Genomic DNA, 140,603 nt, shown 5'->3' with positions numbered 1-140,603 from the left:
GGCAGGCCCGGTGTGGCTGGTGTGGCCCACCCTCCATGAGCCAGGCCTTCATGTTCTGTGTGTTCTCTGTCTATGTCCCTTCCGTGTTTAGAGCTAGTGTTCTGTGGGTGCAGTTTCTGTTTGAACAGCAGAGACACGGCCAGGCTTGCACCATTTCCTATCCCACTAGCAGTTGGTTTTTTATTTTATAACTAGAGGCCTGGTGCATGAAAATACATGCACTGGAGGGGGGTCCCTCAGCCCAGCCTGTCCCCTCTCACTGTCTGGGAGCCCTTAGGGTAGGAGGTGACCCGATGATCCAGGAAAGGTGACACCCCATCACACCTCTGCTGCTGCCACTTCCAGCAGCGCAAGCCTTGGCCGGCCCTGGTTACCTGAGCCTTGGGTGGCCCTGGGCAGCTGGGCAGTTACCATCCAAGACTTGCCTGCACCTCAGGCCAGCCTGGGCGGCTGGGGGGAAGAGGGGACTGGGGGACTCCAGAGGCAGACGTATGGAGTGGCTGGGCCCTTTGGGGGAGGGCTCAGCCTCGCCGTGTGCCTGCCTCCCCAGCAGGGCTAAGGAGACTGGAGACTGCCATCTTGTGACTGTGGGCACCGCCATCTTTGAGGGAGTGACAGTCAATTAGCATATTCTCTCCTTATTGGCTGTGGGCACCACCATATTTGTGATGGCATGAGTGTCAATTATCATATTCCCTCTTTATTAGATAGGATTTGTGGAAGTAAAATACATGTAACATAAAGTTTATCATTGTAGCTATTTTTAAGCATACATGGACAATATTGTGTAACCATCACCACTATCTATTTCCAGACATGTCGGGGGAAGGGGGCACTTCTGAGGACAAGTGAGGGGGTATCAGTGCACCTCAAATGAAGGCCTTCTAAGGAAGAGGACTCTGGGAGGACAAGGACACACTGCTCACTGCTCACGCCACCAAGAGACCATATCTCCAGAGCTGGACCCTCGAGGCCCTAGGTTGTTTGAAAAAGACACAAAGGCCGCACATCACATGATCCCATTCCCACAAAATGTCCATACCAGGTGCCCCTGGGGAAGCAGAAAGTGGGTGAGTGGTTAGCTGGGGGAGGGGGGAGTGGGTGCTAACGGGGATGGGCTGTCTTTGGGGGATAATATAAAGTGGTTTACTCACATCCATTCAGCTGCATGGCATGTGAACGTTAGGCCCATCAAGCTACCGGATACAGGCGAGGAACAGAGGCTTCCCGCCCAGATGGGGGCTGGGCCAGGTCACGTCTTCCCAGCCCCAGGCTTGCAGGCCTCCCGCCGCCTGGGTCCCGGAGAGCAGCCCCCGCCCGCTCCCGCGTGGCTGAGCCGGAAGCCTCGGCCTGCATCACAGCGGCGGCCGTGCCCCGGGCTGGTTTGTTTTTCCAGGACATAGACGTATTTTATGGAGAAATAAAATGCACAATAAGAAAAGGGGGAGGGGAGTGTTTGCACGGGCATCCCTGGCTCGAACAGGAAATTATTACCCAAGAATTGACTCTCCGTGTCGCCGGCGCTCCCTGGGCTGGCTGCTCCTATAACTTATGGAGACAGCTGAGCGTTTGTATTCAAGTGATCACATAAATTAACATCGCTGCGTGGGAGCGCCGGAGCGGGTGAGGAACGCGTTCCTTGTCGTGAGCCTTGCACCTGGAGGAAAACGCCCAGCGCGCCCGGAGCGAGCGCGGGTCTGGAATGTTCTAGTCCCGGTTCACGAGGGTTTGAAGTCCACCGCGACCCGCAGAGCGTCCCCTTTAAAGCGGCCAGGAGCCGAGCGCTGTGCTCAGCTGTGATGTCATCAGAGGAAATGAAGGAACTGCTTTTCTGGGGAGAAAGGTTTTTAAATAAATAAATCAAAAAGCATGCGCCTTAAAATGTAATGTTTTGCTCCTCGGGGATGGGTTTAGCCCAAAGTTCTAATTATACGTGTGGCAGTAAAGGCCTCCCAGGCTTCATGCTTGCCAAGAGCTTTTATTTTGCTACGTGACAGGAGACAAAATTATTCCTTTCTCCGCGCGAGCGTGCCAACACCATGCCCAAGGCTCGGCGGGGGCGGCGGCAGCCCCAGCAGGAATTAATGTGCGGATCGCGGATCCCGCAGCCCGGGCCACGGCCACAGCGGCCGGCTGCCCCCGCCGGGACCCGGGGAGCCGCGGGGGCCGGGGCCTGCCGAAGGCGGGTGTGCAGGAACAGCTGCTGAATGGAAACAGGAAGAGGCGCACAGAACACCCCCTCCTGACTCACGGCTCCCGCATGCATTCATTCATTCATTCGGCACATGGCTCCCGGCTCCGGGCCGCCGCCGAGCCCGAGCATCTGCGGAGGGGCCAGGGGAGCCGCCAGCGGAGCTCTCACGTGGCGCACATTTAATTCCATTCCATTCATTCTGGGCCTGTTCAGCGGCGGGGAGATTTATCACCTTTGCAGGTGATGGATGACAAACGTGTGCGCAATGGAAGAGGAGAGATAGGGGCGCCCGGCGGATCCGCCGCTTCCTCCCCGCCTTCCCGCACAGCCTCCCGCGCCCACGGGAGCAGCGCGGGCCCGCCTCCCGGGCCTTGCTGAACTGAAGTCAAGTGTTCGAGGGCGTCTTTTCTACAGTAAGAGCTGCACCAGCGTAGAGTAATCCGATTCACGTGCACACACTCACACACATACATACACACACACTCATATACACACACACTCACACACATACACACACTCATGCACACACATACATACACACACTCATGTATACACACACTAACACACATACACACACATACACACTCATATACACACATACATACACACATGCACACACACTCATATACACACTCACACATACACACCACACACACTCATACACACACATACACACTCATATACACACACACACACACACTCATGCACACATACATACACATACATACATACACACACATACACACGCTATACACACACACACAAACACGGTTCCATATCCACCCCACCCCCATCTCTCAAACTCTCAGTTTGCCTTGACAAGGATGGCAGCAGGCTTCAGAGAAACCTCGAGAAAGCCTCTTCTATGGCTTCAATGCCCTCAGCAGTAGTGATGTGCTGGAAGTGACTGGGGCAGGGAGGGGGGGCATCCCTGTTTTCGGGTTTACCGACTCCTGTGGCATAAATCCCCCCACCATGGCCGATTCCAAGCTGCCAAGTTGGGATCACGGAGTGCAGAGGTGGGAGGAGGGGTGTGTCCCGGTTCTCACGGCTGCCAGCACCGGCCCCTTAACCTTGGGAAGCAGGCCTGGCAGGAAGGCATGGCCCAGGCAGAGGGCATGCAAGAGGGTCCCCTTCAGCTGCCGGAGCGGCCAGTCTCGTCCCCTGCCCCACACTGACTCTGGGTTGTGAGTTCTTTTAAAAGGTTATGCCTTCCATGCCCTGGACGGTGTTGCTCAGTGGATAGAGTGTCAGACTGCAGACTGAAGGGTTCCAGGTTCGATTCTGGTCAAGGGCATGTACCTTGGTTGCGGGCACATCCCCAGTAGGGGTGTGCAGGAGGCAGCTGATCGATGTTTCTCTTTTTATATTTATTTATTTATTTATTTTTAAAGTGGGGTTATGCCTTCCCACGGTCCAATCGTTCACAGGAAGAAACGGGAAGCCGAATTCTTTTGCCCTGAGGACCAGCGGCAGGGGAAGGGATGAACAAGTCACTGGTGTGTTTTCCAGGCTGTGTGACACATGTCCCAGCACCCTGAGGACTGGCGACAGCCCTACCCAGTCCTGCTTCCTTCTAGCTCAGTGGCTCCCAGCATGGGACACACCCCACAGGGGGGCAATTTGCTGTTTCAGGGGGGCAATTCAAGAATGAGTTATTCACAGCAAATTCTGTGCATTTCTTAGGGCTCTAGGGGCCTCATCACAAGTAGATAAATACATATTGTGACATGTTTATGCATTTCGGTTCTCTAGTATATGTTTTGAAACTTTATTTGCTATTTTTCTCTATCACTTCACATTATTTTTAACAATTTCTTAGTGACTTCTTCCTCAGTCCTTCCACTGTCCTGTCCTTTTATTTTTCTCTCTCATGGGTGCCATGTTCTTTGGCAGCTGGTTTAGACCAAGTTAATCAGTTAACCGCCACGCGTCCAAAACAGAAACCATCCCCATTTCTTCCAGATGTGCTGGAATATCTGCGAATTTAAGCTGCCATAATTTTCTTTACAAACCCAGAGGTATCACCAACAGGTCTGACTTTAACATTGGGCGGTCTGAGCTGAATGCGAGGTTTGCAGCTCTAGACGCATGGCCTGTGGGGAAGGTCTGCCGACAGACCTGAGTATGCAAATTAACCCAGCATCTTTGTTGGGTTAATTTGCATACTCACCCCTGATTGGTTGGTGTTTGTTGTGGATGTGGGGTTAATTTGCATATTTCTCTTTTATTAGTGTGTGTGTGTATTCATTCCCCCTCCTCACTCCAGGGCCTCCAGAGAAGAGCACCTCTGAGGTTGGCTTCAGCCATGTGACTCGCTTTGCTCTATGGAATATAAGCAAACATGATACGTTGTTGCTTGATTCAGCCAGCCTCCCACACTCCCACCACTGCTCTGAGAACATGCCTCCGGGCAGCTGCTTCTGCTTCAACCCAGACCCCCGGACTGAGAGATGTGTGGAGCTGACCTACATACAAAACCCCTACTCTGGAGCAGAGAAGCCACACCAGCCATGGGTGAGAAATCTACGTTTGTGGTAAGCCACTGGCATTTGGGGTCATTTGTTATGCAGCTGTGTTACAATGATAGCCATTATATCCACTCCAGGTTATTTCAACAGAGAGCCTTTATCAAGTTGCTTCTACAGAAGACTTGGCTTCCCACCAATATAGTGTCAGAGGCCTTTTTGCAAGTCAACTTCCAAATATTCCAGTCCCAAAAGGATGTAGGCATGCTTTTGACCACCTGTGATCCCAAGCACATGTGACTTCCTAACGGTTCAACTCATGGTCAGGGAATTGATTCCCCGTGTGCAGAAGGCAGCCGATCAATGATTCTCTCTCACCATCAATGTTTCTATGTCTTTCTCCCTCTCCCTTCCTCTCTGAAACTAATAAAAATATCTTTTTTTAAAAAGTTTAACATGTTCAAATCCCAGCGAATGACAGCGATAGAGTGCAAGGAAGTCAAGAGGGAAGAAACGGAAGAGCTGTTCTGACGTGCAGCCTGGGCCTGCAGCAGCTTACGCATGCTCACAGAAGGTGTGAGGGACAGGGTCCAGAACACAGCGTTTAGAGGGGCTGGTGAACTCATTCAGCTCAAGGTCAAGAGACAAGATCGTCACTTTACCTGATGTGAAGGCTTATTAGTGACAGTAATCATGACAGTGTGGTCCAGATGGAAGGACAGACACATACAGCAGTGTTGGAAAGAATGCAGAACCCAAAAATACACCCACTTTCATCTGCTGAAGTTGTCTGCATTCTCATGTCAGAACGGCACTGTCCTGGCCATTTTCTATGACGCTCACCCGACCCTCATGTAGAGGTTATAAACAGGCTTCTATTTACTTCCAGGCTTGTTGGTCTTTTTCTTTTGTTTCTGTATTTAACTCTAGCCCATCCAGAATGTCTTTCTTGGCAGGGTCTGGTGTGAGATCCAAATCCAAACTCCTCTCCAGAGCAGTAATGTGTCCTAATGGCATTTATTAAATAATCATCCCTTCAGCTGCTATTTGTTGCTTGTCATGAAATAAGTCCTCATGGTGTTTTAAGTCTCTTTCTAGACTCTTCTATTGAGTTGATTGTTTCTTTGTTTCACAGACAATGACACGGGATCTCAGTTATCAGAGCAGCACATTCGCCTCTTGACATTTGCAGGAAATTTTTTAAGACTCAGGATTCTATTTTGTGGGAAAGAACCATTCGAATTTTCAAGTATAACAAAGCAGCCCCCCTAGATCTGGGGTCAAGCTGGGGGGGATGTGTGAAATTTAGAAGGTGAGCCGACCTGTTAGTCAGGAGACTTGGTCTGAAGACGTGAGGCCTACACAGGGGTAGAGATGACAGAAAAGGATAGAAAGCTACACTTATGAAATCAGGACATTAGTTTTTAAAATCTTCACAAATATTCATTCTACGAATGAGGAAACAGAGGCCCTGAGAGGTGGTCACTTTCCCAGGACCACACAGAAATCCTTACGGGACAGAGGCTTGAACAGGGGTTTGCGTTTCTCTTGTAACCGGAAGTCCAGAGGAACACACAGAACCCGGGCCAAGTTATCAGGGAGGGACACAAATCCTTTCTATCTGCCTGTGGCTTCCATCTGCCAGGTACCAACATGGCTGCTGCACCCCCAGGCACAGTATCCATGTTCTAAACAGGAAGATCGGATTAAAGGTCTTCTCCACCCAAGGTTTTGTCTTCTTTGGGGGTCACATGGTCATTGCTAGTTCTCAAAGCGCCCGGCATTGGGGAATTTCACTACCTAGCCTCTGTGGTAGAGAATGAGAAAGCAGAAGGGAGCTGAAATGAGTACAAAACTAGCTAGAGCCAGCATGTCAAACTCATGGCCGGTGGGCCGCATGCCTCATTTAAATAACATGCGGCCCACAGGCCACAAGTTTGACATGCTTGAGCTAGAGCATTTGCCTGACAGCAGGTATCTTAGCTCCTGGTCCAGGGCTCTTGGTATGTTACACTGTGACAGGGCTGGCTGCATGGGGGAGAGAAGCCCACACACACTTATCTAGGCCCGAGCCGGGAAGATGGCCACCTCTTTCTCAAATATTGATAAGGCCTGTAAAACACTTGGGTCTCAGATCAGCTCAGAAGAAGGGAGACAAAGCATCAGTGTCTGGGAGACAAGGGGAAGGAAGCAATGTACTTCAACAAACAAACAATTACCAGGTACTTACCACTGTCTGCTAAGCACCATTCCCAGGCCCAGGTCTGGGCAGTGTCTTTGAAGTCGAATATAGAAAATCAGATTAAGGGAATGGATGGGAGTTAGGAAAGCGTCCTTGGAATGAGAGCAAGGAAATAAAGCAGGCTCCAGCAGGAGGGAAAGCGAGCATTCTCCGCTGGCACCAGCCAGGGTGAGGATGCCCAGCTCACTGGGGGCCCTTCTCCGTAAGTCCTTGGTCCCCTGCCTCCTGGATCCAACTCCTCTCAGCCTGTGTGGGGTAGTGACCGCTGTTGGTAAATCAAGACTCTCAACTGCAAGTGACAGCAAACCCAGGTCAAAGGGATTTAAGCAAAGAAAGGGCATTTATTGGTAGGCATCACTGACATAGCCTGGGGCAGGGACCGCTTCAGGTTCAGTGGGATCCAGGAGCTCAAACAATAGAGACTCTGTCACCGGGCTCTGCTGTCTTTGCTGGCTCCGTTCTCAGGCTGCCAGCCAGCCCAGGCCTGGAGCTTATCTTGTTGGTAACCTCAGCAGAGAGCATGATTCTCCCACCAGAAGCAGCAAGTTCTGAAATGGTCTCTCGGAGGACCGCTTTGGTCACATACCCATCTCTGAGCCAACCCCCGCGGCCAAAGGGGCTGAGGGGCAGGTCCGAACGTTCCTGTCATCCTGCTTCTGCAGCCGGGAGATAAAGTGAGTCCCCTCCCACAAAGCACCCAGACTGAGCTCAGAGAGGAGTGGTTCCCCCAAAGTGTGGGCTCCGAATCTAGAAGGGGGAGCAAAGGTTGGATAGGCAAAGCCAAAACCGCCGACCATGGTGTTCAGAGGAGCTGCCAAAAAGGCCATAAACACCAAGATCACCCCAATCAATCAAAAACTGCCTTTTCCCTATATCCAAGTCTCATTAAAGAAATTGTTGGAATGTGTGAGCTGAAAAGGCCCTTTGAGACTATTTTCCCTCTCCACCCCCCACCCCCGCCCCTGCAACCAGGGCACAGAGATGGGAGGAGGCCTGCCCAAGCATGTGGGCTAGATGGGCTCCAGAACAGAAGGAGCAGACACCCACACAAGTCCTGTCCGCCATTCTCTCGCTTCCTCCTGCAGCCTCTCTGGGGCTGGGGCACCCAGGACTAAAGAAACCCTGGGAAATGGCACTAGAAACTCACACAGGTCTGGCCAGCTGACCGCGACAGCTCAGTGGGTTTTTGTGCGGGAAAGACCATCTTGGCCGGAAGGAGGCCAGGCTGCATAAGGGGCTGGAGGCCTGGGGTTCTCAGGCCTGGATCGGGGCCAATGTGGCCTAGGGAGAGGCTGACTGGGGGGGAGCGGGGAGGCCTGGGCAGAAGGACTTCTTAGGGAAATCAGGCAACAGACCAATAAAAGAAAGTGTCTGGTCCCTGGCTGGTTTGGCTCAGTGGATAGAGTGTCGGCCTGCAGACTCAAGGGTTCCAGGTTTGATTCCGGTCAAGGGCACAGGCCCAGGTTGTGGTCTCAATCCCCAGCATGGATCATGCAGGAGGCAGCCGATCCACGATTCCCTCTCATCATTGGTGTTTCTCTCTCTCCCCTCCCTTCCTCTCTGAAATACAAAATTTTTTCCCCCAAGAAACCACTCACCTCCCTCTGCTCCAATAGCCAGGTGTCTTATCAGAGAACCTCAAAGGCCCTTCCACTCAGACCTGCTCCCGGTGAGATAGCTCACTGCCCCTGCCCCCCCTCGCTCCCCCCCTCGAGAAGGGCAGGTGTCCCGCTGCTGTTGTCACCGAAAAGGGAAGCCGGGCCCTCACCTGGCTTCCCTTTGATCTCTCTCTTCCCTGTCAACACGCGGGCCTGGCGGTGCCATTTCTCAGAAACCCGGGGACACACTCAGCCAGTTTATCTGGGCCGCAGAGGCGGGCTAGGGCGCACTGTCAGGGCCGTGTTGCAATGCCTCTCCCATAGGCCGCCTCTCTCCTTATCTCTTCCTACAGGACTCAAGTGGGAACACCAAATGGCCTCAGCCCCTCAGGAATTTGGAAGGATTATCATGATTTACTTGCGCAAGGCTTTTCTGAAACTCCCAGCCGAGCGGGAGAGGGAAAGAAACTTCTAAAGCGATACCCTTCCCCGGGCTGGTTAGATAAGTGTGGGGCCTGAGCAAACAGACCAACCAGGCCCGGCACTGCTCTCGTTAACTCTTTCCAGGCCTGCAGAGCACGCGAGGCCTCCTGCCTGCCCCCGGGGCCCTGGGACCCTGTCATTTATCAGGACAAGCCCTCATTCCTTAAAGAAAAGTTCATGAACCAGCCCTTTCTTCTGGGCTCTCACTCCTCCCACATCCCCCAGCGCTGCAGCCGCTGCCCCAGGCCTTCCCATTCTGCCAGGGAAGGGGGTTCGCGGGGAGCCCTGTACTGGGCCCCAGGAGCACCCAGCGTCGCCCGCTCCTCTCTCAGCTGCCAAGAGGCCAGGCAGAGACCGTCCAAGGGCCTCTCATCTGGCGGCCATGACAGGCCTCCCACCTGCAGTCACCCCGGCAGCAAACCCAGATGGAAGGCCGGGCCTGGGCTGTTCTGCGCAGCCTCCCGAGGCAGCATGACCTGGGTCCGAGGCGCTCCTCAGAGGGAGCCTCCGACCACATACATCGCCGGGGCTCCTGCTGGGGAAGGACACGCAGGAGACCAACCGCCCGGCTCTCAGGCATCAGCAGAGACCAGCAGTGCCGAGGTGACCGCTGGCCTGTCCCCCAGCATGCTGACTGGAGCAGGGAGACCCAATGTCAGAGCAGAAGGGCAGGAGTCTCTTCCAACCCCCCTAGAATTTGCCAACAGTAAAGGAGGAGATTCCCACCAAAATGAACCGCATCTGTGCAAACCCCAGGGGTCAGGCCGCAGAGCCCGGGACTGCGCAGCGCCAGGGGCGCTTGCTTCACGGGTGGATCTCGTGTCATGAGAACAGAGCCAACCCTCGAAGCTTGGGCAACGGAAGGGAAATGGGAAACATAAATTACTTTAAAAAAAGAAACGGGCGCCACTGAATTCTGGAAACCCCGACAGCCCAGAGGGAGGGCACCAGGACAGGGGGAGCAGCAAGTTTCCCAGAAATTGGCAAACGCTCTGCCCGCTGCCAATGCCCGCTGGGAGGGGGTGGGGGGCTAATCACTCTGGCTCCCTGTGAACGCAGTCTCCCAGGGCCACCCCTCAGCCGCCACAGGCTGCCGCAGGCCTTAGGTCCCACCACCCCAAGGCCCGGGCACCCCCCCCTGCCCCCCCCCCAGACACCTCCAGGCCTCGGGCAAGGGGGGGGTCAATGTCGTTCAAGTAATTTCTCCGTGAACACAAGATGGCAGCCTTAAATAAATGCAACCCTGCGCAGCTTTTAATCTTACACATCATTAAATTCCTAATTTACACATTATGTTTTCGTGGGCCAACCCATAACTCATTAGTGTTGAACTCACGAGGTATAAAGACCAACGCGAGATGGGCGCGGGGCGCCGGCACCTGCCAGGGCTCCCAGTCCGGGCCGCAGGGCCAGGGGTCGGCGCCAGAGGGGCTCCGGGACGCCGCGGGGAGCCAGGCCCCGGCCGCGCCCCGGCCTGCAGCCCTGCCGCCCCGCCGGGGGAGGCGCCGGCCCTGCCTCCTTCCTCTCCGGGGCGCGCACCACCCCGCACCCCGCACGCGGTGGCCGCCGGGGCTGCGAGGCACTCAGGCCTCCTTGGCAGACATCTTCCTGTGGGAGGATTGCAAACGAGCCGTGAAAGCCAGAAACTACACGGGTTACAAACTCCGGAATCCCCGGCCGGCCAGGCCCCGCTCCCCACCCTGGATCCGGCTCGGCGTGGGGCCAGGAACCCCCCAAAGGACACAGCACCCCACCCCCTCCAACGGAGTGGGGAGATGGGGGGGCCGCGGCAGGGGCCGCCCCGAGTTCCCTCCATATCCCTCCTGACCCGGGCAGCCTGGCCGAGCCGGGGTGGCCCGCCCTGTCTAGGGTGGAGTGCGGGGTCCCAGGCCACCGGCCACCGGAGGCTGGCGGCTCTCCCGGGGAGACGTCAGAGGCGCAGCTGACCGCCCGGTCCACGGCCAGGCACACCCCGAGGAAGAGGGGGGCTGGTGTCCGAAAGGGCCTGGGAGCAGGAGGAAGCGGTCTGCGCTCCGGGGAAGGTCCAGCGGCCCGGGCTCGGGCTGGCCTCGCCCGGCGCCCATCCGGCCAGGCCCTCGGGGCGCCCGCACCCTCCCGGCCTCAACCCGCTCTGCGCTGGCGGCGGGGGAGGAGGAGGCCGGGCGCCCCGCCCTCGCCGCCCTCGGTCACAAGGGCAATTACACTGCTCGCTGCAGACGGTTACCAGCTCGCCCGCGCATCGCTCTCCACGCTCCCCTCCCCTCCCTCCCGCCCTCCCCTCCTCCCAGACTGCTGGCTCCATCTTAGTGAGCGCGCCCGGGAATCGCAGCCGAGGCCAACTGCCTCTGGGGACCTCCCGGGGTTCCTCGCACGCTGCCCCCCCACCCACCCACCCCCGCGCCCAGGCGAGCCCTCGGCACCCGGCACAGCCCTGGAAGGAGCTGACATGGCCCCGGAGGTTAAAGACAGGGCCCTTCTCCATGCGCTGCAAGCCCGGCAGCTGTGCTTGCCCCCCCCCCCCGACAGTGCACCACCCTAGCACCCCACATTCCAAGAGCGCCCCCGTTTCCAAGGTCTCCTCCACGTCTCACCCGTGTGCTTTCCAACCCAAACTCGACGCCTCCATCACTTGCCTGAACCTCCAAAGCCTCTGCGACGCCAGGCGTTCTCGGGTGCACGCAAGCCGCTCCCCTCCGTTCCCCCCTCTCCCCCTCTTCCCCCTTCCCCGCGGCTTATGCCATCCGGGAGGACGGAAAGGCTTCATTTCCAGCCGACCACGTGATTTGAGCCAAGTTTCCTAACCTCAGTTTCCTAATCTGCAAAATGGGAGACAGGAGGCCCGTATAACAGCGTGGCTACGGGGTTTAGAGAAGACACTTCTGTGTGTACTGGTGACCAGTGAACTGCTGGCACCACGGCCTGGCGGTTGGCATCCCTGTTCCCATAGGCCAGCGCTGCGGTGGCACTGAAAGTGAGGGGGCCTTTTTCTGAGCGGAGTGCAGCCACAGCTCACAAATCGAGGGGAGCCCACGCCACCCGCTAGGCCTGGAGAGGGGACAGAGGAGCGGAGGGACAGCCCGGCGGGCCAATCTGCCCCCCAATCTTCCGCCTTTGCAAATGAATAGGGCTCTGTCTGGGGCTTCCGCCAGCCCCGCGCCAGGGCTGCAGCGCCTCAGGCTGAAACCTGGCGCGGCGGTAAATTTAGCCTGAAGGCAGCGCCTCCTGAGGGGCGGGGATGCCTCCGCGGAGGGAGGAGAGGGAGCTGGGTAGGAAAATGGAGCTGCCTCTGGGAAGAGGAGTCGGGAAGAGGAAACCTTCAGGGCCGCTGGCAGACCCCTGGCAAAGAGAAATCGGACGCAAAAACGAGGGGGAAAAAAGGCTCCCCAGAAACTGGGCCACCGTGGGAGCGGCGAGACAGACTCCCCATCTGGGAAGGGCTGCCTACGGGTAATTGGGTTTGCTCGAGTCGCCTCTCTAATTAATAAGTGATTTGACTTGGAGATTGGAAATAGTCGTTGAAAGGAAGCCGCAGGCGTAGGGGTGCGAAGCCCGCGAGCCTCCCTCAGAAAGCCAATGACCGCGGAGGAGGACGGTTTAAGGAACAGGAGGAATGTGATAATATTGGCATCTAACCTTCTAGTGTTTGAGTAATTCGTTGCTTAGCTACTTTGGATGGGCCATTATTTTGCAAACTGGAAACATTTGCAAGTGGTGATATTTTGCTCCTGCCTGACGCAGGGGCTGCAAACCTACCCTGGCTCTGCTGAACTCTCCGAAATATATATGCATAAATTGTTCCTAATGAGACCATCTGTTTTTTATGGCCCCTCTGGAAGCAGGAGGAACCCGAAGACTGCTCTGTCTTGCAGAAATCTGTGGCCAGGCAGGCCCGGGAAATAAATAGGGAAGATTAGAAGGGTGTGCGTGATTTAACAATATGCCGACGGGGGGGGGGGGGGGGGGGTGAGGGGGGAGGGGTCCGAGGTCCAGACGCGGGCTTGGGTTCTCAGGGATGCGGGTCATTTAGGCTGGCTCTGGGCTGCTCGGGGCAGGAAGGTTCCAGCCACTGGGCCTCTGCGGGGTTTCACAACACACACGAACCTCATTTTTCCTTGCCTGGCACAGAGCCAGAGCCACCCGGCCAAACCTCGAGGCTGCCGCTGCTCAGGGGTCCCAGGACATGTGCCCGGGGGTGGGTGGCCCCCAGGCATCGCCCACGAGCCAGGGTCTCCCCTCATGCGGAGATGAAAGGAGCCAGGCCTGGGGCTCAGAGCCTGAGAACGCGCCTCACTGCACCCCACCCCCACCCACCCCCAGCTGGGCGCGGCACTCACCCGCGGCCTGTTCCCCAGGCCGAGCTTGCAGCCCAACGCGCGCCTGGCAGACCCCGCGGCGCGGCCGAGCCCCACCGAGGCTGGCAGGGCGAGCGCTTCCACGCTGCCCGGCGGCTGTTAATTGGGGCGGCGCGAAGGACGCCGCGCCTACCCCTCTGTAGGGGGGGAGGGGTCAGGAGTGGGCAGTGGGGGCTGCTTAATAATAGAGGGGCTGCCCTGGGGAGCCTCAGATATCGGTGACCCCCATGATTAATTCATAACTCTCCGCTGCGCCTGGCACCGGCTCGGGGCTTTAATCGGTTCTGAATGTCAGCGAGGCTTCCCCGACAGGCTGCGCGCAGCCTTTTGAATGTGTTGAAAGTCGCGGCGCGCACACCGGGAGACAAAGTTGCCATCTGCTCCGGGGACCACGCAACTGGGCGCCGGGAGGGGCCTTCCTCCCGCCACTCCGGCGGCCCCGGCGGCCTCCACTGCCGGTTGCAGTCCTGCCCAAAGCCGACGGTGCCCCCCTAGCCCCCCAACCCCCCCCCCACACACACACACACACACACACACGCTTCCCGCCCCCAAGGCGTGAGCCTGCTGGAACCCGGGCTAGCGAGGCGCCGGGCGGGGAGCCTGGCGGTCACCCAGACCCGGGCCCATGCTAATGAGATTATAGCCCAGGTTGTTTGTGCGCGGATGGGAAGGGGGCGGATAAAGTGTGGGGACCGGAGGACTTAGAGGTGGGAGGGGTGAGCCCCGGGAGAACAAAGCTCTGGGCCGGCGACCTCCTGAGACGCAGAGCGACTGCCACCCGCCTGTGCACAGCCGGAAGCGGGGCGGGGGCGGGGGGGGGGGGGGGGGCTGGACTAGAATGCCCTCGCTGGTTCGCAGAATGCCGAAAGGGCACGGGTTGGGGGAGAGACCGAGGGGGAGGCTGGACCTGTAGCTCAATGTTTGGTCCCTAGGCTATTTTGTAAGGAACTGCTCTCAGGAAGTGGGGGTGGGGGCGCGGGAGGAGAGGGAGGAGGGCATCGCACCCCAGAGAGGAGGCAGAAGCTCTGTCCCCTTTCTCTCCTCCGTACCCCAACCCCCCGCCCCCCAAGAGAGGGTGTGCGGTGACGATCCTCCTGCTTCGGGAAGAGGGGGAGGACAGAACCGCGGGGGGCCGACAGGTCGCGGGAGCAGCCGGGCGTCTGGCCGCCGCGGGCCTCGCTCCCGCACGCCCGCCCCGCGTGGCGCCTCCGCCGCAGCCCGCGCCCCGCCTGTAACCCCCCTCCCGCGGGCGCGGGCTGCCGCGGCGGAGGCGGTTGGAACGGCATCAGATGAGCACGCTGGGAGGTGAGATCGGCTAGGAAATCGCCCGAGCTTTGAGCGGAGCGCCGCCGCCCCCCACACACATCATTTCCCCTCCCCCTTCCCCGCCGCCGCCTCCCCCACCCGCTCGATTCTTCTAGGTTTGCAGCCCAGCCCTGTCATATGGTTTTGTTTCTGTGCTGCTGCTGCTTTTTTTCAGACACGAAAATTGGACACGTGGAGAATTAGCCCGGCTGGAGAAGCGCTGGGTGCAGGCTCAAACAATGGTTTCCAGCAGCGAAGCCCAGGCAGCGCCTTCTCCCCCTCACCCCAAATGACAGCGGCGTACCCCATTACTGTCCACCTCCCCCCAGAGCCTGGCAAGCCCCCGGCTTGGGCTGCGCTTTCCACAGCCCCCCCCCCCCCCAGGTGGGCCTGGGCTGCTGGCTCCCAGACCTTTGTGGCCAGGCCTCTGGGAGGTCAGTGGGAAGGGCCTGCTGTGTCCTCCTGGAGGACGCTGCCTCAGGATGCCCCCCCCCCCAGTATTGTTTAAACCCGACCGGGCTCCCAGCTCTCCCGCTCTCAGCAATTCCTCCCAGGCTGTACTTTCCTAACTGCTTGGGGGCCCCCACCCCCATCTGATGAGCGGTCTCCAGGTGGCTGGGCCTCTTAAAAGCAGCATCCTTTGTCTTCCCAGGAGACCCCATCCTCTGTGACAGCTCTAACCCTGGGCCCCAGCCTCTGTGAGGCCCCCCGGGACTGCACGGCACTGGCAGCAACCGCAACCCCACAGGCAGTTCCTCCTGCCGAGGCGCAGCACCTCCCTGGGCACGCTCGTTCTCACACACACACACACACACACACACACACACACAGCGCTCTCCTCCCTGAGCTGGCTTCCTCTCAGGCTCCCTCCCGCCAGGGCTGCCGGGCTGTGGCAATGCCTGCGGCTCCCCGCACAGCCCCAGGTCTCCCCGCAGCGCTGAGCTGTGAATCAGCCTTCTCTTCCCTCCTGCAAAGGTCAAGCCAGCCCCTCTCCAACGGCCACAGCTCCTGGCTGGCCGCTGAGCTCCTACACTGCAGCTCGGTGTGGGGGTGGGGTGGGCATCCGCGCAAGGCAGAAATCACCCCAGGCCAGGACCCAAAGAGTGGGGGTCCGGGACAAACAAACAAACCAGAAAGCGGTTCAGAATGTGCAGCGGAGGCTCCAGGGAAGGTGAGGAGACAGGCAGGGGCTGTGAGGCCTTGACTCCTGCAGAGAAGCCCTTCCCCCCGGGGCCGCCCTGTGTCCCCAGTTCCTAGGCCCGGAGCACCTCTGGCATGGCTGCGCTTCACTCCAAACAGGAGTCAGAGGTGAGCAAATGGGCTCAGCCTGCGAATTCAGTGGCCAGCAGAGATCAAGACAGCTGCCACCCTTGAGAGAGGGACCCTAGAGAGAGCCCCCCCCCCCCCCGAGAGCTCTGCAAGCAGCCCTGGGACCACTGCAATGCTTCAAAGTGGAGAAAATGAGAGGAAAGGCCATTAAACCCGCTTCCTCTAAAGGGCGCGCACTACCTTGCGTTCTCTCTGAACTGCACCTAAAAAGTCAGGAGAGAGAACTTGTTAACTGGTGTTTGGTTTAACATTGCCAGCTTCAAGTCAACCGTCGGCCCCCCGAAGGTTTTGTAAAATATTTAATCTAGCTCAGACAATTTCCTGCAGTCCCTACCCGGACCACCCCACTACTGAGCTGCTGCCAAAAGCAGGCGTGACTGCAGGCTGGCCACCGCAGGAGGCAGGACGAGGCCCTTCCCAGAATCCAGAGAAACCAGAACTTGGGGTGCCCCAGGAGCGCCAAACCCGTTAGGAAGAAGCCCAGAAAACGGAGTTCGGGTGTTTTGCTCACTCAGCTGGTGTCTGTCTGACCTGCAGCCCTTGCTCTCCCTGAAGTCTGTAAAATGGGTGCACGGAAGTCCCGCCTTTCCTCGATGCCATGCAGCTTGAAGGGCAACGCGCCACAGGAGTGGCTGGCTCCCCGGAACGCCCCCAGCACCCTCCGTGCCCACCCGCCATGTGTCTTCCACAGCATACACCGCGAGCGGGAGGGGATCCTTAGACTGCGCCGGGCCTCAGCCTCTTCCAAACGTGCGGCTCCTGGGGAGAGCTCTTCTGCCCAGTTTCCATTCCCGCCTCCAGAAAAGCGAGCCGAAAACATGTGTACTGTAAATAAAGCCTGTCTAAATAAAGCTCTGGTACGGCTGCCGAGAACACACGCCGCAGCGCTCCGAGCGTGAGTCAGCTTCCCAGCGCCGGAACAAAGGGGCCTTGCCAACGGTCCCCTCCGGGCGACCCCAGGGCCCATTTCCACAGGAGGCTGCCCACTGGGACCTTCGGCCTGCTCCGGGTTGGAAGGGTGGGAGCACCGATCTCAGCCTGCGATTGGGGTCCATCCCCAGGATGATGTGGCAAGGAATCCCTCTCCCCCAGCTGCCGCGGAGGGGCTGAGCTTAAACAAACACGGGGCAAAGGTGGGGCTGCAGCCTACCGGGCGTCTGGGTGGGAGGGAAGGGGGCGCTGGGGCCCTTGCCACGGAGCCGCCTCCCCGTTCCCAAGCCAGGCCCTTGCCTGCTCGGCTGGCTGCCTCTCCTCCTCGGCCTCCCTAGTCTCAGCGGAAACGAACATAGCTGCCATCACAGTCACCCTACCACTGACACACACACGTGCTAGCAACACAAGGTGGGCCCAGCCCCCACTGTGGGCGCCCAGGCCGAGTGGAAGGGCGCTCCTTGGATGGAGAGCAGGGCTGGGACTTGGGGTGGCCTCTGTGCTACTGTCTCTCTGGGCCTCCCCGAGGAGCCGTGCACCCCCAACAGGGTTGCCACTGGCGCGGTGGCCTCTGCCCCGGCTCCGGCGTGGGCGGGTGGTTTCCCCGCGCCCGGTGACCTTGAAGGTCAGCGATCCACGCCGCAGGCCCGTGGTTTCCGGAGTCTCGCGCCCGCCCTCCTCCCCGCTTCCCCAGCGAGGCCGTCCCCGTCCCCCCCCACCTCAGACCGGTCCTCGGGGTGGGGGAGCCTGGGAGGAAGGGTTTCACCCACACCCTGAGGACACGCGCCCGCCGGGCGGCCTGGAATTGCCACATCGTGGCGGGCAGGGTGGGGGGCGAGGCCTGGGGAGCCGCGGGCGGCGCGGGCAGGAAAACAAGTGGAACAGCAGGGGCGGGGTGGGGTGACGGCTCATAAATCACCAGCCCCACCCTGGGCCTCCCCGCCCGGCGCCCCGGCCCGCGGGCGATGAGGGTCACCCGGCCACTCCTGGCCGACCTCTGAGCTCTCCCAGCCGGCGCCCCGCCCGGCCCGGGCCTCCCGGGGACCGGGGCTCCGGCCGATCGTAAACCACCAGCCCGATTCGGCGGGAAGCCGCCCTTGGACGCCGCACGCATCCGCCCAAGGGGAAGTTTATTTATAGCTCGTAAACGTAAAGGAAACCAGACCGCGCTGGCTCGCCGCTCGCTCCTCCGCTCCCCACCTGCCCACCGGGGCGGGCGCGGCGGGAGGCGAGAAGCCGCGTGCCCCCCCCCCGCTCCCCCCGCCCCCCCCCCCGCTCCGGGCGTGAACCGAGCTGGGTCCCTGAGGCCGCAGCCCCAGTCCCTGTCATGTGGGGGGGGGCGGGGGCCGGCGGGGCGGGGGCGGGAGCTGTCCCACTTGGAACGCGGCGGCGCGGGGTGGCACCTCCCTCTGTGACCCGCCCGGGAGGCCGGAGAGCCCGGCTGGGGCGCCCCCGAGCCTCTCCTGGAGGCGGGGTGCTTCCCGCTCCTCCCAGCACGTGTCCGGAGAGCAGGGAGAGCGACGCACCTGGGGCTGCCCCCCGAGGGGACAGGGGCTGGGCGCGCCCCCCCCAGGCTCCGGGGTGCGCTCCGGGCGGTCACGAGGGGGGGGGCGGAGAGGAGGTCTGGGAGAGGAGACATGAAAAAGCTCAGCCTGAACGACAAACAGCTCAAAGGCCTGGGAGCCCCCACACTGCCCGCCCAGCAGCCTCTCCCAGTCCCGGCCAAGCGCACAACCCGGCCTGGGCCCGGGCGTGTGTGTGTGTGTGTGTGTGTGTGTGTGTCTGCCTGTGTGTCTCTGTGTCTGCCTATGTGTGTCTCTGTGTGTATGTGTATGTGTGTGTGTATGTATCTGTGTGTGTCTGTGTCTCTGTGTGGTCTCTGTCTCTGTGTCCATGTGTCTCTGTGTATGTGTATGTCTGTGTGTATCTCTGTGTGCCTGTGTGTGTGCCTGTGTGCCTCTGTATCTGTGTGTCTCTGTGCCTATGTGTGTGCCTGTGCCTGTGTGTGTGTCTCTGTCTGTGTATATGTCTGTGTGCCTATGTGTGCCTCTGTCTGTGTGTGTGCCTGTGTCTCTGTGTCTGTGTCTCTGTGTCTGCCTCTGTGTGCCTGTGTGCCTCTGTGTGCCTCTGTGTGTGTGTCTGTGTGTTTCTCTGTCTGTGTGTGTGTGTGTGTGTGTGTGTGTGTGTGTACACGCGCGGCGGGCGGCCGTTGCGAAACGGGCTGCTGGCTGCGCGCATAATGGAGGCGCTGGAACAATGCGCGCTTTGTGCGCGGGGAGTTGTTTTCCACCCGCCTCGCCCCCCTCGCTGGGCCGTATGGCACTTTAATCCCCGCCACGGATCGGCACAAATGCACTTGTGTCCCGCGGGTCACCGGGCTGGGAGGCTGGGGCCGACCCCCTGCACCCACGGACCCTCCGCCGGCCTCCCGCTCCCGCCCGCGCCCTCGCCGCCGCCCCCATCCCCCGGCGGGGTGGCAGCTTCCGGCCCGCGGGCCACTTTTATTTTCCGTGGAGACCACGGCCCCTCCCCCCCAGCTCACATAAACACTGGGCCCGCACCCCTCCCTCCCCCGCCCGCCCGCCCGGATCCCGCGAACAATAGTAAATGTCAACAGATTCCCGGGAGCGGCTGACTCGGCCGAGATAAGGGTGCGCGGTCGCCCCGAGCTTCGCGCCGCCGTGGGGGGGGGGGGGGGGGGAGCGGGGGGGGGGGGGGAGCGGGGGGGGGGGGGCAACCTGACCCCAGCAGGACAGATCCGGCTGTGACGGTGACGAAAGCCGCCGGAGTGGGGGGGCCGGGGGAGGCCACCAGGCCCCGCGGGGTGGGAGCCTTTCCGGGAGACCAGGCCCCGCCCCCACCCCATCCACCGCGTTGTCGGGGCCCTGGGCACGGGAAGGCGGGGAGACCGGGCGCTTGGGCCTGCTTTCCGCTCACGATCCAGTGCCCTGCAGCCGCCAGAGAAAAGCTGATGGGGCAGGACGCGACCCATTGAGAGCCGGCCCCCCAAAGACGGAAAGCCCCCCGTACTCGCCCCCAGAAACTCATTAAAATACGTGTATGAGGAGCACACACTCCCAAGGCCGCCGTCGTCCGCAACCCACCATCCAACCGAGTTAAAATTCGCAAATTGATTCTCACGCGTTGGTATTAATGGGTTGCTCCTCTTAAATTGTTGCCAACTTTGCTAATGGATTATTATTTAAATGATCCCTTTTTTATAAAGTACGTGTTGTTTTATAGATGCGTATTTACTTAAAGAAATCAACTGCATCTATTAACATATTAAAGAGAGAATAAAGCATCGAGGCCGGTGTAATGTACTGTTCAGCCTTACTTTGGGTGCTCTCGAAGATAGGCAAATCTTATTTGTTTAATAATAAGTCACTCATGAATATGCAAATGACCTCAGTGCAGTACCTCACTTCTGTCACTATTAATGAGTTGCAAATTAATGTGACAACAAAAGGAAAATCTATTTAGTGGAGGAACTGGGGTTCCTACCTGGGGAGATCTCCCTGGAACCGGGGTCTCCAGGGAGAACAGGACAGGGGCTGGCCACTCCCCCGCCCAGGCCTCTCCTGGAGTCACCCCATTGTTTGCTCTGGGCACTTGCTTTGTGGGGAACACCTTCAAATCCTTGCTCCAGGCTCAGGAAGAAAGGCTCCCGGGTGATTTGGGCCAAGGTGATCAATGAGAATCAGTCCAGCTTGAAGTAGGCCGCTGGTGAAGCAGATTGGGGGTGCGGGGGTCTGCCCCGCGCAATTTAAAGATTCCCCGAAGTCCCTTGTGGCCTCAGCTGCTCTGGGCAGTGGGATTGTCAGCACCAATCAGGCCTCAGAGGCCTGGCCACAGGTAGAAGACAGCAGCACCCTCACACTTACGTTTTATGAGGCGGCTCTGCTGATTGGGAGGGTTAAGAGCAGATGCCTCATTTCCCCGCCAACCTCCCTCCCGAGGTTCCAGACTGAAACCTGGGTGTCTTCCTCCCGAGCCTTCGCTTGGTCCTGGCCCGCACACCACAGCCTGTTTTGATTTCATCCATGGATGCCGGAGAGAATGTTTCTAATCCAGTTACGTTTGGAAACGTCTCAGAAAAAATAACCGCTGAGCTGGCCAGAGCTGGGAGCTGGGAGTTCAGGTGTCTGAGCAGCTCAACAAGCTGTTCAACTACAGAAGCTTCTGGGGAGATGCAAATACTCTGTACCTGGCCGAGCGATAGCTACACAGCTACCTACAGAATGTAAAAACCCACCAGGCTACGCAGTGGTTAGTGCCCTTGACCGCGTGTGAGCTACATCTTGTGTTTGGTTACCTGTTACTGAGTAAGCCCCTGGAAGCTTAGTGGTGACAACAACAACAATCATTTGCTTTCTCCAGAATCTACAACCCAGGCAGGGCTTGGCCGGTACTGTCCACCTCCAAGCCCCGCCGTGTGGCTAGGAAGCGCCGCTGGGCCCCAGGATCCATTGCGAGATGGCTCGCACGTGGCTGGCAAGCTGGTGCTGGCTCCGGTTCCCTCCACGTGGGCCTCTCCGCAGGGTCGCTCCCACTTCCTCTGAGAGTGGGGGCTGGGTGCCAAGAGCGAGCGCCCAAAGGAAGAGGAAAGGGAAGTTGCACTTGACTTAGGGCCTGAGCCTGGTGACTAACCCTGGTCTATTGGTCAAGCAGGCCCGGAGCGCAGGGCAAAGGGAGAGCACACGGACCCCCTCCCCCCCCCCTCTCAATGGCTATTTTAAAACGGCCACATATGCATTTTTAAAAAATATTTTATTGATTTTTACAGAGAGGAAGGGAGAAGGATAGAGAGTTAGAAACATTGATGAGAAACATGGATCGGCTGCCTCCTGCACACCTCCTACCGGGGATGTGCCTGCAACCCAGGTACATGCCCATGACCGGAATCGAACATGGGACCCTTCAGTCCTCAGGCTGACACTCTATCCACTGAGCCAAACCGGTTAGGGCCACATATGCATTTTAAAAGAAAAAAATACATATGTGACTTCATTTTCTGTTTTACACCCACTCTTCCACATTTCTTTCCTCCCACACATCAATGGGAATGATCTGATAGCCTAGGAAATGTGTGTGGGTGTGTATAGAAAAGACCATTTGCTTTGGGGTTTTTAAATTACTATCAATTTGTTCAAGTTTCAGATTTTCAAATCCAGACTTTCACAAGTCTTTAACTTTCACTTATGAACTTTGTTATTTATTTATTTTTTTAAACCCTAGGGGAAGAGGCAATTTATTTTTTAAATATATTTTGTTGATTTTTTTTTTTTTTTTACAGAGAGGAAGAGAGAGATAGTTAGAAACATCGATGAGAGAGAAACATAGATCAGCTGCCTGCTGCACACCTTCCACTGGGGATATGCCCGAAACCAAGGTACATACCCTTGACCAGAATGAAACCTGGGACCCTTCAGTTCATAGGCGGACGCTCTATCCATTGAGCCAAACTGGTTAAGGCTAACCTGGTTATCTGTGTAATAAAAACCCAGTGGTCATAACGACCAAAGACCGGTCACCAGGAGGTGCATTGAGCACCTCTGGCCCCCCATCTCCCTTCCCCCCTGAGCAGCAGCTCTTAGGGTGAGGCGCAAGCTCTGGCACAATTTTGTGCGTGCTAGGCTCTAATTTTTATATGAAATTAGAGCAATCATTCTTAGAGCGGGCTTTGATTAAGGCTCAATCAAGACAAGTTGAACAGACTAAATTTTCTTAAACTGCCCACCCCATTTATAAATTTAGCTAAATTTTCCTGAACATTTTAGACTGCAGTATGTATATTGAATTGGTTTTCTTTTCTTTTTAACCATTTGAATGCCTAAATGAGCAAACTCATGGCCTCAGTAAGCCAAACCTCCTTCAACATTTGTAAGTCAAATAAGTTAAGTTTGTGAATATGCCATTGTCTTAAACAATGCAACTCTGCTTTCCAAATCAAATTTTAATTCCTTTTTCCTTATTCCTGAAAGTTCCAATTAATTAAATGACATCCATAGATTATTCTTAAACTTAACACAAAAGATCACCACCTTCTCCATATTTAATTCTCAACCTTCCCAAGGTTAAAAGGCCATCCTCCGAGGAATGTGTTTTGCCATCTCCAGGGACTTGAGGTTATTTGATGTAAGGAAATATTTAAGGCCTTGAAACAAGCAAAAGCGGTCACTGGCTCTTCTTCCTGTGGGCTGGCGGGTCCTGAGGGGAGGTGGATTGTCTGAACCCATAATGAAATGTCCCAATGTCTGCCTGGGCGAGACAGCTCCATCAGGTGCCGCTGGCTAATAGAGCTGGGAATACTTTTTTTTTTTTTTTTTGCCTATAGATAAATAATTTCTACCTGGGAAGGGACCACCCCCACCCCAAAAGTCAGTTTTGCTTCCATTTGTAAATTTAATTTAATATTCGTGATCCATAAATAGTTCTGTTCTTGGGATTCTTCTTTAAACAGGCAATAATATCTCACCCATGCCCCAGCTGGTTTGGCTCAGTGGATAGAGTGTCAGCCTGGGGACTGAAAAGTCCCAGGTTCGAATCTGGTCAAGGGCACATGCCTGGGTTGTGGGCTCATTTCCCAGTAGGGGATGTGCTGGAGGCAGCCGATCAATGATTCTCGCTCATCATTGATGTTTTGCTCTCTCTCCCCCTCTCCCTTCCTCTCTGAAATCAATAAAGAAATATATATTTTAAAAAGTATCTCAACCATTCCTCTACTTTGTGAGTTAAATAGCCACGCTCGCCAGGCAAATAAAACCTTAGCAGTGTGTTCATTTTACATGTGTGTGAAAGGCATGATTTTGCCTTCTTTTGAGCATTAGCCTTTAGCATTGGTCAACGGTTCAGCACACGATATAAATCATATTTGTGGCCAGCTAGAAATTGGAGTCCAGGACACAGGCTATGGGCCCTACAGATCTCCAGGGAGAATTTGCTTACACCCCGCACAGACCTGCAGAGCCCTTTTTAATCCCCCATTTATAGTTGCCATGACAACGGAAGATCCAAGGCCATACCCTTCCGGTGGAATTTTTGTTGTTGTTGTTTCTCAACATCAGGTTCCAAGTTCAAGGTAAATCCTACCCTGATTCTTTCAAACCTCTTATCTCTCTCCACTCTACCACCCACGTGGCTCCAATACTTGATTGCATTCAATTATCCTATTTACTACCTGTGGTGGTTTGTAAATGCGTCCACAAATTCTCTGATGCTCCACCCTTCAAACAGGCTGAGCCTGAGATGAGATTTTTCGCTCCTTCCCCTCGTTGCGGGCAGTGCCTAATGAATCAGCTGCAGTGCACAGAACATGCCAGAAGGGACCATCGCTGACATCCACGATTAGGATATAAAGGCTTCCTCCTTGCCGTCTGGGGGAAGCCAGCAGCCCTAGCGTGGGGACGTAACGAGCCCCACGGAATGAGCCGTGCGCCGGAGAACCGAGGCCTCCTGCCAACTGCCATGTGAGTGAGCCATCTTGGAAGCAGATTCGGGCCCCACTGGAACCTTCCCCTGCCTAGGCCCCAGCCAACATCTTGCCTGCAACCTTGCAAGAGTCCCTGAGCCACAGGCATCTAGCCACGCAGCTCCTGGACTCCTGATCTACCCGAAACTCTGAGATAGTAAGTGTTGGTTGTTTTAAGCCTCTAAATCACATGTGTCAAACACAAGGCCCGCGGGCCAAATCCGTCCCGCCAGGCCTTGCAATGTGGCCCGCACCGCGCTGTCATCACTGCACTCCGCTGCGTTTCCATCACAATGACAGTTGATGACTGTTCAGTAAACCATTCTGCCCGCGATTTAGGCTGGATTTTAGATTTTGGCCCCTTCTCTGATTAAGTTCGACACCCCTACTCTAAATACTGGGGGAGGGGGAGCGGCGCAGCCATCAGTAACAATCGTGAGTCGATCTTGCATCGGGACAGAACTCTAAACCACCCGAAGAACATTGAGCGCATTTCCATTCGGCCTAGACGAGTGGATGTGCCTCATTCAACCCCCAAAGGAAGACACCCATTCATTTTTCTCAGCCTCGAGATCCATTTCCTAAAAGCCACGAGGAATAACTTAAATCACATCGCTGGGCGTAAAACAGTGAACTAAATATAGATGGCAAAATAATGTTTCCGGCAATAACAGCGATGATAAAGGAGCAGGAGCAGTAAAACAGTTTTAAGTACTTCTTTTGATCACTTCGCAGTCGAAAGTCAGATCTTTGTAAGAATTCATTACCATTTAACTCACAGAGAGGACCATTCTGGGAGGCAGAGTCAAAACAAAACGAAGCACATTCATACCCGGCAAGAAGCCACCAGAAGCGTGAAAAGCAAAACTGGATGATTAAGTTCTGGAGGAGTGGATCCGCCATAGGTATGCCCCGAGAGCCGCTTCAAGAGGAAGTAACTTCCTTTCTCTCTGTGTGGCATTTTTCAACAACTGAAATGATCACATTTTTGGATTGTGACCTAGATGACTCAGATTACTTCCTGTGCCAGGAACAGGGACTTGGTAGTGTAGCAAGACTCTCCTCAGAAAGCTTAGGGAGCCCTGGCCGGTGGTGCTCACTGGTTAGAGTGTCAGCCCGTGGACTGAAGGGTCCCGGGTTCGACTCCCGTCAGGGGCACATACCTCTATGCAGGCTCCATCCATGGGGCATGCTGGAGGCAACCAATGGATGTGTCTTTCTCACATCAACGTTTTCCTCTCTCTGTCTCTCCCCCTCTCTTCCACTCTCTCTAGAAATCAATCGGAAAATAGCTTCAGGTGAGGATGACCCCCAAACAAACAAACAAGGGCACATACTGATTCAGGGCCAAACTAGTCTTTGCCGTTAAAGTCAGGACGAAGGTTGTCCTCTCAGGGCGGGGGGGGGGGGGGGGGGGGGGGGGGGTGTGTGTGTGTGGGAGAGACGGACTGGGCACAGGGAGGAAGGAGTGTTACTTAATCCTTAAAGGGGAAGCTTGCGGGGGGGGGGGGGGGGGGGATAGAAGCTCCCTGGAGGAGGTGATAGGGCCTTTTCTTCACGAACAGGGAGGTGTTGAGAGAGCGAAGCCAGAGAGGGGTATGTGGGGGAAGTGTCCCCAATCTCAGTGGCCAGGCATCACCATGGGGGCAGGGGCAGGGGGCAGGGGGCAGGGCTACAGCCACTTCTGGAGGCAGACACCTTCTGGGCCCAGGGGCCTGGCCTGCGCAGCTCTGAGGATGAGAGAAAGGAGGGGTATTTTTAAAGCTTCTGGGAAAACACATTTAAAAATACAGTCTGTTCAGCTGCCTCCAAAAGCAGCGTCACTGAATTCTTAAGAAGGACAGAATCAGTCATCAAAGGGATGCCCCGATTTCTCCAAATCTGGGCTTCTGAACTTGGGATAGAATTCGTAGACTTGCTTTGCTTTAAACCTGAACTGAGCCCTGGCCATTGTGGTTCAATGGATAGAGCATCGGCCTGCAGACTGAAAGGTCCTGGGTTCGATTCTGGCCAAGGACACATGCCTGGGTTGCAGGCTTGATCCCCAGTAGGGGCTGTGCAGGAGGCAGCCGATCACTGATTCCCTCTCATTATTGATGTTTCTATCTCTTTCTCCCTCTCCCTTCCTCTCTGAAATCAATAAACAGATATTTTTTTAAAAAAACCTGAAGGGAAATTCAACATGTCCTTCAGTCTTGCATGTGGACAACAATCGCATTTGTGTTGGCAGAACCTGCGACCTGGTCCCTGATCAAAATCACAGGCATTTTCATATCATGTCACAGGTGCTGCGACCTCTGGGCGTATTGATCGCATCACTAATTTGAAATTACGATATTTGTTAGGCCTGCTGCTGAAACTTATGATTTCATTCGTCATTTAGAGGCACATCCATTAGTGTTCTGCTCGTCTATGCACGGTAACAAATTGCCTCAGAATTTAGCGGCTGAAAACAATCGTTGCTTTTGCTCTTGAACCTGCAATTTGGGCGGGGCTTGGCAGGCTGCCCGGTCTCAGCTCCAGGCAGTGTCCGAGGCCACAGAGGGATGGCCACAATGACTCTGGCCTAAGTCTCCCAGCCTGTTCCTGTCCTGGGTTCGAGTGAGCCCTTCATCACGGTGGCCTCCGCAGAGCCTGCTCACAGCCCCAAGATGCCCCGAGGATATGGAGGGCGCTGCCAGGCTCCACCTGACCTCATTCCCCTTAAAAATGCCAGCATGTCGCTTCTGCCACATTCCATTGGTCAAAGTCGAGCGAATCTCTTCCTAAGGTCAGTCTAGGTGCAAGGGGAGAACACAGACCCTGCCTCTCAATTGGGGAGTGCCAGAGAATTTGTGGACACAATGACTATCAGAGATTTGTAAATATTGGTATTTCGATAACATATACTGAGTGGCCTGATTATGATGATCTCTGAATGCATAATAATCTGGTCACTCAGTGTCTATCCTATATAATAAAAGGCTAATATGCAAATTGTCCCCTCAACTATATATATATATATATATATATATATATATATATATATATACACACACACACACACACACACACACACACACACACTGAGTGGCCAGATTATGATGATCTCTAAACGCATAATAGTCTGGCCATTCCATGTTTATCCTATATAATAAAAGGCTAATATGCAAAGTGTGCCCTTGACCAGGAGTTCGACCAGCAAGCAAGCAGGTCAACTGCCCATGTCCCCTCCCCTTGGCCAGGCTGGCCAGATCCCACCCATGCATGAATTCATGCACTGGGCCTTTAATACATATATATATACATACATATACATATACACACACATACATATATATATATATATATATATATATATATATATATATATATATAGTATATATATATGCCAGATTATTATGCGTTTAGAGATTATAATAATCTGGCCACTCGGTGTATTTCAGTATCATTGGTTTCCTTTGTAATCCTATTGTTTCAGTATATACCTTGTAAAACACTATTCTGATTCTAAGTGTCCTCCTCTGTCTATTCCCCACAACCTTGACCTTGGCCCAGGCTCCCATCTTCTCTTGCTGGAGCACTGCAATAGCATCCTTCTTGGCTTCTGCCAATGGGCTCTTCCATCTCAAATCCTTACTCCAAAGTCTATCTTGTCTTAGGTCCAGATTCATCCATCTTCTCAGCCAGCCATCCAGTCAATGATTCTGCCATGAGATCCCTTATGAAACAGGAAGTGTGCGCTCTCACCAGACCAGATCTGTCATTGCCTTGATCTTGGGCTTCCCAGCCTCCAGGACTATGAGAGGGAGGAAAACTTCATACTCCCCTCCTTTGCCCTTCCCCCAGCCCATGGCAACCAGGAATCCACTTTCTGTCTCTATGGATGTGCGTGTCCGAGGCATATCATACATGTAGAATCATACATGTGGTCCTGTGATGCCGCTTCTTCAGGGTCATCCAGACGGGAGCATGTGTTGGGACCTCCCCGCTTTTTATTGCCAAGTGATATTGCGTGTATGGCTAGACCACGTGCCCACATCATCCATGGCACCGGCTTTAGACATTGGTGTCTGTCCACTTTTTGGCTTTTCTGAATGACGCACCTGAAGACCAGACTCTGTTACTTCTGTTACATTTTAAGGGGCCCACGCTTCAGTCAAAGAAACTGCTGCTTCCAAAGTTTGTATCCTTGGCAGCTCTCTCTCTCTCTCTCTCTCTCTCTCTCTCTCTCTCTCCTTCCCTCCCTCCCTCCTTACCTTCCTTCCTAAACCATCCCCCTCCCCCCCCTTGCAGGTAATGACTGTCCTGAGTTCAATACCTTAATTAACGATCAGAACCCCATTGAGAAGATGGCAGTATTTTGCCTCTCTCTCTCTCTCTCTCTCTCTCTCTCTCTCTCTCTCTCTCTCTTTTTAAAATATATTTTATTGATTTTGTTACAAAGAGGAAGGGAGAGGGAGAGTTAGAAACATCAATAAGAGAGAATCATCCATCAGCTGCCTCTTGCACACCAGGGGATGTGCCTGCAACTAAGGCACATGCCCTTGATGTGGATTGAACCGGGACCCTTCAGTCCACAGACCAACACTCTATCCACCAAGCCAAACGGGCCAGGGCTTGCCTGTTTGTTAATGTGGCATGAATGTGTCACCCTGCATGCATTCTTTTGTAACTTGCCTTCTATTTTAGTCAGTATTGTTTGTGACCTGCATCCGTCTTGGTTGGTGTAGCTGGGATCTAGTATCGCATTGGCTAACCACGAGCCCATTTACTTATCCACTGGCCTGCTCAACGCCACTCCCCAGAGAAGCCTTCTGTGACCTAAGCACTCATGGAATGCCCACCTTCCTCCTCTTTCTCCTCCCCGTCCTCCCCCTCCCCCCTCCTCCCTCCTCCTCCCTCCAATGTGACGGAGGGCAAGTGCGTGTGTCTGTCCCCAAGAAGCAGATGCCAAGATGGGCCTAGACCAAAAAGTGAGTCATTGGCGGAGGCAGGAAAAGGGAAGGAAGCCCTTCGACCCGACCTTGACAGGGCCGCCGCTTGTGCAAGAGAGGAAGGAAGGAGTGGGAAGATGCTCAGACTGGACAGAGCTGCAATGCAGCCTGCCGGGCCGGAGGAGGCGGAGCAGGTTCCCATTGGAGGAGCCCTGGCCCCGGAATGAGTCGGCCCGCGCCACCAGTGGCTGGGAACAGCCCACAGAGAGTGTGGTCTTGGCCTGAGCCCCGAGCGTGGGGGAGAATCGTGGGGGGAGGCAAGCCTTGCCTACACCTTGGCTCTGTTGCCTGTAGGTTCTCAGGGAGGGAGGGCCTGCCTGCTCAGCTTGACACAGGCCTCCCATTTGTCCAAGCCGGAGGGCTCTGGGAAGGAAGGTGTCGTGAATTGAAAGTCTGTGTTCCCCCCAAATTTCATATGTTGACATCAATCCCCGATGTGCTGCTATGTATGTATGTATATATGTATGTATGTATTCATTTAAAATATATTTGTGTTAATGTCAGAGAGGAAGGGAGAGGGAGAGAGAAACATTAGTGATGAGAAAGAATCCTGGATCGGCTGCCTCCTGCACGCCCCACACTGGGGATGGAGCCCACAACCCAGGCCTGTGCCCTGACCAGAATCGAACCGTAACCTGCTGGTTCATAGCTCGATGCTCAATCGGTCAGGCAGGCCTTCTGTTTTTGACAGAATCCGAATGCCTTTCAGAAAAGGGAGAAGAGAGATGAGGCAGTGACTGTTTTAACCTGTCCGTGTTTCCTCTTGCTCTGAGAATGCAGCTACGAGAGGCAGTGAGGAGAGTCTGAGGTGGAAATGACATTTTTGCCCTCAGCTTCTTATTTTGAAAAATTCCAAGCCCCTGGAAAAGTTGCAAGAACAGCTGAACGCACTCTCCCCAGATTCACCAATTGCTAGTGTTGTACCATCTCTTATCTCTGTGTGCGCACTCTTTAACGGGACCATTGGAAGGTAAACCACAGACATCACAATTCCGCCGGAGCCCCCAGCACACCTCGCCTGAGAAGCAGAACATTCTCCTGCACAGCCACGATGCCGTTATTACTCCTCAGAAAATTCACATTTACTCAATAATACGCTCTAATTTATCGTTTTTATTTCGGTTTCCCCATTGACTCTCTAATGGTAGAAACCACCTCAGGGTGAGGGGGCTGTTGAAAGCAGACACGCAGGGCCCTTTTGGGGCGATGGAAATGTTACATTCCTGATTGGGGGCGGAGCTTCCCTGGGTGTCTTTTCTTGTATGGAAATTATACCTCAATGGAACTGATTTTTAAAAAGACCCCAGCGGTCCCTAAAGTGTTTCTAGTTATTTTCCCCTGATCTAGGATTCAAGGTTCACAGTGGTTTCTAACATTACCAATATACTAGTACTTATCGTTTGCTCTATCATCAATGCATTGTGTTCGGTTGGCTTGTCTCTTCAGTCCTCTCTAATCTAGAACATTCCCTCCCACTTCTGTTTTCCATGCCACTGATTAAAAAATAAAAGAATAAGCCGAAACCAGTTTGGCTCAGTGGTAGAGCGTTGGTCTGCGGACTGAAAGGTCCTGGGTTCGATTCCGGTGAAGGGCATGTACCTTGGTTGCGGGCACATCCCCGGTAGGGGGTGTGCAAGAGGCAGCTGGTCGATGTTTCTCTCTCATCGATGTTTCTAGCTCTCTAATTCTCTCCCTTCCTCTCTGTAAAATATCAATAAAATATATTTAAAATAAATAAATAAATAAATAAATAAATAAATAAAAGGGCAGGCCCCCATTCTGGATGTGTCTGTCTCCTGGCTGGATTCAGGTGACACATTTTCCCCAAGAACCTTAGCCATCGGATTGGGAGGTCTGTGGGGCCAGCCTGTCCCTCTCCTGGTTTTAGAAGCCAAGAATTTGGTGCTACGTGTGCTCATGACCAGCGGGTGTCAATGCTTCTTTGGCCCTTTCAGTAGGCGGAGCTTGGAAGTGCACATTGCATCTGTTTTGTTTCAATCTTAAGTTGGCAATTCAAACGCGACACAAGGCTTTCTCCTTTCCCACATCCCATGTCTGTATCTCCCTTCTTCCACAGGCCTCACCTGGGACATTTCCCCATTGATTCTGAGGGAGAGTGGAAGAGAGAGGGAAAGACAGCAAAAACAGCGACGTGACGTGACATGATGGAGAGAAACACATCAATGGGTTGCCTCCTGTGCGCACCCCAACCAGGGCCCAGGTAGGGGCAGAGCCTGCAACAGAGGTATATGCCCTTGGCTGGAATCGAACCCAGGACCCTTCAGTCCACTTTATCCACTGAGCCACACCAGCCAGGGCCACAGTGGTTTCTAACATTACCAATATACTAGTACTTATCGTTTGCTCTATCATCAATGCATATACAACTCTTTCAGAATTCCAGCACAAATATCGCTACGAGAGATTTACTAAGTCAAGTTCAAGCTATCTCAGCAGCTATTTCTTTTCTCAGAATATATTCCACTGAAGATGTGCACTGTGTACTATTGTCCGAACTTCGGTCCGTCCTTTGCTCCGTGTGATAATCTGTGTGACACAAAGTTGCATTTGTTCTTGTTCAAACTCAGCAGTTTTATTTTGGGTGTCTGGATGTTGAAACCACTAAAAACTGCAGAGAAGTGCTGCCTACCCTGACCCCTGCAGCCTTTGCCATTGCCATTTGCTATTTTTCTCTCTCTCCCAGCTTTCCTAGCTGATTTTTTACAGAGGAAGGAAGAGGGAGAGAGAGTTAGAAACATCGATGAGAGAGAATCATCAATCAGCTGCCTCCTGCACCCCCCCCCCCCCACTGGGGATGTGCCTGCAATCAAGGTACATGCCCTTGGCCGGAATCAAACCCGGGACCCTTCAGTCTGTAGGCAACACTCTATCCACTGAGCCAAACCAGTTAGGGCTGGGCGAGTCTATGTTGAAGAAGTGGCGTTAGAAGAAATTTAAGTTTAAAAAATGTGTCTCTCCAAAAAAGTTTCAATTGTTGTCCTGTTGATATTTGGCTCTGTTGACTAATGAGTTTGCTGTCCGCTGTGTGAAATGTGCATTGCATTGTTGAGAAGTCTTAATAGGAAAAAAGTTAACTCTCAGTAGTTTTTATAGATTGCATGTTGAAATGGTAAGACTTTGGAGAGCACGAGTTAAAATAAAATGTAACAATGTCACCTGTTTCTTTTCACTTTTTAAAGTCCAGCTTCTAGAAAAGGCTACATTCCACACATGGCTCACATTCTATTCCTAGACTCCCGCATGGTAGGTGTTTTCCCATCAGGAGCTCAAAATGCCCGGATGTCCCTTTTCAACTCTATTTCTGGTAATGCCGGCATTCATGACTGCGGCCTAGACGCACCACTTCATTGAGGGCTGGGAAATGGCAGCATTCTATTATTGCTTCACATTCCGGCCGGGGCACTGCTGGAAAGCATACCAGATCCTTTCCTGTAGGAAAGACAGGGAAAAGCCTTGATTCTTTTTCAAATGATGAGGGTTTCCCCAGCATCCCTCCAAAACAGATCCGTTTTTGCTGTTGTTAATCACCCGCGGACATTTTCCCATTGATCTTTAGGGAAAGTGGAAGGGAGGGGGAGAGACAGAGAGAAACATTGATGTGGGAGAGACAAATCGATCGGTTGCCTCCTACATGCACCTTGACCAGAACTGAACCTGGGACCCTTCAAATTGAACCTGGATCTCTCCAATGCTTACCATTTCAACACACAATCTACAATATAAATGCTATAGATGCTCTATCCACCGAGCTACACCGGCCAGGGCAGGTCAGCTTGTTCTGTATATCTTTATGAACTCATGGATTTGGGCAACTTCTGTGTTTGTGTTTGTATTTGTAGTGCTCGGAGCAGCCCGACTTTATCCAGTTGTACTTCCCCAGGCTGGCTGCCCAGCCTCTGGCACGGTGCCACTAGCTTGTGTATATCCATACTCCCCTCAACTCTCCCTCTTCAACCGGAATCCATGATTTCTCAAAGGAACCTCCATTCTTTTTAGTGGGAAAAGGTGTTTAGAAACCACAGTCTTAGAGCTAGTGGTGCTCATTCCCATTGGGCATTGTTTCTAAGCCTTTTCAGTGGGCGGAATTAGGGAACACTTTTTAAGATCAAATTCATCATCAGTTCACAGTCTTACCTTTAACTCACCAGATCACAGGCTTTTTATAAAGAGACAAAGCTCGAGAACAAGCAGCTGGACGAGGGGAATAAGTGAGGGGCCCCATGCCCTCTCCAGGCACCCCACTCTCCCTGAATCTTCCCAAGATCACCGACGGGGAAGCTCCCTACTTCCAATTCAAGTTCAGCGCCACAATCTATCCAGTCTCAGCAATGTTACACTCGCATTTCCTTCCTCCCATGCCCCAATCCCAGCTCTCAACAATACTGACTACTTTTGCTTGATCTTACAACACAAAAGGGACAGTTTCAGCACAAGGATGAGATTACTGAGAACAATTTCATGTGTTTGCTTAGGGTAAACCCACTAGGGGTTAGGTAATCAATGTATTGTTTTAGTGAGTAGGAACAGTTCCTTTCTGTCTGGGTGTGCTACCGAGTGAATACAGAGTGAGACAGGTTTGTTTCATTTTCCCTTTTGATTCCTAGGTATTGCTTCTGGTTTATCGTTATAGATGCCAAAGTCACATCTTTAGGGCCATTCACAGGCATGCACTTTCATCCCTTCCCCCTGCAGCCTGTTCTCTCCCCAGAGGGAATTTTTAAAGCAGATATGTAGATGTTTACCAGGTGTACCAGTTAATAATGGGGATTTTTTCACTAGACTAGATGGAGTTACATATATGTTGATATACAGAGTGGCCAGATCATAATCTGGCCACTCTGTGTGTGTGTGTGTGTGTGTGTGTGTGTGTGTGTGTGTATTAGAAGCCTGGTGCATGACTTCATTATGGGTGGGGTCTGGTCAGCCTGACCAGGGGGAAGGGACATGGGAGGTTGGCCTGCCTGCCTGCCGGTCGAACTCCGGGTGGAGGGAACAATTTGCATATTAGCCTTTTATTATATAGGAAGGATATACACTGAGTGGCCAGATTATTAGGCGTTCAGAGATCATAACAATCTGGCCACTCAGTGTATATGTGATTTGATATGTATGCTATTTTGTTGTATTAACAGCAAGCTTCAAAACTTCTTATGTCAAATTTTCTGAAGGTGTTAACATCATAGATATTTTTACGCTTAAAAATGTTGAATTTTGTGCCAAGAAAAGAGCATTTGCGGAAGTTCTAATTCATTACTTTATTTTGAAGAAAAGTGCTGCTGAAAGTGATTGTATACTTCGGGAAGCTTGTGGTGAGCATGTTCCATCTCAAGATACTTGTGAACACTGCTTTAAATGCTTTAAAAGTGATGATTTTGATGTGAAAGACAAAGAAAGTCCAGGTCAACCAAAAAACTTTGAAGACCATCAATGACAAGCATTATTAGATGAAGATGTGTGTCAAACTAAAAAACAACTTGCAGAAAGATTAAATGTTGCTCAGCAAACAATTTCCGATCGTTTACATGCAATGGGAAAGATTTTAAAGGAAGGAAAATCAACTGAAAGTCTTTTTTGCATCAAATTGTGACTGGCGATGAAAAGTAGATTTATTTTGAGATTCCCAAATGCACAAAATCATGGGTTGATCCAGGTCAACCATGAACATGGACTGCAAGGCCAAATCGCTTCGGAAAGACAGTACTCTGCATTTGGTGGGATCAGGAAGGTGTGGCATATTATGAGCTTCCAAAACCAGGTGAAACCGTGAGTACTGATCGCTACCGACAACAAATAATCAATTTGAACCACGCTTTGATGGTGAAACTACCAGAATGGGCCAGAAGACATGGCAAAGTAACTTTGCTTTATGATGATGCACCTGAATCACACACTTCAAAACCAGCTAAAGACACATTAAAAGATCTTGCCTGGGAAGTATTAACCCACTGGCCATATTCACCAGCCCTTGCTCCTTCAGATGACTTGTTCCGATCGATGGCACACACCCTGTCTGAGCAGCACTTCAAAATGTACCAGGAAGTGGGAAATGGGGTCTCTGAATGGTCTGCCTCAAAACAAGTTCTGTTGGGATGGTATCCACAAATTACCTGAAAGATGGGGAAATGTGTACCTAGCCAGGGGTATTACTTTGAATAAAGCACTTCTGGTGTTTCTCTTGAAATTATCATACTTTCTTTGATTACAAAAGCCACATTAGTAACCAGTTCACCGCCTGTGCCTAACTCCCGGCCCCTGGGTAAACAGAAGGAAACTATGTATCCTTTTCTTCCTGCCTCCCACCGCAAACAATCTGGTTCCTGCCGGGACCAGTTTGGCTCAATGAATAGAGCGTCGGCTTGGGGACTGAGGGGTCCCGGGTTCGATTCCGGTCAAGGGCATGTACCTTGGTTGCAGGCATATCCCCAGTGGGGGGTGTGCAAAAGGCAGCTGATAGATGACTCTCTCTCATCGATGTTTCTAACTCTCTATCTCTCTCCCTTCCTCTCTACAAAATCAATAAAATATATTTAAAAAAAAAGAAATTAAAAAAAAAAACACACAAAAAAAACAATCTGGTTCCTGACCAAGGTTCACGTCATTACTGCAAGTCCATTTTACTGGTCCTATTTATTTCATTCTCTCCATCACTCCACTGCCAGAAATGACTTCCTTCAAAAATTCATCAGTAGCTTTAACTTTGCGGGGGGGGGGGGGGGGGGGGGGGGAGTGATGGCAAAGAGCCTCCATGTCTAAAATGCTTGGGCTTTTTTTTTTTTAATGTATTTTTTAATAATCAGAAAAATTAATATTAACAATTAATATTAATAAATTTCAGGGAGTTTGCTGACCCCTCCCCCTCCACATACTTCAAGACCCTCTCTTCCAGCACATAATATCCACAGCTTTGCCCCTGACCCCAGAGCCCATCTGCTCTGCCTAGATGTTCTCAGGGTTCAATGCTGGTCTAGGACGTGCTCAGGGCATTCTGAACACAAACTTGAAACAAGTCATCAAATCTTTGGGAGAGCCAGGGGAATGTGAGTCAGGGACCACAGTGGAACCACTGGGTTCAAGAGCAACAGGCTGAGGTTGTCATCCGGGCATCAGAATGCTGTTGCCACTACCACCACCACTTCTCATCACCTATGAAGCTGAAGACCCAGTGTTGGAAGGCTGGTCTAGTCATTCCAACTGACCAGTGTGTCTCCCTGCAGCCACTATAGCCGGATGATGCCTCTACCTTTCTCTGCCTTCCTAACCAAACAGATTCCTAGCTGCAAGGGAGTTTAGTAGTTTTCGGTTTTCTAACCTCTGCAACTAAGGAGGACCTTAAAAGAAGTGGGACAGAAATGGAGAACCAAGTAACAGACCCCAATATGGAAACTGCTGGAAAAATTAAGCAATAGAGGAGCAGAGAGGTTAAAGGTATAGGCCTTGACTATCAGTCCATGCCAGTTTGTATTTGACTCAGAAAGTGACCAAAACACATGAGTTCTGAAGGGAGAAAAGACACAACGAAAGCCGTTTCTGGAAAAGATGAAGGGCTGGTCATGACAGAACTGCTGCAGTCCATCAAGCCCAAAGGCGATGTAAAACCTGACTAAGGCTTCAAAGAAGATGGGGGAGGTAAGGATTTGAGACATCAAAATATACAGCCACAAACTGGGCTTTCAGAATAGGACTCCAAACCATATTCTGAGCACAACTCCCCTGAAATCCTCCAGTCTGCTTTGGTTCAGAGACTATAAATTGTCCTACAATTATCTATAGGAAATTTGCCATCAATAGCACTTAAAAAAACACCTGTGAGGAACCAGGATGGTGGCACTGCCCCCCACAACCACGTCAAAATCACAACCAATACAGAACAACCATCATTCAGAACCACTGGAAAGCAGGCTGAGTGCAAGTCCTACAACTAGAGAAGTAAAGAAGGAAGCACACCGAGACTGGTGGAGGGGCGGGGCGCTTTTTCAATCGGGAGGGAGGTCATCTCTGTGGGGGCTGCTCAGAAGAGCAAGGGGTCCCAGCCCTACACCAGACCCCTGCCCAGCGTCCAGCGCAGGGAGAAGTCCCCACAATGACAGGCTGTGAAAACCAGCGGGATTGGAGCTGAGAGACACAGAGGCTGCTGGGGACCCAGCTGCTCCTCTTACCGGACTGGCACATGAACTTACTTGGCTGGGTTCTTCCCAGTTCCAGTGCCGGGGGAACCAGATGTAAATCAGGAGCGGATGGTCTGGCCTCAGGGCAGGAACTCAGGGGTGGCTTTCTCAAAGGCGCAGGTGCTCACAGGGGTCATTGTTCCTGTGGTGGGACTCTCCCCATCCCTGGGATGACTGGCAGCCCTACCCGAATCCCCATCATCCTGGAGCACTGTTAGCTCCGCCCCAGTGATTCCCTGAGACCCCACCCCACCCAAGTTGTTTACAGCAGCTTTTCCATATGAATGGCCAGTCCTGGCTCTCAAACAAGCTGCAGCTGGTGATAAATTGCCCCAAACCTGCCAATAAAAGGCCCAAGACCCAGCTCTAGCACCAGAGCCTTGCTTCACAGCTAGGCCTCCCTCCCGCAAAGCAGCTCTCTCTATAGCCCCAACGGGTCCTCACAGCCAATTGGCCTGGAGGTCAACTCCTCCCAGAGGTGCCAACAGCAATCAAGGCTCAACTACAAAACTGGGCACATAGTCCATATAGGGACACAAATAGAGGGCCCCAAGCTCAGCTGACTGGGGAAACTGAGCCACTGGGTAATAATGATAGAAAAGTTCCCCCACCTGGTGAAATAGACTTACAAGTCCAGGAAGCACAGAGAGTCCCAAACAAGAAGAATCCAAAGAAGACCACACCAAGACACATAATTAAAATGCCAAGGGCAAAAGACAAAGAGAGAATCTTAAAGGCAGCAAGAGGAAAACAGTTAGTTACCTATGAGGGAGCACCCATACGATTATCAGCTGATTTCTCAATAGGAACTATACAGGCCAGAAGAGAGTGGCAAGAAATATTCAAAATAATGAATAGCAAGAACCTACAACCAAGATTACTCTACCCAGCAAAGCTATCATTCAGAATTGGTCAGATAAAGAGCTTCACAGATAAGAAAAAGCTAAAGGAGTTCATCACCATCAAACCAGGATTATATGAAATGCTAAAGGGTACTTTCTAAGAAGAGGAAGATTAAGAAGAAGAAAAGATTAAAAAGAGTGAATAAATGGCAATAAATACAGATCAACAATCGAATCTAAAAATCAAGATAAAGAAGCAATCTAATGAACAAAGTAAACTGGTAAGTAAAATGAAAGCTGAGGCATGGAAGCATGAAACAGGCTGACTCTCAGCGGGGGTGGGGGAGGGGTGGGAAGAGATCAACCAAAGATCTTACCTAAGGACAAGAACAGGGTGGTGAAGGCATGGGGTGGGGCTGAACAAGGTGGAAGGAGGCAATGGGGGGGGGGGGGAGGAGAAAGGAGGAGGGAGGGAACATCTATAATACTCTCAACAATAAAGATTTTTTAGAAAAATCTGTGACATTTTAGGAATACATAACACACAACATCAATGTTCTCCTTTCTTCAACAGGTTTATTGCCTTTTAAGAAAATTTTTGTAAAATATAAATACAAAGGCAGAGAATTTACTTACAAAGTTAAAACACAGATTTCAAACATAAACACACAATTCAGAAAATTTTAGTTTTATGTACATTTTCAAGCAACCTCAACATATTATGTTAGTTTTCAATATTTTACAGGGTACAGAAAAAAATAGCTCAAAGTCTTCTTTAAATAAGAGCATAAAATGTTTAAACATATAAACAATCCGGTTTGATGCGTGAAAACTAATTTCACAGCTTTTAAATTAGGATATAAAAGTTTCATACAATTAGTTGTTGTGTGTGGGTATGGTTTGAATTTATATTACACGCCACTGGACTGCATCCAATGGCATTTACCTGACCCGAGCAGGTACACTGTAAACAAAACATAAAATTACAACATCACCGAATTCACCCCCAAACCAACCACACAGGTGCAGCCACACTACATGGCTGTTGCCTCGGCCATCCGTCGGAGCTTTGTATGAAATTAAATCAGAGTGTTGCGCTCCGTTTCCTCATCTTTTTTTTTCCCCCTTCCTTAAAAAAGAAAAGCAAAGAAACAAATCTTCCAAGAAAAAAAAAGACACAAACATACCCCAAAGCGTGTGTGCATGGAAAAGCAAAGGAACATTACAACAGCTTCATAAAAACGGACTGAAAAGCTCAAAAAGGAAACAGAACCACGTTTCGAAGTCCTTTCCCACTGGAGCCGTTTCTCTTATATAAAGAAGAGATATTTCCATATGTAATAGTGTCCTTTCTTTACAGAAATAGCCGTATATGGCACCTATGCACAAGGATTAACACTATGACACACTGTACAGGCGGCCGGGCCGGCTCACCAGTAGTCATCCGAGCCCGTGTCGCTGGGGTGCAGCCACTCCACGGTGGAGCCCAGCAGGCTCTGCAGCTCTCCCGTGAACTCCACCAGATCCAGGAGCTCCTTGCTCTCGGGGTTAAAGGCCTCCATGTCTTTGGGGCAGGAGAACAGGAGGCTCGCTGCAACCTGCCGGTAGAACTCGGCCTCGGCGATGGTGACGATCTCCACGTTGGGGAAGTTGCAGCGGAATATCCGCGAGGACATCTTCAGCTTCTTCAGCACGTCCGACAGCAGCAGCCAGTTGCGGGGCCTGCGGCGGCAAGCAAAGCTATTTGAGCGCCGGGCACCGTGCGAAGCGCTTGCCAAGTGCTAACCGCCACCCCCGCGAGCTGGGTCCCTGGTGGGACAGGCAGGGGCCGCTCCGTCCGCACGGACACCCCCTCCCCCAGCACCCCCTTCCTCCGCAGAAGAGGGGATCTAGTTCTTGCCACTCCCTCTGGCTGCATCTCCATTTATCAAGAGGCCACTTAGGGCCCGGCCTGCATGGCTCAGGGGTTGAGCATTGACCTAGGAACCAGGAGGGCAGGGTTCGAATCCAGTCAAGGAGACAGGCCCGGGGTGCGGGCTCCACCCCCAGTGTGGGGCGAGCAGGAGGCGGCTGATTCATGATTCCCCCGCAACACGGATGTTTCTGTCTCCCGCTCCCTTCCACTCCGAGATCAATAAAAACACATTAGGAACAAACAAATAAAAGAGGCCCCTCGGGGAGGACCAGGCAACGCAGCCAGGAGCCGAAGCGGCAGCTGGAGGAGCCGCATCACAAACTGCCGCGTCACAGGCGCTGGCGGAACCTGACTCAGGGGCTCGCTCTCCAAGGAGCGCCCGGCACCAGTCACCGGAAGAGGCCAGCACAAGCGCCTCCTTGGTTTCTCCTCCCCTCCCCCCCGCACAGACAAAGCACCGTAAACGCAGAGGGGGGCCCTCCAGCTTTCCCACCCCAGCCCCAGCCCCAGCCCCAGCCCCGGCCCGCAGGGCGCCTGCGAAGGTGTGTTCCATTCCTCACACCCGTCCTCGCCACTCTTACGGGTCAGCCATGGGCCTTGGGCTCAGGGGCAGTGCCCGGCCGCAGGAGCGTGTCACACACAAGGGGTCAGAGGGGTGTTGAGGCATGAGACACGCACAATTCAGTGTCGTGTGTGTGTGTGTGGGTGTGTGTAGGAGTGACGCTGGCAGGGGGATGGGCAGGGATGAACACGAAGAAGCAAATAAAAGTCGGGTGTGTGTGTGTGCGCGCGCGCGTCCATTGTTGGATCCTGCTGACCACACACACACACACACACACACACACGAGCTAACCAAATCTGATGACACACAAGAGCCCGGGGACCTCCCAGTGCTTTTGCTCATCAGATGCAGGAAGTACGTGTCATCGGTATAGATCAGGGACCTTAGTGCCTGTTGGAGAGACTTAGGATCCCTTTCCAAAGAGCCTAGTGACTGAAGGACCCAACAGTGTCCTTTGAGCTCTGGGGGTGTATTCTTTGTTTAAAAAATATATTTGTATTGGTTTCAGAGAGGAAGGGAGAAGGAGACGGGGGGGGGGGGGGGGGAAATCATGGAACGGCTGCCTCCTACACACCCCACACTGGGAATGGAGCCCACAACCCCGGGTCTGTGCCCTGACTGGGAATCGAACCCTGACCTCCTGGTTCCTGGGTCATCACTCAACCCCTGAGCCACACCGGCCAGGCTCTGGTGGTGTGTTCTGATGAGGGCAGTTACTAACCATGCTGTGCCCCCCCCACCACCACCACCAGGGAAAGATCTGCATTCCCAAGTGTGACAGACACTTTGGAATCCCCTCCCGCACCCAAGAGCACCTGAGTCGTTCCCAAGCACACGACAGCCATGCTCACCCCTGCGCGACGGACACTTGGACGTTGTAACACGGCAGGAGGGGGCTTTCCGCAAACTCAAATTCGAACACATCACTGCAGGCCTCGTCATCCTCCTGCAGGTCCTCTGGCCCCGGCGGGTTCGCCAGCACGTCATAGCCACTTTCATCATCCGGCTCTAATGGAGGGCGAGCGAGAGGGAGGGAGAGAGAACGGCATCAGCACAGTCAGACTGTGTCCGATCAGAGAAGGACCCCAAACACACTTCCCAGCGAGCCCCGCTTGTGGCACCCGCATCCCCAGCAGAGAAATGGCCCGAAGGCCCGCACTGCCCACTGAGCTCACCGCACACGGAGCTGCCGTAGAAGTCCCAGAAGCTGCTGGAGTCCTCGTCGCTGCGGCCCTGCAGGTCTTTCAGATAGTCTGCAGACAGAGGGAAAGCTGCTGCTGAGCACCGGGTGCAGGGGCTAGGGGACTGGGGGACATTTCACCCCCAGGGCGCGTCCCCTCCCACACCCTCCGACCAGGGATGGGTGCCTCCTTGCCCAGCAAACAAAAGCAGCCGGGCAAGCTAAGCATTTTTCCACCCTCAGAGGCCAACATAAAGCTGGCACCTCCTCTGGATTCTGTATGTTCTTTCCGAAACTAACTTGACATTGGTGACCCAGTAAGTAAACGAGGGTGGCCCTCTGAGCGCGTGGCCAGGAGCGCAGGGAACCCCCCTCCCCAGGTTTGAATGACGCCGCCACGTGACCTGGCCGTACCTGTTAAAAACCTTTCCATGAGTTCGCTGTGCGTCATCTTCATGATGGTTCTACCTGAGTACGTAGCCAAAGTGGGGTCAGCACCATAGGAGAGCAGCAGGCGGACGATCGCCAGGTGGTCGTTCTCAACTGCATCGTGGAGGGGTCTGGGGGACACAGGCAGAGGGTCAGCTCCCGCCTCTAACCATCCTCACAGGTCTGCTGCCACTGACATTCCAGAGAGGGAAACTGAGGCAGGGACTGACCCAGGGTCAAGCGATGTGCCTACTATTCCAGGCCTAATTCTCAAATGCTAACGTACCTAGTCCCGGGCCTAAGAAGGAGCACAGGCAAAATGAAAACGTTATTAAAAAAAAAGCCCGGCTGGCTGGCTCAGTGGGTGAGCGTTAACCTATGAATCAAAAGGTCACGGCTGGATTCCCGGTCAGGGCACATGCCTGAGTTGTGAGCTCAGTCCCAGTGTGGGGCATGCAGGAGGCAGCTGATCCATGATTCTCTCTCCTCATTGGCATTTCTCTCTGTTTTCAATAAAACAAATAATAACAAAAAAGCCTAATCTGTTAAAAAAAAAAGAAAAAAATCAACCAGAAGGTGCAGGGCCCTCCCACCAGTGTCCACGAATGGGGAATGCTGTTTGGAAACCGTAAACCACTAAGAAGGCGTCGTGCCCCACCTCCCAGCAGCACCCCAGGAACCAAGGTCAAGGACAGGGTGTGTGGGCTCTGGGTGTGTGTGGCCCGGGCAGATCTTACACCAAACCAGCGGCAGTAGCCCTGTCTGGATTCTGGGACTGTGGGCTCCAGGATATTTTAAATGGTGTCATTCAGTAGACGCTGATGGAAAGTATGGGGTCTTAAAGGGCAACACTCCAATTACTCAGGCAGGCTCGACATTTTCAACTTTTGTCCGTGGGAACATTGCAAACTCTGAAAGCTCTAGCTAAATTTGCCAGAAAGCTCTGGTGGATTCCACCATCAATGCGCTTCCAGGTCACTCGCCAGCTTTCCCTCTGGGGTTTCCCATGTGCCCAGAAAGATAAAGATACCGCCTGTGCCCCGCAGGGCCAGGCCGACACCAAGCCCCGCAACTGACCTGGTTCCGTCCTGGGCACTGCAGTTGACGTCAGCACCGTATTCGAGAAGGTGTCGCACAATGTTCAGCCACCCCCTGGCACAGGCTTCATGCAGGGCACAGTATCCGGCATTGTCGCGGTGGTTCACATCACAAATCTTGTTCTCCAAGCAGTACAAGACCACCTCCTGCGGGAGTGAGGGGACCGCGTCAGAGCGCCGCACAACGCACCTGGAAGTGGCCTCATGGGCAGTGCCCGCTTCCCCCGGCACCCATCCTTGGGTCTGAGAGCACATGGGAAGGGCCCAGTGATGGAGACGGTGTCCCCTAGGTTCTGCAGGCTGGTGACTGTGCATGAACCCAGCAGCCCGGCCCAGGGCAAGTGACCCTTGAACTTCTCCCAGGGTCCATTTCCTCCTGAGACAGGAGCGTCACGGGGGCTCTCAGGCGGCAGGAGGACGCCACGGGCTAGCTGAGGCCTCAGGCCAGCGCTTGGCTGGGCCGGGACAGAGGTGTCCCCTTCTAATCTCTTAGATGACACATGGACAAGGACAGCCTACGGCGCACACGCTCCTGTTCGTATGTTGAACAGTGAGAGGGAAGCTCCGTCTGTGCGTCACGTGCGTCGCCAAGAAATGACACAACATGCTTTGCACACCCCCCTCCCCCACTTTGCCTCACCCTGAACCCCACTTGGGGCTGAATGACCAGCATTTTCCTGTTTATTTCAGCAAACACAGGGACTGATAACACACGCTGGCCTTTCCTCAGAAGGGTGTTCTGTGTCAACAGCGGGCACCACAATCGCTGTATGATTTCTACTCTTTGGCGTGTTCACAGTCCTAGGACATGCTCCCAGCAGGCAGAGCAGCCTTCATTCCATGTTTCATTATCACTACCCTGACGAAGGGAGTTTTCAAACACACAAACATGCTTGACTCTTTTCCTGCCTGCCCCGCCCAGCAGATGGCCGGACGCATGCTCCACCGGTTGGGGGAGCCGCGTGGGTCACGGCAGGCCTCTCCATGACAACTCTCCTATGCCCTTTCCCGGACATGTCAATCAAAGGTGACCCACCACTTGGGAGCTGACCAGAATGTTCCACATGAGAAGCTTCAGGTCAGTGCGGCAGCTCCCCTCCAAAAACAAGAGGAAGGGACGAGGCATGCCCACAAACGAGCTCTCCCTTCAGATCCTAACCTGCCAGCAAGCCCACAATGCTCTGGGCTCCCAGGCCACCTGCCCCGAGCCCCGGTATCCAGGATACCGCATGAAGCTGCTGCTCTTTTAGCAGGTCCTCCCCAGCCAGGCAGGAGCGGACGGCTGCAAGCTAATGAGCTGTGTGCCCCACCAGGGAGAGGCCCCGTCACGTGGTCTGGGATCAGGTCTGAGCGCCACTGACTGCTGTGCACAGATCAATTTCCCCGGGGCCCGGTGGCCTGTCTGGTGGCCTGTCACCCGGGCTTTATTTGCTCTGACAATTATGGCCCTCACCTGGAAACCCTCGTCGCTGCCAGGGCTGATCGGAGGGCACCCAGAAATGAAAGGGCAGCAGAGCCGATGGGCAAGTCAACTCCTTCCCAGGAGGGTGGCAGCGGCAGGAGTCACCCACAGCCAGGCCAGCCGTTTTGCCACGGGCTGTCCTAACACAGCCACGTGGCTGTTGCTATGTACACAGTACTGCCGGCCTCCCCAAATGAGCATGCCGTCTGTTGTCCCATTACATGCCACAGTAACCCATGACGTGCCAGGGCGGTGGCACTGTTCTCATTCAACACTGGGGGAAACCGAAGTCCAGAGAAGTTAAATCCCATGTTCAGTGAACACGCAGTCCTGGAGCTAGAACTCGGGGCTTCTGGGAGCTGGGCAGCTGGGAAGATTCAAAAGGCCCAGAGGGCCCCAGGGAGAGGGTCGCAACCTGGCGTGACGAGCACCCTCAGGCCCTCTGTCGGGGTCAAGTGGGCTGACTACCTTCTCCCGGCCGGGAGGGCACCGGCCTCTAAATGGATGGCAAGCGCTATCACCAACAGCGGCAGGAATGGCTAAGAGGCCAGACAAACCTGTCCACCCAACACGTTTCCTGGTTTATTTTCTGCCCTGGAAATGGGAGCGCTCACGGGGCAACCCACCCGTTCCCAAACAAAATCCCGCTGTTTTCATTGGACAGTTCTGTGTGAAGCGGCTATAAGCCCAATGCCATTAACCACAAAATGTAACCATAAAGGCCATAAACCCGACATTGTTAATTAATTAAATGCCTCATTAACTTTTTAAAAAACATGATTTATTCAATTCATAGAAAATGTAGCCATCACCACTAAACGCACAAGCATGCGGTTGCACATTGGCCTTTTAGCCCAAGAACCAGAAGCCCGGCCCGGGAGGGGAGGTCTGGGCGTCTCTGGCCTCGCTCGCCGTCTGTTTCCCAACCTCAGGAGGTGGCTTAGCGGGACGTAAAGCTTGGGCGGCCTCTGACTGGCACTTCGGCAGACAGCAAGGACGGCAAAGACTACCTCCAGGAAAGCCCTCCCTGCCCTGGGCGTCCGGCGACACCTCTGCTGGGTTAAGCAAATTGTCCTGCCACTTTCAAAGGTCTCATTGCCACATCTCCCGACCAGTTGCCGTCCTGACGTCAATTCTGCCTAAAGAAATCCTCGAAAGTTGGGTTCAAAGTTGAAATCGCTCACCCAGTGGTGAAATGTTCAACCAAAAGCAATGACCTGCGCGATTCACGTATCAGAGCAGCTGTCCTAGGTCTCAGGAGCCACCAAAGGCCCAGTAGCCCCAAAAGCATGGTCGCCCAAGCCTCCGACCCACCGGCTCATCAAAACCCAACGGAATCTTCATGAAGGGACCAACAAGGGCCTCCTGAGGTCTCTGGTCCCGAAGGAAACTGGTAGGAACAATGCCAAGATCTGAGGTAAGGCCAGGAACCCCGAAATCCACACACGTGGAGCAGGCTGTCCTCCTGCCTCCCCTCCCCCACCCCCAGTGTGTGCTGGAGACACAAGTCCATTTTCTGAACCACGGACATGTTGACGAAAACACAGCACATACAACCAACAACGAAGAAAGCACCGTTTCCAAAGCTTCCCCCACAGCCACGCCTCGGGGGCCCAGGGCCCAGGCAGCCCACCAGGGAGGGCTGGCTCCCGCGCCTGGGGAGCCGGGCTGTGGGAGCCAGAACTGCAGATAAACCCTGCGGCCCTCAGCCACCAGGGCCTGCCACCGGAGCTGATCCACGCCTCCTCTCGCAGCTTGCTGAGCCGCATTTTATTTTCCCCATTCAACTCCCAGAGGGCTGATGCCAGCATAAAAAAAATGCCTTTGCCCTGTGGGCTATTACATCACAATTTCAACTGACAGGCGTGGTGGGGGAGCCGCTGGGGCAGAGGGACTCATCTATCTCCCAGAGGTTAGCTGTGCAAAGGGCAATTCCAGTGCGAGCCCAGCCGGCCTGGAGAGAGGGCTGGGGGAGGGGTGGGCGGCGGGGGAGGGGCCGGGCTCCGGAGCCAGACTGACTGTGGGCTCGCTCACTACCTGTACAAGCTGTCATTTAACCCCTGTGGGGCTGTTTCCTCATCTGAGAGCGGGATAACATTAGCGATCGCCACGGGAAGAGGCGGAGAGGGGGAAATGAGTGACTCCGGGTCATACAGGCTTAGAAACCCGGACAATATCTTGCTTTGTATGTTGCTACAGGGAGAGAGGGCATGCCAGATGGGGATGTGGGGTGAGGGCAGGGACTTTGGGGCAAAACCTGAGTTCCCCTCATCCTCAGCCCTTGGATTCTCTGTCCTGCTCAGAAAGAGGGCTCCGGCCTGCCCCACCCCCTACCTGCACAGACATTTCCTACCCGCAACCAAAACAGAGCCACCCACTCCTCTCCCCCTTGCTAATCAGAATCCAAAGGGCTCATTAAAATTCCCCCAGTCGCCAAGCCCTGGGTTATGTCAGATTTCATATCAGAGATAAGTGAGCGGGATGGAAGGATGCCAGGCCTGCGTGCCTGGACATGGAGCGAGCATCACAGGCCTTTTTCACACAGCGACGGAGCAGGCCACCGGAGAGCCTGCAGAGGAGCTGGCGGCTCCGACATCCTCAGGCCACCCCAACTGGCGCCGCTCACCCCCCTCCCTGTCCCCACCGTCAGGGGCAGCAGCTGGGGTTGGGGAACCCAGGGCCCCAGGACACTGACCTCGTAGCCCAGGCGGGCCGCGCGCTGCAGGAGGGTCTCGCCCGCGTTCTTATTGACAATAAGTCTCCGCGCCTCGGGGGGCATGGGCCGCGACTGCGTGGCCTCAGGAGGGGAGTTGGAGCGGGGCAGCTGGGCGGACTGCGTCGCCGGCAGCAGTTGTTGCAAACGGTCAAAGGGCTTCTGGTCCTGCTTGGCCGGGGACAGATCGTAGTCAGAACTGGACTCGGGCCGCTTTCGGACTCTCCTGACGGTCACCTGTCACAGAAGCAGGCAGCACACACGTGTAAGGCAGGCAGGAGGCGGGCCATTTCCCGCTTTTGTTTAGGGGAGGGGTGATGGGGGCAGGGGTTTGGAACTTCACCAGCACCCAGAACACAGCCCCCTGCGATGGGGGAGTGACCTGGGACCGGGAAGGCTTTGTCCCCAGAGCAGCTGTCCCCCAGGCCCAGGGCCGGCGAGGGGCGGAGGTACCTTGCCATCACTATTGTCCACGTAGTAGTCCCCAGGCATCGGCAGGCTGCGGCGCGGCTCCTGGGGTATCAGGTGCTTGGTCTTGCACAGCCTCTTCCCCGACGGCTTCTCACCGCCGTCGGTATACTTGTGCAGCAGCGCGGCCTGGCAGTCTTCCTCCTCGTCCGTGCACAGCACATCTGTCTTCGGGTTTTCTTTAATTTTTGGATGTTTGGCAGGCGGCCTCGAGGCTGGCGTGCAGCTTGGCTGAGCCTGCCTTTTGCCGCTCGCATTGGTGGATGAAAGGCCCTTCATGGGCGGAGAGCCCGCGAACACAGGCAGACCTGGATCGGCGGGGGAGAAGGGGGAGATGCGGGCGTTACGGAGCGGCAGCCGGTGCGGAGAAGCCCATTGTTAGCGCCCCTCGCTAGAGCGGCTTCGGCTCTTAAAGATACACCAATTCCGCTCTCAAAGCATTAATATTTTAATTAGCCCGCATCCAGCCGTCAGACAGGTTAACCCACAAAACACTGGTCTCTCCAGGGGCAAGGACCAAAGGGCAGAAGCCCGCTCTGGGGGGCGCTCTGCCTCCCACCCCATGGGGCCTGGGGACCTACAGCTCCCCAAGGAGGGCCAATCTGGGTGCTCAGGACCCGGCGGCCACCCAGACTCAGCATGGGGGCTGAAGGACGTCAGGAAAGAACTCCCTGCCTGCCGCCACCTCTAGGGCTCTTCCCGCTCCCGGAGCGGGAGGGCGGGCCCAGGGCCTCTGCTTACCTTGCTCATTGTCACTGGACTTGAGGGCCTCCTCCGCCCAGCTCCTGTTGCCTTTGGTCTCTGCCCTTTTCCTGCCGGGCTTCTCTTCGGAGAGGCTATTGCCCTGGGCAGTGGCCTCAGGCTGAGTGGCCTGGGTCACTTCCTTCCTGCCCTGCCGGCCAGGTTTGCTCTCAGCTGCCGACACCTGCTGCTCCCACTGTTCTCTAAGGTGCAGCAAGTGGCGTTGCTTTTTAGGATGCAGCCCTGTTAATTCAATGCACACCTTCAGGTTGGTCAGCTCATTACAATGTGGGTCTTCTAAGTGGTTAGAGGAACTGTTTGTCATTTCCCTCTCAGGCCAGTCATCTAATGGAGAAATAACTACAAATTAATCAAAAAGCCCCCCGGAAGGGGGAACCAACTGTCTTACCCATCCCTACCGGGGGTGGGGGAGGGGAGGGGGGGCTAGCTCTGCCTCTGGCTTCAGGGGAGGGGGTGTGAGCGGGTTCCCCAGGGCTCTAGGGCAGCGCCAGAAGCATCCACTGCACCACCCCGGGCTGCCCCGGGCCGCTAGGCAGGCGGCCGCCGCCCGCGCTCACCTTTGGAGATCCGCCTGCGCTTGGCTTTCAGCAGTGGGTCCTCCGACAGCTCCTCTCCGGGGGCCTCGGCGAGGGTGCTGTCACCCGAGGCCTTGCGCTTCCTGTCCAGCTGCAGGGCGGGGCTGCCCGGCACGTCGGCGGCTGCCTGCTCGCTGAGGGGCTCGCCCAATGGAGGCCTGTCCACGAAGTACGACTCCAGGGACAGGTCCTTGCTCTCCGGGGGCTCGAAGGGGTCGTGTTTGTTGCCAACACCGTATTCACCTGGGGGAGGGGGGACAGTGACACGGAAATGAAGGCCCCAAGGTCACCGCAACAAAGCAAGACTGGGGAGCGGGCAGGCCCTCCGTGACCTGAAAGGGGGCACGTGATGAAAGAGCCCCCGCCTGCTATATCCCAGATGGTGATCAGGGTCTTTTCTCTCAGAGGGTGGGTGATCCCAAAGCAACATCCAGCCAGGCCCTGGTCACCCCTCTCCGGGTAACGGGAGAATGTGAAGGAAGAGGAATGGCGGAGTGATGGGGACCAGGGAGGCTGGGAGATCAAGGGCACTGGGAGGAGGGGTGTGGCTCACACAGGGTCAAGTTCAATGTCAAGGAACTCAACCTGATCCGTCACCTCTGTTCTCTCACACAAGGAGCTGCTCCCATGTGCTGTGCAGAAGGAAATCTAAGCTGCTCCTCCCTCCCCGCAGCCTGGCCCTCAGCAAACGCCATGCACACACACAGGACGGAGTCACCCCACTGGCACTCCTCCGTGGCATCCCTCACAGGCAGGCATCTAGGACCTCCCCAAGGCAGGATGACACCCCTTTCTCCGCAGGTCCCCCCTCTGCACTCAAGGCCTGCGCTGGCTGACCCGCTCACTGCTCTTTCTGCTCCACGTGGCGCCCACTTGGGACCTCCCTACGAGGCAGCTCCCAGCCCACCGCGTTGATGTTCGAGTGCTCCCCCCAACAGACCTGCGTGTCACCCGGACAAGGAGTGCGCTGATTAACAGAGCTAATCACACCATCCAGATCCATTTCCGGGCAAAATCAACACACTCCTCACAGGCTGACAGCTTCCAATGTCACCCCATGCTGACCAGCCTGCCAGTCCCCCGCTCAGCCTTCTCTCGGGGGCATTCTCGGGGTTCCGTGGCAGTCAGCTGTGGGGACAAGTGTCATCCTGGCCTTGGCTAGCCTGGGCTCCTAATGCCGGGCCCCGTAGGTGGGCAGTGGGAGCAGCGTCCCCACACACAGCTGGCAGCGCTGGGGAGCCACAGTGCGCCCCTTTCTCTGGCTCCGACTCTCTGCTCCGTGACCCTCGCCGCCACCCCGCAGTAACGGCCGCTTTACAGCCGCCCCTCAGCTGTAAAGCGGGGACATTACCGCAGCCGCCTCCCGGGTGGGCGCCATAAACAGCCCCGCACCGGGGCCGCCGGAGAAACGGCGCTAACAAAAGGACACCAGGCCTCTCCGACCAGGTGGCACTGCGGCCCCAGAGGCACGACATTTAAGGACATGAGCCTCCAGTCACACCATTCCACTTTGCCGTCCGCTCCTGGGGACCGTGGGAAACTGAGGGTTTTCCTCTCCGCCACCACGTCCAGTTCCAAAGCGTGCTACTCCCTCCCCCCCTTCAGATAAGAAGGATGTTCAAACCAGGTGGCTGGGAGGCAGAGGTGACAGGGTGATGACACACGCCTTTCAAGGCCACGGCCAGGCAGCGGCTTGGCCTGAATGGCCCTGCCCAGAATGGGGTGCTCTGGCCGTCACCCCGCCCACGCCTGCCCTGAGCCCTGAGCAGACTGAGAGCCACTCCACACTCGACCTTTCCGCTCCGGGTCGCAGGGGCCCGAGTAGGGACAGTCCCCACCCCCCTGCAGAGGCGCCTTTTCTCATGGAGCTGCTTTCCCACGTCGTCACCCTCCCGGCCACTTCCTACAGCACAGTGACAACCACTGCTCAGACCTGGCCTCTGGCCGCAGGGCCAGCCTTGTTCGCCACAGACAACAGCCCGGAGGCCTTGCAATGACTTATTTCCCACGTCAGAGGCAGTGACTGGGGCCCTTTCTCCCTGCTCCTGTCCTGCCCGGCCTCCCGCAGGCTGCCCAGCTGGTCAGAGGGAGCCCCTTTGGCCCCAGGATGGGCAGCCGGCTCGGCACACACCTGCCATCCCCGCACGGCCAGGCCACTCCGGCCCTGGCCCCAGGGGCCCTGCAGGAACCCCATTCCTAAAGCCGGGCTCACTGACATCCTCCCCCCCCCCCACACACACACAAACTTTAGTTGCTTTCTCCCCCATTTTGTACGAGGATCTTTCCCCAAACTAAGCGCATCCACCCTTTCCCATCCCCTAGGCCTCTCTCGGGCAAAGAGCCCAATTCCCCGCGGACTCAGACCTCACTCGGGCCAGGAATAACCCGCAGGACGCCCTGACCGCTGACACACGCATGGCCGGCAGCTCGGGCCGAGGCTCAGGTCGCATTCCTGGGCGCCGCCTCGGAGCTCCGACACGGGCCTCCGCGACCACAAGCCACAGGCGCCCTGGAGGGCAGGGAGATGGCAGATAGCTGCTCTTGGCCCTTCGACAAGTGGGAAGCCATGAGCGCCGGGCCACTGGGTGTCAAGCAGATGTGATGTGGCCGTGTTGTTTGTGGTTTCACACTTATTTCATCCCTGCAGCCTGGTCATATGACTCAGCACATACATCCCATAATTTATCATTGTTATGCCATAGCATTATTTTGCAGCAGCATTGCCATGGCAACATTTACAAGTCACCGTGGCAACAAAGCACCCTCACCGCTGGTGAGCCAGGCCCAGCGAGCCCTACACAAGGTGGGAAGGCTGCCCGTGAGCGGAGGTCCCTCCTCTCCAGGAGCCATAGCAGCCCCAGCGGAGGCTCAGCTAACACACCGTCTGCAGGGGAGACCTGCTGCCTCTGCTCCCAACTCAGAGCAGTTCCCCAGACTCGCAGGTGTGCGGCCAGGAGACAAGTTTCCCAGGAAGAAGTTCCGGGAAGCCCTCTGACCCCCGCCTCCTCCCGTTCCTGCCCAGGCGCTGCCACTGAGCAGGTCCCCGGGGCCGCGTCAGCCGAAGGGCTGGCTGAGGAGACGTCATTCCACATTCACGGCGAGATGGACGCATGCCTCCCGCCCTCCCCCCCATCTTCTAAATGCCACTGATGGTTTCTATTCACAAGCGTCCAAGGCTGAGGAGCCTCCTGACTCATCGGTTGAACGTCTAAAATCAAAGCCTCACTCAGCCACCTCCCTCGCAAAGAATGAGCGCAAATCCTGGCCATTGTGTTTCAAGTTCATTCACCTTCCCTGAGCCAGCTGCATCCGCCATCTTAGAAGCTCCTGCACCCCCTTTCTGACCCCTGCCTGCTCTCAGCCACAGCGCTCTCAGGAGAAGAGAACCAGTGGGGTGGGGTGGGGGAGGGACCAAGCCCACATGGGCTCAAGCCATAAGAAGGCCCATAAGGCCCATTCACGTGCAGCTGAAGGAACCCAGCCCCTGCCCCTCTCTTTAAAACCGAGCCGCTTGCCCTCCCCAACCTTTTCCCTGCCCCCAGGGGCCATTCCCTCTCCTCCCAGCCTCCCTCGCCATCCACCCAGAGGGCTTCTCCCTGACAGGCGCTTTTCCTTCTTCACAGAAGCACCTGCCCGCCAGCCGGCCTGGCCCACTTGCACCAGGAACAGGGACACCTTCACTTCAGAGCATCCAGAGCCCCTGACCAGCCTGCAGCGCCCTTCTCCTGGACAGAGGTAGGACACAGTGGTCCTGGCATGGCCTCCTCAGAACGCTGGCCACAGGCGGCTGCTGGCCCCAAGGATGAGCTCTTCCGGGCCACAAATCCTTCCGAACCCCATCAGGCGCCAACGACCCAAGCGTGCGGAGAAATGGCAAGCCTCTGACATTTAATGGCACAGAGCTCCCCACCACACCCACCATCCCGGGCTACCCTGTCTTGGGGGAGGGGAGGATTTCGCATCCACTCTTTCAAAATGCCCTAATTCCCCATCACCGACACATCGGGCAGAGAAGTCATGTGAGCAAACCCCAAAGGCCTTCGCAGCAGGGGACCAGCTGTTGGGACTGAAAAATGGTGTCCTTGGATTGCACTGTCGCCTCCCACTTGCTCATCCCAAGTCCTCTCTATTCCAGACCAGACTGTCCCTGCGGTGGCGGGAGCCACCTCTGGCTACAAGTATCCTTCCGCTGCTACAAAAAAGAACGTCCGTGCGCCACTCCTTACACTCAGTCTCCGGCTGCCGTTCCTCTGCTATATTGTACTAGACTGCTACTGACTACAGGAAACAGTCTTCCAGAGGCGCCTCGTTCCTGGCCGCCACAGTGCTCAAAGGCTCACTACACGGTCCCCCACATAAGCCACTCGGGGTCACTTACATCTCTCACTGTCATTCTGGTCAGCAATGGCCTCCTCCAGGGCGACCAACTTTGGCTTTTTGTCCTGATTTCCTTTCAGGCTCTCCCACTCGGCAGGGCTGAACTTGCACACCTCGGAGTCTTTGGTTGCTGGGTGGCCACCTTCTCTCTCTTTCATCTCCAACTCTGAGAAGCGCATCATTGCACGCTAGAAAGAGAACGAAGATGGAGAAAAAACAACACCTTACCATAAAAGCTATTTCATTTGCCTTACCTTAAAGGAAAGTATTTTCAAAGAAAAGTTTGCCCAAAACCAACCACAATTTATGATACAACTGAGATATTTTAAAATTTAACAGATAAAAATTTAAGAGGATCTATATGTAAGTAGTCACACATTCTTTATTCATAAAGCCATATGTATAGATACGTATGCACTGTGTATGTATATCCATACATACACTATTGCACAGAGACAGACATTCTCTCTTGAAGGTAAATAAAACAGAACAAAAACACAACGCAAAGAAAACAAAACAAAAACACAACAGAAAAGAAAAAGTGCACAATGAATAAAGACGACCATGGCCCACAAACTTCCCTTGGTATTTGGAAATGAAATTTAACTCAAAAGGTTTATGGAAGATTCTAGTAATAAAAATTTGAAGAACTGACCTCACAGTAAGCAGCGGGTAGACATAAAATACTGTCCTCTTGTAATCCTTCCATCTATGTAATTAAAATGGGCACTCAATGGATCATTTAGATAACTTCATCCATTTTTATAAGCATAAACTAAATTTTTTCTCTTAACATTGCAAAAAACAATTTGGCTTTATTTATCTTTTAATTAAAAGTAAAATATCTTAAGGAAATTCCTATACAACATCTATCATTCACTAGCAAGTTAAACACATCCTCTATCCCTTTAAGCGAGCTTTTCTTTTTTTTGTGAAAAAAATTGCACGAATCCCACAGACATGCGGCTGCTGCACCTCCACCGAGTAGCGCGTAAGGCATTCTAAGCAGCGCTTCTAGGCATATTCGTTAAACGTACAGTAACGGCAGAGAAATTAAAGCAACTGATAGGCAAACGTCATGCAGTCTCAATCATTAACTCCCTTTATCAGCATTCGAGTGGAGTTCTTAAAATCTACAGAATAACTTAAAACAGCCAGGCACGCGAACTCCTCAGGGCCACCCCTCACGTCCCCTTACTGGCCGCCTTTCCTACATTTAATTACCATAATCCATAACCACTCCTGCCCTCCCAGGCCCCCGTCCCTGTACACATTAACAAGCTGACAACTGGGCAGTCACTGGGATTCGGGGGCGGAGCTCACCTGCAGGGCCCGCTGCTCCCGGCTCAGCTGGCTGGAATCAGCATACAGTTCGGTGGTGACACACTTGAACCTGTCACCCACGTAACCAGCGGAGTTGGCGATTCTCTTGGCCAGCTTCGATGGCTTTGGCTTTAGCACTTTGCCATCTGCTTCTGCCTCATCAGCTCCATCTTTGGTATAGATGGGGGTGACGTCCACACTGGGTGGGGCACCGCCCACACAAAACGGTTTGGGGTCTTCTTGGGTTTTACCGAAAGTTACAGCGGGGCCCTCGCTCCCCAGGGTGGGCTCCAGGAACGAGGCGGAGACCGGCCCCCCCAGGCTCTCCTTGGTGCCAGCTGCAGGGCTCTCCTTGCCCAAGCCGAAGACGGACTGGCCTGCGGCCTGCTTGAAGCCATAGGCCTCATGGAAGTCACCGATGCGGCCCAGCTCCTCTCTCAGGGCCAGGAAGTCGCGGTGCGACTGCAGGGCTGGGTCAGCCGGGGGCTTGGCGGGCTCGGCGGCCTGGTCGCCTGCAAAGGCGGCTTTGGACACGCTTGTGTCAGGCTTAGTGTCTGCCTCTTCCCGGAGGAGGTCCACGTAGACGGGCTTGTCGCTCTTGATGACAGTTTTGCTCTGACTCCAGCTGGGGCTGGGCTTCGGGGTCTTGTCGGTGGGAACGTCGGGGTGTAACTTGGCGCTGCTGGCTTCCAGCACGTCGGAGAAGCGGCTGCGGAGGGTCGGGTCCTCGTAGCGGCTTCTCTCGTGGGACCGGGACCTCCTCTCCGGCTTCTCCTCCTTGGCAATCTCTATGGGCGTGTGAGGGATCAGCATGGGGTGCACCATGCCCAGCCCCAGCGCGTCCTGGTAGGTCACAAACTCCGGCCGGCCGGTGGGCAGCCCGTAGGGCAGGCCGGGCTTGGGGGCCAGGTGCCCGGGAAAGAGACTGCCGTTGGGCAGCAGAACCGGGTGAGGGTACACGGGTCCCTTGCCGTGTAAGGAGAGGGGGCTGATAGCAATGCCCTCGGGCGCCGGGTAGGGGAGGTAGCTCCTGGGGTAGGGGATGGGAGGGGACCTGAACGCCTCGTTTGGAGAGAGGAAGATGGAGCTGGACGGGAGGCCGTTCTCGCTCGCTTTGAAGCTTGAGTCTGGGTTGCTGGCTTTGACGCCCTTGCTGCTGGCCCCGCTGTGCTTGGCGGGCGTGCTCTGGGGCTGGCCCACGTGCTGGATGACGGACGGCGTGGTGTCGGAGCTCCTGCTGGTCTTGCTGCCATCGGCATTGGCATTGGCATTGGGGGCCGGCGACGCGGAGGCCGGGCGGCCTGCGCTGGACACTGCCCCCGACACGTTGGTGACCACGGTGTCCGTGCCGCCCATGCGAGGGCACGAGGAGCTGCGCTGCTGCGGGATGGCCCAGTCCAGCGCCTTGTTTTTGAGCGACAGCCCCTTGCCACCGCTCTCCTCGTTGGGGCTGGGCCCGGGCACCACCCAGGACGAGGGCGCCGTGCTGATGATCTCGGATCTGTAGAGGGCACAGCCGCCCCCCGGTGGGGACAAAGTCTCCTTGGGCATGTCGCCCCCCGCCAGCACCAGGCCGCTTGCGGCTCTGCTGTGGACCAGCACCGTGGGCGTCATCTTCTTCATGTGCTCGGCCTTGGACGCATCCGCGTCCACCACCTTCGACGACAAGTCCAGCGGCTTATCGGTGACATCTTTGGTAATGGTCTGCTTCTCCAGGAGAGGCGGGGAGCCCCCGTCTTTCCTGTCCTGGGCCGCTGTTTTCCGGGTGTGCCCGGGCACCGGCTGCGAGCTGTCGGCCCCCTCTGCCGCCTTCTGGTACTTGGAGAGCCTGCCCACAGGGAAGTCTCCACTGACCGTCATGTATGGCTTGGACAGGGCGATGGAGGGCGACGTGGAGATCCGGGCATAGTGCTTGTGGAACTCCACGTAGTCCACCGTGGGCTGCGAGGGCAGGTGGCCTCGGGGCGAGGGCCGCGGCGAGGGCGGCAGCAGGAGCGCCGCATCCCCGGGCAGGCCGCTGCTGACCGGCTTGGCGGACGGCACCCGGGGCTGCTTGCTGTTCTGGATGTGGGGGTAGGCGTGGGAATCGATGGGGTTCCCAGGGTTGACGCCCATCTTCCAGGACAGGCTCTTGTCGGCGGCGCAGTGGACCAGCGGGGGGATGGCCGGGGAGGCCGAGGGCGTGGAGAGCCGCATGGGCGACGCCAGGGATGAGGGGATGTGGGGGCTGACGTAGTGGGGTGGCGGCAGGTAGAGGAAGCGCTCCCCGTTGGTGCAGACTGGGGAGTAGAGCGGCTGGGCCAGGCTGTAGGACTGCTGAGGTAGCAAGGCCTTGTACATGTTCAGGGGGTACTTGTTAGGCGAGTCCAGGAAGGGGTAGATGGCTGACGTGGTCCCCTCCATGTAGGGGTTGACCCAGGGCAGCCGCAGGTAGCTAGCACCGTTGATGTTGAGAGGGCTCTGCTTGTCGCCTGCCGGCCGGTCCAAGCCCAGGGCCTCCGCGGGGGGCACCGCGCCCTTTTGTATTCCGGGGGGCGTCTTGTAGATGGCGCTGAAGCCATTGGGGGCTTTTCCTGAGACGGCGGAGGCCTCCACCGTCTCGGGGGTGTTGGGCTTGAACTGCACCTCTGGGTTTCTTTCGGAAGAAAACCCAAGCCCGCTGAGGGAGCTGGTGGCGGCCTCCCGGCCCTTCTCGGAGCCCAGACCGCACAGGCTGGAGTACACGATGTTGCCTGGGACCCGCAGCCCTTCCCGAATGAGGCCCGTGCGGTCCATGCTCAGCGCCGTCAGGCCATCGATCCGATGGGCAGTGGTCGCGTCCACCTTGGCGGAAGAACACGGCGTTACTGAGACATTCCTCTGAGCACCCAGGACATCCCCACGAGAGACTGCTCAGTAACGTGCCAGACGCCTCACGTCTGAGCAGGAAGGGGAAGGGGTTCCAGGGTCTGCTGCCCCCTCCCCCCTCATCCAGAACCCTCTGCTGCCAGTTCCACTAGGATCCTGAAAGCCCAGCAAATGGCCATCCCTTTAGACTCGAGGCCCACACATGACCAGTCACCTATTAACTCTGAAAAATTCACCTTCTCAGCAAAAAAACACGCTGCCGCAATGAGACGCACTAACGCCACGCCTCTCAGCGCCTTCACGGGGTCCAGAACTCAGACTAACCCTCCGCGGCCTGCTGGGTGGGGGCGGGGCCGTGTTCACTGGGTCTTTCCTGGATGCTATTTAACATAACAAGAAACAATCTTCAGCGGAGGGCTTTCGATGTCTCATTTCTAAATCAATAAAGAGGCCAGGGGTCAAACTGCGGTTGCATCTTTTGACTTCCTCTCCCTGGTGTCTGAGAAGCTCGCGCGTCTCCCGTTTTACTGGAAACGGAAACCCCGAGGATCTACTGGGAGGCTGGCAATCTCTGCGTCCGGGAGACTGAGGCGGCATGCAGCTTAGGGAGGGGAGGCAGCACGCTTCCCATCGGGCTCGGGGACGTGGGCATGAATGACAAGCATGCCGCAAGGGGCGCTCGGCCACGGACCCGAGGGGGGAAGAGATGAGGCGAGGGCCTGGTCCTGCGGCTCACAGAGGCTTTCTGCTCAGCCCTGCCCTGCAACACCAGGCTCCACCCCCACCCAGCCCTTTAATGGTATGCAAATGAATGCACGATTGATTACAGATCACTGCGACTCAGATAGCACATCAACAGAAGCCATTCATCTCTTACCACGTTGTGGTTCAAGGGATTTTCTTCCCTCAGTTCCAGTCTGGCCTTTGAAGCGTCACCGTCATTTACAGGAATTTTCCTATGTGAAAGGACACAGACTTCATGAGAGCATTCCTCCCAGGAGCCACCGCTCACAGAGCACCCCGGAAAAGACCAGTTCCTAATAACCCCATTGTTTTCCAGCTGCCCTTAAAACACTCCTCCCCCACGGCCCACTCGGCAAGTTGTCCCCAAATGGTGATGGAACTGGAGGGGAAGACAAAGGCGGACGACAGGGATGCGAGATCACAAACGTGGCCCGAGGTGGGTAAGCAGAAAATGACGCACAGCCATTCCTCCAGCACAATCGTCTCTCCGGAGCTGCCAGCAAGGCCAGCCTGGGCTCTGCCGTCTGACGTCCCTTACAAGCTCTCCGTGAGGACAGACAGCACAGCGGTCAAAGCCCAAAGCGGGGAACAGACGGCTGGCGTGTACTGGCCACAGCGACCACTTCCGTGTTCCACACAGGGGCAGGCTCTCAGAACTTTTCCCTAAAGTTAGGTCCCATGTCCTCCCTAACTGGTTTCCATGGTGATAATGAAGCCATGTTTGCTTGCCTTGGTGCAAACGACGAGGGATAAACACTAATATCACACAAATGTCAGCTGCTCCCGGCTCCGGAGGAAGGCCCGTGCCTGTGCCAGGCTGCGGCGGCTGCCCTGGGGCCTGTTATCAGGGAGCATCGATAAAGCAGGCGCCCGGTGCCAACTTCCTAATCCCCAGGACAGAACCGCTGACAGGCAGCACGGAGTCTCATCGCTACCCTGAAAAGCAGCTTCGATCATCCGCTCAGATGTCTCTGCCCCACACCCCGAAATCACTAATCAGGAAGCTGACAGAGCCGTCAGCTGACCAAACCCAGGAGCCAGCAGCCCCGCTGAGGGGGCCGCACCGGACGCCGGGAGACGCTGAGCTTAGTCGGAGCGAAGGGTGGCCATCTCCCTGGTTATTACTGAGCAAACTATTTGTTTTAAAAGCACATCGAATGCCGCTCCACCTGGGCCCACACTCCTGACATTTCGAGTTAAAGCAGCATATACACTGGGATTAATTCTCCTTCATAAATATGAAATAATAAATTAAGAACGAAAGTGCACTGAAAGGCCGCTTTAGGGGCTAATCTTTTAAAGGGCGGCGATGCTTCGCTGAGCGGGGTTGCCTGTTAAAACTGTAAATCAAGGGCCGCCAGCGAAGCAGAGCTCCCCCCAAGCCTCCGGGCCCGTGGTGGCTGTGAGGGCAAGGCTGGGGCTGCCGGGGCACAGGGACCGGCGGCTGCCCGGCCTCCGGGCCTCCCCGCCCCGCAGCGGACGCGGGCGCTCACCTGTCCTCGTTGATCCCGCACATGCGGACCCGCTCGCTGCTCATCCAGCTGTGCACGTTCCCATACAGGGGGGTTGCAGAAAGCATGTCGTCTCCTTGGATGGCAGCTTCTTTCAGGCGTCTAGTCTGTTTAAAACAAAACAAAACACAATCCCAGGAGGGTGAGTAAAGAGCCAAATAGGAAACGAGAGAAGCCCTCTTTCTAGGCAATCCCCGCAGAGAGCGGGCTGGGGAGGCGGCTGGTGGCGGATGGCACACACCACGCCCAAGGACCCGGGGAGGCAAGAGGGTTACGGCTCTGCCTCACCCATCCAGGGTGGAGCCCCCCGGCCCGCAGGCTGGCCTCCCCGGCCTGGGCCCGGCCTCTGGCTCAGAGCAGGCGGCGGGCACAGCAACCAGGGAGGCCCACGCCGGCCGTGTGCTGGGAGTGCAACTCCCAGTTCAGGGGCTAATGAGTTGGGGGGCTGGTGGTCCATGCCACCCCAACCCTAGATTACATTAAGCACCGAACCCGGGTGGTTTGGCCGGCAAGCTGCAGGGGGAGGCGGCTGAGTAATTCAATGACGCCTGCTGCTCGCTGGGGACACAAATCATTAGCGAGCGAGCGCGCAGGTCTTAGCAGCCCAGACTGCCAGGCTGCAAGCCGCTGGCACCCCGGGAGCACCCAAAGCCACCCATTTCCCACCTCCTGGGAGGGGACGGCTGCCAGACAGGGGGTGGGGGAGCACCTCCCCCCACCCCCACCTCCTCAGCCCCGCCCCCGCCCCCACCCCAGCACATTCTAGTTTGCTGCATGAGTGAAGGGTCAGGACAAGCTGCATTTTATTAACAGGATTATCACGGCGCGTGATTTATCCTCGTGCAGGATTTTAATTGCTCTTCGGAGGTTGAGCCGTTTCTTTTGACTGCGCTTCAGCCCATATCCTGCTGTTAAATGCTGGGTTAATAAGTAGGGGAGCCTTTAATGCCTGGGACCGATGGCCCTGGGCAATTCCCTGATCACAATCACATCCCGGCTCTCCCGTCAGGACAGGCCGCGGTAGCTCTCCCCCAGCCCCAGCCCCAGCCCGGGATCACCGGCGCGAAGGCCAACGGGGAACTTGCCTGCCTCCTTCTCCCTCACACACCCACCCACACAGTTTCCGAAGGCCCAAATGTTCCCTAAGTCGACACATTTCCTTTGTTAGCAGGAAAAAATATGCAAATGATCGTTTTTTACACTTTAGCGCATAAAGCCTGCCGGGGATAGGGGCACCGGGTCCGCATCTTTTCCGAATCGCAGAGGGTGGGGGTGGGGAGCAGCAGGGAGGCCTGCATCCAAATGCCAGGCTGTCCCTGGGCATTTCTTTGTCCCCACGAGGCCTTTTGTCCACCAGCAGAGCCCACCAGCCCCTGGACGTACAGCACGGTCTGGCCATGGAGAGCCACCAGCGTGGGCACGGCAGAGTTCAGTGTGAAGGCGGCAGGCCTGGCGGGGTCCTGTGGGGGGGGCCTTCTAGGAAGCATATTTCTTCCTAGATGGGGAGCCCCCGAAGCACAAGCCACGCCCCATGCCCCCCAAAGAGTGGGACTCAGGTGCTAAGGAAAGGCCTGCAGAGGCGCATGGGCTTTTGGTCCAAAGACAAAAATGGAGCCGGGAGAGGCCACCACCTGTGCTGGGCCAGCCACCGGCAAGTCCCCGAGGCTCCGTCTAACAAAAGGAAGACGTCGCGAGCGGCCAGCGTCCTTGGCCATGGGCTGAAGCAGTGGGACCGGGCCATGCCAGCCCTACTGTGTGCCATGCTCAATGTGGAGATCACACAAGGAGCTTAAGGCTCAGTGACCCAAACCCCCAAGAAAAGGAGCAAGTGTGCGCCTGCGCAACTTCATCTGTGTCCGTCTTCAAAACTGGCTTCCCTTGCACAGCCCCTCACCGCACACCCCGTAGTAGCCACTCGGTGACAGGACCCCCGACACCTGGTGAAGGCAGAAGAAGGGAGGGGTGCCCCCATCACCCCCAGTTCTTTCCTTTAAAGGGCTTTGCTGACGAAGGATGGCCTGGATAGGTGGGCAGTAAGCGCAGCTTAGAAACACCTGGGAGCGTGGGAGCTTTCGAAGCTTCTGCCCTTTTCCAGGCTCGTCCTGTGGGGATCTCAGTGCTCCTGCTGCTGACAAATGACCCCGGGGCGCCAGGATGGAGCGTATCACACACACGGGGTCAGAGGAGTGTCGAGGCCCGAGACACGTACAATTCAGCGTCACTCGTGTGTGTGTGTGTGTGTGTGTGTGTGTGTGTGTGTGTAGGAGTGACGCTGGCAGGGGGATGGGCGGGGATGAACACGAAAAAGCAAATAAAAGACCGGCGGGGGGGGGGTCCATTGTCGGATCCTGCTGACTACACACACACACACACACACACACACACACACACACGCACAATCTGTAGCTGCCCCATGAACTTTTTGTGAACTGTTTAAAAGTGGAGGTCTGTTGAACAAACAGCGGCGCCACTGCCAGCCATAATTTCATTGCAACAAGCTCAAGACTTAACTCTTCAGGCTCCTGGCCCGCGACGGAGCCGAGGGGACAGGGCCAGTGTGCCAGGGGCCTGCCTGGCATCAGGTCCTTCTCGGGGTGACAGACAGGAGCCCAGCTGCCGGCAGGGACACCCTCGCCAAAGGCTACACTGCGTACCCCCCACCATGACCAGAGAACGGGACCCCCGTCTCTCTGGGACGCTTCACCAGGGGCCAGTGGGTAAGAAACCAGGAGAGGGAGAGCCAGCACCCACCCCGATCACCCTCGCGGCTTCTAGAAGCGGCTGTTGGTACAGTTGGGACTTGCTTTCTTTCTTTCTTGTTTTTTTTTCGTCTAAAGGGAAGCGCCTCCAAACGGGCTCTGCTGACCCTGAGGTGGCTGATGAACAGGGCTGCACTCCGATGCTGATATTCGAGGCCCATCTGCCCCTATTTCTCAACACCCCCACCTCCCCCACCTCCCTCCCGGGCAGCTCGGTTCGCCCGGTGCCAGGACGTGTGAAGTCACTCAGGAAAGCTCTGGGCAAGCAGCAACCTGTTCGCGGTGCGTGCTGCCCGGCTCCACCCCGGCTCCCGGCTTAACCCCTTTCCCAGGAGGGGAGACCAGGGCGCAGGCTGCTGGAGGTGCGGGACGGGGAGGAGGACGGAAGGTGGTCCCAAGCAGAGGGCAGATGGGGAGGCCAAGGTGTGCGTGGCTAAAGCACCGGGTCTGGGGAGAGACCTGGCTCACAAAATGCAGACACACACCCGGGGGCCCGCGCTGTGATGAGTGTGACCCTGGCCCGGCCCGGCACGGGGAGAGGGTCTGATTGGCAGAAAGAGGTCAGAGGGACCACCCTGTGACAGGCCTACGGGGCGCATGGGCCTCGAGCACACCCGCCACCGCCACGCCACTTATTCCTGCAGCGAGGGCACCAGCAGGGACCGAGGGAAAGGGGGGAGCTTCTCTGCTTTAAAGGCGAGCTCCCTCTCGGAACACAAAGAGCAGGTTGACGAGGAAGGCGCCGGGGCCCAGGCGGCCTGAGCGAGGGAGGGAGGAAGGCAGCACGGACCCCGCTGGCACCTGGCCTTCCTCCACCCGGCCTCCTGGCACCAGGCCATGCCCGCCGCCGCCCTCCAGGTGCCCAGCAGTTCCCGGCTGCACATCGCGCCTGCCCAGTGGAGCGTACAGAATGGAAACCTGCCGCTGAGGCACCCCACTCCGGCGCTCCAGTGGCCTCTGCCCAGGGGCTCCCTCGCTGGGCACCCCTGTCCCGAGCAGGGACCCGGCCAGCGTGCAGTGGGCCCTCCTCCGGGAAGGGGTCTCCCCCCCCCCCCCCGGCTGTGCCTCTGGGCAGGTGGCTCAACCTCGCCATCCTCGGTCCCTGTCTGTAAACACTGGCACATGCTTTCCGGGGCTCTGCCTGGAATGGCTGGGACAGGACATTCACCCCGTTAGGCAGCTCTGACTGCGCCCCCACAGTGCAGCCCCCCAGCCTAGTTCTCTGTGGCACCGGGAGAGCCGAGGCTGGGCCAGGGGGCCGGGGGAGGGGGGTGACCAGGGAGCCCTTCCTGGGCGGCCCGCAGTGCAGACGGAGTCACACACGGGGGTGGGGGTGGGGGTCCCATTTAACAGGGGGCTCTGTGTGTGTGGGGGTAGGGGGAGAGACAGCTCCCCGGATGTGCAGTGTTGGGGCGGGCCCTTCTGGGTGTGCAGAGCAGCAGGTAGCTGGCACCCCAAGGCTGGGCCTCGGCTGCCAGGGCCCTCCCGCCTTCCTTGTTGGGGTGCCCGGGGGGAGCGATCCCACCCGCCCAGGAGCGATCCCACCCGCCCAGGCGCTAGCTCGGGGCACACTCCTAGCCGCGGCGACAGCCTCCGGGGCCTCCCCACCCACGCCCCAAGTTTTGCATCCGTAACAGATGAGCCGCGGAGCCCGGGTGGGGGAGGAGGGCGGGGCACCCCGCAGCTTTGACCTTTCCGAGCAACCAGAACCTTCCCGCCCCCTCCCAGCGCCGTGGGTCAGAGGAGAGCCGCCAGGGTGGGTCAGGAGTGAACTTGGCCCTGGGGGGCGGGGGAGGGGGCGGCGGCGGCGAGAGCAGCAGGGGCGCCCCCTCCCCCGACTCAGCCCCGAGCGCGATCAGTCGGCAACAAAGGGATTTTCTCTCCCACCGCACACACCCAGGCGGCTCCCGCCCCTCCCCCGGCTCCGCGCAGCGGCGCACCCGCTCCCAGCGCGACCGCCCTGCCGTCCACGACCCGCCCCCCCACCCCCTGACCTGGATTAACCTAACCCTCAGCCCCGCACACTCCGGGGCCCCCTTTCCCTAGCCCTCGCTCGGCACCTCCGCTCCCCGGCACTGAATCTTACAGAAAGCAACTTCGGGAGGGCGCGGGGGGGGGGGGGGGGGGAGCGGGGGTGTGCTGCCTGCCTGCCGCCCCCACCTCTGCATCAGCCTAGGCTCCCTCCTGACCAGCCTGGAGTGCTGCCTCCCGGGACCCCTCCCCTCAAGATGCAAGCCAAGTGTAGCCAACTGTGAAGACGGAGGGGGTGGGGGAGCCCCTGGATGAGGGAGCCCTGCATTCCCCCAGGGAGCTCCACGGCCTGGGGTCAGCTCCAGGGCCCAACGCGGGACCGTCCCCTCCCCCGCTGCCCATCCAGGCCGCTGCGGGCTTTTTGTTCCTTTCACTTTCTCTCCGGGCTGTGCCACACACCACCACGTGTGTGCAGGAGGGGCCGTGTGGAAGCTGGCGCCTCCCCAGGAGGAGGCTCGCAGAGGAACTCTAGGTTGAATGCAATTAATCACTTACCCTCCCCCCCCCAAAAAAATCCCACCCACCCCCCTTCTGTCTAGTCTCTACAGAGCTGGGTTCCCACTTGGCACCAATACAACCTGGGGGCAGATCCAGACTAAACGATTCACACAACTCCACAGGGGGTGTCAGCGCCCCCCCGTCCCCACCGGGGCTCAACCGAAACGAAGCCCACTTAATGCCCCCTCCCCCAACGAGCCACACCATAAGGCTCCGAACAGCTACCCTCAGCACACACAGGAAGCACAAAGGAACTTTTTACGAATAAAAGATGCAGAAAACACAGGGTCCCGTGGCCTGCACCCGCGTTCCCTGCCAATTGTGTGCCGCCTGGGGTCCTGGGAAGGCTGCAGACGGGTGTCAGAGGAGGAGAGGGGCACCCACTTTCTCTGCCAGGAACAATGGGAACCCCGTGTCTGCTCCTCAGCCTTGCAACTCGGAACACCCCAGACAAAAAGCTGGGAACAAGTGCGGCCGAGACGGGGGCCCGCGAATTTGTGCAGCCGTTCAGAGCTTAATTACTCCTCCTTGATCCGTGGGCCTAGACACGACACCGCCACCGCCAAGGTTAAAATGGCCCGAGCAGCGCCGAGCAGATGTGAGCGAGCTGGCAGACGCGCAAATGAGGCCTGCCTCGGAGCACGATAACAAGTGACTAATACATTGCATATCGTTGAAAGAAAATTATTTTTCTCTAATTTGCATTTGCTTGGGGGGAAAAAAAAGCCAAGCAGAGTCCCTCCTTGCAAGCGCCGAGTCTAATCCTGGAAATCCAGGCCGGCTGCTTTAAGAGAGCTGGAAGGAGGGAGAGGCTGCCAGTGTTTTGGCGTTGCGAGCTTGTTTATCTTTCCGCCTTCCCTCCGAGGCGAAACTCGTTTTGCAAGCAGCATTCCTACAGAAAATGGCACACGTCATAAAGGGAGCCCAATTTCTGGAACTGGCACTGAAGTTCATGTATCACTCCAGAAGCATCTCCCGGCGCCCCACTGGGGAACCCGCCTGAGCGCCCAGGTCCACGTTACCGCTCGGACGGAGACCTGGCCGGCGGGGGCAGGGTGGGGTCCCTGTGCTGACACCCCGCAGGCAGCACACCTGGGGCCCAGCAAAGTCCCACGGAGCAGGGCATGGCCCTTCTCCACACCCTCAGGCTGGGGCTCAGAAGGCTGCCGCCCAGGGAGGGGGGGTCACACTCCACTGGCCCCAGGACAGCCCAGGGACAGACCCACCCAAGGCCATCCCGGGACTGGAGCTGGTGAATGCCGCCACCCACTGCCGTTCCTCCCGGTGGGGGAGGGGGCGGGAACTCAGGAGGCCTGAGGCCGGGCGCCTCCAGTTGACTAAGTCAGAGTGGGTGGCGCTGTGGGCAGCCCTCAGGCTGCACCTCTCATCCCGCAGCTGAAGCAAACGCACTGGAGAAAGGGGGCCGGCTGGGGCGGGCAGGATAAGGGATGTGGGTAATCAGAACCCAAGCTGCACCCCTCCCGCCCACTACACCCCCCGATTTGGGTCCCAAGCCTCCACACTTGGGTTTCCCAGGCGAGGCGCGGGGCAGAGCGCAGACAGCACCGCCTGTCTAACTGTGTGAGCCGCAGGGCCATCTCAGAGGGAACAACGGCCTTCAGAGCCTGGCAGTTTCCAGCACGCCGCCGTGATACATTGTTTCCAAGCGGCGTGCTTAGGGCCCGAAGTTAGTTCCCCAGACCTTCCAAGCCCGGCCCGAGCGGCTGTGGACCCAGGTCCCCAGGCCCTGCTCCCGCCACCTCTTCCTAACAAGCTCCCCAAACCAGAACACAAGCCATCCCGCACGGCCACCGCCGATCCCGGGGGCTGACGAGGTGTGTGCCACGCCGAGTCCTCTCCTGCGGGGACGCTCTGGCCAGTGGCGGCCACCTCCGCGCCGCATAGTGTGCGCTTTGTGTGCGCGCCGGGCAGGCGCGGCACGGCTCGTGCACCAACAGCTGTCACATTATTTGCACTCGCTGTAAACAGCCTTCACATTCCCCTCTTACCACAGAGCCGGAGCCAGACTAACAATCCGCAGCCCGAGATCAAACCAACAACAGCAGCATTGTGCCTGCCTCGGCGGCCTTCGCACCGAGCCCGGCAGCTGGCAGGTTTCTCCGGAACAAGGGACCCCCCCCCCCCCCCCGCGCCTCCGGGCTCCAGCCGAGGCTAGCCGAGGCAGCATGCGTTTGTCGCTGCCAGATTGTCAAAGCAAAGAGCACAGCCATTTCACCGAGGCTCCAGAGCGGGTTGATCAGCCTGCTCCTAGTTTTCTCCTCCCGATGGCTTGGGGGACCCCTCCCCCCGCCCAGCCCCTCAGCAGGGAATAAAGGTTTTGCGGCTCCCGGGGCTGCTTTCTGGCTCAGCAGAGCAGGGCTGGCCTGCCGGGACCGGGCTGGGGGTCTGGGCGGGAGGCCTCCAGCTCCGCTGCCCACCACGGGGCCGGCCGCCGGCTCTGTGCTCCTTCGGCCCCTGGTGCTTCGGAAACCGTCCAACTCCCTGAATGCTCACTGGTCGCCCCACTGATCAAAATGTCTCCTTTATGATTTTTGGTTAAGTCGAACATTTCCATAATCGTCATTATTAGCGCAAATTACACGCCTAATCGGTCCTTAAATAGATTTTAATTAAATAATCATACAAGGCTCATTTTATGACTTAAGAAAGGCATTACTTTTCGTTATAAACTTTCCACCAGGATATAGAATAACGATAGCGGACAAATACTTATTCTTTGAAAATCACCGATGACCGATGGGCAAAGGACGGCAGAGCGGACTAGGTTTCACCTTCTGGAATCCAAGTGGAGACCAGACCCGCCGCATCTGCACCGCCGGCCTGAGGAGGGGAGGGGGTGGGCTCCGTCTGAAGCATCACTTTCGCCTTCTCTCAGGAGCCAGCAGAAACCGGCCCCAAATGCTGCTCTTCCTTCCTCACCGAAGTCTCTCCTAGACACCCCCCAGCTCCCCCCACCCCTCTGTCTGCAGGGAGCGCGGAGCAGGCAGGCCGTGCTTGTTAAATGCCGTGTAAAATGCTGTTAATAAAATAATAAATACAAAGGCGGAGGCCGCTTGTTCCACGGGTGTTTTGACTGGCGATACCGTGGCACTTGCCTGTGTTTATGGAGAGACGGCTGGAGTTTGGTCAGTGCCTAAGAGTTTCTCCCATGAAGCCAAGTTTGACACCCAAAGCTGGCACATGCCCCACTGAGACCCTCAGCAACAGCCCCTGCCCTGCCCTCCTCCCCTTCACCCCCCTGGGAGTGCCTTCAGATGGCAGCAGAGCCACCCTCTACCTCTGGAGCGGTGAGCTCCGATGGGGGCGAAACTGCTGGCCTGGTAAAAGCCACTGCTCACGACACAATGTCAGCAAAGGCTGGGAGGCATTCTGGAGAGGGACGGGATTCGTGCCTACTGAAGCTCTTTCCGCACAAAGGCTTTTAGGGGAAGAAGGGAAAAGAGGGAGGAGGAGAGGGAGGAGGAGGAGCGGGAGGAGGAGAAAGAGGGAGGGCTCCCGTTTCAGAGCGGGCATCCCCTGAGAGTCAAGAACCAAGTGTAGCTTCAATCAAACGCTGACTTCCCCTGTGGGAGCGAGTGGGAAACCTGATCACAGTAGCACACTACCGGCCGGGATCCATGCAGGTCTGGTTTTCTTCTCACGCTAGTAATTTTTTTAAATACATATCGATATAAAAGAAGCAATCCCTGGCAGACTTTATTGAAAACCACACTGAGCCCTCATAACATCCGGACTTAATCCCTATCAAACAAACCACAGCACCCCTGGCTTCTGCAGCCGGCCACCCCCACTCACCTCTTCCAACCAGGTCCCCCCACCTACCCCCGCAGCCACCGCATCCCTTCCCCAAAGAATGACGGGAAGCCCTGGGCAAAGAGCACCCAGATACTGGTTCTGGAATCAATTCCTCGCCATATAATGATCCCACTTGGGGGGGGGGGTGGTATTCAAGTCCTTTCATATGGAACCCTTTAACATGCAGAATGCAAAGAACTGGAACAAAGGGAGAGGGACCCCAGGAGGTGGACCGGGAGAAATGTCCTTGGGGAACCCCCGGGAGGGGACTGAACCTGCAGGTTGGTGCCCAGGCAGGCCTTGGGTCTTAGGGGGAGCGGGCCTGACAGAGCAGCCTACGGGACCACGGCCGGCCGTTCAAAGCAGCCGCTGGTCCGGGGGCCTACTACGTGCCAAGTCTGCTTTGATCCCGAGGTGGGTAATTATTCCCAGTCTTACAAATGAAGAAACTTACCGAGGCTCAGAGGCCATAAATAACTTGCCCCCAAGGTCACACAGCTAGTAAAATGGGCCACGGTCAAACTCAGTCCTGGAGTCGCGGAGAGGAGCCAATTATTGGTCTAATTGTGCCGTTCGAAATCCACAAGAAGTTCAGAAGGCTGCCCCGGGCCTGGTCCTCACGGCGAGGGTGAGAAGCTAGCCTGTAACTGCGAGGGGACCTCGGTCCGCAGGAGCCTGGAACCCGGGTGCTCTCACACGCAGGAACCTCTCGGCCCATCTGAAGTCTGTCCAAATCTCCCCACATCCTCCCCACCCCCGCTCTGGAATACTTCGGGGTGAGGCCAGGGCCCCAACAAGCTCCGCTTTCTCCTCTATCCGGATCCTCGCATACGCACGGAGGGTTGGTGGGTGGCTACTTTGGGGTCTGCAGAAAGTGCCGGTTCCTGGCCCCAGGACTAGGCTTGCCACCCTAGTTTTACTACAGCGAGCAATAAATCACATTATCTAGATAGAGCGACAGCCCTTTGGAGAGAGCAACACCCCCATTCCTAGGGCTGTGAGAGAAAACCCTGGGACCCAAGTGTGTGGGGGAGGGGATTAAGGGGAAGCGGCTAGCAGGACGCCAGCCCTACTGGACCCCCTGGGGGTATAACACAAAAAGCATTCCCTCCCAGTTTCTCCTCCCAGGAACTCGCCCAACATCCCCTCCCTACCCCACCCCCAACTTCCAGGTCTGCCCCAGGCTTTCCTCCTGAAACTACCCACACCCCACAGCTCGGCTCGGTGCGGGGAGGCCCAGGTCTCGACCAATTGCACCTCAGTCCGAGAAGGCTCGGATGCGTGAAACCTCCAGGAGCCACCGGGTGGGCAGGGCCGACCTGCGGGAGGAGGGATCCCCGATGGCGGGCCAGGTCCTCACCCTGCCAGCCAGCCCAACCGCCCAGAGGCCCAGTCTCCCATGACTTCGGGCCGGTGGCTTGCTCTCATTTTCAACTTTCCAGCATCTTCCATTCCAGCTCCCCCACCCCTCAGGCTCCATGCAGGTCCCTCGAACCTCAAGGGAGGTGACCCCCGACCTCAACCCCAGCAGACGCCCCTGCCCGCACCAGGGCCACCTGGAACGGGCAGTTTCTGCAGCTATCCGCGACCGGCTGAGTCCGGCTGGGAGCTCCGCAGCCTCCCCCGGCTCAGGCCTGCCCGGGGCGCCCCGCACTCAGTGCTCTGGGGGGAGGAGAGGGAGGGAACGAGGCAGAAAGGGTTACTGGGCCGTTTAAAAAAATTTTAAACTCTTCAGGTTCTGAGTGTCCCTGACACGACTGCAAGCACTCGCTCGGGTAGAACAAAAGAAGGGGGGAAGTGCCGGAAATGTGTGGGAAGACCCCATAAACCTCTCCTCCCCCTGCAGTGACCACTGGCATTGAAAGACTCCAGGGCCTTCAATGCAATCGTGCCTGTTTATAACTTTTCCCCGCTGGGCCCCCACACCCTAAACCAGTTCCCTCTCACCTCGGGAGCCACAAAGACAAACGTGGCTCCCAAATCCGTGACCTGAAACTCCAGGCCTCTCACCTGCTCTGACCCCGGCACACTGACCCCGCTCGCCCTCCTTCCCCAGTAGTTCCTCCGGTTTGCACCTAAACAATAAATTTAGTTTAATTTAGCTTCCGTCTTTAATTTTAGCAGGTCTCCTTTTTGCATGCAAATCAATATGGCAATTACCATCTAAAAGCTCGCCCAGCCCCGGGTCAATGTAAATTGATCATTGTCCGCCTTCCACAAAATAACACCGGGAGGCTGTGGTGCATAATGAGATTATACTGGAAACTGTCTCTTAGATCACAAATTATATTTTATGCTGTCAGGGTCTCCTAGCGGACTTCCCCACGGGTCTGGCCACGGGGAGCCGAGCCATGGGTGCTGAGGGGTGCTGCTGGCTGGGGAGACGTGGCTCTGAAAATTAACCAAGCGGGGATCCCCATTTCAGAACCCCTCCGTTGGGGGCAGGCGCAGATGGGAGTGCGCCGGCAAAGGGGCCTTCCTGCTACAGAAATGTCCAGAAAAAGCGTCCTTCACTCATTTCCACCCAACAGCAAGTCACACCTCACTCCCAAAGGGACACGCCGGGGACAGGCACAGGGAGCCGTCAGGCAGGGCTGGGGGTCAGTGGACAATCCTAGCCAAGTGCTGGTGATCAGGCGGCTCGCCCCCCAACCCGCGGGGTGGGAGGCCATCCACGCCCGCCCCGGCCGCCTCTCAACCAAGCGGCTGCCACCCAGGGCTCAGCAGCCGCTTTGCACAGACAGGATCTGGCCGGCCAGGCACGTTGGCAAAGCAGCTGGGGCGGGCCCAGGCCTCCCCTCCCAGGCGGGATGAGGTCTCGCCGGCTGGAATCCTGAGGTCCAGAGATGAAGCCTCTTAGCAAGACCGTCCCTTCTCGCCCAGAGCACCGCTCTACCGCCCCCCTGCAGCCCCCAGGGCACGGGTGTGACCCCGGGCCTAACAAAGGGCCATCTGAGCTCCTCTCAGCCAGGGGCCGGCGGGGGAGGGGGTGGGGCAGGACAGGCGCTGTCCCCCACCCCACCTGGCAGGAGCCCTCGAGGAAACCAAGGTGGCATTGTCAGGGCTGCCAGGCGCTCCTGGGCACGGCCTGGCTGGGCACTCTGGCCTCCGAGTCTGCCGTCCAGCCAGTGGCCCAGCCTGGCCTCGCCCAGCCCGGGGCGGCTCCGCCCGAGAGTGCGGGCTTCCCAAGCAGAGCTGGAATTCCCGGCAGGGCTCAGACAAAGAGGGACGGGCAGATCGACGCCGCGGGCCAGCCGAACCACAGCCTCCTTTACGTGCGCGTTGGGGCCAGGGGCGCCTGCTAATCCACTCGCAGGCCGAACCCACACGGTCCCTTCGCGGGGGGAAAGCACACCAAAATGAAAGCGCGCCCCCTCCCTTCCTCCCAGGGGCCCAACTTCGCACCTCTTCCGGTTGTCTGGCTCAGCCCACTGGGCCCTGGGTGGCCTGGAACAGCTGAGCAGAGCACCACCTTGTTCTCACCCCAAGTGTGACCTGCTCCTCCTGCCCCTCCATCCATTGAACGTCAAGAACGCCAAAGCTCTTAGGAATCCTCCCACCCGCCTCACACACACCTCCTCCTCCGCTCTACAGGGGAAGAAACTAACCAGGAGGAATATTGGTAATTGCGGGCCATCCACCCTTAAGCTGGTCAGCTTTGCCTGCAGTTCCCTTCAGCCATAGACACGTTTCCCTGTGCTGGAGGGTGTGAAAGAGACGGCGTGGCCCACGCTCCGGTGTCCACCAAGGTCTCATCCCGAAGGAACGTCTACGGCAGACCCGGAGTGGAGTTGCTGGCCATTCAGCCTGTGTAGCTCAATGTGGATGTGTGCGTATGAATACTTTGTTCCCAAGTGACCCTCTTCACACCTTTAAACGGGCTTTTGTCTTTGGACCCAAGTTCCAGAATCCTCCCCGTTTCCAGCTCAACAAAGTCTGGGATTTTTCTTGGGATGTTGCTACAGGTCTCTGGACCTGCAGGTCCCCGTGTGCATCCCTCCTGAAGGACCTCCTGCTCCTATGGGCACCGGGCCCACATCTCAATCTGAGCATGTCTAACGTGCACACCTCCCCACTGCTTCCATTCCTGCCTTGGCTACATTGTGGCTCTTTTCCAGGCCAGACCAATATGGGTTTGCAGGTTAAATGTAACTAGGACTTCCCCTAGACCGCAAGCCTTAAAAGGGAGGGGGAGGGGGAAGGTGCTCCTAATGGTTTATTTATACATAGGGTAACCCACCCACCAATTTCAACCTCTGGAGAGAACTAGACTAATGCCTGCACAGCTGTAAGTAATTTTTAGACCAATTCAATATTGACCCCACGTATGCGTATACAGATGATCAATCTTACACACATCACTGTCCAACTCCTGTTTGGAGGCAGCCTTCCTCACATCTCATACCAACTCCCCACAAGTTCAAGTTAAAAGTGTGTCTATTTATACAGACAACTCAAGGGCCCATATGCTCTCCCCAGTGCAGACCTGCACACAGGGGCCTGGCATTTCAGCTTGGGTCTTCCGTCCTGATCAGAGGCCCAAACCGACCACAGCTCTGAGCTGACCTTCCACCTGGGGGACCCACGGTCTCTCCCTGGAGGCCGCGGCTACCTCCGCATCTCCCAAACCGGTTCCTCACTGAGGCTCCCTGTCCAGGCCTCCCCCAGCGAGGAGCACCGGGTGAAACTGGATCATCCATCAGCTGCGTTTGGTTTTTGGAAGAATCCGGCCCAACGCACCAGGCTGTGCGCGTGCAAACATTAGAGAAAGGAAAACCCCGGGTCCAGACTCCTGCCCCTCCCCGCGGGGGGCTCCTCTGCCTCCAGGAATTTCTTTCTGCCAGGCTTCTTGCCCACCCCCACCCCCCTTCCAGCCTCCCCTCCACCCTCCTCGCTGGGCCCGCAGGCTGACTCGCTCACTCAGCTCACGGGAGTCTGCCGCCGCCTCCGCGCCACCCCCCTTCCCGTCCTTCAGCCGGGAGGGAGCCTGCATGCCTGTCTAGACCGATCTATCACAGGCTCGGCAACAACCCCCGCGAGAGCGCGGGACCCTGCCCGGTGCCCTGCCGCCGGCTCCCGACGGCGGAGCCCGGGGAGCGTGACCGCCGCCGCGGGGCGGAGGGGCAGCCTCCGGGCGCGAGCGGCCCGGCGCCCCGCACCGCGGTGCTCCCCGCCCGGCCCCTCGAGCTCCCGCCAAGCCGGCCGCCGGCCGCAGCCCCGCTCGGCGCTGGGCAGTCCTATTTTTATCTGGTCTAATCCCAAACTGGGCGGGGAGCACAGGCGTCGTGCTTCGAGAACAAGAGACAGGCGAGGGAGGCGGGAGGAGCGGCGAGGCGGCGACGCGAGCGGGAGCGAGTTAAAGACACAGCCGGGGCGACCGAGGGCAGCAAGAAAGAGGGGCGGCGTGGGCCCCGCGGCGCCCAGCGGAGCCACCCCCGCCTCCTCCGGGCCCCGATGCCCGGCCCTCCCCACCTCCGGGCGGCGCGCTCCGGCCCGGGCCGCGGGGCTCGGCCTGTGTGGGAGGCAGAGGCCCGGCCGGCCCTGCAAAGGGCTGGAGAGAATCGCTAATGAGCTGTGCGGCCCATTGATCCGGAGAGCACTTCCTAATTAACTCTCAGTCACCTACTGGTGACAGCGCCTCAAAGGACAGCGCGGGGCTGTCCGCGCCCCAATCCGCCCGCCGAGCGCCGGGCGCCCGGACCCCGCGCACTCCCCGCACCACCCCAGGCGGCCCAGGTTAGCGGCGGCGCTCGGGCACACCGAAGGCCGGCTCGGATTAAACCTGGACGGCATATTAATCAACCCCCCCTACTTCCTCCACGCGGTGAAAGCATGCCCCAAATAAACACGAGAGCCAGCAGCGCCAAGCCTCCACCAGACCCCAGGCCGGGGCGGAGTGGGAAGGGTCGAGAAGCACACGTCTCCTCCGAGCGTCCAGGTAGAGGAGGCTCCGAGGCTGACAATTAAAGCGCCTTCCACGCAAGCAATTCTGTTGGCAAAACCGAATCCAACACCCTCGTAAGGATTGATTTCGACCCGCGGTGTCCGTTTGCAGAGCCACAGGAAGTGTCAGGTCGCTAGAAATACCCCAGTCTGTCTGGGTTCACCACCCACCACCTTCTGGAGTGGGCCATTTCCTCGCCGTTTTTTACTCCCAGGCCATTTTAAAGATCTTTCTCCAAAAGGCTAGCCCTAGAACATAACACCACTACCTCTCCCCTAGCCTCTCAAAAAAAAAAAAAAAGAAAAAGAAAAGAAAAGGAGAAAGAGGGAGGAAAAAAAGAAAACCCCAAACCCCGAGCTGTCTAGTCTAGACACGGAGAAGCTGTGCGAATACCTATTTGAAGCGCACTGGTTTCTTTTCAAGGTTTGTTTTTAAATACACATACCCCCCCTCTTCCATCCCCAGCCCCCACCCTTCAGACGCCGGCGGCGCGCGTCCTCGCGCGCGGGCACTCACAGCCTCTAGCCTCCAGCCGGAGATCTCGGACTTTCTGGAAAAGATTCATTAACGGCAAATTAAGCCTCGCCTGGCTTCGGCCTGCTCACGGCCAGACTCCGCCGTCTCCGGGACCGGGGACGTGCCCGCTCGCTCCGAGGGCGAGCAGCGGGAAGCCCGCGGGGACCACGCGTGCCTCCGGCCGCCCGGATCGCACACGGCGCCTCGGGGCTGCTCCGTAAACAGCAGGCGCGCCGCCGCCGGAGCCCCCGAGTTGGCGGAGGCTCTGCGGCGCGGCCCCCGCCTGCTCCCAGCACCGGCTCCGCGGCGCCTCGCCCTCCCCGCCGCGGCGAGGATCCCGCCGGGTGCGCAAGTTCCTCTTCACCTTCCACCTCCACACCGCACGCCCGCCGAGTGGGACCAACTTCCTCCGGCCGCAGACTCGCACACGCCCAACAGGGCTTCCCACCAGACTCCCCGCTGCCCAGGGAGGGCCCAGGTCCTCCCCCCCTCCTTCTCTCCGCCCTCCCCCCCCCCCACATTCTACCCGCCCCCCCCGGGGGGGGCTCCGAACTTAAAACACAGCCCGCAGGGGCGAGGCAGGATGGGGATGGGAGGGGGTCGCCGATTGCAATTTTACAGGAACATTTACAAAACAAAAGCGTCTGACCTGGCGGATGGGCGGACAGGCCGAGTCGGAACCCCTCGCTCCGGTCGATTTCCTAGTAGTTTTTTTTTTTTTTTTTTTAATCCACGTGATGCGTGCTTTGGGGCAAGCCAAGAAAAAACCCGGGACTCCCCTCCCGAGTTGGGCGGCGGCGGCGGTAGCAGGTCGAGCTCGGCGCGGCCGGGGCGCCTGCCACACACCCTGGCGCAGGCACACGCCAAGTTCCACCAGGAGGAACGAGCGCCCCCGGAGAGGCGAGACGAGGCGGCGGCGGCTGGGGGTTTTTACAGTTCTTTCCCGAGTCGAAAAAGAAAGCAGACGGGAACCCGCCGCCCTCCCCTTCCTGCTCGCGAGCTAACGCCGAGCCGAGCTTCCCAGCTTCTAGCCCAGCCGCCCCCCCGCCCGCGCACGACTCGCGGCGCTCCGCGGCCACCGCGCTCCAGCGCACGCAGACACAGGCTGCAAACTTCCACTCGGCGCGCTCCGGCCCCCCCGGCCCTCGGGGGGGCGGCAGGACCCCCGCCGCGCCCCTCCCCGGTGCCCACGCAGGGCCGCCGGGGTCGGCTGCATTTTTAATAAGTTGGAGCTAAGACATAAAAACGAAAGCGATCTTCGCCAAGGGAAGCGCGAGGCGAAAGCTCCGCGGGGTACACGAGTCAGAAGAGCAGCCCGCAGCGGGCGGGGGCCCAGGGAGGGGGGCGACTGCAGCCCGCGGCGCGCCCGCCCGCCCGCGCGGCCTCCCCGGGGAAAGGTGTTCCGGGCACTGACCTGAGATCCCGGCCGGGGAGTCAGCCGGGAGCTGGCGATCCGGAGCTTTGAAGTGCCCCCTACCCCGAGCAGAGTCCAGGCGGCTAGGAGCCAGGGCCGGCGGGTGGGTGAGTGCGGAGAGGTGCGCGGGGTAGGAGGAAAGTGCGGCGGCGTCGGCAGCGATCGGAGATGGAGCCGCGCCGGGGAAGCGTGGCAAGCGGCAAAGTTTGCCGTCCCCGGCTGGCCGCAACCCGCTCGCGGCGCCGCGCTCACTCGCCTCCCTCGCCGTCTGCTGCCAGCCGGCTGCCCTCGGGGTCGGCCCCGCGGAGGGGTGGGCTCTGGGCCGGGTGGGGGCGGGGCGGGGCGGGCTCAAAGCCTCCGGGCAGGTGGCGACAGCCCCGAGCGATCCTCCGGGCTCCCGCGGCTGGGCCGGGCTCGGCCGGGCTCAGCAGCTCCCGCGCCGCCGCTGCTGCCACCCGCGCTCGGGCAGGAGCCCCAGCGCCATGTTGACGGATCACCGTGAGCGCCCGCTCGGGCTGGGTGTGTGTGTGTATGTGAGTGTGTGTGTATGTGAGTGTGTGTGTGTGTGTGTGTGTGTGAGAGAGAGAGAGAGAGAGAGAGAGAGAGAGAGAGAGAGAGAGAGAGAGGAGAGAGGGAAAGAGAGAGAGCGTGTGTTGGCCAAGTCGTCCCTGCGCGGCGACAGCGCGGCTTGGGCTCCCCGCCTGGCGGCTCGCGGGCTCCCCCTCCGCCGCCGCTCGCTCCGCTCCCGCTCTCGGTCGCGGTCTGGGCTCCGGCGCGTCTCCCCCGCAGCTGCCGAGCTCCGGCGGCGATCGGCGAGGAGCGTAGCTCAGGCTCACCTTGCCGCTGGGAGCCCGGGCTCCGTCTGCCGCCGCACGCCGCGATCCCAACGCGTCTCCCCTCCCCGGTTCCCTCCTCTTCCTCCTCCCCCTCCCTCCACCCGCCCTTTCTCCCTCCCTTCCTCCCAGCAGCCGCCTCCCCTCCCCCCGCAGGCGCAGCGTTCGGGCGACAACCGCCCGCCCGCCGCCTCCAGCTCTCGCAAGTTTGAGCTCCCCGGCCTCGCTCACCCTGTGCTGCGGCGCCGCGGCGGTGGGCTGGCGGAGGGCTGATCCCCCAGGATAGGGGCGCCGGAGCTGCCCCCGCCATCGGCGATCCCCCGCCGGGCGCGTTTCGCCTCTCGGGGTCCGAACCCCAGACCACTTGGGTGGCGCCCCCCCTGGCCCCCGGCCCTCCCCTCCCCCGCTCGGACCGAGTTGGCTGCGCTCACCGGGGCTGGGCGCGCCCCAGCCCGACTCAGGCGGCGGCGGCGGCGGCGGCGAGGGCGGCCCGCAGATCCCCAGCCCGGGGGATGGGGGCGGCGGGGGCGGCTCTCGGAGCCGCGCGCCGAGACTCCCCTCGCTACCCAGAAGGCCAGTGGAGGACCGCAATTACCATAAAGCGCCTCGCACTCCGCTCAGCCAAAGCTGTCAAACCCCAACAGCGGCCGCTGCCGCCTCCTCTTGCCACCAGCGTTGCGCTCCCCCGGCCGCCCGGCCCCTCGGAGACCCAGCGGAGCCTGGCGAGTGCCCGTTGGCGCCCACCCCCCGCCCGGGGCGTCCCTTCCTCCCGGAGGAGCCCTTCCCTGTTCGGCTGTCCAGAGCTGCCTGAATGCACGGCCCCAGGCACCGGGGCCCGTTCCGCCCCAACTCCGCGCCCGAGTTCCCCGGACGTTCCAATTGTGTGGGAATTGTTCGGGAAGGCGGGGGGCGGAGGAGGCAGCCCTCGGGGCACTGGGAGGAGGGAATGGGGGAGCACGGTAGGAGAGAGATCCGCCAGCATGCCTCCCAGTTCCTGGGCATTTCACAGTTTGCACCTCAGAGGGCTGGAGGGTCTGTCCAAGCCCCCCACCCTCCTCAGGAGATTATCTCCCGCGTTTTATTTTCCTTGGCAGGGAGCAACTTTTGGCTTACACCATTCGCCCATAAATTTCCACTCGGTAACGTTGTGCTGATCGTACAGCCCGCGCCCGCAGCAGTTAATTCAATTGACACGTATTGAGCTTCTCCAGCGCACCCGGCGCGGCGCTGAGCGCGGGGCGGGCGGGGGGGGGGGGGCGCAGGGGGAAGGCGGGGACAGGCAGGCGGGAGGGGGAAGCGGAGAGGCGAGGTTCCGGCCTCCCCGGAGCGCAGGGCCTCTGGGGAGGGCCGAGAAGCCCCAGTACCTGCAGCTAGCGGAAAGGGGTGGCGGTGGGGGTGGGGTGTACCGGCCTCACCGCACCCAGATCGCCTGGACTACGGGCCAAAGGTGACCCCACTCCGATGCACACTAGGGTCTTTTCGTGCTGGAAATGGGGAGTCTCTGCTTCAGGACAAGATGGTGCAGGCTGCGTGAGACCATCCATCCGAAATGGAGGTGCCTTGTGAATCCACACGGAAAGTTTTCAAATACCCTGGAGTGTGTCCATGCCCAAAATAATCAAAAGCACCTCAAGTTGATTACTAAGTCAAAGTCAAGGCCAAAACCAGCTCTAGCTAGAAGATCCCTTTTAAAATGTAGACCTGACGCCGACTGCGGGACTGGTGTTAGGTGCGATTTTATTTATTGTCTTAGTTCTTAGCAGTTATAAAAACAGCCCTTCCCAAAGCAGAAGTGAAACATCTCTACCGTTTGAAATCCGAAACTTCGGGCAGAATCAGATCTTCGTGCTGCAGGGCTGCTTATAAGAACTGATGTGAAAGACAGGCGGGCCAGTGCCCGGCCAGCAGTACCAGCCCTCGGCCCCTGCTCCCGGGCCCTGCCTGCAGGGTGGAACGCACGCTTTTCCCTCCGTCTTTCTGGGGGTGGATGTCTCTGGAAGCTAACCCACACATTTTTTTAATCTCCGGTAACAAGCAGAAAGACACCTGGACTATTATGCTGTAAAGCTATTTTTTATAAAGACATTTTAGGGCCAGACATTAAAAGTTATTAGACTGAATGCATGCGAGTTACAGACACAGCTGGAGAAAGGCCTCTGGTTGTGTGTTGGAGCAACATTTCTTTTTGAAGCGACTCCTTTTATTCAAAACAAATCTAAAATAACCGAGAAGGCTCGAGTTGGGCGCTTGTGGGGAAACTCTCCGAGCGCCGTTCCAGGCAGTGAGGCCACTGTGCCACTGTGGGCCGGCCTGGCGAGCTGGCCTGGCGATTGGGGAATGTTGCCCAACCTTCTTTGCTCCCCTTCCCAAGCCTTCCCGACTCTCCCCCAAGGCACAGGCTTTTCCCGGAGTTCAGAATTGCAAGCAACCGTCCAGAATTTTTGGAAAATCCCGGAACCAAGCGAGAGTATGGAGCCTGCTGCCTCCAGGAGTCCGCGGCCCCCCGGGGCGGCTGACAAAGGGGCCTGTTTGTCTAACTTTAAAAGTCTGAGGGCTGAAATGAATGGGGGGGGGGTCGCTGTAAATGTGAAGGGGCCTCCAAGAGGGCTGACTGTGGGAGAAATTTGATGCTGGAGACAAACAAGCCAGTAAATTCGCCTTTGACGTAATTTGCCACATTTCATACCCCCTTTTTGCAGGAGTCTCGCCTCCTAGGTATCCTGGTTGGGCTAGTGGGATTAAAGGGGTTTCTCTTCCATCTCTAAGGGCACATTTTCCAACTCTGTGGGATTTTAAAAAAATATCTTTTTAAGGGAGTCCTAAGGGGGGGGGGGGGCGCCCCGGGGAGGTGTCCCTGACTCACAGAGAATTAAAACGTGAGGTTCTCCTGAGGTGCTCCAGGCAGAAGGGGGGGGGGGGCGGGTAGGGAGTTCATTCCTATCGGCCCGGTTAGCTGGAAGCGTTCCAGGGAGAAGCAGAAAGCTCAAGAGCAGTTTCACCGTGGGTTCCCACGCAAAAGGGGCTCCAGGAGGTGGGGGCACACGGAGCCTGCCGCATGTATGCGCCCAGCCCGGGCCTTCAGCCTGCTCCCTCCCACCGCCCCTTGGGAGCTGCCAAGGGGTCAGCCGCTAGACCAGGCATCCGTCAAGGGAGGTTTCAATGGAAGCAGAGCAGGCGGAGAGCAAGCGAGTGCGAGGGAGGGGTGCAGGGCGGCGGAGAAACAGAAGAGGTGCTTCTATTATAATTGAGCTGCGGAGGGCCGCCCTCCCCTGACCCCTCCGGAGGGTCTCCTGGTGAGAACATATGCCCGCACCCCCAGCTCCCCGGCACCCTCCTGCCACAGGTTCTATCCGGGCTCTGCAACTGGGCAGGCAGGTTGGGGCTTCAGGGAGCAGCTGGAGGCCGGCCACTCTCTCCAGGCCAGACCAGCTGCGGGGTGACCCAGGCCTCCTCACCTTCAGCCGAGGCCCAGGCCTTGGGGAAACAGCCAGGCACCCAGGGTAAGGTCCTCACTGGTGTCTGGAGGACCCTGGGATCCCCCATTGTGTGTGTGTGTGGGGGGGGGGCTGCTGGTAACACAGGCGTAGGATCTAAGTCATAAAGCACTGTAGGGCCCGCCTATTAATGTTAACCATTTAATCACACACACACACACACACACACACAGTCTTCCTTGGTTACTTTGTAAAAGAACCCATGGGCCCTTAAAACCGCCACTGGCCCACCCTCCCAAGCACAAAGCGTCCTGTCCCAGGAATTTGCTAGAGAGAAGCTGAAGGTAGCTGCCCTCCATGGGGGAAGCCTTTGAAGAGTTATTGGGCCACTGGGGCAGGAGAGCCCAAAAGGCAAGCCCCACGTGGTAACAGCAGGCAGCTGCCTCTGGGAATTTCTGGTCTGGGCTGGATTAGTGTCCGGCTCTGAGATCCCCGAAGTCAGGGACAGTGGGTGAACTGCCATTTACACTGGGGGGGGGGGGGTCCCGCTGGGCAGACAGATGGGTGTCAGCCGAATAAGCATAACCACAGGTCGCTGGGGGAGGTCCGTCTTGCACTCCACCTGGTCCCAGCTTAAGAACCCTGGGGGGCCGATGCTCCCGCAGGTAAACTCGACTGCCATGTTCTGCCCAGGCTGCTTAGGTAGCAAGGGCCTCCAGCTCAGGTTTTACCCGGCTGGGGGTAGTGCCCACCAAATCGCAGGATGGGGAGGGGGGGACCATCAACTACTGGTCCACTGACCCAGCACCCCGGACTACAGCCCCAGGCATTTTGGACCATGGCTTCCTTCCTCACTCCCCAGAAACCCCTGGGACTAGAAGGATCTGGAAGACCCGTCAGCAACCCTCGCTGGGGCAAATAGAGAGTACGGTCCCCAAATACCTCTGAGGCCCCCACCAACCCGGGGGGCAGAGGGGAGTGGCGTAGGGAGGAGGGTTGACTTGGGAAGATGGAAGCCAGCAACAAAACTGGGGGTTGGCACAGAGCTGGGGAGTCCACGAGGCCTCATCCACGGCACTCTGACCCCCCCTCCATGCACTGCTCAGCCTTGGCCCCCTTGACACCTCCCCCACCCCTGCGTCTCCAGCCGGTTAGCAGCCGGCAGCCCCCAGCCACCAAGGGGGGACGCAGGGTGTTTTGTGTTCCGAGGCCTGACAGAACCTTCAGTGTGCGGCAGAGGGAGGAGGCGAATGCATAATGCACAGCCTGGAAGCCCGGCCATTAGCGGCCTGTCGGTGACACAGACAAACGACTGAGAGGGAGGAGATCAGCTCTGGAGTTTAAATATACCAGCGGAGGGGAAACGCCATGATTTAAAAGTGTGTTTGCAGACACTCGCATATATTTTAATGATTTCCAGCAGGCCGTGCGTCCCGGCCTCGCACCCCCCTCCCCAAAAGGGGATCTGTAAGGGGGGGGAGGGATGAAAGCAAAGCGAGAGGCCTCCATGGGAGACCCACGCCAGCGTTGGCGAGATGAAGGGGAAGAGGCTGGGATACACAGCCGAGAAAGTGAGGCCTAGGGAAGCCACATGACCCATCCCCAGAATCCCCCCCCCCAATCTGGCATGGAACCTTCCACCCCTACCGGCGCCTCTGCGCTGCACTAGGAAGGGGGAGGGGGCGGGGGGGGGATAAACCCTGCCAACCTTGTGCTCCCAGGGCCCACATTTTGGAATCTTCCTTTCCCAGGGCGAGCAGCCTCTTCCCAGGTTTAACACACCAGTGCGTTTTAGCAATTAAGGCGAGAAGGGGGTGGGGCTGAAGATAAGCCAATTTTTTTCCGCCGCGCAAGTGTGAAAGATAAGATAACGTTAAGCTGGGGCGAAGCGGCTGCTTACAACCTCCCCTCCGCGATTTTGATCGGTCACTTCTTATCTCACCAAAATGCTCCTTTGGAAAACTGCATCAAAAAAAAAGAAAGAAAGAAAGAAAGAAATTAAAAGAAAAAGAAAGAAAGCTAAAGGGAAGCATTTTCATTGGGAAGTGACATTTAAAACCCACCTCCTCTAGGCCAGCAACCCCCTCCCCATTGGCAGGGCTCCCCAGGAGAAGTCGCACCTCAACTCCAGGGCCTCAGGATTTCTCATGGGGGGAGGGAGGCAGGATTCCTAGTGTGATGAGGCCGGATAAAACCAGATATGCATGAGGAGGGTTCCTCCTGCATCCAGCCCCAAGCTCTTGGTTACTGGGGGTGTTTGTGTTACCACCGCGCTGGTGTCGAAACTACAGTTCTATCTGGGAGGGTCATATAACTGTGTCAACACGAAGTGGCTGTTAATGCGAAATAATAAGAAACTGCTGATTTTTACAGGCCCCTGGAAAGGAAGGACAAGGCACCGCACGCCCCCAGCCCCACGGATTCTCAGCTGGACTCTCGGGGAGTTTTATAAAAACCCTTTTTTCCACACAGAGATCTCACGAAGGAAGGGGTTTCCGGAAGACTTTGTTTTGAGAGCGCTTTCGGTATTGAATCCAGGCCCCCGGGGCAGCCTGGAAATTCATCCCGGCCCAGCGGCTGGCCCCAGATCCCCAACATCAAAGCGGGGAGCCCCAGGCCAAGAGGACCAGCCTCAGCGCCCACCTCCGGCTCCGAGCCCCAAGCTCCCCCCTTCTCATCCCCCATCCCGGGTTCGCAGCTCAAGGCGGGAGGCAGCCTCGGGGCCAGGCTGCACGGCCTACAGCCCGGGGCCGGCCGCGGCAGGCGGATTGTCCCCGGGGAGCCGAAACCGCGGAGCGGGGAAACCCCTCCTCTCGCCCTTCCCCGAAGAGCCTGACCACGGCGTAGGCGCCGAGCGAGCGGGCATCCGCTGACAGCCCGGCCTCACGTAAGGCCCACAAGCGACCCATTAGTCAGCCCGAGTTCCCCTCGGGCCAGTCGTCTGGCGCGGCCCCAAGGCCGGGCGGGGAGGGGGTGCGGGGCCGCCGGGAGCGGGCAGTGGGGCGGGGGCGCGGGCTCTGCGGGGCCCGGCCGGGCTCGGTTCCGCGTTCCTGGGCCGGGGTAAGCTGAGCCGGCGGGGCAGGCCGCTCCCTGGCTGGCGCCGAGGCGCCGAGCTGCGCTTCACGTGCCCGCCATCAGCGGCGGCGGCGGGGAGGGGGCGGGGAGGCGCGCCGCAGCTCCGCGGGGTCTCGGCCGCCGCCCCTCCTCCGCCGGGGGCTGGGCCCGGACCACCCTCAGCCCCCGGCCCCACTCCGGCCCGAGCGGCGCGGCCACACGCGGGAGGCTCCCCGGGCACCACTCGAGAGCAGCGCGGCGGTGGCAGCGGGGAGGGTGCTCCTCGCGGCCGCCCCGGGAACTTCCCGGCCGCCCCGCCGCAGTCACCGGGACCGGAAGCCCCAGCGCCGCGGAGCGGCCCCCCTGGCCCCCAGGGTGTTCCAGGAGGGGCTGGCCGCGTCACCCTCGATCCCTCTGGCCCCAGCGGCCGGCCTCTCCCTATCCAAGCCCGCAGGATCCTTCTCGCCTCCAGTGAGATTCCCCTCCAGCCGCCCTCGGCGCCCCCCGCCTCCCGCCAGCCCCGCAGCTGGGACGGGAGGGGCGCGGAGCCAACGCTCCGGCCGGGCAGGAACACCTGCTCCAGGCCTGCAGCTGGGCGCGTGGTGCCGGCAGAGGCTGCCTGCTGCTGCGTGCAGATCGCGGGGAGAAAACGGGCTCCGAGGCCCGGGGCGGGACTCGGCCGGACCTCGGCCACCCCTCCCTGGCGATCACGCCCGAATCTCGGGGACTCGAGTCTTCTGAGGGTCAAAGGGCCGCCTCCCCAGGGATGGAGCTCCTGGCCTTTAGTCCGCCAGACAGTCGGGACAAAACCTGTTTGGGGAGCCTTCCCTGTGTTCGCCCCCGTCTCCAATCGGCCCCCACTCTGGCCTGGGGAGGCGGACGAGGGTAGGGCATGGGGGCACCGGCAGCTCCCCCGCCACCCCCGCGCGAAGGGCCCGGTACCAGGTACGGACCCAGCGCGGGGAGGGCCGTGGAACCTCCTCGTCCCCGTGGCCCGCGGATGGCGGCGGCCGACGTGACCCGCGCTGCCGGCGCTGCCTCGCCGCCTCCCTCCCCGTCCCGCCCTCCCTAGCAGCGCTGGCCCCGGGCCCGGCCGGGGAAGGCGTTGTTTTGCCAGCGGGAGCCAAGCGAGCGCGCAGAGAAAAGCCTCCCCGCTCTAATGAGAGAGCACGCAGCGCGGCGGCGAGGAGGATGATTACCCGGCGGGCGGGGGGGCGGCGCGGCCCGGCCGCGGGCAGCGTGTGCGGCGGCCCCGCGGGCCCGGCGGCCCCGCCCGTCTGGCTGCTAATCGCACGCTTTCCGCCGGTTCGGAGGCGGGCGGGGGCGGCGGCCGAGCCCAGCGCCGGCGACTCGGCGGGTGACACGGAAACATGGCGCAGCGCCCCTCCCCCGCCCGCCTCCCCGCGCTCCCGCCTCGCACTTCCTCCCGCCCGCGCGGCTTTTGCAGTTCTTCTCTGCTGTGGGCCGGCACCATTACGCCAGCAGCCTCCGAGGCGGCCCGCGTCTCCTGCCCCTTTGTTTTCGGGGGCTATAGAAAGCCTCCGCTTTTGTCCCGAGCTCTCGTTAAACCAAACTTGTGGTGGCAAAGCCAGGCGGTGCGGCCGGGGAGGGACCCGGGGATTTTGGCAGCAGCGGACCAGAGCGTGGTGGAAACTTCTCTCGCTGGGTTCTCTGCCTCCCGCCTTCCCCTCTCGCCCGTACACGCGCGCGCACGCACACACACACACACACACACACACCACCACCACCACCACCACCACCACCATCACCATCAACACACACACGCAGGCCAGTAGGCCTGCCGCCGCTTCCCCCTTCTCCCCAGAGAGGCCTCAGCGCTCCAGGGAGGAGGTCTGGGCCTGCAACACCGTGCCCAGGTGGGGGGGAGAGCTTGGGGTGAGTGTCTGTGACCCCCGAGTTTGGCTCCCCCCAGGTTGGCCTGGCTCCGGGCGGCCCTGACTGCCTCTCCCTCTCCTTGATCTCCGGAGCTTTGTATGAGCCGGTGGAGAAGGAAGGGGAGGGAAGAGAAGAAAGTGGTTCGTGTGAGGGGTTTTCATGTTCAGTCTGTTGGAACCTCTCACCCTGAGCACAGCCTCCTTTAGAGGATCTAGGGCGAGAAAGGGGGCCTGGGCACCCCGGGAGAGGGTCAGAACCTTAGGCCTGGGAGCGGGACCGCCCAATGCCGGCTGGCTCGGCCACACTCCTGCAGAGTGGGGGCCAGGTCCCTCCATACGGGAGACACCAAGCCTCCCTCCCCGGAGCGGGAGCGCCAGCCCCCCCCCCCCCCCCCCCCCCGCGCGCTCCCCATCCTGCGCGAACGCCCGCGGCTCTCCGCGCTGGAGCTGCTCAGGCGGCAATTTTTTTAAGCCTGCAATTAAGCGAGGCGTCGCCGTGTCCTCTGCTAGTGTCGATCCTGTCAGTCGCACATGGCCTTGGTGCTCCGGTCCGAGGCCCCGCGATTAGTCACAGGCTCGCTTCGCTCCTTCCCTAATCCGCCTCTGCAGGCAGCCTGGGGACGCGGCCGACTTGGCGGCGTTGGCAGGGAGCCACGGCGCGCGGGGCGGGCTGCCCGGCCAGTACCAGCCCTGCCGCCTGAGCCGGCGCGGGCCCCGGGGTGCGGGCCTGGGCCTCCCTCCCCTCTCGCAGCCTCCGGGCTGGGGCGGCGGTGCCTCTCCTTCTCGCCCTGCTCCCGGGCCTGGGAGATCTATTTGTGTGGTGTCATTTGCATAAAAATAGGACAAGTGTTTCAGTGCGTTCGAACGCGGGAGGCGAAATCCTTATTGATGTGTCTGTGTGGAGCCCGGGGTTGTCGGAGCGGTTTGATTTAGGGTGTTTGTGTTGCCTTAAGCGAGAAATGAGAGGAAATCCTTGCAGCGCCTTCGGCATGCCGGGCCCCCCAGAGCATCCCCCTAGCGCAGCGCGGGGCCGCCCGCCGCCCGGCCCTCGGCGCGCCGTCCACCACCAGCAGGTTGAGGGCCAGGCGGGCGGCCCATTATGACTCATAAACCCGGGCGGCCTAATCACCAGCTGCCAGCCCGGTTACGTGTGGCGCTTCCCAATGCTCCGTTCGCCCAGCCCGGGCCTCCAGCGGGCTCGCCCCGCTCCGTGGGGGCTGACCAAGCGGCCGCTCCTTCCCGTGGGCAGCGGGCTTCCCTCCCCGGGCGTCCCCTCGCCCCCGGCCTCTGCACCGCTCGCCAGCACCTCCTGAGCTCGGACAAATAGCTGCGGAGGGCACCGGCCGCGCGGAGCCAGTAAATCAATCATTAACTCCCCGGGTAACCCGGTCCGGGCGGGAGTGGTGGCCAGAGGCGAGGCCGCGGGCGAGCGCCAGGCCCCCTCTTCGGGGTGGGAGCCGTCCACGTGCCAGCGGACAAGGCGCGTGAAGGCCAGGCTCCCCTCCACACCCCGGGGGCCTCTGATCCCTCCAGAAGCCTCTGCCTGCTGTGCCTCTCAGGCCCGCACCCCGCCAGGCCGGGCAGGCGGGTTAGCGCGGCCCCGGGGAGGGCTTGAACGTTAACGAGCCGCCCCGGGCCTCGCGGCCTGCTCTCCCCCGGAGCGCTTCCGCGCTTGGCAGGCTCCTCTGATCCGGCGGGCTCCTCCAGGCTCCGGTTTGCCCAGCTACACTGATCGCCCCCATGTCCACCAGAGTCCCCCGCGGCGCCCCCACCACGGAGCCCGCCGTGGGGCAGCGAGCAGGGGGTTAAAGCCTCCGGTTCGCCCCGGCTGCTCGGCGGCGCGGAGGAAGCGCCGATCAAAGTGCTTACGGGGAAGGAAACACGCGCGCACTCGGGCCTGGGTCGAGGCAAACCGATTGGGAGAGACGGCCCGCCCCGACCCGCTTCCCACACGCCCGGGAACGCGGCGGCGGCGCTGGCCCGCGCGCTTCTCTCCACTGAGCCTGCCGCTGCGGGGCCGGAGGCCGGCGCGGGGGGGCGGGGGGGAGCCTGGGCTCCGCGCCAAGAGGCCGAAAGCCGCAGATTAGTCACCGCTCGGCTCGGCGCTCGCGGTGCGCCGGGAACCCGGAGGGCAGGCGTCGGCCCGCTCGGCCGGACTCCCGGGGCCTGGGCGCCCCGCCCCCACCCGCCGGGCGCGCCTGGCTGGGCTCTCGGGGACCCGCACTGCCGAGATCCTCTCGGCAGTTCAAGGGCAGGACAGAAACTCTGCAAGCGGAGTCTTGCGAACAGGAAATTTCTCATTGACAAGGTGCCGCCCCTCCCCCAAGCCGGCTTCAAAACAAAACAGAAACCCAGCGCCGGCAGCCAGCGCGCCCGGCCTGGGCCGCCGCCGCCAGCGCCCCTCCGCCGCCTCGGCGACCCCCGAGGCTCGGCCCTGGCCCGGGGGGTGGGCAGTTCTCCGGTCCTGGGCCCAGAGCGCCGGTGGCGACAAACAAACAGGCCTGGCGGGCAGGCTTGGCTCGCGCCCCGCCAAGGGCGCCGGTTGCCACCCGCCGGGGCCTGGGGTAGGGTCTGGCGGGGCGCCGATCGCGGGGGGGTGGGGGGTTCCCGCCCTGTCGGGTGATTCGCCCCGCGGAGCAGCTTTGCGGAGCTGCGGGAGTCGGGCCAGGTCAGCTGCTCCCGGGGGGAGGGGGCGCGGAGGCCGTGCGGCGCCGCCGACTTGGCGAATCCCGCTGCGGGGACTCGGGAGGCTGCGAGCTCGGCCTGGCAAAGTTCCCGTGGAAACTCCATGTTTAGAAACTCCAGCCGCGGTGCGGGAGGGAGGCCGGGGGAGGAGAACGCGCAGGGCGCAGCGGGGCAGCCCGCACCGTCCTGCCACTTCCCCGCGGAGGGGTCAGCGCCGACCCCAGCCTAACGGGAAGCCAGGCGGGTGGGGGAGGCGACCAGCGGCCTGTTCTTTGTTTATGTCCCTCTTTCCTCCACACACACACACACACACACACACACACACACACACACGAGGACATCTCTAAATGGCTTCACTTACTGAATTCAGCCAAGGGAAAAGGGCTGTCTTTTGAGGGACCCTGATATTCGGGGTAATTTCGTCTTTGACGCATGTAAACACTTATTTCTCTCAGGTAAGGTCAAATTATTTATCATCTTAATTTATATTTCAATAGGCCGACAATTTAGAGGCCTATTAGGGGAGGTAATGTATAAACAGCACTATTTGGGAGGGAATCACTTATGTTGACATTTAAATGGCTCTTCAATAGTTAAAAAAAGACATTCGAGTGCCTTTGATTAAATATACAATTTACAAGACCATCAGCAAAGCCACCAGGAATATAAATTCTTCTCTGGGTTTTTATTTATCCCCCCCCCCCCCTTTAAAACCTTCCAGGTCACGCATGTCATTTAATCCCTTTGGGGAAATCTACGGATTTCAGGCAAAATGTCATTCTCTCCTCCAGCTCACGTCCAATCAGGAGCCCAGGGAACCCCTGGACATGTGAGGACGCTCCCCCAGCAGGCACGGGGAAGCTTGTACACATTTGTATCTCACTAACAGAATGCAGCGCTTTCTAACAATACTGTTGCTGGTTTGCGAAACATCGCAGCTTCCCTGCTGGAGTGGAACCTTCCTGAAGGCCTGGTGTTCCCATCCATCCCCCCTGGTGTTCCCAAAGCACCCAGCACAGGGCCTGCCCGTGGAAAGATCTCTTCCACACTTGCTACAACGTGACCCACAGGCTCTTCCTGCCGCCCCCTCCCCCACCACACCCTGTATTGAATGACTGTGTATTTATTCCCTGGAGGCATCTCCCATCTTTAGAGCTGCCCTTCCTCAACCCCACATCTCCTCCCCGGCTCCCTATTTATCTGCTCCTTGCACAGCTGTTCTCAAAAGAGGTGTCTGCATCCACGGGCCACCTCTATTCCCTAACCTGGTGTGCACGCTACAGACCAGCGTGTGGAAGTTATTCTGAGACATTGGCATAAATACAACTTTGTAACAGCATAAGATTAGAAGCAGCCTAAATGCCCAGCAATGTTGTTGATGGTGCATGCACACAAAGGAATATTCTGCAGCTATTTAAAAAATAAAGATCTGCTCTGTGTGCTGATGTGGAATGGCCGCTGAGATCCATTGTTACGGGAAGGACATAAGGTGCAGGCATGAATGGGGATGTATAATACGGTACAATGTGGGCATGTTACAGTTTGTGTCCAAACAAAGTAGGGGAGATGTAAACATGTTTATTTGTGTGTGCACTAAACATCCTTAACACCACAGCGGAGCACCCCCCCACACACACACACACACCGCTCTCCCTGTACAGACGCATGTCCTCATTTTATTTTCAAACACGGGAGCACAGTGCATAAGCTGCTCTGTGCCTCACGTGTGAAACATACACTATATCTTACAGATCACCTCCTATCAGCACACGAGATGGGTCTTCATTGTATAGATACATCACTTAGCTCACTCTTCAACCCATGCCTCAGCCTTGCTGGCCACTCTGCGACAACCTATGAGCCAGGAGGTCAGGGTTCATTTCCCGATCAGGGCACAGGCCCGGGTTGTGGGTTCCATCCCCAGTGGGGGGCATGCAGGAGGCAGCCCACCCATGATTCTCTCTCCTCATGGATGTTTCTCTCCCCTCTCCCTTCCTCTCTCTGAGATCAATTAAATATATATATTTATTATGATTATTTTTAAAAATATATTTTAATGGATTTTTTACGGAAAGAGAGAGGGATAGAAAATTAGAAACATCAATCAGCTGCCCCTTGCACTCCTCTCCCCCCATTGGGGATGTGCCTGCAACCCAGGTACATGCCCTTGAACAGAATCAAACCTTGGACCCCTCAACGGTTTCGGCTATGATTATTTTTTATGAAAGATCACCAGTTACTTCTCGTTGCCAGGAAGGGGGTGATTCCTCAGTCTTCCCTTTGGCCTAGGAAGCACCCAGCACCGCTGACCACCCCCTTGTTGAGCTGCTCTTGGCTTCCAGACGCTGCTCAGAGCAGTTCTCATCCGGCCTCTGATCCCTTTCTGGGCTCTTCTCTGGGTTCTACCGTGGTTTTCCATCCCTCCTCCAACCCCCATGACGGAAACATTGTTTCCAGGTTCAGCCCCGTAGCAACCTGTGGGCCCACCTCTCACCTACACAATCGCTGTCCCGCTTCCTAACAATAGCAACTTGTGCGCGCAGTGCTGGCGGCCCTACCCTCAGCCCTTCACCTGCTGCGTCCTTACAGTCACCCCATGAGGTCGGCAGGTTATTATCCACGTTTTACAGGTGAGGAAACTAGACAGAGAGGTTACAGACCATCTCACTGGGAACGCAGTGGCGCTAGGATTCACACTAGGCTGCCCTAGCTCCTGAGCCCGTGCTCTTAGCCACGCTGTCTCAGAGCACCCCTAAAACTGAATTCTCTTCTTAAAATGTATCTTTATTGACTTCAGAGAGGAAGGGAGAGGGAGAGACAGAGTTACAAACATCGATGAGAAAGAAACATCCATCAGCCGCCTCCTGCACACTCCCCCTACTGGGGATGTGCCCACAACCAAGAATCGAACCCAGGACCTTTCAGTCCAAAGGCCGACACTTTAGCCACTGGGCCAAACTGGTCAGGGCTGAATTCTTTTCTTTTTTAAAAAAAAATATATTTTACTGATTTTTTTACAGAGAGGAAGGGAGAGGGATAGATAGCTAGAAACATCGATGGGAGAGAATCATCGACCAGCTGCCTCCTGCACATCTCCCACTGGGGATGTGCCTGCAACCAAGGTACATGCCCTTGACCGGAATCGAACCTGGGATCTTTCAGTCTGTAGGCCGACACTCTATCCACTGAGCCAAACCGGTTTTGGCTGAATTCTTTTCTTAAAATGTATTTTTATTGACATCAGAGGGAGAGGGAGAGGGAGAGAAAGAGAAACATTAATGATGAGAGAACCATAAATCTCCTGACGGGCTTAGCATGCAGGGTCATTCCAGCTGGGCTCTGTGCCCTCACCCTCCAACATCCTCCACAGGGCAGCTCGGAAGGGCTTTGAAAACGCCACATATCACTACCCTGCTAGTTCCCACTGCACTTGGAACAAACCCAAACTCCTGTCTGGCCGGCGTGGCTCAGTGGTTGAGCATTGACCTATGAACCAGGAGGTCACGGTTTGATTCCCAGTCGGGATACAGGCCTGGGTTGCAGGCTCGGTCCCCAGTGTGGGACATGCAGGAGGCAACCGATTCATGATTCTCATCATCGATGTTTCTCTCTCCCTCTCTCTCTCTCTCTCTCTCTCTCTCTCTCTCTCTCTCTCTCTCTCTCTCAAGTCAATAAAGATATATTTTTAAAAAATAGCTACTGTTTATTGAAGGCCTTTACTCTTCAGTAATTTTATGAGGTCCATTTCCGAGTTATCTCACATAAGCCCCAAACCACCCTATGGATGAGGTATTACAATTCACACTTGATGTTTGAGGCAATTTAAGATCTTACAATCGTCTTCCCAAAATACACATGTAACCCAGCCGGCTTCGGCTACGGAGATTCTGACTCCAAACCGGAGCTCTTTCCTGTCCAGCATACTGTTTGCTTCCTACACACGTGCACGGTCCCCCCAAACCAAGTGTTCTGGGATCAGATCCTACAGACATCCTCCAATCTTCTCCCTCTGGGGTCGTCCTGGCAACTCACCAGCTGCGGTAAATATTGCGAACGGAGTTTTCTTTCTGGGATCAGCAGGACTCAGCTGATCTGCCGTGTTCGCCATGGGAGCCCAGGAATTCTTCATCTGCATGAAGCGCTGCCTGCCTCCCAGGTAAGCTTTAAAAAATATGGGGCCAAGTTCAAGGGAGGGACTGCCTGCCCAGAACAAGCAGACTCTCTGGTTCTGTTGAGAAAGCTCTGCACATCCACCGGTGCTAAATGATGGCCCAGCCGCTGGCCAGATTCTAAAGCAGCTGTCTTCACTATTGCTGGACAACTTTTCTCGCTGCTTTAAGCTTTGATAACGCAGTCCGGCCGGTGTGGCTCAGTGGTTGAGCATTGACTTATGAACCAGGAAGTCACGGTTTGATTCCCCATCAGGGCAAGGCCCAGGTTTCAGGCTCCATTCCCACCCACTTTGGGTTGTGCAGGAGGCAGCCGATCCATGATTCTCATCATGGGTGTTTCTGTCTCTCTCTCCCTCTCCCTTCCTCTCTTTTAATATATATTAAAAGATAACAATTACTCTGCTCCTACCATGGGGAGAGCTACAGCAGGGAAGAGAGGACACAGGAAGAGTTATTCCCCCCCCCCCCCCCCCCGCCCTCTGAAGATGGACAGATTTTGAGCTGCGGGAACGGAAGGGCCATCAGCTTTTCTCAGCTCCTAGAAGAGCAGCAGGTAGGATTCCCAAGGATTGACAGCTGCTGTGGACAGTATATGCATTGACCATTTCATATAAAAAGCAACCCTATAACAAAGGTACTCTTATGCCCATTTCACAGATCACAGATGAGGAAACTGAGGCTTGAAGGATCATTAACTTGCCTTCCTGCCTGGACACTCAGCGCCCCATTCCTAGAGCCCAACGTTTGTGCACACGGTCTTTCAGACTTTCCAGACACCTGTGGCCAGCTTCCGGCTCTGCTCACGCCACAGGCCCCTCCTCATGGGGCACTGTATTTGGACCTGGAGAACACGAACACAGAGCGTCTGTCCCGCATGCCCCTCTGTTCGGTAGCTTCCCCAGATGTGGCCCGTGCGGGGAGGGGGACAGCTGTGGCCTGAGCCCCACAGCAGAGAGGGCACCCCCTGCCCCGCACCCTCCGCCGGTCAGTGGGGGGACCCCTCGCCCGCTCCCTCCCCTGGCTGCGCGGGCCTCTCTGACCTGCTGGCTGGCACCGGGAGTGCGGAGGAGGGGAGATCAATCTTCGAGATAATTTAGGTCTGTCTCTCCTCGAACCAGCCTGTCCTCTGCTCTGGGCCCGAGGACTGTGATTAATGCGCAGCCGAGTATTTCCTCTCCGGCTCCTCCTCGCTCTGGGGTTTGTTTTACAGCCATCGCCAGAGTTCCAGCTCAGGAGAGGGAAACGCGCAGGATCGGAGCCCAGCCCTCGGTGCTGCTGGGGGCGTCCCAGGCGGCAGGTGGCACCGGGCCATTCTGCCAGAGGTGATGGCACTGTTTAGGGCTCCGTGCTCACCCACCTCCGCCATCAATAAGAGCTTAATCTCTTAATTATTCTGAAAATACCCAAAATAAGGTTTGTAGGGAAGGCAATTAATAGGATCACACGGTCCATTCCTTGTTTGCAATTATGGATTATTATTTTGCTCCCCATTGTGTTCCAGCAGTGATTTGAGGCTGCTTCCGTGCTACCCAAAACCCAGCACCGAGCGGCGGAAGAAGTGGGACATGAATTATAATGTCACGCCTGCTCACAGCTTTGCCCCCGTCCACATAATGGAACTGAATTCATAACGCCTTTCAGAAATGAGGTAATTCAGCTCTTCCGATGGCAACACTGGGCTCTTTGTTGGGCGCGGGGGGAGCGTGCGGTAATGGAAAGCCGCGGAGGGGACCGGCAACCCCGCCGCCAATGCCAGCCCCTGGGGTGTGTGACCTTGGGCCAGTCACTCACCCTCTCAGACTCTGAAATGATTAAATGGCTCTGCCCGGCTCTAAGCCCCCCCCCCCCGCCCCCTCCCTCCCTGCGGAAGCCAGCACTGCCCATCTGGCACCAAGCCCCCGGGGAATTACTGTTAGAGAAATGGGTTCCCAGGAAGCACGAGCTCTGTCCTGCACCGCCCCCTCCACCCCCCTCTCTCTCCCTCTCTCTCTCTCTCTCTCTCTCTCTCTCTCTCTCTCTCTCTCCCCATAGTGCTCCCACCTCGGAGCCCTGGCCCCTTAGTTCTCTTCCAGAAATCTTTAGCCTCACCCCTCACCTCCTGAGAGAGAGAGAGAGAGAGAGAGAGAGAGAGAGAGAGAGAGAGAAATCCTCCCACAGGGACAATGGAACCTGTGCCGCCTCTTACCTCAAGGCATGCCTCCCCAGCCCTCCCCTCTCCCTCATTCAGGTGGGATCTTCTTTCTCTCTTGCAGTTCAAGAGCCTCTCCTCACCTAGCCAGCCCCAGCCCCAGCCCCAGCCCCAGGCTCACTCCCCTCCTCCCTGACCGCACCTGCTCCCTGTCAGCCTCGGGCACACCCAGCACCATGCTTAGCAAACACCTTGCTGGGCGGGGCAGGACACCGGCAAGGGTTTCTCGAAGGATCCACAGGCCAGAGGGCCACCGAGGCACAGCCCTCATCACTGGTCTCGAGCGGGAGGTAGCTGGAAGGACAGTTTTTATTTATATAGATTCCAGAGAGGAAGGGAGAGGGAGAGAGGAGCATCCATGATGAGAGAGAAGCATGGATCGGCTGCCTCCTGCACGCCCCCTCCCAGGGATGGAGCCCGCAACCCGGGCCTGTGCCCTAGCCAGGAATGGAACTACCACCTACTGGTTCATAGGTCCACGCTCAAACGCTGAGCCACGCCGGCTGGACTAGAGAGCAGATTTAAATGCAAACATATACAGCCACATGGGCGCATCCAGGAATGAAATTACACAAAGGAAGGCCGCCGCCAAGCACATGCCCTGAGCATCCGGCTGGTGACCACGGCAGGCTTGGGGATAGTGGCTGGCCTGGGCGCGCACGAACTGTCCAGCTCTTCTCCCGGCCCTCAGCACCCTCCCATCCGGCTGCTCCCGTTACCTCTTTTCCAGGAAACCAGTGACCTGGTGAGAGAGAAAAATGCACGAGGAGTTCCATTTACATGACATTTTAAAGCGGGCAGAGCCAACGGGAGGCGTCGGAAGGGGGACAGGAGGCACACAGCCCGGGGAGGGGGCGCCCCAGGGCCTTCCGGGGGGCGGGTGCGCTGCCTCCCAAGCTGGCTGCGGCTGCACGGGCACGCTCAGCTTGTAAACATTCATCAAGCTGCACATTGAGGATTTACACACTTCTGTCTGTTTGCTGCACTTCAATAAAATGTTAACAAAATAAAAAATACAATAAATAAAAAATACATAAACACACTGGGGAAGAATAAGGTTTATCGCTGCACATGAGCTCCGGCAGGAGACCCGGCTGCAAGCGAGCGAGCGAGCGGGAGGCTGGGGTGGCGGGGCTGGAGGGGGGCGGCGAGCACAGGGTCAAGTCCCTGAGCAGGAGCGCATGTCCTGCTCCGCGAGTGACAGAGGCCAGTGGTGGGGAGCACCCTCGGGCAGAGATGCGAAGCCGAGGCTTCTGGGCAGCTTCCCCGCAGCCCTGCCCGCAGCCCAGGCCTCACAGTGAGTGGATGGGAGGCACCTTGCACCGGCCAGACCCCCATCCTGTCGGTTCTCGCACCTTCCACTCCAATGAAACTGGACTTTCACTCTCCCCGAAGCAGGCACGGCCTTGTGTGGCGCATGCCTGGCCCCTGCACCCCGGTCCCCACCACCCCACCCGGCTGGCACTCAGGACCCTCTCTAAGTGCCTCACCCCTCCAACCTGACCCACCCCCCAATTCTGGTTTCTGTCTTTAAAACTATATATATATATATGTATGTATTTTTTTAATTGATGTCAGAGAGGAAGAGAGAAACATCAGTGATGAGAGCGAATCATCAATCGACTGCCTCCTGCACGCCCCCCACTGAGTATGTGCCCTGACTGGATATCGAACTGTGACCTCCTGTTCATAGGCCGATGCTCAGTCACTGAGCCACACAGGCTGGGCCCCAATTCTGTTGTGTGTCATGTGTGTGTGTGTGTGTGTGTGTGTGTGTGTGTGTGTGTCGTTGCGCGCCCCCCCCCCCCCCCCCCCCCGCACAGCTGGAGGAGTCGTATATACATTCCTGTGCCTCCGGCGCCTGCCTAGCGCCAGCTCTCCCCTAGCCTAGGCCATGGCTGTGACCTCCTAACTGGTCTCCCCACGCGCCCCCTGCCGCTCTGCAGTCCATTTGTGGCCCGCAGCCTCCATTCCTGCAAAGATGGACTGCCCCCGGGCCCCCGCGTTCCGGCGGGAGAGAGATGGATGGTAAACAGAGCTGGGCTCTGCGCTGCGGAAAGAGAAACAAGTAGGTAAGGGGTGGCAGGAAGGCGGGAGGTGGGGAGGCGGCGGCGGGGTTAAAGGGCCAGGAGAGGCCCCTGGGAGAAGGTGGGACAGGAGCGAAGACTCTAAGGAGGTGAGGGGCGAGGCTAGAGATTTCTGGAAGAGAACTGAGGGGCCAGGGCTCCGCGGTGGGAGCACTACGGAATAAGCAGGATTCCAGGTTGAGAGGGGGAGGAGGGGGGGAGGGAGGGGGAGGAGGAGGAATCCGCTGGCTTACAGGGATCCCTGCAGCCAGGACCACGGAGCCCCCCAGCTGTCACTACAGAGCCCTCCTCACCTTGGCTCTTGAATTCTGTTCCCGCCCCTGCCCACATCTGGGCCTTGCCTGGAGCTGGCCGTGCCCCTCCCCCTGCCCCCCCCCCCCCCCCGCCTTTGGACTTCTCATTGTGGGCTACTCAAACCCCACTTCCCCCAACACATCTTCCCACGGCTTCACCCCCTCAATGCACCCGCCCTGCCTCCCCCCCACTCCCGGCCTCACCCGTCCCGGCGATCCATCATTAAGTCTATAATTAGTTCACCGGGGTCATCGCATCTGCGACAGGTGTTCTCTCTGTGCCAAGCCCCGTCCTGGGTGCCAGCCCCACAGAGAACAGGACCCACAAGGTCCCGATCCTCCCGGAGACAGGTGTCAGCAGAAGCAAACAGAGAAGACAGCCTCAGAGGCTCCACGCACAGGGGATGGCGCTGCTCAGCGGGCAAGCGGCCGCGGGGTGTCTTTAGGCAGTGTGGCCGGGAGGTCTCATCACCAGGGAAGGCCTTTTCAATCTCTCTATATATTTATTGATGTCAGAGAGGAAGGGAGAGGGAGAGAGAGAAACATCAGTGAGGAGAGAGAATCATGGACCAGCTGCCTCCTGCACGCCCCACACTGGGGATGTAGCCCGCAACCCGGGCCTGTGTCCTGACTGGGAATCGAACCCTGACCTCCTGGTTCCTAGGTTAACGCTAAACCACTGAGCCACACCCCGCTGGGCTGTCCTTGCCTTTTACAAAAAAATTTTTCAACTTTTTTTTTTTTTAATAGAATGGAAGAGAAGGAAGGAGGTGGGAGAGAGAGGTAGACAGACAGACAGAAAAACATCGATGTGAGAGAGACACATCCACTGGTTGCCTCCCACATACACTCTGGCCAGATGCAACCTGGCCAGGGTGTACGTGGTTCGATTCCCCGGTCAAGGGCAGGATTCCCCATGCCCTTGACCGGGGAATCGAACCACTGAGCAACACTGGCCGGGGCTGGCTGTCCTTGCTTTTATCTGGACTGTACACTGTGTCCCTCCTGGCAGGAGTGTGCTCTCTCCTCAGATCATATATTCCTTGAGAGCAGGCTAGGCATGCTGGCTTTTGAAAAATGTTACTTTACATTATTTCTTGCTTCCATGTCCACACAATCCCAGCTTGGGGACTCGTGGAGCACTGCGTGCCATGGGCTCCCTCCTCCCACGCCTGGAGGCCCAGGGCGGCTGCCACGCGGGCGTCCACTGGCTTGTGGTCAGGCCCATGGCTGCATATTCTTGGCCGCCCTTGGCCGCCCGTCCTGGGCATTTCAGCTCCCCTGTCACCAGGGCTTAGCTCCCTCAGAACCGGGCAGCGTGGGTGCGGAGCGCGGGGAGCGTGCTGTTCGGAGGCCCGCAGGCCGCTGTCGCACAGCCTGTGGCTGCCACCGCCGCCAGAGCTGCCTGGCCAGCCAGACTGTTTGGAAAACACGGTCTGGCTCAGCAGACCTGCCCGACGCGGCAGGAGCCTCTGGCCACAGCATGGCGCTTAGCATGTCTGACCTCCTTCCTCAGCCCCAGGCAACTCCAAGGCCTGGAGTCTGGGACACTCACTGACCTTCCTTTATGGACCGTTCCAGACGGCCACAATGGCCACTGTGGGTCAAACGGCAACTTTATTTATTTATTTTCAATATATCTGTATTGATGTCAGAGAGGAAAGGAGAGGAAGAGGGAGAGGGAGAGGAAGAGAGAGAAACATCCATGAAGAGAGAGAATCATGGATCGGCTGCCTCCTACACGCCCCACACTGGGGATCGAGCCCACAACACGGGCCTGCGCCCTGACCAGGACTCAAACCCTGACCTGGTCAACGCTCAACCCCTGAGCCACACTGGCCGGGCTCAAATACCCTGTTTGGTCCTTTCCTGCCACCAGTCTCTGGAAAAATCCTCCGTCCGCATAAACCTGCCTCTCCCCCCTCGAGGGCACCCCTCCATGGCCCTGAGCTGCACCATGTGCCCATCAGAGCCACCAATCACAGCGCGCTAGATCTCGCTAAAGCCCATGCCATTTCTTGTTTCCTCCCTCATAGTCTCATTTCTCCAGCGGTGGCCGAATCTGCAGCTGTCTTTATTATTATTATTATTTAAATTTTTACTAATTTCAGAAAGAAGGGGAGAGGGAGAGAAACATCAATGATGAGAGACAGTCATGGATGGGCTGCCTCCTGCATGCCCCCCTTCCCCCAGTATGGAGTCCACAACCTGGGCCTGGGCCCTGACAGGGAATTGAACCGTGACCTCTTAGTTCAGAGGTCTATGCTCAACCACTCAGCCACACTGGCCAGGCAGCTGTGTCTTCCTTTCCTTCACTTCTCTGGCTCTGGAAGTGCAGGGCCACAGCCTGGGAGGAAATTCGGGCAGGGGTGTGGGATAGCTCCCTGGTGTGTGTGTGTGTGTGTGTGTGTGTGTGTGTGAGAGAGAGAGAGAGAGAGAGAGAGAGAGAGAGAGAGAGAGAGAGTGTTAAGGGAGAGCAAAAATATTGCCTCTCTCCTAGCACCATCCTTCCACCAATCTACAGCAGATAAAAAGTCAAGCTCAATGTCAAAACGGAGCCTCTGAGGGCACACGTGTAAGGAAGGGCCGCTGTGGGCCAGACTGGGGGTGATATGCACCGAGAGCTGTGCTCGGGGAACCCGCCGATCCCCACGGGCTCTGTGACTTGGGGATTTGAGGCCTCAGGAGAATTGTTGAGCTGGGGCTTAAGGGGACCACGAGGACTCTGAAATGGATGCAATTCTACAGATGCTTAGGGGAGGGCCTTCTGTATAAGGCAGGCGCTATGGGAACAAGCACGCATGCTCCCTCATCTCGGAGGCAGTGTCAGTCAGATGGAAGATGGAGGGGTTTGCGTGGGCGAAGGAGGCATTGGGGGGAGGGGGGAAGCAGGGGAGGCTGGCCTCCCAATGGGCTGGTGATAAACGAGCAAGAATAGTAATTCTAGAAGCTGATGGGTTTGAGCACATACTATGGTCGCGCACTGGACAATCTTAGTCACTTAAACTTGGCCACAATATCCTTGCAGTTCTTCACACCAAGGGGGTGTGTTATGGGCTGACCTGTGTGTCCCCCAAATCCATATGTGGAAGTCCTAACCCTAGGTGGAAGTGCTACATCTGAATGTGACTGTAGTTGGAGATAGGGTCCTTAAAGAGGTAATTAAGTTAAGGTGGAGTGATTCGAGTGGACCCTAATCCGATGTGACTAGTGTCTTCATAAGAAGAGATGAGCTGCTGAAACCGGTTTGGCTCAGTGGATAGAGCATCGGCCTGCGGATTGAAGGTTCCCAGGTTCGATTCCGGTCAAGGGCATGTACCTTGGTTACCCCAATAGGGGGTGTGCAAGAGGCAGCTGATCGATGATTCTCTCTCATCAATGTTTCTAACTCTCTATCCCTCTCTCTTCCTCTCTGTAAAAAATCAATGAAATATATTGAAGAAGAAGAAGAAGAAGAAGAAGAAGAAGAAGAAGAAGAAGAAGAAGAAGAGGAGGAGGAGGAGGAGGAAGAGATGAGCTGAAACTGGTTGGGCTCAGTGGATAGAGCATCGATCGGTCTGCAGAGTGAAAGGTTCCAGGTTCGATTCCGGTCAAGGGCATGTACCTTGGTTGTGGGCACTTCCCCAGTAGGGAGTGTGCAAGAGGCAGCTGATTGATGTTTCTAACTCTCTATCCCTCTCTCTTCCTCTCTGTAAAAAAACCAATAAAAATATATATTAAAAAAAAGAAGAGGAGGAGATGAGGACACAGAAACACCCACAGAGGGAAGACATGTGAGGACACAGCGAGAAGGCGGCCGTCTACACGCCAAGCAGAGAGGCCGCAGGAGGAACCAACCCTGCTGACACCTTGATCTTGGACCTCCAGCCTCCAGACCATGAGGCAGGGCATTTCTGTTTTTGTTTTGTTTTTAAAAATTATATTTTATTGATTTTTACAGAGAGGAAGGGAGAGGGACAGAGAGTCAGAAACATCGATGAGAGAGAAACATCCATCAGCTGCCTCTGGAGATGTGCCTGCAGCCAAGGTCCGTGCCCTTGACTGGAATCAAACCCAGGACCCTTCAGTCCACAGGCCGACGCTCTATCCACTGAGCCACACCAGTGAGGACCATTTCTGTTGTTTACCACAGTACCCGCCTGTGGTACTGTGGTGGCAGCCCAAGCATACTAACACGGTGGAATCTGTGTCCCCGCCCCCGGAATCCAGGTTGCCCTGGTGACTCTCTCAGATCAACAGAATGTGGCCGAGGTGACACAGTGTAACTTTTGAAGCAGAGCCTTCAGCCCTCAGCTCCCTGCTTCACCCTCTCGGTGCTGAGCAGCCAGGAAAGGAACCAGCCTCGGGTACCAGGGAAGCAAGGCGACAGAGAAGAGCCGCAGCCATGAGCTGCCACCCACTGCCACCTGCGTGAAGCCAGCGCCGGGGTAAGCCTAGCCAACCGCCCAAGGGTGAGGAAGAAGCAGCTATTATTGTTCAAGCCAGCTTTAGGGCAGTTTGTTACACAGCAACAAAGACTGATACACCTCACTGCAACATCCTGTAGAAAGGTTGCCATCCAAAAGTCTCAGAGGAAAGTGTGTCCTATTCTGAGGCTCAGCATGACGTGCCTCTCAGGAGGGGTGGGGACAGGGGGCTCTCTCTCTGAATCATTAAGAAAGAGGGCCCCGTTTCTTTCTTTGTCCTCTAAGGCCAAGCAGCCACCTATACCTATATCAGTCAAATCCCCAGATGTAGCCTGGCTGGCGTGGCTCAGAGGTTGAGCTCTGATCTAGGAACCAGGAGGTCACAGTTCAATTCCCGGTCAGGGCCCAGGCCCAGGTTATGGGCTCCATCCCCAGTGTGGGGCGTGCAGGAGGCAGCTGACTCATGGCTCTCTCTCCTTATGGATGTTTCTCTCCCCTCTCCTTTCCTCTCTAAAATCAATACAAATATATCTTTTAAAAATCCGCAGGTGTTGATGAATCAAACACCTTCTGGACACACAGCATAGAATCACTAGAGAAATAGCTGCCATTTAGAAAGCACCTACTAAGCACAATGCGTGTATTTACTGCATTCCCTGATTTAATCTTCGTGATAGTCACTCAGGCACGGTGACTACCCTCCTTCAGAGGTGAAGAAGCTGACACAGAGAGGGTAAGTCACTCTCCTGAGGCCTGGCCTCCTAAACAAGAGGTCTTCCCTCTCCCCCAGGGTTGGACAATTAAGGGGGAGGGTCACATAGGAGAATGGGGATTTTGGCCCCAATGAGGAGGTGGGCATATGAAAGTGGCGGGGCTGGGCCAGGCAGGTGCGAGAAGGCAGAGCCGGGTGGAGAAGATGGAAGCAGTCAGGAGGAACGGGGGAGGTGGCGGGAGGCTGGAGGAGGGTCATGTGGGGGTGGGGTGGGGGTGGAAGCTCTCTCGCTGTCCAGACCTGGGGGCAGAACCAGCCAGTCACGTAGAACCCACCCACCCCTGGAGCAGGCTGTCCCTCCATCCCCTCCACCCCCTCCACCTCCTCCAGATCTCAGCCTCCAGGCAACTCCGCGGGGGTAGTGGGGGGGGAGGGGGCAGGCTCTCTTCCCCCTGGTTATGCGAACCCCTGACATGTGAGGACCAACATACTAGGGGCCCACAGTGCCAGACCCCTCATTCCATCCCCATGGAGACACTTTGAGAGGGCACCTCATTACCCCCAATTTACAGACGGGAAACAGGCACAGAGCTGGAGGGGACGGACAGCCTGTGGTGTGCTCTTCTTAGTCACTCAGAGCAGGAGTCCTCTCCTGGCCTCCACGGTCCATGGGACCTCCTGTCGTGGATTCCTAAGGCTTCATGCACGCGTGTCATCACCAGGCATGTGGTGTGGCTCCGCCCGCACCAGGGAGGCCAATCAGTGAGCACGCTGTGGGCAGCACTGTGGGCAAGATGTGCCAACACCTTGGGGCCCTGCGGTCCGGCCCTCTAATAACTCACAGGAGCGCCCAGGAGAGCGCACTCATTTCAGAGGACACGAGTGGCCATGGAACAAGTGTGCCTGCAGCGGGGTGTCACTGCGCGCAAGGTCAGTCCTGCTGGGAGCCTAGGGCTGAGGCTGCCTCCCAGGGCACAGCCAGCAGGAGGTCGCAGGTGGGTGGTGGGGAAGCATCGGGTTGCCTGGAAACCAGAGTAGGACCAGGTGGAGGGGGGGCAGGGAAAGGGGGGCCTTGAGGCTTGATCCAAATCTTTATTTTCTCAGTTTCCAACACCTGTTGTCATGAAGGATCAAGGACCCAATCTCAGATTTTCTTGGAAATGAACAGAAAACCATATGCTTTCATCTGCCAGGACACCAGCTAGCATTTTCCCGGGATGATTCTGTAGGAGACACCTGGGAGAATTTTCAAGGAAGGAAAAGACTTTGTTTCTGCCCTCACAGAGCTTGCCATCTAACAGGCTCTGTGGAGTGCCTAAAAGTGAGAGAAGCAAATTCTAAGTGCTGACAAGGAGCGCTCTCATGCTCTGTGGTGGAACACACATTGGCACGGCCATTCGGGCACTATTATTCAAACTGACACAGGCCCCACCTACAGCCCCAATGATTCCACTGGTGGGTATACAGCCCCGGCAAGAATGTGTCGGTCCTTTCACCACAAGTGTTCATAGCAGCGAGATCAGTAACCGCCCTAAAGCCAAACTGCCCCAATGCCCATCAACAGGACCACGGCAGAGAAGGGAAATGTGTTGTAGGCACAGCTGGACACCACAGCCACATGGCGCACAGTGCGGATGGGTCTTATAAGCACAAGGATCTTAAGAGCAGCTCAGCCAGACACAGAAATACTTCATACTGCAGAGCCTATTTCTATAAAGTACGAAATCAGCCCTAACGGGTGTGGCTCAGTGGATAGAGCGTCAGCGTGCTGACTCAAGGGTCCCGGGTTTGATTCTGGTCAAGGGCATGTACCTTGGTTGCGGGCACATCCTCAGTGGGGGGTGTGCAAGAAGCAGCTGATCGATGTTTATCTCTCATCGATGTTTCTAGCTCTCTCTCTCTCCCTCTCCCTTCCTCTCTGTAAAAATTCAATAAAATATATTTTAAAAATAAATTTAAAAAAATGTATTTTAAAAATAATAAAGTACGAAATCAGGCAACGCTCTTCACGGCTGTTAGAAGTGAGGACAGCCGTTATCTTTGGGGCCACAGTGCCAGGAAGGGAGGGTGATGCTGTTTCCTGATCTCCGTACCGGCCATAGGAGTGGGTTCACCAAGCCCTACCCTTATGACATGCGCACTGTTCTGTACAGCTATTTTGATGCAATAAAAAGTATATCATCATCATCGTCATTATCCTCTAATGGGGAATGAAGGCTCGGAAGGTTCTCCGGGGGACAGCCGCGGAGAGATTTACATGGAGAGCAGCAAAGAACGCGGAGGGAGGGTCAGGCGTGGTGAAGTTCAAGAGGGAGATCAGAGCCCGAGCTGGTCTGAGGCGACCGCATGCGGCGGTCCCCCGCCAAGGCCAGGCTAGGATGAGGTACAGAAGCCGGGTCACCTCGAACACCTTTGGAGCCAGGAGCCAGTCCCCCCAAATAAGAGATGGCCTGAATCTCCACGAGGCCCCGCCATTAGGCGTTCGCCCCACGCCGCCTCCTCTGCTCCCAAGACGGAGCTCCAGGCGGCCACCTGGAATTTTCAGACCGTGGCTTCCTTCGCGGGAAATGGCTCCGGGCAAAGGCGATCAGGTGCCATTAGCCAGTGGAACCAAGCGAACAGCTTTCCCTCCGGAGGGAAGGGCCGGGTTCCTGCACTTGGCGGACTGCACAGCTTGGAGGGATTCATGGAAGGAAGGCTTTTCCACATCATCACTTTCTGGAGACACTGACGGGGCCCGCCCACAGGACTCAGGAGGCAGGCGCAAGGCAGGGCAGGACTAGAGGACGGGGAGCAGCAGGAGGGGCTGGAATCTTCCATAGAAGCCCTTACACAGCACATGCAGGAACGACCTTCTGGCGGGTGGCGGTGGGACCGGCTATAGATCTAGTGGGCAGTAGGGTGAGACTCAGTGAAGGCACCTCCTGGGTCCTGCCCCAGATCCATGTCACCAAAAGGCCTGCCCGGCCAGCAAGGTCACTCGCTGGGCCTGGGGTCTCCAGGTCTCTCCCACCCACACCATCCCTGCACCGGAAGTTCAGGCTGGGGAAGGGCACCCATCACGGTCTCGCTCAGCACTGGGATGGCTTGTGGTCCATCTGCCCAGGTTTCCTGAGGTTGGTGGCCATGACCCAGAAGCCTCTGGCCCCATAATAAACCACCTCAGGGACGCTGATGTGTAATTAGTGCATGGATTTATTTAAATTTAATCTAAAACAGAAGACTCCAGCCGAGGCAGTTCTAGCGTTTGATATATGTATTGGTGTATATAAACGTCGTAGCTAGAGATACATTGTGTTAGTTTGAAGCATCTGTTTCCGATTGCTTCTCCTTGCCCCATATCTACTCCCTTTACCATAGGACTCTGCGACACCTCCGCCCTCCACTGAGCTCAGGCCACAGGATGCCCCTGGCCAGTGGCATGTAAGTGGATGTCACGGTGTGAGCGCTCTGGTCTAGGACTTAGGGTTTGGTTCCACTCTACCCATGAGAAGGACATGTCCCAGGTCGCCACTCACCCATGGAGGATGAGGGATGCATGGAGCAGAATGGACCCACCCACACATGGAGTCAAGCCCAGCTGAGCACAGGCGACCCACAGACACGTGAGAAATGAATGCTCACTGACAGAAAAGGCATGTTGATGTAAACTACTCCGTTTAGGAGTGGTTTGGTACAGATTATTGTGGCCAAGCACTGAGAAATCCCCTAAGCACTCTAGTCCATCAACCCAAGACTTAATAGCATGTAATCCACCACCTAAAAGAATATTCCAGCTCTAACCGGTGTGACTCAGTGGATAGAGCGTTGGCCTGCGGACTGAAGGATCCCGGGTTCGATTCCGTTCCGTTCAAGAGTATGTACCTTGGCTGCGGGCACATCCCCTGTAGGGAGTGTTCAGGAGGCAGCTGATCGGTGTTTCTAACTCTATCCCTCTCCTTTCCTCTCTGTAAAAAATTAATAAAATGTATTTTAAAGTATGTTCTTGTGCGCAGCTCCAAGCCATGACGATGAGCAGAGCCGGGGAAGAAGCGAACACGTCATGGGGAGAAGGCACAGAAGGAGACCTGCGTGTGCTGCCCCCGGGGAGGATGAGCTGTTCTTCCTCAAGGAGCCGTTTTGGCGGTCAGGGCTCAGAAACCGCAGCCGCCTCCAGCGCTGTGACAGCCAGCAGGTGGCTCGGCCAGTGCCGTCCCTGTAACCGCAGCCCAGCGCCATCTCCGCGCTCCGTCGGGGCTGTCCTCAACCTTTGGAGGGGAACTTCAAAGGGACTGAGGTGGCTTCCAAAGGCTGTCAGGACGGTTGACTTTCTGGCACTGGGCCAGCATCACGAGTTAATTAAATTATGTGGCAGAAACACCACAATGTCAAGGTCAGATACTCCAGCCGTCAAAGCCTCTGGCTCTTAAAACGCCCACCCCCGGCCATTCCTGTGAGGAACAACCCAGTCAGCTTTGTCTGGAGGGTCCACAGGCCTCTCCGGCTTGTCACACGGGGACACTCCCGGGATTGCACCCCCTTCCCGTGTGACCCTGGACTCAGAGCTGAGCCTGGCTGTCTTTAAAGTAAATATAGCCCGGCCAGCGCGGCTCGGTGGTTGAGCGTCCACCTATGAACCAGGAGGTCACAGTTCGATTCCGGTCAAGGGCACAGGCCCGGGTTGTGGGCTCTATCCTCAGTGGGGGGCGCGCAGGAGGCAGCTGATCGATGATTCTCTCTCATCACTGATGTTTTCTCTCTCCATCTCCTTTCTTCTCTGAAATCAGTAAAAATATATTTTTAAAAAATAAAGTAGCCCTAGTTGGCATGGCTCAGTGGATAGAGCGCCAGCCTGTGGACCAGAGTCCCAGGTTCGATTCCGGTCAAGGGCACGTACCTCGGTTACAGGCTCCCCCCCCCCCCCCCCCCGGCCTGGGCCCTGGTCAGGGCTCATGCAGGAGGCAACCCATCGCTGTGTTTCCCTCACATCATATTTCTGTCTTCCCTCTCTCTCTCCCACTCTCCCTAAAAATCAATGGAGAAAATAGCCTCAGGCGAGGACTAACAAAAAAATAAAAAGAAAGTAAATTCGAGTTCTTTTTCTCCAACATGTTCTGTCAGCAGGGCAGCAAACTAGCCAGGCTGCAAATGGGAAGGAAAAACCCACTTTCTCTCCAAATGTCTTTTTAATAAGCATGGCTGGAGACTCTCCGCGAAGATGGCAACTGTCCCCAGGATGTCCCCATCACTAAGTTTCCTTGGGCCTCCGGGGATGCGTGAACTCAGGGCCAAACGAGTCACGTGCAGCCACGCAAGCAAAGGTGATTCCGAATGCACTGAAGTGTCCCGATGCCTGTGAAGCGCCTTCCATATGCCAGGCGTATTGGAAGTGCTTCCTGTCTATCACCTAATTTAACGGCCCCAACGCCCAGGAAGCTGTTTTATTATTACCCCCATTTTACAGACGGGCAAAGTGAGGCTCCTGAAGTCACTGCCTGAGGCCCCACCAGCACCCACAGCGCCGTCTCTGCTGTTGAACCCACAGCTCCGGCAAATGCCCACTGTGAGCTAGGCACACCAGAGGGTGCTGGGCTGGGCAGGGAGAGGGTGAACATCCAAGGTAACCACGAGGGCCAAGTATTCCTAAGTCATATATTAAGATAAAGGTGAATTAATTCAGACCTCGGCCAGGTTTTGAATGCTTGCCAAGGGGAGCTGTTTTGAAAGCCGGCCTTCGTATATGGGTGCTCACTGTACCATCCTTTCAATTTTTCTGTGGGTTTGAGATTTTTCAAAATAAAATAAAAATCTTTTTTTTTTTTTAAATCCTCACCCCAGGATATGTTTATTGATTTTAGAGAGGAAGTGGGGAGAAGGAGGGAGGGAGAAACATCGATTGGTTGCCTCCAAAGGCATCATGACCGGAGATCGAACCCGCAACCTTTTTGGTGCATGGGACTGTGCTCCAACCACTGAGCAACCCAGCCAGGGCTCAAATAGAAGTCTTCTGAAGAGTGAGTCTAATAGATGATCTTGGGTGACTGAGGGAGGGAAGTCGCTTACTGTGCCTGTGCAGGGGTGACCCATAGCACGTGCCACTAACGTGTCGCCGTGTGGGCGGAACCCCAGGAAAGAGAGCAGACTTCCCAGGCCCCAGGCCCCCGTTCAGCAGGCGGGCGCTGGAGTCTGCGGGAGTCTGGTCACCCAGCTGGAAGGGGACGTGGGCACAAACACCGTCCGCCCTTCGGTTTGCAAACACGTGCCTGAGGAAGAACAGCGAGGGCGGCCACCTCTCCTGGCTCCAGCCACATGGGGCTTCTCTTTCCACAAGACCATCCATTCTCTAAGGAGGGGTCTGGGGTCTCCCCAAGGCCCGCCCCCCCAATAGCCGAAAGTACAGTGGCCAACAGTCAAGGGCGCTGGATGGGGTGTTTGTTCAACGATTGAGCCATGAAGGGCCACGCAGCCTGGTGCTCTCCCCCTGGATGTGTGGGTACCTCTCAGGCCCTGGATGTTGCCCTTACGAGGCGGCAATGCTTCCAAGCCTTGGCACACGCGCAAGTGATGGTATCTTATGGCACACATGGCAAACTGCGACCAGGGTTCAGACTGCACAGCACGGTTGCTCAAGGCCTGAAGCTACCAGCCAGGGGATGTGAGCCACCCTCAGACCCACCAGGCCACCCTGAGGAGCTGGCCAACTGGCAAGCCACTCGCTCCTTTTTTAACATACTCGTATGATTTCACAGAGGAAGAGAGAGGGAGAGAGAGAAACATCAATGATGAGAATCATGGATCAGCTGCATCCTGCACACACCCCTCTGGGGATCAAACCTGGGCATGTGCCCTTGATCAAAATAGAAACCGGGACCCTTCAGTCCACAGGCCGATGCTCTAGCCACTGAGCCACACCAGCCAGGGCGAGCCACTCTTAGGAGCATTGGGTTAAGGGACTGCAGAGGCCAATCTGGCTCTGGAACTAGCAACTAGAATGGAAAGAGGACGAGCTAAGGGGCAGCTGGGCTCCCTGGGGCCCGGCTGGGTGTGAGGGTATGCCCAGGTCCGGGGGGCCACTCGGCCCGAGTGGTGGGCTGGCTTGGGCGCCCTGCCAGCTCGGCTGGCCCTCGGCCAGGAAGTCTGACTGAACGCGGGCCAGCCCTGTTGGCCCACAGACTCTGTAAGCTGAACTGCTCGGCACTCCTTGGCCTCTTTGTTTTCTCTTCCCCGCAGCTCGCCCTTCGTGTGCAGGAATGTGCTTTGAAGGCTCCAGCGTGTTTCCCTCCGCTTAGGGGACCCCGAGCAGGGGCTGGGCCCACGCCAGATGGCTGCAGGGAGGGCACCTGTGATCACACCGCAGCTCCCCACGGGCAGGTGGAATCTGGGGGCACAGAGCGGGGAGCGCCAGGGAGCTGGTCTCGGTGCTGAGCCTGGGAGGATGGGTTTGTTTGGCCAAGGGAGGCAGCGTTCCCTCGCCGGCTGCCCCAGGGAGCCCACGTTTGTGGGGAGCTTCGGGGAGAAGCTGGGCTCTGCATTGTCCAGGCCTCAGACACACTGATGAGGGCCCGGATCGTTTCCCCGGATCGTTTCCCTTGGGAGCAGCTGGGCCTCCGAGGAGGCAGTGTGGGGGGCCCTGGCCCACATGGCCTCGTGCACCTCCAGCCCTGGGAGAGCAGGCTGCACAGCTAGCCCATGTGGCCTAGTGGCTGAGCAGCGACCTATGAACCAGGAAGTCAGGGCACAGGCCCGGGTTGTGGGCTCCATCTCAGGCGTATGGCGTGCAGGAGGCAGCCGCTCAGTGATTCTCTCTCCTCACTGATGCGTCTCTCTCCCTTCTTCCCTGAAATCAATAAAAAATATATGTTTTTAAAATGCAAAATGCCCCCCTGCAAGTGGTGGGCGCCCTGCCCTCTCCAGCCCCGTGCCCCCATCCTCATGCCCTGTCACCAGGTCCAGAAGGACCGAGGCTCCCCTCTTCAGCCCTCAGAGGACGCACAGCACTGGGGCCTCTAGGCCCAGCTCTGCACACAGCAAGCGCTTAATAAATGACTGCACCCCAGGCTTCTGCAGTGACCAAGAGCAGCTGGATCTCTCTCTCACCAAGCTTGCTTGTCTCCTCTGATCCAGTACCCAAAGCGGGGAGCTCTGGGTTCTGGTCTCACTCTTACCACCACGTGGCACCGTGAGCGAAGTATTCTCACCCTCTGCACCCATTTTCTTAGCTGCGCGAAGTGGGGGCCCGACAGCCAGCCTGCGATACCTCCGCCCCCTCCTGTTCGCCGGCTGTCACCTTCTACTCAGGGCAGCCCAGGCCCAGGCCTGCTGGGGTCCCTGACCCTTAGCGGAGCCAAGCCCCCTGCTTCTCCACGGTCTGCTTAGCTTCCCAACACACACCTGCGCCTTGAGCGCCCGCAGCCTCTGCTCCGTTTTCACAGCCATTCATACAGCTCCAGACCCCGCGTGACGGGGCCGTGCCCATGAGCAATGACTCCAATGCCACAAAGGCGCCCGGGTCATTTTTCTGCGCCAGCATTGTCTGCTCGGAGCTCCAGGGCCTCCCTCCTGCTTGGTGGTGGCACAGGCCCTGTTTGGTTAAGTGTGGGCCCCGGACTGCCCCCTAATTTCCCGCTCTCCCGGATTTCAGCCCCGGAGTTAACTGCACTCCCGGCTCTGCCAGGGGAAGCAGCAAGTGCCATCTGAAGGCCCTGCCTCTCGCTCAGAAGAGCAACTTTCCCTGCCCAGGTAATGACCGCCTTTCCCCGCAGCTGCCTCCTGCACTTAGTGCCATCGCCCTGGATAGAGTTTAATTAGGCACCAGCGCACCCAGGGGCAAGACGCAGGACCCCTCCCGGGCTGAGCCAATGGGCCCGGCCCGCGCAGGAGCCTGCAGCCAGCCTCCCCGGGCCGGTAAGTGATGGGCTGCCAGCAGGTAGGGGAGGTTGTCCATTCCCAGCTAATGATCGCCTTAGGCGCCAAGTGATGGGAAATCCAGGCGGGCTGGCGAGCTACAGGGCGCAGCCAGGGACAATTGTATGGACCCGTTTAACTCGGCTGGGGGAGGGCTGGCAGAAGGAATGCCGTGTGTGTGTGTGTGTGTGTGTGTGTGTGTGTGTGTGTGTGTGTGTGGACACACTTCCTGGTCTCTCTTCTCTCCCCTCCCTGCCGCCTCGCCCTCGTTTTTGCTCTTGCTTTCAGGTTTCTCTTCTGTTTTGAGCCCACGCAAGTTGAAATTAGAAAGGTCTTTGCATTCATCTATTTGTTTTTAATAAAGACAGTATTTTTGAAGCAGTTGAGTGTTCAACTACACACCAAATGCGTTCGGGGGAAATGAAAAGTCAGTTTACAAGAAACATAATTAGCACGTTCTCTGACTTTCCCTAAGCCTTTGTCTGGCTGGGGACAAGACAGAGGCACCATAATCAACTTTAATAAAATGAAAGACGGTGTCGAGGCAAAGGGGGAAGGGAAAAGTTTGGAGTGGGAAACGGGCCTCCAGAGGGCATTCTCAAGTTCGAATAAATCCGTCTGAAAAGGAACCTTTTGTTGCCTTATTCCTCGTCAACAGCCATTTTCTCCTCCCAACTACAAAGGCTTCCGAAGGCTCGTTTGTCCTGTACCTGTTAACAAGGCCTGAAGCTGAGCGGGCGGGGGAGGGGGAGGGGGCCGCACCAGCGGGATGCTGGAGAGTTTCTGGAGGCTGCTTCGGCCAGGCTAATGGAAATTACTATCGCATGGCACCAGTCCTCACGTGGCCTGCCTTCCAACCAACTGCTCCCCCTCCTCGCCCCTCGGAGAAAGTGAAATAAGACATTAGACTTTCAATAATCTCATACGGTGATGATCAATCAAAACCCAGAGGAGAAGGCCAATTTATAGAAATTGTATCTGCTTCGCTGGGCGGCTGGAACCGGAGCCGAAGAGCGCACGGTGCTCACCTCTGATGTGTGAAGTTGCCCCCAAAACACACCACAGACGCCCCAAAAGGTGGCCTGCGCACACGGGGGCTTCTCTGGGGGAGAGGTGCGCCCCGAGGCCTGTGTCAGGCCGGGCACCGTGGGGACCCGCCTGGCCAGAGGCGTGCACACATGTTTAGGCCACATCAAAACTATTTATTTTTATTATCCTTCGGCTATTTTAAGTTGGTCTTTCCATCTTTCTTGTTTGTTTTATCACCAATTAAGTTTATTTACTGAATTAACTTTTAATGGATCCTCTACTTTGTTCTGCGGAGTTGGCTTCTAGCATTCGGGCCTTTGTGAGCAGTCTCACACACACACCCGTCCCACTCCCGGAGGTGGAGGGCTCGGCCTCGGTTAACTCCTTGCCTGCCGGTGTCTTTTCTCTGCAGCTACTAATCACCTCCTTTTGATCATTGCCAAGTTCTCAGGCTGAAGGAAGGAGAAAGGACCTCTTGACCATTCTGGCTGGCTTTCCACATGAGCCTGAAAATGTCGACAAATTTGAAACATCTGCCGGGTTGCTTTGGTCTGATTGCTAAAATATGCCGACCTCCAGCCCCCTCCCCCCGCCCCTTTTAATCTGTTTCATATTCACAAATTAAGCATTTAGTCTGGGTAATAAATCAGAGCGGTTTACGAGACTCACACGACACAAACAAGCGAGCAGGGCGCAGCACAGCCTCCGGAGCGGAGTGCGCGGCGCGGCCAGGGGTCTGAGGCTCCCCGCGCTCCAGCGCGGCTGCCGCCCCGACCCGCCGCCGGCACCCTCTGTGGCCCGTCCCCGTGCCGCCGAGCGGAGGGTGCAGGGGATCAGCCCGGCCCGGACCCCCCCACCCCCTTCCGCGCGAACGCGCCGAGGCGCCCGGCCCGCCCCAGCTCCAGGCAACTCGGCGCCCCCGCCCGCCAGGGAGGGGCTGCTGGCAGAGGAGCCGGCCTCGCCCGCACACACCCAGCGATGGGCCCATTAAGCCTCTCCCAGCCAAGGCTGGTCCCCTCCCCCACCGCTGCCATCCTGCTGGGCTCGGCCCTACACGTCTCAGGCCCGGACCGGCCAGAGAAGCAGCGACTCCCTCCACGTCCACGTGTGACCTCCGCTAAGCGAGGCACCAGCACGCGCCCCCCTTCCCCCCCATCTCTCCGCGCCGCCTCCTCCCAGGTTTCGGTCCCGACAGCCACAAAGCTACTTTCAGATTCAAAAGAGGGGGGGAGGCTCTCCTTCATAGTGGATCGAGGCGTCAGAGAGGCATGGGGAGGGGAGTAAAGGCACAAACAGGGCCGAGCCCCCCCCCTCCCTGCAACCCACCCAGGCTCCAGGGACCACCCAGCTCAGGGCTTCAGCCGGGGCGTCTTCCACCCTCCCCTGAGAAGCGGGCCTGGACCAGGGGTGCGGGGCCAGTCCCAGCCTCGGACCTTGGGGGACACGAAGGGAAGAGTGGCTCCAGGTCGCCCGGTCTGGGTCCCCGTCCCCCTGCCAAGCTCAAGTTCCCTCCCGCCTGGCATCCCCGCTGCCACGGCGGGACTAGGCGGCAGGCGGAGGGCGGGAAACCGGGGAGACAGGACGTGCAGCCCACCCGGGACGGGGAGGAGGGAGACACAGGAGCAATTCCCCCACCTCGCAGCACAGAGCATATATCGCCCTTCCTCTCCTCCCTGCACACAATCCGACTGCGAAAGCCATTACCGCCGGCGCGCGAGAGACTTTTTAAATATTTACAGCCGGCTCTCCGCACGGTAGCCTGATCCATCTTGTGGGCGCGGAGGCGGGGAGCGGGGCTCCGCTCCCGGGAGGTGAGGAGCAGGGGAGGGGGGCGCCAGCGGTCTCCCCCCGCGCCCCGGCTCCTCCGGGAGCTCCCCACCCCGTCCCCTCCAGGCGGGGCGAGGGCGGGGGGGCGGCGCGCAGTTCCCCCGGGCCCCGCCGGGGCCTGAGCATGGGGGGGGGGGGCGTCCGGGACGGGGGGGGGGGGGGGCGCGGGAGGCTGATTTAAAGGTTCTCACCGGGAAGCGAGCGAGGCACAGACCTGAGAGCCGCCGCGCGGTGAAATCCGAGGAGCTCTCCGGGCGAGGAGGGGCTGTCAGGGGCCATTTATCTCTCGCCAGAGTGGAGGCTCGGCTCCCACACCGCCCGCGAGTAACAATGGCAGCGATCAGCAGCTCTGCACGCGCTCCAGCGCATGAATGGATTGCGGAAGATGCCTGCGCTCCGCTCCCGGCTCCCGGAGCGCCCCCTCCCCCGCCCCCGCCCCCCCCCCCCCCCCCCGCCGCCGCCCGCGCGCGCGCCCGGGGCCTCCGGCGCTCGCCAGCCCCGTCCCCCCGCGGCGGCCACTCTCATCCCACCCTGCTGCGGTGGCCGGGCCTCGGCACCTCGCTGCCGGGGGCTCTGGGGGCTAAAAGTTGACACAAGCCTTCGCGACAGGAACACCCCCGCCAGCCCCCTCCCCCTGTGCTCCCCTCGCGGCAAGTTTGCTCTCTGGGCGTTGGACGGGTTTCCGCCTCCAAGGCTGGCCTCGTGCAGGCCCGGAGCGAGAGGGCAGGCCGAGGGGGTGCCCCCCTGCCCTGCGGCCTGGGGTGTCCAAGGGCCCCGGCTGGTGCCCGGCCCCAGCGCCCTGGCCCAGCGCTCCCTGCTCGTCCCCCCAGAGCCGCTGCGATGGGCGCACACGCTCGGACCCCCACCCGGGCTCCCACGTCCAGCCAACGTGCAGGGCAGCGGCGGACCTCGCGCTCCAATGCGTCTGGGCGGCTTACAGCCCCAGGACGGAGGTCAGAGACGCCACCTACGGTGCGGGTCGGCCGCAAACGTGTTTCCCCCTCAACTGTGCTGGGCACAGGTCTCCTCGGCCCTCCGGCTGCTGCCCAGGGCTGGGGGCGGCAGGGAATGCTCAGCCCTCCTGGGCTTGTTTTGGTGGAGCCAAACCAGCACCTGGAGGTCACCGAGCTCCGGATGCGTCAGCCTGGGGGTGGGGGCGGGAGGCTCAGGGGGTGGCACTGGCGGAGTGCGGTGGAGGGAAGGTGGCCACCCGTGCGCAGAGCGGCAGCCCAAACGCGGAGACGCACTGGGGGAGAAGAGCAGGAAGGACCCGCCGCCCGGGAGCCCGGGGCGGGCAGCTCCGAGGCTGGCAGCGAGACAAAGCTGGAGGGGAGCGCCGGGCGGCTCCGCCACAGCCCCGGAAACCGGGCAGCGGCAGACGCCCGCCGCGGAGGCGTGTGCGGCCAGGCCCGCCAGGCACACCCGGGGTGCGCGTCCAGGGACCCCCGCCTCCCCGTGGGCCTGCCGCCCCAGCTGGTCTCAGTTGGGCCTGGGCCGGCTTGGCATGGAAGACCAGCAGATGGCGGGGTCCCCTGGGTAATCTTAACTGATAGGGACCCGTCTGCTCTCAACCCCTCCCGGAACCTCGGACAAAGATAGCGGGGTTGGAGGCCTGGGGATAGCTCAGGTCTCCGACCCCGGGGCCTTAAGCTACTGCTTATCTGACCTGGGGGTTCTGGAGAGCCGCCACCCCGCACCGAATTGACGTTCGGGCTTCACAATAGCAAGACCCTGACGGCGCGGCCCACGCCCCGGCTTTTTACAACAATCGGCCATCCAGACTGGACTTCCCGAAGCGAGGAACAATGTCCTGTGGGAAGAGGCCTCCAGCCTCGGGGTCTCCGCGGCTCTCCCCCACTGCCCGCACAATCAAAGGTCCCAGCAGCAGCAGCCCCACTCCACCCCCACCCCACCAGCAGCCTCCCCACTCTGCCCGCCCCCAGCTCCGCAGCCCCTGGCAGCCGCGATGCAGCCGCCTCTCAAATGAAGCCTAGCGCGTTCCCAGGCTGTTGCCTTTGCGCACACTCGCTGCACCCACCCCCATCACTCTCTGTCTCTCTCTCCTCGCCCTTCCTGTTTCCCTGCTGGGCGTCCTCAAACCTACTGCCTAGGCTCAGCGCAGAGTCGGGCAGAGTGGGGGCCTTGGGAAAGGAAGCGAAGGTGGCCCAGGGAGAGGAGAGGGCCCGGAATAGAGGAGGGAGCCAGCGCCCGGCGGGGAGAGGCCTCGGAGACTGTGCGGGGAGGGGATGCAGTGGGAGAGCCAGCACTAATCCCTCCGGCGTGGCCTGAGAGTTTACAAAAGCCTGTTCCCTGAACATCATCTCGTTTGCACCAGCCTGGCCAGCAGGCCGGGAGGGAGATGGAGCAGACGGCATCACACCCCCATCGGCAGTGGGGAGAGATGGGTCTCGGGAGGTGGCGATACGTCTGTGCAGAATGGGCAGAGCTGAGTGTTGGAGGAGGCCCGAGGCCTTGGCTTTCTTGTCCCCAAGTTCACTTTCCTGTTCAATAATTGTGTGTGTGCGTGTGCGTGTGCGTGTGCGTGTGTGTGTGTGTAGGGAAAGGGGATGGCCAGACAGGAATGAACAGTCCAGTTAGGGAAGTCCAGGAAGGAAGGGCACAGACAGCCCCACGCCTCTTCCTCTCCTCAGGTCTCACAGGACAGCCCTGGCAGTGGCTCGGCCCGCCCCACCCCCACCCTTGCCGGTCTGCTCAGCCCTCCTCACGCCTACCTTCCCGCCCCCAGCCTCGGCTGCAGGATGCCTCGCATCCAACTGTGGTTTCCGGGCAATAAAACAACTATTAAAGCATCAGGCACGGCTGGTGATTTGCCTCCCATCCTCTCCTGCATGGATCCAATATTTAATACCCAAAATCGAATAGGATGGGAAGAATCAATAGCTGAGGGCCCTTGGGGAGGTGGCACAGTGCGAGCCGCTTCAGGGACACAACCAGCTCCTCTGACAGGGACGGCCAGTTGAGCTGAGCTGAGCCCGGCCGGGGGAAGTGAGGAGCAGTGGATGCCTCTCAGCTTCCGGATCTGCTGCACTGCGCCTGCTCCTCAGCCCAGCTAGAGGGAGGCTGAAGGAATGCTGTGTCCCAGGCTTTGCTAGTGGGGAGAGGGGGAGGGGAGGGTTCATTTCCCAGCAAACCAGGTGGATGGAGCCGCCTTTTGTTGCTGCTTGCACTTTGGGTTGGGTTTGGGTCTGAGCCCTGCAGGTGAACTCTCAGCTCGGCCCACCAGGATGGCTCCTCAAGACACCCACCAGCTTAGGTCCCGTCAGGAGGTCCTGGCCAACCTCTCAGCCAGCTGGAACAGGAATGCTGATGGCTCGGAGGATTCTGTGCTCCGTGAAAGAGGTGCCAATGCCTGATTCCAGGCTCAGAGGGGCCGGGACTTCCGGGGCACCACCAGCCTTTAAGACAGCAACCTCAGGCCATGCGACCCCCAGGGCTGGTGATGGCCGGTGCTGACAGAGGGAAGGGGCCATCACTCCCAGGAGGAGGCTGGGACATGGAAGCACTCCTGCTCCGGAGTGAGAACCCAGAGTGGCTGTTAAAGAGCCAGGAGAAGAGCAAGCTCCCGGGACACGATTCTCTTCTCAGGCCTGAAGAGGAACACGAGTCACACTCTTCAGCAGCAAAACACAGAAACCAGGTTCTCACAGGCTGGTGGGTAGTGGGGAAAAAGAATAAACACCTTTGAGCACATTCACCTTTTCCACTACAGAAAGAGAAGAGAAACTAATAGTGGGAAACACATGTCAGTTATCTGATTGCAAAGGGCTAGGGGCTTTTTGATACTAAAGAACCAAGCGGCCCTAGCCAGTCTGGTTCAGTGGATAGAGCGTCAGCCTGGGGACTGAAAGGTCCCAGGTTCGAATCTGGTCAAGGACACAGGCCTGGGTTGTGGGCTCCATCCCCAGTGGGGTGTGCAGGAGGCAGCCGATCCATGATTCTCTCTCATCATGGATGTTTCTCTCTCTCTCCCTCCCTCCCTCCCTCCCTCCCTCCCTCTCTAAAATCAATAAAAAATACATTTAAAAGAAAAAAGAACCAAGTGAACTTGACCTATGGAAGTACCATTCTAGACACCAGGAGTATTAACCTTACAGATCCCCTTTTTATCACAGCTTCACTCGCACATGGACTGAGTTGGAAGTCTTGCTGTTTGTGAAGAGATTCAAAAGACACCTCCGGACCCCCAGTGGTGCCGTGGGTGAAGTTGAGAGGGAAGGGAAGGGGCGTTGGAAAGTGACAGGAAGGAGCTAGTGGCCTCAGCTCCTGGTTCCCTAGCAGCACAGTTGTCAGAGGAGCATCCGAGGAGAGGAACAGGAAAAGGTGACCCCAGCCCGTGAGCATGGCTGTGTTTCCCGGGCTGGGGGGCAGCTACTTTTACCACACCAGGCGCCGGGCCTGTGAAACCACCAGCGGAAGTTCTCCTCAGAGGAAAGGACATCGGAAGATGGCTGCTGGATAGAGAGCAGCGGCAGCCGCCATTAGCAACGCCTTCTGGAGTCCTTCAGTGCTCCCAGCCCGCTCCCTTCCCACCTTGGCCGGGGGCCAGGCTCTGGGCCTCCTGCAGACCCGCGGTGACCTGACAGTTAGCACCTGGTGGGCCATGTGCCTCGGGTATGAGACTTCTGGCCAGGGGAGAAGAGAAGCTCAGATGGGAGCACCCAGGGCCCAGGAGGGCCTCCTGGTACAGCTTAGAGCTGACCCAGCTTGGGGGGGGGGGGGCACCTCCAGAACCCACTGTTGCTCACGCATCCCCCCTGGACCCACCGGACACTTCAAACCTCGAGGGAAAGTGGCCTTCCCCTGTTTGGGTGTGCCAGGCCCAAGCAGGAAGGCCGCACACAGTAAGCCCCAGGTGCCAGTGGGAAGAGGCCAGAGCAGCAGAGGAGGTACCTTTGTGCCCATCTTCTTAACGTTTCCTGGAACGAACTGGAGTTGCGGGTGGAGTTATTCTCCAAGTCTGGCGCCAGACAGCGGGGAACGTATCCATGCTCCCTGCAAGAGGGTGGCCTGGACGGTATCCCCACGGGATTGCTTTCACCAAACAAGGAGCCCCAGCTTCCGGCGCAAAACCTCACAGCTGCCACGGACTCTCCCTCCCACCCCACGCCCCCCAGAACTGCTGGGGTGAACACCGGTCCTGAGGCCAGGGTCAGTGGAGGGACGGTCCCCACCACCAACAAGTTGCCAGCCCAGATAACAGCTGCGGGAGGGGGAGGGGAGCCCAGGCAGCCACGACCGAACGGTTGCGAGCTAGAAAATTCAACCAGAGGCTGCCGCACCGCCGGCGGAGGCTCCAATTAGCGAGCCAACTGGGAAGGGAGAGCGCGGCGGCGGCCCCGCGGATCGTGCCCGGAGCGAGCAGGCGGCGGCGGCGCAGGGCCTCGGAGCAGCCCGGGCGGCCCGCAGCGCCCCTCCCGCGGGCCCTCGGAGCGCGCCTGGTGTTTACACACTGTCCTTCCGACACGGGATCAAGTTTCAGGCCGCGCCGGAGGCGCCGGGGGCCGGCCGCAGGCCCGGGAGGGGGAGCTGGAGCGGGATCTGAGCCGCGCGGCGCGGAGGTGCAGGCCCCGCGCGGGTGGGCACCGCTCGTGCAGTGGGCTGGGGGGGTAGTGGGGGGGCAGCCCATCAGGGGGGTGGGCAGGGTCAGGTTGGGCTGCGAGGCGCGATGGGGGAGGGCAGGGGAGGGGGGAAGATCCCTCGAGTCTCAAGAACACGGTGCTTTTGCTCGCTCGGGCCAGAGAACCTACCCCTGCGAGGGGAAGGGCTGCCCAGAGCGCCCGGTGAGCCCGCCGCCCTCCCCCAGCGCCTTTGATATACTACCCGGTCCTGGCCCTTGTGGGGAGGGGGGCGACCTGTGGGTTGGAGGGACGCGGCAGGAGACCTCAAGTTTCCCCGCGCGCCCTGGCCCGGGCTCCGGAGGCCTCGGGCCCAGCGCCGGAGCTCCCCGCCGCCGCCCGGAGCCGGGAGCGCTGTGCCCGGGCCGCTGGGCGTCGGCGGGGGAGCTCCCCGCGGCACAGGCTCTGTAAACAGCTGCGTGCCGCCTCCCCGCCGGCTGAGAGCCTCACCCAAACACCATGTCGCCGCCTCTCAGCTCCGGGCCCAGGCTGGGGGGGGGGGGGGCAAGGCTTTTGTAGCTGAGCCTGGGGGAGCCCCCACCCCCAGGCCGCGGGGAGCCGGCGTTCAGAGCCCGCAGGGGCGCGGGGCGCGGGGTGCGGTGGGAGGGGAAGGAGCCAGCGCCTGCCCCCTCCCCACTGAATGTCTGCTTTGTTCCGGAAAACAAGGGAAGCATTAGGCTGCTGCCCCCGGGGAAACACAAAACTTCTTTTTGAATCTCGGGAAGGGCGGTTGACTGCGCTACGGGGCTCCCGAGACAGCGAGGAGGGGAAGCGCCGGGGGCGGACGGGCGGAGACAGGGAGGCTCCGAGAGGGGACGGGGGGTGGGGGGGCGCTCAGGGTGACCGGGCGGCGGACCCGGGAACCCGACTCGGCGCGAAGGTGCCGCGCGAGTTCCAGCGAGCAGCCGCCCGGCCAAGTGGCGCCGGCCCAAGCGGGCGGCCGTGCCAGCTTCCTGCCCTGCCCAGGACCGCGGAGCAGCCGGGGACGCCGCCGCAGGCTGGCCCGGAGTCTCAGGCCAGCGGGTGGGGTGGGGGTGCGAAGCCACAAGTAAACCCAAGCTAGAACTTTCCGCACCTCACCCCCACCGGCCCTGAGCGAAGGCCCAGACCCCGGGCCTGTGGCTCGTCCACTCGGGGCTTCCAGCCTTGGAGGGAGGGGGCCGGGGGCTCAGGCCCGGGCGCGGAAGGAAGGTGGGGGGCAGTCTGAAGCGTCTTGGGTCTCACTGGGTGACCGCTAGACCGATCGGGGCTCCGGGGCCAGCTATGCCCCGAGGGGGCGAGTCAGTTCTCCGTCCCTGGCGGTGGGGGCGGACTGGGGGGGGGGCTCTCCAGCGTCTCTTCTCCGACCGCCACCCCCACTCGCCCTTCCCGCACCTAAGAAAGGGGAGGGCGCCCCACCCCTGTGGGGCGCTCCCCTCGGCCTCGGAAGCGCCGGCCGAGAGCGAGGGTTTTCCCCCTTCCCCGGGGCTCGCTGTGTCTAACTTCCTCCAAACCGCCCTCCTCGCTCCGAAAAGCCCCGAGGAGGGGAGCCGAGAGGAAGCACGCCGCTGGTGTGCGAAATGAGGACCATGTGTGCGGACGGGGCCTCCGTGCAGCCGGGGAGGGGGGGCCGGGGCTCGGCGGCAGCAGCCAGCGCCTCCGCCCGGCGTTGGGGACGGAGCGGCGGGAGAGGCGGTGAAGCGCCGGCGGCCTCGTGGCGGGGGGGGGGAGAGGGCGCCGTGGGGGGCGGGGGGCCCAGCCGGCTTCCTGGGCCGCAGCTGCGACCGAGGGCGCAGGAGCAGATCGTGCTCGGCGGCGGCGGCTCGGGTCCGCCGCGCTCGCAAGCTGAGAATCAACAAAGGGAGGCGGCGGGCGGGCGGGGGAGGGGCGCCGCCGAGCGCTCGCTAGCTGGCGTGGAATAATAAAAAATAATTAATAATGATAATAAGAGAAAAATCCCCGGGCTTTCATGGCTCCGGGTTTCCGTGTGGCTGCAGCGGGAAGCGCGCTGTCCTTGAGGCGGACTCTCGCCTGGGCTGCCCGCCCCTCCCCCTCCCTCGCCCCCTCCTCCCCTCCCCGAGAGCCGAGAAGAGAAAGGTCTGCAGCTGACAAATATTATCCATTCTCCCCATCGATCGCGGGGTGTACAGATGTGAGCGCTTGATGTGCCCGCGGAGCCGCGAATCCTCCCTGCTCGCTCGCTCTCGCCCCGGCTCCGCTCGCCACCCCCTCCTCCCCCTTTGTTCTCCTCCCCTTTCCCTCTCTTTAAATAGATTTCAGGGCGCTGGCTGTTGGAGAGCAGCTGGCGATCTCTCCCGACAGAAGGAGCGAGCGTAGCCCGAGGTGCCCGGTCACCAGCCTCCCCTCCCCCACCTCGCCTTCCGCGTGCAGACCCGCTCCCCACCTCCCTCCAGTTTCCAAAACACAAAACGCCCGGAACACCCACGCCCGCCGCGCTCTCGGCGCCTCGGAGCCTGTGTCGGTGTCACTTTGTGTGGAGGAGGGAGGGACCGGGGACGTGCCGGAAGAGCCGAGGGTCGGGATCCGTCCCCGGCTACACTAGGGACGCGGCCCGGCCACGCGGCGAGGGGACAGTTTACCATCAGGGACAGTCGGGGGGCAGCCCTTTATCCCTCCTTTGCAGATGGCAGATTAAGCCCACAGCGTCCAGCCTCAAAGGGGCCGGCCGCTCGGCGAAGGGTTAACCCGTTGGCCGGTGGTCGCGGGCACCCGCGCGCGCGCGCACCCGCACGCGCGTGCGCGTGCCCGGCGAGCCGTCCCCGTCCGCCCGGGTGCCCGCCGCAGCCCGCGGAGCGCCCGGAGCCGGAGGGGGTTTCGCGGGGGAGGGGCGGGGCGGGCTTAACCAGGCCGCTCGGCTGAGCGAGGCCACCTCGCCGTCTGTCACTTAAATGATTGTCCTCCGCTCCGCTCGGTGCGGTCAGCGAGGGCTGTTAACAGGCAGTTGCAATCAGTTTCCGAAAGGTCAGCCAAGGTCCTCCGGCTCTCGCAGACGGAAGGCATTACGAAACCGCTTTTGTATCTGCAGGCACTTTAGAGAGAGGCGGAGGGGCGCCCCGCGGAGCTGCGAGCCCCGGGAGAGGGCGGGGGCCCGGGGCGGGGGGCTCCCCTCCCTCCCCTGGCGGCGGGGAAACTACCCGGCCGGTGACCCGGGCCTCCCGGTTTCGCTGGGGAAGCAGGAAGGAAGACGGGGCGCAGGGAGCAGGCAATGAGGGAAGGAGGAATGGGAGGAAGTGGGAGAGGCGTCCTGGCTCCCGGCCCTGCCCGGCCTGCGGCCACAATGGGACCCGGACCGGGACGGGCGGCCTCGGGTGCGGCCAGCCCCGCTCGGACTCGCGGGCCCTCCTGGCGCAGGGGAGTGGGGCGACGGGTGCTCGGAGGCAAAGGAGAGACCCTCGCACAGCAAGCGAGTCCCCGCGCGGTGTCTGAAGACGCTGCCGCCGCCGCTAGAAGTCGTCCATCAGCAACCAGTCCAACCTGCCAGTGATAATGTGCGATCAACACCAAATCACCCCCGCCAGGCGCGATCCATCATCGGCGCGCCGCGGGCCGCGTGAGGCTGGCTCGGGGCGGGGGCGGGGGCCGCGGAGCAGGAGACGGTCGCCTGTCGCACCGGGCCTGGCGTCCCCCGCTGCCCCTCCCGGAGGCCTGCACCCCGGCGTCCTTAACGCCCCAAGTTCCCCGGCTGCGGGACACAGACCCGGGGGCTCCCACTGCCGGCGCGGGCCACATAGGAGCCCGCGCGTCCGCCGAGCCCCTCGAGTCCAACCTACAAAGCCATCCCTTCTTCGGAACCACTCTGCCTGTCCCTCCCCCCTCCTCCGAGAAAGCCTGGCTGGCGGGAAATTAATATTTAATATCGTGAAATTGATTAAAGGGTTGGAAGCCGACGACGGGGTGGGGGGAAGGGTAGGGGCGTAATTAAAGATCTGAGAGTCATGGCCGCTCCTCCTCCGCCCCAGCCGATCGCGGCCTTTGTGAGGCCAAGGCGGGGCTGAGCCAGGCCCAGGGTGGTGGCCCAAGGGCGGAGGTCAGGGGTGGCCAGTAACCTAAGCACGTGGGGCTGCGCCGGAGCTCCCAGCTGGTAGCCGGCCTGGAAGCACCCTCCCTGCCCCCAGGGCCCTTCTGGGCGCACCCACTCTGTGACTCCCAGGTCCCCAACGCGGCCGTCCTTTGGGCCCCGCTCTAAGGCTGCCTCTCCAGCCACTGGCGTGCTCTCCCAGGCCACCACACAGCCCTTCTGAGTCAGGGCCCCCCGGCTCTGTGACTGGGGTGTCGGAGGCTGAGGCTGAGGCTCCCCGAGCTCCCGCAGGTTCTTTCTGGTCCAGGCCCCACCCGGGCGCTCAGCTGGGGGCCGCTTAACTAGTTCAGCTGCCCTGCGGGCGGGGCCTGCGCTCTGGCGGTGGTCTCCCGGGAGTCATCACCAAACCAGCTCAGCCGGTTTAGGCTCGCTGCCCCCCGGGGAGGGGGCTGGAGCTGGAGGTGGGTGCCCTTGGGCCACTGGAGCTGGCTACAGCAGGTGGGCGCTAGGTCTGCGGTAACCTGTAGGCGCTGGCTGTTTAGAAACAGGCTGGCTGGCTCCAAATGGCTACTTGGAGCTTCTTCCTGTGTACCATTTATTTTTCCGTGAAGCGGCCTGTGGAAAGTACCAACAAGTGTGCAGAGGAGAGAAAACGCCAGACACAACATCACCCTTGGCCTTCATCGGTTGGCGGTGAGGAGGGCCGCCAGGCTCCGCAATGCCCAGAGAGAAGGGCAGGCCCAGGGCAGGGCAGGCCCAGCCTTGGGGTTCTTGCTGCCCTTGAACAAAGCACCAAGTGCAGCCTAAACGGGGGGACAGGAGGAAGGAAGGAAGAGCTGGTCCTGAAGCAGCCTCCGGGGGCCGGAGAATCTCCCTTAGAATAACAAGCTTGGGAAGCGTTATGCAAAATGACTCCGTTTCACCAAAAACAAGCCCAAATGTTCGCGATCAACCTCCTGCCGAGCTGATAAGCAACCTGCAAACTTTGGCTGGGACCTTGAACTAGAGGGAAGTATCTGCAGTGGCTTACAAAACAAAGGCAACGGGGAGCTATTCCAGCAATTTGCCTCTCCCCCTGCCTCTGCGCTTCTACCTGCCGCAGCTGCTCCCTGGGGGCCATTCCGACCTCCCAGCCCGAGCCGCAGGCGAGATCCCACCGAAAGCCCGCACTTGGCACCGCCTTTTCGGGCAGATGGGGGGAGGGTTGGGAGTGTCCTGGGAGACCGGCGGCCTGCCCAGTGCACATACCGATGTCTGAGCGAGTGCGTTGGGCGGCACTCACTCTGCAGCCTCCATAGATAATGTTGGGATTTCACAACCAGATGCACCACATTTTCCAGCACATTCCTCACCGCAGCTCGGGGGCCCTGGGTCTCAGCCGGGTGTGCTCCCACCTGCAGTCACTGCTGTGCACTCGAGGTGTCCCGGGCTCACTGGCCAGGCTGCCACCGCGGGCAGAAACAGCTCGGGTCGAGGCCAGCAGCCCTGGTCCTCGCTGGTCCTCTGCCCACCATCCTCCTCCCAGTTCTGGCCCCAGCCAAGGCCTGTCCCTACCCCCCCCCCCCCCAGGCGTGGGGGGAGCTGGGTGCGCACGATGCCTCTAGCGCCTGCCCAGGTAGGGCGCCTGCCTAGGTAGGTCGCCTGCCGGAGGAAGGTGCAGGCATCCTGGGGGGTCCTTGTGGGCCCAGGGGGAGCGCCCCCTCCCCCCGGTGACACAGCTGTGCGCACGGGAGGTCCCCGCGGGCGGCCCGGCAGCTGCGCGGCCGCCATCTTGGCCCGGGCCCCGGGGCCGGCGCTGCCCCCGCGGGGGAGCCCGAAGCCGCAGCCGCGCCCCCCCCTCACCCCCCCCCCCCGACTCCGGCGGCTGCTCCCGGTTGAGGCGCGGCCGGCCGTCCCCACGTCGCCAGAACGATGTCACTTCCGAGGAAGGACTCTCGTGCCCGGCCTGCTGCACCGATCAACACGTTGTCGCCTTTCCCGCGCTCAGCGGCCGGGCAGCAGCCCTGGCACTTGGACTTCTGCCCCGGGTGCCACCCGCGGAGGCAGCGCCCTGGGGCGAGGCCTGCCGTGCACCCCCTCCGCGCTGGGAGTTCCCAAGGAGCTTTCAGGGCAAGAGAGGATTAGAAAGCTACCTCTCTTTAAGGGACCTTTTTAAAACAAAATAGGTTTTATTGATTTTTAAAGAGAAAGGAAGAGGAATACAGAGATAGAAACATCGATGAGAAATGAAAAAGAACAAAAAGAAACAAAGAAAAAAAGAAACAGTAGAGAACATCACCCATCAGTTACCTCCAGCACGCCCCCTACTGGGGATGGAGCCCACAACCTCAGCACATGCCCTGATTGGGAATCGAACCAACCACCTCTTGGTTCCTGGGTTGACGCTCAACCGCTGAGCCACACCAGCCAGGCTCAGGGGCACTGACTGGAGGAGACTATGTGTCCATCTTGGGGATGTGTTTATGGAGAGCTCGCTAAGGCCAAGGCGCTGCGTTAGGCCCCAGGGGCATCCAGAAGTACAAAAGTGCATTTTTTAAAAAGATACCCCTGGTCCTCAAGTAATTTACAATCTAGCTTGGCAGGCAGACTTGTAAATGACTGACTAAACACAAATAAAAAGCAACGTGAAACGAATGTAAACAATGGGCACGAATCCTGCAGTAAATGGCCCGGGGCAGGGCCAATTAATTATTTAAAAAATAACCTTGACTCCTAAAAATGTAGACTCCGTTCTAGGAGGGACGGGGAAGATAAAAATTTACTAACACTGGATAGTTCCAGGATTCCAGGGGATAATAGTCATCATTTCTGAAAGGTTGATGTTTAGGAAAAATGGTGAAAGTTTATTTAAACTAAGCAAAATACTGAGAATCAGAAACACTGGATTCTTTTCTCGGCTCCTGACGTATGCCGGGTGGTAGAGAAGCAGATTGCCAGCAGCTCGCAATACCCCTGCTGGAACTCGGCAAAATTCTCACCTCGCCATAAAGAGAAAAGTTTTAGAAAACATAACTAAAGGGAAGATTAGAAACTTCTAAAAAGGTTTCAGACTTAAGGTGGGAATTAGCCCTAGCCGATTTTGCTCAGTAGATAGAACATCAGCCCAGGGATTGAAGGGTCCTGGGTTCCATGCCAGTTAAGAGCAGTACCATGAACCTTGGTTGCAGGCTCCATCCCCAGCCCTGTTTGGCCTGCAGGAGGCAACCAATCAGAGGAAGTCTCTTTTATTGCTGTTTCTCTCTCTCAGTCTCTCTTCCTCCCTTCCACTCCCTCTAAAAATCATTGGAAAAATATCTCAGGTCAGGGTTAACAACAAAAAGGGGAAATGAAAAGAAGAAATACACACAACCACAAAGATGAGTCTAGATGTTCTCCAAGATGTGAACATGCAGAAAGCTGTCCCAAGATGATCTGTCCAGAGGTTGGAGAGTGTGGGAAAATCAGTCACTGGTCCAAGAAAATTAAGCAAATTTTAAAAATGTGGCAATTAACTGGGCGGGGGGGGGGGGGGGGAAGGTGTACAAGAAAGTAAATACAATCACTGAAGCTTAATTGCCTCAGCAATAAACACTATGAATTTGGTCACAAAGTAGCCATTGGGCATGAATTTAGTAACAAATTATGATGTAGCTCTATTGTGAGAGGAGGGGGGGGAGGGGGGAAAGTATGTTGCAGAAAATAAAAATCCTCTACTATACTAGGAAGTCAACACATAGTAGCCGCCATGGGTTATTTAGAAGCCCACACCTACACATTACTTAGAAACCTGATGATATCTTCCAGAAGAAAAAGCCGGTGTTGCTCAGTGGATAGAGCGTCAGCCTGTGGACTGAAGGATCCCAGGTTCGATTCTGGTCAAGGGCACAGGCCCAGGTTGTGGGCTCAATCTCCAGTGTGGGGTGTGCAGGAGGCAGCCGATCCATGATTCTCTCTCTTCATTGATGTTTCTCTCTCCCTCGCCCTTTGTCTATGAAATCAATAAAAGTATATTTATAGAAAATAAAAGTCTGAGAAATCCCAGTCACGATGTCATTCATGTCCTTTGAAACTCTCTTCCTTCAACACGACTAACTCAAATTACCCAAAGCATAGAAAAAGTGAACAGTGGGGTGAGCGAGCAGGCCGGGGGGGGGGGGGGGTCCACAAGCTATAGGTTCCTGGTGAGAGGGGAGAGCAGGCCCTGAATCTCCTTCCCAAGAGAGACGCCGTGTACAGCTCCTGCTGTGGAAATGACTTGCTAAGTATTGATGGAATCCCCAATAGCAGCCCAGTCCTCCCAGCGTGGCCGGCCGCTTCCCACACCAGCACTGCTGGCCCAGCAAAGCCCCTCTTTGCAGTGCATTTGATTAGGACCTGCTTCTCCGGATGACCCCGCACTTTTAAATGCAAATTCTCTGCATCCGCCGCTTGAAGTGTGAATGTTTGTTCACAGGTAACTTGTCAGGCTGTCAAACCCTATTGCACCACCATTAAGGTCTTACACTCAGACATCCTACCCCTTACACCCCACTTAAAGGCTTCCCATTCCCAACCAAAGAAAGCAGACCCCGAGTCCCACCTCGCTAGCTAAACAAGACACTTCGCTAGGGTGATGCCCTCGTCTTTTTTTTTTTTTTTTTTAACACCCAAACCAAGCCTAGAAGTGACCCAGTAATTTATGGACACTGGACCCCACAGATGAGAGGTAACAAAACAAAGATGGAGTCAATGGGCCTATTGAACCAACCTGCTGGGTCAACACTGGGCCGGGCGCAGCCGTAGGCCTGCTCTGCCTCCAAGATGCCCTTTTGACCCCCCTCCTGCCCTGTGTCAGCATCTCTTTTCTTCTTGATCAGAGAGAGAATCTGTTTCTCCTCTGCTCCTCGAATGGAGCTGCCACTAACTTGCCCCGTGGCTTGGTGAGAATCGGAGGGCTGTGCCCACGGGCCTGAGTCCCAGCCCTAATGCCCCGTACAAGGAAGTACCCAGACCACACAGCCTGCCGCCTGGGGGCTGCCAGAGAAGCCAGCTGGTCTCAGGGCCCCCCTGAGTACGGCTCGGTTCTGGTCCAAGAGGTTCTGGCTGAATCCAGGTCTCCTGGCTGCACAGAAAGAGCGGGCCTTGCAGACCCAGTACATCCTGGGAAGTCGGGGTGAGGCTAGGGGACTCTGGGCTTCCCTCTGCACCTCCCCAAAGCCCGGCTGAGAAGGCCATCAGGAGCGGAAAGGAAAGCGGGTCGGAGGGGCGCATGCCTGCTGGGAAAATGAGGAGATTTCACCTTTAGGGAAGGTGTGTCACGTTTAGGAGCAGAGAAGAGAACAACTGACGATTCCCAAGCAAAACAGAACCGTGTTTCTCTACAATGTTTCCATCTCCTACTCGAGCCACAATGAAATCGCAGATCAAATAGCAGATCAAAGGCAGAGGCAAATACAATTATGCTGCCTGTGAAACCCTGAGCATGAAATCTGAAGTCAAACTTGCCATTCAGGGGTTAGAGACGAGGATAATGGGAACCTGGGGCCCCTTCCAGTCACAATGTATCCTGCTGGATATTTTTAAAAAATTGATTTCAGAGAGGATGAGAGAGGGAGAGAGACAGAGAGAACCATGATGAGAGAGAATCAGGGATCGGCCACCTCCTGCACGGCCTCACTGCGGATCCAGCCCACAGCCCAGGCCTGTGCCTTTGACGGGGAATCGAACCAAGACCTCCTGGTTCCCAGGTTGATGTTCAACCACGAGCCACGCCGGCCAGGCACCATGCTGGATATTGAAAACCACACCTTGGGGGTTGGGTAAGGTGACCAGATGTCCCACTTTTGGCGGGACAGTCCTGATTTTTAACAATTTGTCCTGCGGCATTTTTTTTGAAATCGGAACTTTTTTTAAAAATGCTGCCGGACGCGGGACAAATTGTTAAAAATCGGGACTGTCCCGCCAAAAGTGGGACGTCTGGTCACCTTAGGGGCACCTGAAGAATTAATTCAGTATTAGAATAATGTATTGTTTTTTCCACACTTCCTTTAGGAAACACACCGACTGCATTTCCAGCTTTGTTCCACATAAAGGTACCTGTCTGTTGGAAAAAAAAAAAAAGAAAGTGATTGCCAAAGCCGGTTTGGCTCAGTGGATAGACCGTTGGTCTACGGACTGAAAGGTCCCAGGTTCGATTCCGGTCAAGGGCATGTACATTAGTTGCGGGCACATCCCTGCTAGGGGGTGTGCAGGAGGCAGCTGATCAATGTTTCTCTCTCATCGATGTTTCTAGCTCTCTCTCTCTCTCTCCCTCCCTCTCTGTAAAAAATCAATAAAATACATTTTTAAAAAAGAAAAAAAAGTGATTTGTAAACAAACAGCGAAAAGAATTGCCTGGAGCAATAAAGGGTTACCACAGATTCCCCCCCAAGATGGTGGGCAAAGGCTGGTGGCAACCAGATTGCCATTGGCACCGCCTACCCACTTCCCTTTCACTGCTGAGGGCCACCACCGTGTTCCTCAGTCCCCCCCACACTGCACGAGCCAGGGGGGAGCTGGCCTTTGATCTCCTATTGCTCAGAAGATCCAGATTGGCTTCACGGCCCGTTTCTTTGACCTTGGCCTCATTTCAGCTCTCTGTCCCCCCACCACCCACCCCTATAATCTGGGCGGCCTCTGGAGGGTACAAGCTCCTATTATAACAGAGACTCTTCTGTTTAGAGCCGCTGCTAATTAAGCTCAGCTCTCAGCAGTGCGTGGCATGCTTGCTTTCTTTTCTCCCAATGCCCACACGTTCTTGACACTCTTCCCATTGGGGGGGGGGGTGTCGTCTATGTCTCTTCCTCTTGAACCTGAGTGGCCCGGAGACTTACTGTAAGCACTAGAACGCCGCATGAATGCCCTGCTCCGGGACACCGAGGGCGGGTCAGGGGTGACGCGGCTCCCGGCTCCCAGCTGGCTGTGGGCTGTGCAGGCTTTGCTTTTGGATCACTGAGCTGCCCGTTCCTTCTAGTTCTGCCACTTAAGCCACCACGCTGGGAGGAAGCCCAGGCCACAGGGGGCGCCCAGCCATGTGCATGGAACACAGCTAAGGCCCCCCTCAGTGGCCGGCTCCACAGTGAGGCGTTTCCAGATGATTCTGGTCCCCCCCTGCTGAGTCTTTCCACCAGAATCCCCACCCACAGAAGTGAATTGCTTCCCAGCCAGCCCTGTTGCTGCTCACATGTTTGACCCTTGTTTTTGTGGCAGGGAGTGGGGGAGATGAGGTTTTTTTTTTTTTTATTACCCTGGCCTGTGTGGCTCAATGGCTAGAGCGTCAGGCTGCAGACCAGAGAGTCCAGGGTTCGATTCCAGTCAAGGGCACGTACCTCAGTTGCAGGCTCCTCTCAGTGTTGTCTGTCTTTCCCTTTCCCTCCCACTCTCTCTAAAAATCAATGGGAAAATATCCTCTGATGAGGATTTTAAAAATCTGTATATTTTGTGTAAATATGTGTGTATGTGGTTTTTAAAATATATATATTTTATTGTTTTTTTACAGAGCAGAAAAGAGAAGGAGAGTTAGAAACATTGATGAGAGAGAAACATCCATCAGCTGCCTCCTTCACACCCCCCACTGGGGATGTGCCCGCAACCAAGGTACATGCCCCTGACTGGAATTGAACTTGGGACCCTTCAGTCCGCAGGCCGATGCTCTATCCACTGAGCCAAACTGGTTTCGGCTATGTGTATGTTTTTATTGATATCAGAGAGGAAGGAAGAGGGAGAGAGAGAAACATCAATGATGAGAGAGAATCCTGGATTGGCTGCCTCCCGCACGCCACACACTAGGGATGGAGCCTATAACCCAGGCCTGTGCCCTGAATCCAACTGTGACCTCCTGATTCATAGGTTAATGCTCAACCACTGAGCTACACCGGCCGGGCGGGGAGATGAGTTTTTATAACGCTTTGCTAAATCATGGGAGAAAGCGGGCTGGGTTAGAAACAGAAGCATGGCAGGCAGGACATGATCCCGGCCCGTCATCCACCTGTGAGCACCATGCCTTGTTCCTCATGGACCCCGCTGGCCAGGCCTGCTGCTCCTCACACCTGAGCTCACCTTTCCCCTACAGGGAGGGACCAAGCATTTCCCGGGTGGGCTTCCTCCCCATCTATTCTCTGCTCTCCCCAGGTTCTCCTTGCTGCTTCGTGAAGGTTCTCAGGCCAGGGACGGGGAGGGGTGAAATCGGGAAGGACTGTCATTCCCTGCAAAACCCACTATTTCCCCTTCTCTGACTCCAACTATCCGGCTTGTGCCATACTCCAGACACAGGCATTTTCTTTTCTTTTTAAAATCTATTTTTATTGATGTCAGAAAGGAAGGGAGAGGGACAGAGAGAGAAACATCCATGATGAGAGAGAATCATTGATTGGCTGTCTCCTGCATGGCCCCCACTGTGCATGTGCCCTTGACCGGAATCAAACCCAGGCCCCTTTAGTCCACAGGCCCATGCTCTAGCCACTGAGCCAAACCAGCTAGGGCTATTATTTTTAAGTTTTAAAATACATTTATAAAAAATAAAAATAAAATACATATATATTTTAACAACACGTTTTTATTTATTTTTAAAATATATTTTTATTGATCTCAGAGAGGAAGGGAGAGGAAGAGAGAGAGAGAAACATCAATGATGAGACAAAACCCTTGATCAGCTGCCCCCTGCAAGCCCCTGACTGGGGATCAAGCCCACAACCGGGGCCTGTGCTCAGGGGTGGCATGGGGAGGGGCTGCGAGACACCAGGAATGTGGAGGACTGAGGAGGGGGGTGGGGGGAGCCCAGGTCCTAACCTTCACCCCACCAAGCAGGACAGCGGGAGCCGGAGATAAATAGGCCAAACTGTGCATATGTGTGTGTGTGGGGGGGGGGGGGGGCGAGGGAGTGGGGGGGAGTTACTGAACCGGCCAGAATGGGACAGGCAGCAAGGGAAGGAGGCAACACCCCTCCCCGCCTGCCAAACGGTAAGGGATGAACTTGCCAAAGATCAAATGCAGGCGTGAAAGTGGGGCAGAGGGCAAGCGCGGGGGACAGCTCCCGCCCTGGCCACAGAAAGCCAGAGCCAACCGGATTATGTGCCCGCCACTCCTCTGGGTGGCTGGGCCCTCCGAGACAAGCAGGGCTCAGACTCAGTCCCGTTCGGGGAAGCCCCAGGCCTGGGCCCTGCCCCTCCCCCGGAGCCTGAAGTCATTCTCTCCTCAGACCCAAATCCCAGCCAGGCCAGTGAGATGGTCCCCAACTGGGGCCTTCCAACACTCAGCCCATCCCACTCAAGAGCCAGGACAGACCTTCATTAGACCTTCCTGGTGTGTTGCCCGCAGCAACTTCACCTATTCTCTCCCCAAGCTTGGGACGCAAGCCTTCTCATGGCCGTTTTACAGACGAGGAAACTGCGGCTGGGAAAGGTTACACTGGGGGCAGAATGCCCATCTTTTTCTTTTTCTTTTTTTAAATTTGTATTGATTTCAGACAGGAAGGGAGAGGGAGAGAGAGGAACATCAATGATGAGAGAAACACTGATCGGCTGCCTGACCACTAGGAATCGAACAGGGACCTCTTGGTTCCTAGGTGGATGCTGAACCGCTGAGCCCAGTCACGGATTTTGTGCCTGGCCCTGTGCTGGGCTTTTCAAGAGAAATTAGACATTCTCTGACCTTGCAGAATTCGTAGGCTGGTGGGAGAGGCAGAAACAGGGCATCTGTAGGACAGGGACTCTGAATACCCTTCAGAACAGCCTGACCATCACTGCCCCCACCTCTGCTTTCCAGCCCCTGTGGTTTCTTCTCACCGGAGGCTCTTCTTGGCCTTCCTTGTGCGCCAGCTGCCGACTTCCCTCCATGGCTGCACCCACACCTGGCAGGGACCCTGGAAAGGCTGCCAGGGCGGGAGGTGTCCTTGGGCCTTGGCCTCTGGGGTCCAGGGCAGGCGAGCCTGGTGGCAGCCCCGGGCTTCCACAGCTGAGAAATGGGCCCAGGCCACGAGCAGGCTGGTAGGCCGGAGCAGCGCTTTTATTGAAGCCTGTTAAAGGGCTCCGGGCTTCCTCTGATGAAAGGCGCTTAAGTGCATCTGGTTTTGATTACAGGGGAGGAGAAAGCCAGGCGGTCTCCGGGGGGTTGGAGCAGTCATTTGGCTCTGCCTTCCTCTGGGAGAGCCGGCTGCTGGGGAGGCCAGGAGGCCAGGTGTGGGGGGCAGGCAGGAAGCAGAGCCAGTTCCAAATCCCCCGACTCTCCGAGGCTCCTGACTCTGCCAGGTGGGACCCCCAGAAACAGCACGATGGCTCAGCGAAGCCGGACTCCTTGGAGAAAGTCAAGTTCAGAGCGCCTGCTGCCCACCCCTTTCCCACAGCTCTTCACCGACCTCCACCCCCCATCTCCAAACACCCTCCCGGACGCTGACCCTCCAGCAACCTCCCTCCTGCCCTGCCCCTCCCTCGAGGTTAAAATGAGCTGCTTCTGCCTCGGGGGCTCCTGCAAGTGACGAAAAGTAAGAAAATGCAAACTTTTCAAAGTTAAAAACACACACACAAAAAAAAAACTCATTTTTTTTTCAACTAGCCGGAAAACAGACGTCGTTAAGGATCCCACGGCGCTGTAACTGACAAGCACGCGGAATTAAAGGAAGATTCATATTAGTCAGGCGGCGAGCCAGGGAGTCCCCAGCCGCTGGGCGTCGGCACCTGTGCGCGGGGCTCCACGTGGGCGCAGAAGCTGGGGGGGGGGGGGCGGGGATCGGACGGGTTCAGCACAGCTTGTGGCTCTGCAAACGCAAATGCGCGCTCCGATCCCCGCCCCGACTTCCTCCCGCTGCGTGTTACTGCCAAGTCTCTTCGCACCACGTTTCTAAGAAAAGCCGTGGGGCTGCGCGGCCCTTCGCCGCCTGCTCGGCTCATTGTGCGCGCAGCCCGGTCTGTCTGCGTGGAGCCGGCGCGTCGTGACCGCCTCGCAGGCGCGGACACCCACGGGTTGGCATTTCGAGAAGAGCTGGGCGCATTGTCTCAGCTCCCCCCCTCCCCCACACACAATAAAGGGCTGCAGCCCCTGGCCACCCCTTCTCGCAACCCATAATTAGGGATGGCCTTTGGAGAGGCAATTAAAATATGGTAATGACCGGGGCGCTCGGCCCTTTCCAAAACAGAAAGCACGCAGGTGCTGGCTTCCGGAGGCCCCACCTGGCCGGCCAGGCCGCCTCCAGCGCATGAATGAACTCCTTCTCCGGGGAGCCTTCGATCCCCCGCCGCCGCCAAGCGCCGGCTCCCTCCGCCCTCCCCTCCCCCACCGGCAGGCGGGCGGCAGCTCGCTGGCGGCGGGGCTTTGTCATCCGAACGCACAGCGACACGCACACGCGCGCCCCCGGCCCCCGCGGGGCCGCGGCGGCTGCACCGCGTCCTCCCTCGCCATGCGCCCCTCCCGCCCCCTCTTCTTGGGAGCTCTTCCAACCCCTTCTTCTGCCCTTTCCGTGCACGGCCCTTTGAATCCAGGAGGTCAAAGCATTTTAGGGGGGCCTCCCGCGGGGCGCGGGGCGGCGGGACTCGGGACACGCGCCCAGAGGCCCTTTGGGCGGCTGACCTTTGTTCAGTCCCTGGCCGGGGTCCCGAGGCCGGAAACACCTCTGTCGTGCTGGGGCCCACCGGAGAGTTGGCATCCCCTACCTCCACCGAACCAAACGCGAAATCCCTCTGGGGTTCACTCCGACTTGTGCGGGGCGGGGGGGGGAGGGGGGGGGAGAAGGTGGGCACCGCCTCCGGGAAGGTCTCCTGGCCCACAAGTGGCTCCCACAGGGACAAACGTGGTGTCACCACGGCGGCTCCTGTTGCTCCAGGCGGGGGGGGGGGTGCATCCCACCCCCATCACCGCGCGGAGGGCGGCAGGGGGCTGCCCGGCGGAGAGGCCGCGGCCTGCCCTCCCGCACCTCCCTACCGCCTTGCAGAACGGCGAGCACGGAGCCAGGCGGCCTCTCGCCTTTCATTACCGGGCCTACGAAAGCAGCAGCCCAGGCAAATATGTAGCTATTAAAATTAATCGCCCTGCGTTGTCAGCTGAACATAATGCAAATTATTTATGGGCTGTCTGCGCAGTATTTATCATCGTGCAGCGCCGGCGCTCCCGCCCGGCCTCCCCGCCCGCCCGGCCGGCGCGGGGGAAGCTGCAGGCGGGCTGCGGCGGGCGGCCGGGGGCCGGAGTGGGGTTCCCAGGGCGAGGCCGGAGCCTCCCTCTAGTTTGTCATTCGTTTCACATTTGTTGGCTTCGTGTAAAATGAGGGGTGCAAGCCGATTAGGAAAAAATGGGAGCCGGGGCAAGCTCGGGCCGAGGGGCGAGGCAGGTGGAGGCCCCTTGGCCGCCCAAGTGGATCTGCTGGGGCTCGAGCCGCCCCCCCCCCCCCCCCCCCCCCCCCCCCCCCCCCCCCCCCCCCCCCCCCCCCCCCGGGAAACCCACGTTTGCGGAAGGTGGGCTCGAGCTTTGAGAAACCGGGAGAGCACTGGACGTGCCCCACAGACCCGCCACCCCGCCGCCGCTGAGAACCGGAATCCGGTGTCCTTCGGGCCTCAGCCCTTGTTTGCTGATCGGCGATAACAGATTAACTGCTAATGGTCGGAACCGGCCGGCCATTAGGGGGTCGCTGCTGGGGGCCCGAGGTATGCGGCGCGCTTTTTATATGCAAACGAGAGCCCGTCCCCCCGAAACGGCTTTTGTGCGGCTTTTGTTTCTCTTTCCAATGCCGTGTTTGGAAAAACAGCAGCAACACGCCACCCCACCCCCTCTCCAACCGAGCCTTCTCGTTAAAGAAAAAAAGCCCAGGAGGAGAAGTAATCTCTATAGGACAATCCCCCCCTACCGGCCGGCGCCGGCGTTAGGGCTTTCCGCAGAGCCAGCCGCCGGGCGGGAGTAAACAGCTCGGCTCCGGGCTCCGTGAATCACGAGGGAGGAGGGGACGGGGCGGGAGGCCCCGGGATGCCGGCTCCGTGCCAGGGCGGGGAGGGGCGGCCGCGGGTGGAGGCGGGTGGACCCTGCCCGGAGGCCTCGGGGCCGGGGAGGGGGGGCGGCCCAGCCAGAGGCCCGATCTACGCGCTCTTCGGGGCGGGGTGAGGGCGCCGCCCGGGCCTGGGCGTCACCTGGGCCGGTCACGCCGCCGCGGCCCCTCTGCGGGGAAGGAGGTCACGGGGCGCTCCCTCCCACGCACCCTGTTAGTGCTCCGGGCCTCCGGAGGCGGAGGCAGGCCTGCGTGTTTCTTGTGATGGGCACTGGAGGCAAATGAGTGCCCTGCACGCGGTCCCCACCCTGCCCGCCCACTCACCTCGCACGGAGCCCCCCAAGCCCGCCTCGGGGGTCCTGGGGGCGGGGTGCTTATCCCTGGCACCTGCTCTCCCCACTAACGGGAGGGTGCCTAGCCCTTTATACTCGTTATCCAGTTTCCTTTTAAAAATGTGGTTTGACCCCATTTTCTTTATCTTGAACACCCCCTCCCCCCAGATTTGGACTGGGAGTTTCCTCACAACATTCCAAAGATTCTCCCATTACTTCACAAACTGGACGCGGTGACGGGAGAGAAAGGAGGCGCCGAGATGAGATGAGGTTGCCTTGCATTTCCTCTCTCCCGCACTCCTGCCTGGCTTGGCGGGAGGCTGCCTCTCACATTGTTTTGTTTTGTTTTCTTATAATCGGCCAGCCATTGTGTTTTCATGGTGAAACTGAGCATTCATCACTCAGTGCAGAGGTCACGCTTCCTTACAAAGAGCCGACCGCGCTGGTCCTCAGAACCCCACCTGCAGGGGCAGGTAAGGGGCCTTGCCCCCACTGCAGAGATGAGGGGCTGAGGCCCCCTCCCCCGGGTCAGGAATGAGCCCTGAGGAGCTGGGGCCAGAACCAGGTGAAACGCGCCTACTCCCCCCACACCCTCTCCTCCAGCTTTAACGCCATTTCGGGAATGCTGCACCCTTTTCTGAGGCCGAGCTACTGGGGTCCAGGCCTCCATCCGGCTTGAGGCAGCCCCCATGTTAGGCAGCTCCTGCCACAGCCTGCAAACCGCAGGGAGGCTTCCAGCCATCTGTTTACTCATTCCCTCCGGGGGTCAGTTCCACCCCAGGATGGAGGGCGGGTTTTAAGTATTTCTGCAGACAGACTCCCTGCCCGAGCCGGAAGTGTTTTATGGACCTGTGAGCCCAGGTACCCCAGGAGGGGCGACAGAACTAGTCCCTGGAGTGGGTGGGGGATTCCTAGGTTAAGGTTTAATCCTTAAAGAGGTGGGGGCGGGGGCTTACAGCAATGTGTGCCCCTCCCCCTGTAAACTCCCAGGCCCAGGAAACAGGGGCATGCGGCCCTGGGCCCCCAAAGCCTCGATCCTCCCCGAGGCATGGAGTGGGGGGCAGGCGGCGCCCAGTGGGGACTCGCCCCCCCCCACCCCAGATCAGCGGGGACAGGGAGTGGGAGCGGCTGTGTGTTTGCCCGGGTCTGATTCTCCCAGCCCTGCGGGGAGGAGAGCCGCAACCGGGGAGGGAGCCGGAAAGAAACACTTAATCACCGGCGTGTCGCTGCTCGTCATGCGAAGATGGCAGCGGCTCCCCTGGGTTTCAAGGTTCCGGGAAAGGCGTGTGTTCTGCCTGGAGGCGCGGGCGCTGCGCTCCCTCCCCGGCGGCCGCCAGCCCGCTCCCGCGCCCCGCCGGCCAGTGCGGCCAGGCGGGCAGCTCCCCTCTGCGGCCCGGGCTGGCCAAGGCAGCTCGTTCCAAGGTCTTCGCGAGCTGAAGTAAAGGCTGGAGGCGGCGGGGAGGCGATCATCCCACGCCACCCCGATCACGAACATCCCTCCCTCCTCCCCCTCCCTCATCGGGTCGTGGGGTGACGGGCTGTGGTCAGCCCAACACAAGCTGGCTGAGCTCCTGCTCGCGGTGGCCCGAGGTCGAGCCGGGCTCCGCCGGAGCGCCTATCATGTCCACCATCTCCTCACCGGCCCCGCAGGCTGACCCTCCCCCTGACCCCGGGCAGCAACAAACACGGCTCCCAAGCCCCGGAGCCGAGCGGTCCCGGAGGGGAGGGCGCGGCGGGACCCCCAGTCCTGGCCGCACGCCGCAGGGGCGCCTGCGGGCACAGGGACGCCGGGGAGCAGGAGGGCGGCGAGGCCCCTGCACCCCGACTCTTCCCCGGCGCGGAGCAGTTTACGGCCGCCTTGGGCTTGCCGAACGCCGGAGCCCGGAGAGGGGGAGGGGCGGGGAGCTGGGATCATGTGTGTGTGTGTGTGTGTGTGTGTGTCCAGTGTGAGCCACCGAGAGCCGGCGGTCCATACCGGGGTGACTGTGGCCTCCCAGCCCTGCGGGGGCCTGGGCTCGGTGCCGGCAGCGGGGAGAGGCTGCGGGAGGCGCTGCCGGGCGCAGGGCCAGCTCAGGGCGAGCAGCCCGGCGATCGCGGTGACCCAGCCGCCCCGCCTCCCGGGACCACTGCCGCCGGCGATAAGGCGCTCCGGGGCAATCGGCGGCCCCCAGCCCCCGCCACCTCCGGCGGACGTGAGCGCCGGATGCTAAGCGGCGAGGTGGGGCGAGGGGCCTTTGCACCGCCTTCGCGGACCCTTTCCCTGCCGCGGAGCCGCAATAACAAGCTGCTGCAGCACGAGGCTCCGGAAGTCTCCTTTGCAAAAGAAAGGCCGAATGTTAGGCCCACGAGTTCCTTCCCATCATTTTTAAGGTGCGGAGTCCTGGCAGGCCTCCCGGAACACCCCAAACAGCTTGCCTCTGTACACAACACTGGAGTGGCGGGGAGCCCTCCCCCCTGTGCCCCTGAAGGCAAGCCGCCTCAGTCTTAGCCTAGGTGTCTTCATCTGTAAAATGAGGCCCATAGCTCTGGCCGGTGTGGCTCAGTGGATAAAGCGTTAGCCTGCTGACCAGAGGGCCTCAGGTTCGATTCCGGTCAAGGGCATGTACCTCGGTTGCAGGCTCCTCCCTGGCTGGGCTCTGGTCCCGGCTTGTGCAGGCAGCAGCCGATCTATATTTCTGTCTTTCCCTTTCCTTTCACTCTCTCTAAGAATCAGTGGTGGAATATACGTGGGTGAGGATTAAGAAGAAGAAATGAGGCCCATATGATTGTTTCTAACTCAGGGTTGTTTGCAGAAAGCACCTAGCACAGTGCAACACAGTGCAACAATGTACCTGCGGTGTGC

The 140,603-nt window shown here is 58.1% G+C and overlaps 1 protein-coding gene across 9 annotated transcripts; it reads right to left on the bottom strand.

Moving 5' to 3' along the window:
- Positions 1-39,502: 39,502 nt before the first annotated feature.
- BCOR (BCL6 corepressor) lies at positions 39,503-115,184 on the bottom strand. Of its 9 annotated transcripts, none has more exons than XM_045570456.1 (15): positions 115,009-115,184; positions 60,324-60,448; positions 58,964-59,042; positions 55,240-58,062; positions 54,572-54,625; positions 53,918-54,104; positions 49,522-49,782; positions 48,944-49,288; positions 48,188-48,510; positions 47,717-47,971; positions 43,540-43,706; positions 42,448-42,593; positions 42,029-42,106; positions 41,705-41,861; positions 39,503-40,098 (listed from the first exon to the last, which is right to left on the bottom strand). In XM_045570456.1, exons 2-15 carry the CDS (start codon positions 60,407-60,409, stop codon positions 39,807-39,809), a joined length of 5,253 nt encoding a protein of 1,750 aa, XP_045426412.1. In that variant the 5' UTR covers positions 60,410-60,448; positions 115,009-115,184; the 3' UTR covers positions 39,503-39,806. The 9 variants fall into 9 exon arrangements, with proteins under 9 accessions (XP_045426412.1, XP_045426413.1, XP_036316388.1 ...); XM_045570457.1 differs by having other exon boundaries at positions 115,032-115,184; XM_036460495.2 differs by lacking the exon at positions 115,009-115,184 and adding an exon at positions 77,320-77,956.
- Between the last annotated feature and the right edge of the window lie 25,419 nt (positions 115,185-140,603).

Source organism: Pipistrellus kuhlii, unplaced genomic scaffold, assembly GCF_014108245.1.
Source record: "Pipistrellus kuhlii isolate mPipKuh1 unplaced genomic scaffold, mPipKuh1.p scaffold_m20_p_32, whole genome shotgun sequence".
NCBI classification, from domain to species: domain Eukaryota; kingdom Metazoa; phylum Chordata; class Mammalia; order Chiroptera; family Vespertilionidae; genus Pipistrellus; species Pipistrellus kuhlii.
This window is presented reverse-complemented; position numbering and strand designations above follow the sequence as displayed.

Excerpts from the sequence above, each read along its gene's own strand:
- BCOR (XM_045570456.1), bottom strand. The coding sequence starts at position 60,409 with ATGCTTTCTGCAACCCCCCTGTATGGGAACGTGCACAGCTGGATGAGC. Across the intron at positions 54,626-55,239 it reads GGGAGCAGCGGGCCCTGCAG|ATGGAAGGATTACAAGAGGA; the intron begins GTGAGCTCCGCC and ends TTAATTACATAG. Across the intron at positions 49,289-49,521 it reads GCGCAGGCGGATCTCCAAAG|ATGACTGGCCTGAGAGGGAA; the intron begins GTGAGCGCGGGC and ends TTTCTCCATTAG.